This window comes from Ochlerotatus camptorhynchus, unplaced genomic scaffold (assembly GCF_037179485.1).
Source record: "Ochlerotatus camptorhynchus isolate MF236.1 unplaced genomic scaffold, CSIRO-AGI_Acam_v1.1 ptg000064l, whole genome shotgun sequence".
Classification (NCBI taxonomy): Eukaryota; Metazoa; Arthropoda; class Insecta; order Diptera; family Culicidae; genus Ochlerotatus; species Ochlerotatus camptorhynchus.
Window position 1 is genome coordinate 4,041,566 of NW_027040554.1, and position 144,179 is coordinate 4,185,744.

The following is a 144,179-nucleotide window of genomic DNA, read 5'->3' on the forward strand; positions in this document are numbered from 1 at the left end:
TGCTTCTCGATGGTCCAAAATCATCGGAATCATAGAAGACATTTTAAAATAAAGCCGTTCAGTTTCGGCAAGACTACATTTTCAGGCATATAACGGGTACAGCATTGCAATTGGATTTAATAAATCCAATACAACAAAATTTTGACTTACGTCTGTTATGGCTACCGTACATTATGGCTTTCGTCTATTATGGATATCGTCTTTATGGCAATCGTACGTTTAGCAATCACTCGTATGGCTAATGTTCTAAGGGTGACAGGATAACTAATTTAACATGTGACGAGATCCATCTTTGACATAAAGGATGAAAAAGTTCGTTATTGTATGAAAAGTATGTTTGATTGAGCTGAAATTTCGAAAAAAAATACCGAAATTGGCGATAATTGCTATGTTTGTATGTCAGTCTCCTGACTGGATTCGTATTTGTTTGTTCTGGATGTTTCAAATCAATTTGTCTTAAAATTTATCTTATATCATTTATAATCTGATTGTATTGCCAAAATTCAAAAATACCCGTCCTAAAAAGTCTCCCATAGATCAAGTGGCAGAGTTACACAAAATAATGTTTATTGAGTTACGGGACATCGGAAATGAAACGAACCGCTCGCACAAAAAGTGTATAGTATACATCCAGGCGCATGCATTTATTTCAGCCAATCATCGAGCTTTCGCTTCAAGTTTCATTCACCGAGCGAACTGCTGGAATTTTACATGCTTCTTCGGGCTTAAGCACAGTTTTCGTGAAAAATAATCCATTTTCATCGTTGGTTTTTTTTTTGTTCTTCTTTATTACAAAATACATATATTCATGCTGGTAACAATCGGGTTCGTCTTCCCCTACACTAGTTTGATAGCTGTTCGATTTTTTTTTCAGGTGTTTATTTTTAGTTTCCTTCGCGATTAGCTTTGTCTAGTTATCTACCTTTTTCTAAAAAAAAAAACATCATTTAAAGAGTTACCTATGCTGGTTTGCAGCCTACCGGGAAAAGAGGGGTACAGTAGTTTCATATTTACATAAAGAAGTTACGGTTAATAGTCTTAAGCATCTAGTTGCACGTGCGCTCCTCCTTCTTTTGAACGATGGCCTGCACGGCTGGCGCTCTCAGAAAACTGTATAGTAAGTGATAGAATTCGTTTATTTTTATTTTTTTTTTGCTGTATTTTGTTGCATTATTACGTACAGGTTCATACTAATTGAACAGTTTCACAGAAACATGTTATTAGTGTCTTCATTCTTATCATTCAGATTCCTCGCTTGGTGGGTGATTTGTTCTGTTTCACTATGTTTTTACTTTATTGGCTATCACCCAGGATCCCTCGTCAGTACATATATCACAATCAAGTTTATTTTCCTAAGTACATTTTAACTTTACAGAAGCACTAGATCTTGCGTAGCATGGGGTAGAACCGAAGACTGGAGAGGGTTTCAGCATAAATATGTATAGGCCTTTTTCAAACTGGTGTTCAAAATGCGATTGCATTCGTAGCTTCACTTTGACTTTTTTACACCGGAAAACAAATAAATACATAAATAATTCGTTTTTGTTCAAGTTGCTCTGAAATAGTCAAACTCGTGTTTGCGTCATAAATAGAGAATAACACCAGGGAGAGTGAAGAACAAGGATCATCAGCTTATACATCTATGGACTGTCTTCAGGGATGAAATGTAGGTGTGAGCGTGGGTCTGTTAGGTTGGTTGTGAGTGCACTTTTCCGCATTTGTGAAAGTGTAACTCCTGTGGTGCCTTTTTCTTCTTCTTCATCTTCACCATCTTCGATTGACGACTTCAACTACGGTGCCTGCGTTGGCTCGCTGGAGGTCGTCATCCTTATGCTATTGTGGCGATGCTTGCACGATGTGTGAAATCCAGTCCACGGTATTGGCGACGCGATGATAGATACCGGGCTGACCCCGTGTGGCACAGGAGTATCCCGCGGACACGATACCTAAAAGAATGGGGGAAGATTAAATTGTAGAAGGTTGTGGTTTGGTGATCAAAATTCAAATATAAAGCTGACTATGCACAGTCTTTGGAATGAAGGAAGACTGGTACTGATCGGCAATTAATGAGGGGAAATGGATGTAATGTCGGCCTAAATGCCTCTAATTTGGGCTTATACATAAATGCAGCAAAAGACTAAATTTTCAATAGTGATCAAAATATCCATTAGCAGCGTACCAATGACGCGTTCATCTAGATAAAATTGATAAATAACAGATTCTTAGCGATGCGCCAAATTTTAGATCCATAGGCCAACATTAGAGCCATTAATCATTCTTAAAATTGAACTTATAATTTCCAGAAAATTTAAACAATAAATCAATCTTGTGAAAATTGCTAGCGATAGCAATTTTAGTTCTTTAATTTTGGACGGAAGAGCTCTATTGGTTGACCGTTGCGTTATTTAAAAAAAAATCGAAGAAATGAGTCATTTTGAACCGATTGACTTTCACTTTAAGGGGAAGCATAACTAAACAAAACAAATTATGTATTGAATGCTAGAAAATATTGGGAAAGATCTAGAAAATCTAGAAAAAAAAACACAGTTTTAAAAGAAAATTCAAGTGTAATGTTTTTTCGAAGAGACCTGACTCCTACTACCTAAATTGGATCTTTATCATCCTATATCGAAATTCCCTTGCTTCATTTCCTATATTTGAGAATGTGAAAACCTATTCGATCGGTTATCTTCAATTTCCCTTTATGTTTTGCAAAGTTTTGGATTTGGGTTGCTCCTCCTGAACAGTATATACATTTAACATGCATTTTTTCTCAGGAATATAAGATTGGATTTTTTGTATCTTTTCTAATAATTGAATAACAAATCAAAACGTGCTAGAAAACGCATTTTTGTTGAGCATGAGCATGAGCATGATGGACTGCCCGCGGATGCTACTCCGTTATTGCCAGAGCAGCTGTAATTACACAGAGAACCAATAGACGATGCTTGGGACTAGCATTCATCCTCAATATATAAAAACTGATGATCTCAAACTAGGCAACACCAGCACCAGCCGTGCCCGAACGCAGGTCAAGAAAGGAATGGGTAGGAATGTGTTGGCATGATACCCGCTTTGTAGAAAGCCGAGAAATGCTCTGCACTTCCACGAGAAATCACTGGGATGTTGGATAAAATGGTTGGGTGTCAGCAGGATTCGTTTTGGTAAACGATAAGCTGAATTGATATCCTATCGATCCTATACCACGAAGGAGCTTAAACTTGAGCACACGGTCTTCTGCTTTGTAAGCAAAAACGTTTGCCACTAGACAAGCAAGCTCCTCTTATGACAACATACCAATGATCAATTTGTTCCCATGTATTCATATTAACAAATAAAGCAAATAACGAATCTTGAATTAGGAGAGGTTTGGGATTAAACTCATGATGTTCTATTCAGTAAGCTCTAAGGCTACCAAGCTCCTCAAATCACATCCCTTTTGCCTTGATTTGTTTTCCGTCGATCTTGGAAGGTGTGATCAGAGATGTTACTTTAGGAAGGCGTGATCAGAGATATTATGGACGGCGACGTGATGACGATGTGAAGTTTCACAAAACACACAATAATCAAACGATGTTACTATACGTCTCCTTAATACGATAGGACCTGAGATTTATTCAAACTCAAAAACTTGACGGCAGCCTCCACAACCGATGATCTTTTAAGCCTGGAGACAAGAAAGCTACGAAAATGTGCTTATGCCTTCATTAAAATCTACTTTTACGTGATGTTCGTTATTTCCATTTGGTCCTTACGTAAGACGCGAACAGAATCCATAAAACTTTCACATTTTTGGGCTACCGTGACCCTTACTACACAAAATAAACTATGACCGCCGTGTTTGTTTTCCAAATATTCCCAAACATTTCCGGATGTTCATGGATTTCTCAAAACTTTCCCGAAGCTAACTGACCATTTTTTTTATAGATCTTTAAACTTAGCAAGAGATTTCTCGAAGTTCTTGTAGAGGTTTTGAAATTAATGCAATTGTCTTGAAGTTAACTGATTCTCATCAAACTCGTTTTTTTATAAGTTCATGGAACTGCTCAGAACTTTTCAGAACTTACCCTTAAATATTTTTAAATTTTCCAAAGTACTGGACTTCAATATAGTCCTCGGAACTTCCCTGAACTTATCGAAATTTATGTGGATATTTAGGATATTCCCCTAAGCTCTTTGTACATCCTATATCGATATTTTTGCGACCAGATAGTTTTGATTAAACAAAATAAATTCGGCTTGCGAAGCTGGATACTTATGGAGAAACAAAGATTAACCACCATAAAAGACCTGGTGTTACTTTCAGAGTGTATTTTCTAAATACAGGTATACCTCGATATAACGTAACTGTCACTTTTGGCTTCCATCGCTGATGTCTAGCTAACAATCATTTAATCAAAAAAAGTAATAACACCATCGGATATATGAGACAACCCAACACCTATTAGTCATGCCAATTTGTTTGACTGAATTGTTATTTGTGAGATATCGACAATGGAAGTCAAAAGTGATAGTTACGTTGTATCGAGGTATACCTGTAATTAAAAATAGCGTTTTCCCTCATAGAACGTGTAACTGTAGAATCAGCTTTCAGAATGGCAACAAGGTCATTGTGGGTCTTCTGTAGGACCAGTTTATGATTCGCTGCAACCTACGTATCATCTTAAAGTGGCCAACTATCTACTTGTCAATCTTCCTAATGACACTAAATAGAATGTTGTCTCTTTAAAATGTTTAATAATCAGATTGGTGTCTGAGCCTTAATTTACGTATTGTCGTTAATGCCATATCGGGCTTACTATGAAGCCAGTGCACAGTGGGCGAAAATTGACAAAACCACAACTAAATTGAATATCTCGGCTGACAGACGGTTTCAGTCAACATGTTATACATATTCTTAAAACTCTGCTGAATCGATTGGTGGTGGTCTCATTTCACACTGGGCCAGAAATGCAATCTAATGGAGCTAAATTAATAACTCAAAAAAAAAGCATTTTCGTAACTTGGTGTCTTTGGCAAAGTTGCTCATGATAATAAGGACCATCTATTGACATAAACAAATAGTTCAAACTTCCGCAAAGATGGCACCACAATCAACCTTTTTCTGACGTTTTGAAGACTTGGTGCCCTTCAGCAAAGTTGTTGATCTTGACAAAATAAACAACTCAAACGTAAAATTTCCACAGCCTACTGATTCCGAGTTTTATGGAGTTGACGAAAAAAAAAATGGCAATAATCTGTTTATTTTTTTCTTTTTTTTTCGGTTGTTTTGCTTACAACCATATAATGTTATATTTTTCTATTATGCAAATGCATTAAATAAAGAACTTTTGTGAAGAAACATACTGGTTTGAGCTTCAAATTTTAAAGATATTGTTGAAAAAAAAAACGGAAAAAAGCAGTTTCTGAGCTTTAATATTTCCCAAAGCACGAAAAATTACAACCTGACAGTTTCAGCCAAAATTAAGCAATACTCGATTAGAGCTTCCATCGCGGGATGTCCCGGGATGTCCCGGGATAAAAATCCCGGGATTGTTACATTTCTCGGATTTCCCGAATCCCGGGATCGCGTGTACCCCGGGATTTTTTTAAAATTTGAGACTCTTTTACCACCTTAAATCTTTCTTGGAATATCTGTAGCAGAATTTGAATCCAGAACTTCACATCTTATGAAATATATCTCTTCCCTTCGTTTACCATTCATTCTGATTTTTCGAAAGAATTGCACACAGACATCACTTTTTGTATATGATCGTTGTACAAAAAGCACTCGTGAAAAATACGATCTAGCAGTGAAAAAACCGTGAACATTGTGATTCAATCAGGTTAAGTGTCGTGAGATGTCCATCTTTCATAGTTGGTCGAAAACCATTGAAATGCATTGTTAAGATGGTTGAAAGTACGTAGTACGAGTCTCAACTGATGAAAAGACTAAGTATTTGCAGTTTTTAGAGTCCTTCCTTAGATTAGCGAGTGGAATCTTGTAAAATGCTTACCCCTTCTGGACGAACTTCTATATGTCACCGACTTCTATCTTGGCTTCCATAACTCTCCCTGACTGTCATTCGTTACGTTGAAAGGTATGCATTACTAGACTGGCCCACATTTATATGGGGGAAATTTTTTATCATTTTTTTTTTTCAACGGGCCAACCCCTAGATTTGTGCCATTAGGTGAGAAAACTACTCTTTGAAAATTTCAGCTCATTCGAATGTAACACGAGCTGGCGCTTTTGATTTAAAATTTATATGGGGATATTGGTTGAAATGTATGGAGAAAAAACATTTCTTCACTATTTCATGCATAGAACTGGTTCAGCAAATTCGATTAAGCTCAAAATTTCTGCACACGTAGCTTAAACTATAAGCAACAACTTTCCTGAAGAAAGTATCATGATGCAAGTTAGTATTATGGAGATATTCATTCTTGAATTTATATATGCATTTTGTTCGTATATTGCGACAAAATACAGGCAGCTTGTGCAACGTATCAACTAGATTACAACTAAAAAAATAAAAGTTTATATTTTCAACATCCTGACTCGTGTCAGTAGGTGAGATAACCACACTTTGAATGTTTCAGCTCGTTAAGCGGACGGGCGCTTTTGGTTTAGTGTTCATATATATGTTCATACAATAGGATTAAAAACATAGCATAAGTTAAACTAGTCTGTACGACACTGTCGAAGACGAAGAACAAATATAGGAGATTTGGTTGAAATTTTCATATACAAAATGCTCATATACATTCAAAGGCGAATATCTCAATAAAACTAACTGGATTAGTGATGCAATCTTTAGCAAGTTTGTTACTCATTATTTGAACTACAAGTTTTGAAAATCTGAATCAAATTAAGAATAAGCAAACTTTGTTATGATCGATAGAGTGTAGGAGAGTCATTTTTTCATGTATTTTAACCAAATTCCCAATACAAAATTCAAACTAAAAGTGCCAGCTCATCTTAAAACCAAATGTGCTGAAACTTTCAGATAATGGTTTTCTCACCCAAAGGCACAAATATAGATATTGGCCCGCGGAAAATTAGAGCTTGTAATCTATGTAATCCTCAAGCACGGCAAAATATTTTTTACTTATACATTCATGAGAGAAATAATCCACCATCATCATAATCATAACCATGATCTGCACGGAATATTGTGAAATTTGGCTGACAAATATAATATCACGTCCCATTAGGGAACTTCTTAGATGTCAAGAGACATTTATTTGATTTCAGAGAACTTCATAGAAGTTCGTGGAACTTCGTACAAGTTCAGGGACCATCATCCATCTTCAAGATACTTCGTAGAATGTTAAACAACTTCGTGGACGATGATTACGGAACATCGCATGTATTATTTGAAATTCGTACAAGTTCAGCAAGCTGGGCAGAAATTCAGTTGTACCTATCGAAAAATTAAAAAAAAAATAAGCTATGGGAAAATCTTTGAAGTAATGGGAACTTCGAAGAAGTTGACGAAAATTCCCAGGTTTCGTAGAATATTCTACATATTCAGGAAAATTTATATAGGCTTTGAGTTCATGGAACTGAGTTTAAGTTCAAGAAACTTCTTGAAAGTAGACGAATCTTCGTATAACTGATATTCACGGCTTTGTGATGATATCTCAGGATAGTATTCATGACTTTCCAGCTTAATCAAGTAATGTTCTTAAGATATGCAAGTGTCCAAAAATTCAAAAGACGTTTTTTAGACATCATTCCCAGACGGAAGTTTGATTAGAGAGTATTTAAGGGATATACAGTTGGTCGGAGATTCAAAGATCTCTGAATATTTTTCAAGACTTCAGGTCGATCAATTATTATTCTTAAGATATTCAACTGTTCGTAAAATTCAAATAACGTTTCTAGATAGTCTGGTTGGTCAGATATTAGTAAATTCAGGTTGATCAGAAAATCTGAAGATCTTAAACTAGTCAAACATTCAATTGGCTCTCTCAAGATGGCAGATCGGTTAGGCAGTACTTAAAAGTCCTCTGGATACTTTTCAAGGCTTCAGGTTGATCAAGTATTATTGTGAAGATATTCTCCCAAAACTGAACGTTGATCAGGAAGTATTCAAAAGATCTCCAGCTAATCGAATATTTCCGTGAAATCCTGTGAATATTCAATTGGATCCAGTTTTATTCTGAAATATCCGATTTTGGTTACATTATTCATATTCAACATATTCAGGAAGAAGCTTAAAATATGAAATCAAAACTTCATTTATTTAACAAAAATCTTCATATGCCAGCTTACAATTTAAAAAAAAAATCCATCGGAAGTCTGCTTCAGCTTCCGTATGTCTTGAAACAACTTCACATACCATGAAATGTCTTCAAAATGTCTGCATGAAAAAAATACCTTCACAGAATTTTAAATGTCTTCAAAATGAAGATATGTCGTTAAATCTGGTGTCCCTAGTATTGAAGAAATCTCCTTTTTTAATCATTCTTCTAAGGAGATGAACTTACATATCAGAACATCGTTAAAAGAAATTAGCAACATACTAATATTTAAACCACTAACTATCTTTATTGACTTCCCGGGATCCCGGCATTTCCCGGAATATAAAATAATTATTTCCCGAATCCCGGGAAACTCTGTTCGATTAAAATTTTTTTTTTTTTTTTTTTTTTTTTTTGATTTCTTCATATTAGCGGAACAGACTTTTTTCTCAGTGTTCACTTGGCTGTCGTCAAAAGCAGGCCACTCTCGATGTGTGCCATGCGATCGTCTGTTTTCTCGGCAGCAACCATTGTGTGGTCCTCCTCATTGTTCTTCATCAGCAGTTCTTTCGGTCGATGCGTCGTCGACTTTGGAAAGCAACCGTTTCGTGATGAGTGTGTGAGTGCTGACCACGTTTTGCATCCATTGCTGCAATGGACGCGCTCTGAACTTCTTTGCGTAGCTGCCATACAATGAAACTACTGGAAGCGGCTCCAGTTCTGATGGAGGAGGATTTTTGGATAGTGGAAGATAAAGTGTTTATTGTGTTGTACCTTTTGACTATAGTTTTAAGATGTATTGTATAGTGAGCAAGAATCCTCGGCTCTGTAAAGTTAACTCGTTTGAGCCTTATCAAATAAATTATTAAACAAAAAAAAAGACATTTTTCTAAAAGTTTTTTATGCATCGAAATATCATTTTGACTTGACGTCCTAGACAAAGTTGTTAATCTTAGTAAAATAAAAAACTCTCCTAAAGACGTCAAAACTCCACAGCCTACTGTTTTTGATGAAAAATCATGAAGAAAGAACTGTTGCACGGCACATTTTGGTGAAAACATGTAATTGTCCCCTGCTAAAGGTTACCTCAGGGACATCCCAGTGGTGCCGAGAGCAGCCAATCTAGTCATTGATCCAATTCAAGTCTATAAAGACTTTTTATGAAAAACCGTGAAGAAAGAGCTGCCATACGGCATGTTTTGGTGTAAAAATGCAATTGTCCCCTGCTACAGGTTTTCGTGAGGCCTGTCTGTAGTTCAGTGAGCGGAAAAATAGATCAATGATTCAATTAAAGTTTATAGAAAGCCTACTGATGAAAAACCATGAAGAAAGAGCTGTCGCACGGCATGTTTAGGTTTAAAAATGCAACTGTCCCCTACTTAAGGTTTCCTGGGGGCAGTCCGGTTATTCCGATAGTGTGGTGTTGATCCAGTCAATTTTTGTCGTGTTTGGGATCGATTCAATCGATTCAAAAAATCGATTAATCGATCCAAAAGAATCGATTTTAGCTAGCAACAACCACAACTACTGGAACAGTGTTCCGATTAATGGAGGACGTGTTTTCTTAAATTTTATGCAATTTTATTGCAATCTACTATTTTTCTAGCAAAAAAAAAACTACAGTTGAAAGCTACAGATTGACGTATAAACAATTATGGAAATACAATATTTATTTTTGATAAATAAGTTGCCTTAGTACCACCACTACTAACCCCAGATGTGTTTATTTATTTGTTGAGAGTTTCAAAAATATCCGACTTAAAATTAATTTTTGGTGATCATTTTTGTCTGTTGCTTTTCTTTCGAGTACAGTCTTTAGAACCATGATATTTTTTTCTATTGCTCAGAATCACGATATCAAATTGTATTCAACATGGAATTGATATTTTGGGATAACTATACCTTGATTCTAAGGATAATCTGGATTTACCGTTGAAGTGGCCGCACAAGGTTCTAGGTAAGTTTTTATCATATGGACACTTTATCGGTCCTTCTCGATCCTCCGTTGGACCAGTATAGGTTCCCTGAGGGCGTATATGGTGTCGTTACACCATATATACTTAGTTATATCAATTTTTAATCATATGCATAAAGTAAATTGTGAAATTTCCTATTTTACCGAAAACTCGGGTTGATCCCGGCCCTCTATCTCGGCAGGCAAAAGTCTCCGGCCAATAAGATTACCACCAATCGATTCAGCAGAGTTTTAAAAATATGTATATCATGTTTACTGAAACCTTTTGTCAGCCGAGATATTCAATTTAGTCGTGGTTTTGCTCATAATTTTATTCATTAATTTATACTTCATTTGTGATTCAGTATAATTAAACCAGCAGCAGGATTAGCGTATAAATTAAAAATCACATATTACAACTGATTTTAGGCAATTGGAGATTAATTTCGAAAATTTTAAGATAATTTTTAAGTTTGATCAACTCAACTATTCTTGGCGAACGAAAACGTTAAAAAGACAGAGCACACTGTACTATAATATAAGAATGTGACGATTTGTTTTATTGATTAGACAATATTGTCGGTCAATTAAAATATGTATGAAATTAAGTTCCATTAAAAAAAAACAAGAAAATATTTCAACATAATATTTTCTGCTCTAAACGAAACGAAACGGAACCAAAAATAAGTGAAGCAGCTTCAAAATATACCGCGAAATTCCGTAGAATTCCATTTCAAGGAAAAATAAGCGGAATTACTCGATATATCGCATACCCTTATCCGAAGGTCGTGACGGAATCCGTATTTGACATAAACTTTGAGACGTAAACAAACATGACATGTAAATTAAGTGCTCCGAGGCTGAAAAATTCGTTACTTGACGAAACAGTACGTTTGAATGATCTAAATTTCGCGTATGAATTAATTTTATGTCAACAACTCCCAGAACTCACCTATTAGAAACCATCGTCCGGTCTTCTCATGCATCAGTGGCCCACCGGAGTCACCCTGGCAGGAGTCCTTACCGCCGCCCCGATAGCCGGCGCACAGCATCTCCGGGTAGATGACCACGTTGATTCCGTTCGAGCGATGCCACCTTTCGCAAACTCTGCGCAGAAATACGGATGTCACGGAAAGCAGAAAGAGAGACAGAGAGAGAGAGAGAGGTTAAACGGAACCCACACGACCCCAGAAGGCGACGATGACGGCCCTCACTCACCTGTTATCCAACACAGGAACATCAACCGCTTGCAGCGTCTTTGGTCTCAGTCTCGAGCCGGGATTGAGCGCACCCCAGCCGGCCGCCCACCCAAACTTGCCTAGAAAATCTTCGTTCTTCTCCGGTAGACAGATGGGTGCTGCAGGATTGGTGGTTTTGAGGGGGATGGGGTTGTTTTGCGAGTGGTTTTTTTTTTCGTTTGTTTTAGGTTAGATTCAGATAAACGGAGGGATAGTGAGCCCGAAGAGGAGCACAACACACCGGGTTCACCGAGAAGAGGAAGTTTTTTGAGAAATATTCACAACAGTACGGTTTGGGGATTGGAAAATCATAAATTGATGATGGAAAGGTAATGCAACAAAACATAAAACAAAAAAAGAAATCAAAAAAGTAACGGAAGTAGTGCGAATGTGAACGTTTGTGATTGTCGTATAGTGATGCACAATATATGGGTAAAGGCAACTTATGAACAATACGGCGATTGTTAGGCGATCAGTGTGTATGTGTAATTTCATCTGGATGAACGTCTTCCGATTCAAATTGATTGAAAAAAGCAAGCGATCGTGTCCCAGCTTCCCCCTTTCATTTTTTTTTTAGGATTCGGGAGCTATGACAAAGTGTTTTAAAATGGTAGTCAACGAACGCGAACGTTTTGTCACAGATTCCGTCCTCTGATTGCGGGGGAAGCCGGGCATCCGCGGGTGTCTTACCGATGTGTGGCATAAAGTGCACGGTTCGTTCCAGCGTGAGCACCGCCACGTCGAAGCGATCTGCCTGCGGGGTGAACTTGAAGTATGGATGGACGTTGATCGAGCGCACCCCAAATGTATAGGCCGGTAGCGGTTCGACGGCCGAGTTGATCACGTAGTCCCCGAGGGTCACGTGCACCTGACGCGGTGTCGCACGGGCAACACAGTGTCCGGCCGTGACCACGTGGCGCCGTGATATCAGCGAACCCCCGCATCTGGAAAGCATAGATCTGTGTTTTAGAGGACGGAAAAGGTGATTTTGGTTCGTTTTGTACAGTAGCAGGTGTTGTACAGGTAATCCCAAGTCATTGAGGAAGGCGAATTAATAGTGTACATGGTCACAGGGCAACGTGTAGTGGCCGGTTTGCGGGTTGATAGTGTAGAAAACGAAAGGAAAAGGAAATCAAACCACCCAGCAAACATTCAGACCAGATGTCGAACGAATAGTGCAGTCCGAAGATAAATCCCATGCAAATCAAAGCGTGACACGGTAGAAGGTGGTGAGTGAAGGTTTATAATCAAAGAAGGAGGAAGAAAAAGAAAAAGAAAAAAAACGACATGTTAGTGGATTAGTTAACGATTAGTAACGGATTAATTATAGGTGACTGCCAACTTCGGTGGGTCTTAATGTGGCCTCAACAGTCAAAACAACAACTATTTAAACTACGGAAACAGGGAAAAACGAGTTGTTAATTGAAATGATATGATGACGTGATGACGGGGGTGGGGGAGAAACGAATTCGTTTCATCCCATTATGCTAATTCCGCTCTCCCCACGGATGGGTGGCTGTGGGTAACAGATGGCGTAGCTACTGGATACTGACACTACTGCACACTTACTCACTCACTGACTGACCCTTGCTGTTATGGTACGATGCGCGGTTAATGATGGTTGATTAGCGAGTAGGTGATGAGTGATCGATGAGATGGCTGTCATTTGTTTAGTGGCTGGGGCGATTGGGAGCTTAACCTCGAACGATTGTTAAATTGTAAAAGGGTTCTGTATTGACACTTCAACTAAAATAAGTACTGTTAAGGTTGCAGATGTAAAAAAAAAATCAGTTAAATTAAAGAAGATTAATCTGAACATTCTGAATGCTGAAACGCGTGGAGTCCAGTCCTCACTCAGATATCTCGAGTTTGCAACGAAATAAGGATTACGGTCTTCTTTTTTGTTACGAGTTTGTACGAGTACTTATACGAGTTTGTGTCTGCTCCAGGCATGGAAAATCATTTGCATTAATTTCGTGCATTCGTTAACATTCGTTTGCCTCTTACTTTTTTCTTCAACAGCATTCCGCAAAATGATTAATAGAACTTTTGTAGGTTTTGTTAATAGCTACAACTTTTGTTAACATATTAAATCCGTATCTCTTATGCATGACGAAGCAGAGCGAACAGAAGCAACTACTGTTTTTCAGTGAATGTATTTTACATTCACTGAAAAACAGTAACAAGTTCTGCCCGCTCTAGTTCGTGATGCGTAAGAGATACAGATTTGAGTTATGAGCAAAACTTGTAGTTAATAACAAAACCTTCAAAAGTTCTCTACATCATTTTGCTGAATGCTGTTGATGAAAAAGTTAGAGACAAATGAATGTAAATGAATGTATGAAATGAATGCAAATGATTTTCCATGCCTGGTCTGCTCTCAACTTAGTGTTCTTTTAAATAGGTCCACAGTTATTGATAAGGAGCTTTCAATGCACACTGGGATAACATTGCAAAATAATTTCAAAATTCGGATGAGGTTTGAGACAATTTTTGTGAAAAACTCAAAATTTTGTAAAACTCTCAAAAATTTTCATCAAGATAATAAAAATAACCCCTTATTCGATTTTCTATAGAAAAATATCACAAGAATCCAATGAAAATGGGTTAAACTTGCACAGATATTTGCAAAGGGCACTTTTGACTGTTTTGTTCAGTTTCACGTATTCTCAAATAAATAAAATTAAAAGTTTTGCTTTCAATGAGAGAATTCAAATAAAGTTTTTCTTGGGTAAAGATATGAAAAATTCAAACCGTGCTAGATATAGTGATTTAAAAAAATAAAGAGACATATTTTTTTTAAATTAAAAATTTTGGAAGAAATTTGATCTAAACCCAACTTAAACTGTACTGCGCAAGATGAGACAAGTTACATTCGATTTTTAAGATTGTTTTCCTATATTTTACGAAATTCAAAATTGCGGCATCTTATTGATTGGTCATTTGGCGTACAATTGCTCTAATGCAAAAAAATGGTACTGGCTTTGAAAGTTCTCAATTAACAACTGTGGAGGTGCTCAAAAAACACTTTGTTGAGAGCCGACTTTAAGTCCTAGTAGGGACGTTATAAAGCCAAATTAGATGCACATCATCGATCTATTTAGATGTATGTTAGATGTTCTAGGTTCTCCAAATCCAGCTGGAATTCAATTCCTTCACAAATAGATCATCCATAAAGTCAATGCGCATCAATTAAGATCTAGATCTTTTGTATCATCAAGGTTCACCAAATCTCCCTAGACATCGGGTCAAATGATCAACGCACATTGGTTCAATAGCTCTGTTTCCGTACTTCCTTAATTGCTTTTGCTGTAGGTTTCTGTAGCTTTCTGTAAGTTGCTGTAAGGAAATAATCATTGGCGTAGCTAGCAAATTTTACTGGAGAGGGCCTAGGTAGGGCCTGTGGCATTTTTTTGTTTTGTTAAAGTACGGTTAAATAGAAACTCTTGAACTGCTATTCAATCAAAAGGCGTCAAGGCTATTTGTTATTTGATCTTCCTGTTAGATACATTTCCACTTCGTCAAAAAATATGACGTTTTATGGCGAGGCTTGCTATTATTTTAATAGTGAAACATTAAATTAAATTATATTTATTTCAAAACAATCTCATAAGTGTTTCAAGGATCTCAAACTTAAGAAAATTATCATGTTAAAAAATTCTACGAGTTAGATAATTCCGTGAATTTTGTAACTAGATTTTTTGATTTTCATGTATTCTATATTCAATTATCATTTAAATCACAGACATAGATACCAATATTTATTTAAAGGACTTCAAATTTATAATTTAAAAAATTTCTGGCCGTTGTTCAAAATACATGTCAATGATTAATTCTTAAAATTCTGAAAACTTAAATGAAACAGAGTTTTGAAATCTCAAACCCATATGCTTTCACGATTTTGTTATTACAAAATAAATATCCCTGATACAGATTTTAAGTATAAATTCTTCAAATTCAAATTTAAATAAAAGTTCGCAAAATTTGGTCGTAATTATCATAATTATGTATCATAATTTAAACACTAATGTAAAGACTGTACTATTTTAAAAATTCTAGTACCTACATGATTATTTAAAAAAATGAATTGAGAAATTTTCCTATGTTCCACCTAGTCGAACATTGAAGTTTCATAAAAACGCCAGGAATAACAAAAAATCGACCAAATGTTTTTCAATATATACAAATATCAAATAACCAAAAGTTTCAAGTTCCGACCAGCTTTTAATCTTTTGGACTTCAAAATTAAATCGTAAACAAAGACCTGGTAAAACTTACCTAGGTTCATTTCGGGACTCAAACTCTTCGAGATTGGAACTAAAACAACATTAATGTTTTGAAATTTCGAATCTCATTTTCTGACATGATCAGGTTGAAATTTAAATTCGTTCAGACTTTTAAGATAGGTGAAATGGCTCTAATGTTAACCTATGGATCTAAGATTGAGCCCATCGCTAAGAATCTGCAAATTATCAACTTTATCTAAATGAGCGCGGGACGGTACTAATGAATATTTTTTGGACTCTATTGAAAATTAAGTCGACTGTTGAATTTTTGTATGGTCCTAAATTAGAGGCATTTAGGTCAATATTACATCGATTTCCCCTACCTACTGGTTCTCAAATTCCAGATTCTAATGTTTGAAGAAAAAAGAAAATTATAAAGCATTTATCCAGATTTTTTTCGATACATTGTACATTGTACTGATCGTGGAGTTCGATAAAAAATCAAGATTAAAGTCCCAAATCTAACTTTCATTCTAATCTAACTATTGAGCTCCAAACTTGTATGATTGTGCCCTTGTTGGTAGCTAGATACTGTTTGGAATTCATTCTACAAAAAATTATTGGGTTATTTAATTTTTAATTTGAAATGGTGTTAATCGTGGTTGAGCCCATTCGGTACCAATTTCCCAAGTAACAATTTGGGTTTTATGAGGGGTCTGAAGACTATGAATTAGACTTGTAGAATGCTTTAAAACCTCGATAAAACTTGCAATGCTGCTTGGGTTGTTATTCACTTGGTGGTTTCGGTGGTTTTATATTTATAAATACACACATAATAGAACGGAAATTTTATTTAATGTCCTATGCCATCTCAACAATCCTGGAGTGCTAGTTCTTGACAAAATAGTCAAATCACCAGGGTAAATATACAAACTTGTCCATAAAATCTAAATTCATCATTCAAGATTCCATCAGATTCGATTGGCTGGAGTACTTTTGAATACTCCGAAAAGCGTGTAACGGCAAGTTTGTAATGGCGTAGCTTAGTCATTTCTTGATGAATTCTAAAAATTATGGTACCTCTAGAATTCCTAGGGTCTGTTAATTATTTTGTTTTTTAAAAGATTAAAAATAGAGATGTCTTCTTTTTTTTTAAATGCGAAAAGTGTCGTTACAGATGTAACTATGGGTTTTGCATGTGCACAGCAAAATTAATTTTGATACTATATCAAAGTGGAAGCACTTCAATCGTGTCAAAAATATGGTGTAATATTACTTACCAAGAACGACAACATTATCATTAATACAGTGCATGAACAGACAAAACGCTGCTTTTACTGTATTTGTTTATTTTTGCGGCCATAAAAATTACTTACATGAAATTTTCGACATGATTGAAGAGCATCCTCTTGGATGTAATATTAAAATTTAATTTTTGCTGTGTGGCTTAAGATCTATAATTAAGAAGGGCACAAATGTTCATAATTAGCCAGAATACAGTCATTGTTCCTACATACGGATCCTGGAGACAACGAAACGGTCCTCCGGAGGATCCGGATCATCCGTAGTGGTCCATTCATGAAACTGATCCTAGAGCAACGCGTTTTTTAACATTTGGAACTGTGATATAAAAATGAGTTTAGGGTCGTGACATAAACATGGACCCGGATGGCTATGGGACCGTAATCCGGGGGATCCGGAACATCCATAAGAGTGCTAATGCCTTGAATCTTATACTAGAGCTCCATGTTTGTTCATCGACTTCTGAAATGTTTACATTTTTCCCTCTACCAACACACACATGAGGGTTAGATCTCCACACCATCAGGTTGCATGAATACAACTGTACTGCCATCCAGCCATGTGGGCCTTGTTTATGTCACGACCCCAAATTCATTCTTATCAGGATCAGTTTCATGGATTTACCACTTTTGCGGATGTTCAGGATCTTCCAGAGGACGGTCCGATGGCCATCTGGATCAATTTTACGACACGAGCCATAATTCTTTCTGGTATCACAGAGAGATGAACTAGCCTAAGGCTAAAAATCTCTTAAATAAAGTTTAAAAAAAAAATCTTATATCACAGTTCCAAGTATTAAAAAAAACTGCGGAGCTCTAGGATCAGTTTCATAAATTGACCAATTTAAGAACGTTCCGGATCTTTCGGCCCATCCGGTTTCATGTTTATGTTACGACCCTAAATTCTATCTTTTATCACAGTTCCAAGAGTTTTCGAAAAAAAAACCCGGTTTCCTCACAGTTTCATGGATCTACTTTTACGAATGTTCCGGATCTTCTGGAGAACGGGCCAATGGCCATCCAAGTTCATGATTATGTTACGACTCCAAATTCATTCATTTATCTCAGTTCGAAGTGGTTTCTTGAAAAAACCGCTGAGCTATAGAATCAGTATCATGGATGGACCACTTTTACGGATCTTACAACCCCAAATTGTTTCTTATATCACAGTACCACGTGTTTTCGTAAAAAAAAAACCGTGGAACTCTTGAATTAGTTTTATGGATTGAACATTTAACGGATGTTCCAGATCTTACAGATGATGGTCCCATGGTCATGAAAAAAACCGTGGAACTCTATGATCAGTTTCGTGGATGGACTATTTTTAAGGATGTTCCAGATTTTCCGGAGGACGGTCCCATAGCCTGCTAGGTACATGTTTATTTTACAACCCCCATTAATTTATGTATGGAAGTTCCTAGTATTTCCGAAAAACCGCGGAGCTCTAGGATCAGTTTCAAAGATTGACCACTTTTACGGATGTTCCAGATCGTCCGGAAGACGCCATCTGGGTCCATTTTTATGTCACGACCCCAAATTCTATCTTATAACACAGTTTCTAATGTTTTCAAAAAAACCGTGGAGCTCTAGGATCAGTTTCATGAATTGACCACTTTTAACAATGTTCCGGATCTTCCGGAGGACGGTCCCATGGCCATCCAGGTCTATGTTTATGCCACGACTCCAAATTCATTCTTGTATCACAGTTCCTAATGTTTCTAACAGTTGGAGATTTTCAGAATCTGATCAAGGTCTTGAAAAAATATCCAAAGAACTTCACTAATATCTTCGTCTATCTCGAGATGTTTTGGATATTTCCTGTTGTCTAGGAAGGATGTCTGAGAGAATATCCTGTAACCTATGCAACGTTCCCTGAACGTCTACAAAACACCCTTAAGATTTACAAATTTTTTTCAACTTCTACGAAGTTCTCTGAATTTATTCCAAATTCCATATTCTTATCCTACGAACATATCTGAACATCTTCTGGAAAGACAAATATTCTACAAATATTCTTGAATATCTGGAAAGTTCCTTGAAATTTAACGAAGTTCCCGAAACAACGCCAATGGACATAATATGATTAAGCAAGCACGGGAACATGCTTTTGCTTTTTGCTCTGCAGCATCTTACAGAAAAGCAGGTACGAGAACAGGCCCAATGCTCCTTGCAATGAAATACGTCCGAACAGATCCGGTTGTAGGACAAAAGGTCGAAAAGCATAAGGTCAAATGGACAAAAGGTTCAATGGACAAAAGGTCGAATTAACCTTAGAGGGACAACATGTCTAATAAACAAAAGATTGAAAGGACAACCTGCCAAATTGAACTTAGATGCACAAAAGGTCGAAGGGATAAAATGTCGAATGGACAAAATATTGAAGCAGACAAAAGGTCGAAATGGAAAAATTTCCGAAATAGACTAAAGGTCACAAAGACAAAAGGTCTAATTGAACTTAGAGGGGAGAAACGTCGAACGAACAAAAGGTTGAAGGGACAACATTTCGAATTCAAATAAGATGCACAAAAGATCAAATGCACAAAAGGTGGAAAATACGAAAGGTCGATGGGAAAAGAGGTCGAATGGACAAAAGGTTGTGAACAAATCGCCGAAATGGACAAAATGTCGAAATAGATAAAAGATCGAATAGACGAAAGGTCTCATGGACAACAGGTCGAAATGGATAAGCTGGCGAAATTTTTGGACGATAAAATAGGTGACTAACTCTCAAATATTTTCCTTCTCTAAATCATGAGCTATTCTTTGGAAAATTAAGATAACAAATAACTGCCTTGCTGCTGAATGTATTCATTCATTAAATAATGATCAATTCTTTGGGACCATTTGCAAAGTTTTTTAAAAGTTATTTTAAACTCTGAGCGAAAAATTAATAATCAATATTTTTTCAGTTTTATGAACTTATGTCCACTTCAAATTTTTGACCATTTTGACCTTTTGTCCATTCAACCATTTGTACTTCTATGTTGAATTCGACAATTTTATCCATTCGACATTTTGTTCATTCGACCTTTTGTCCATACGTTCTTTTCCATACGATTTAGTGTTCATACATTCTTAGGTCCCTCTAAGTTCAATTCGACATTTTGTCCATAAGTCCATATGTCCCTATAAGTTCAGTTCGACCGTTTTTCGCTCAAATTCAAATCCACCTTTTCTCCATTCGAACTTTTGTTCATTCGACCTGTTTTTCATTCGACCTTTTGTCCGTTCAATTTTTTGTTCATTCGACCTTTTGTGAATTTTAGTTCTATTCAACATGTTGTACTTTCAGCCTTTTGTTCATTCGACAATTCGTCTCTCTTAGTTCAATTCGACCTATTATCCATTTGGCCATTTGACTCTCTATTTTGGTTAATACGGTCATTATATCCGTCGGGATTGATTTGATCTGAACTCCAGGACGAATATTAGAATCTTTTTAATAATTGCTGTTGACACCCGAGCAGAAACCGATAACTAACCGATAACATATGAATATCTTAATGTGGTATGATACCTTATTTTGGTATGCTTGTGGTTTTAAACCTTGTTTTGATTTTATTCAGTCATCGAAATATTTTGTAAAATCTATATATATATATATATATATAAAAATGAATTTCTGTCTGTCTGTCTGTCTGTCTGTCTGACCCTTATAGACTCGGAAACTACTGAACCGATTGGCGTGAAAATTTGTATACAGGGGTTTTTGGGGCCGTGGAAGGTTCTTATGATGGTTCGAGATAATAGGGGGGGGGGAGGGGAGGCTACGTACAATATAGCATGTTTTTTTTTTAATCGGCGCATAAACTCAAGCTAATATTGAATCCCGAGCAAGACCGGGCACACTCAGCTAGTATCAAATAAAAATCAAAATAACAAAATGTGAACTTTCAGTTTTTAAACAAGAACACCTCAAAGAGTTATTGTATTGGTATTAGAAGACCTTTCAAATAGCAAGATATGATATTCTGGAATAAAAAAGCGTATGTTATCCGTCAGTTATTATAATAACTAAATTAATTATTAATTTGTTATTCGTAGATCATTTTTGAGGTATTATTTTTGGTATTTTACCTCTTATGTCAGCGTCGTCAATACCATATTTAGGTTGCCAGTTATGCTATTTTCATACCTGAATTTGGTATCCTTTAGATATTTTCTCCTGCTCGGGCATTGTAGAAGTCGTGATTGATCATTTTATCTGAACTTGAGGGCAATTTTGAGAAGCTAGATCATCTTATAGAGCTCAATTCCTTTCTTACGTAATATGTTTGTTTTCTTGCGTTATTTTTAGCTTGGTTTGCAACCAAATTTAGTGTAACCTGTTCCAAAAGTCAGAGTAAAAAAAAACAAAAATATGCTGGTATTCAAATTTCTTAACTCATCCTAAATGAGAACAAAATTGAATAGATGAAAATCGCGTAAAAGCAGAAAGGATTGTTCATGGAAATGTATCGCAAACGATGTGCATAGACTCATTGAATGTGCTTGGGCATGTTTCGCTATAACCCGAGCAAGAGAAAATAACTAATGAATACCTAATTCTGATCTGATACCAAAATTTGGTATTGACCAGCATGACATAAGAACAATACCAAAAAAATACATGGAAAATATTTTGTAAATACCAAAAAATGTTATATAGATACCAAAATAATACCTGGGTGGTATTGTTTTGGTATTACATTATCACAATTTGGTATTGGAATGGTATTATGGGAGCATTTTTTTTGTATTATTTTTTTGTATTTTACCTCTTATGTCATGCTGGTCAATACCAAATTTTCGTATCAGATCAGAATTAGGTATTCATTAGTTATTTTCTCCTGACATCCATACCAATTTGAGGTATCGAGATATTCGTTCCTGCTCGGTTATGAACATTGCCACAGTCATGGTTGATCTAGTAGATCATTCGATGTGAACATCAGCACGTTATGGAGAACTTAAGTATACATAGTATACATAAAAATTGATTGTTAATTTTGCGCATAAACTTTACGAATCTGCTTGGACAGCTTTTGTAGCTAAAGTCACCAGTCGTAGTTGATATTGTAAATAGATCTTCCGGTCGGAGGTTCACGATGATTTGGAGAACCTATAATATCTAATATAAATTTAAATTAATCGTAAATGATGCGAATGAGATGAATGAATCTGTTAAGACGATTATCGCTGCTGTGCATATCACGCTTGCCCTGGTTTGTTCCAGTAGATCAAATAATCAGAACTAAATGGCAATTTGGAGTTCCTCGAATATGTTGTATTCCAGGAAACTTATCCTGAATTATATATTTATAAATTTATTAATGACCTATCCGTCCCAAAAAGAGATACCCTATTAGCACACTGGTCACAAACCTGTTGAGGTTACCTCTATGTGACTTGTTTGGGTCACAATCAAGTTGCTACAACCTTCTGTGCCGGATGTGTGCTACTTGGGTAGCTAATTCATGCCGGTTACCTGCTGCTGCAAGATTAATTTCAAAATTGAGACCAATAACAGCTTGATGAGGAATAGACACCACACGTTTCAAAATCCATTAGTACTCAATGAACCATATTCATTGAGAGTTTATAAAACAATACTGTATTGTTACACACAAAAAAGTTACATGTTACTGAATTAAAACCACCTACAAAACCGATTTGTTAGTAAGACTCTGATAAATCAACTCGTCGCAGAATGTTATCAAATCCCCCTAGGTAAAAATATGGTACAGAAGTGTACAAAAGTTCTGCAGCATTTCAACGGTGAGATCGAGTTGCTTCGGCTACTCATTCTCATGTTCCGTTCCCACCGGATGATGACATCCACGGACAACTCAAGGTCAACCGAACAGCCTCACACTTTCTCAAAGTCCCAGTGTTTTTTTGTTTTTCTCTCTGTCTCTCTCGATACCGTTAACTGTTTTCGAATTTACCGAATTCACGATTTGTCTGTGTTTTCTGTTTTTTTTTGTTTTGTTTGCCAGTCCCACGTTACCTCGATGAGCCTATTCGAATATAGGCTTGCCAGGGGAACGAACCGAAACCGGCGTCATCACCTCCAACAATCCGCCGCTGAGCCGTTTGCTTCGCTAGCGAGATACCGCAGCCTGCAAGGAGAAGAGGAAATTGGGAACAAATTGGGAAATTTTAGAACGATTTTTGGATTAATGTGCTTAAAATAATTCTATACATCATAAAAGAATAACATGTAAAAAGCAAACAAGCGACAACACAAAAACAAACATTCTGAAATAAAAACACATGGAGTTGGAGATGAAAAGGAGATGAACTACCAAACTTGTGAGTGTACTATCGTGTGTTAGTGAAACCGACGAGTGATGGTGAGTGTGAGTGTGACTGTGATGGTGATGAAGATTCATGCATTGTGTAATTGTTACTGTGTTAAATGTAAATCAATCTTAGCTTTAGTCAATCTGGTCTACTACTTGTTGGATGTTTTCTACAGTCGGTCAAATCGAGAAATACTTTTAGAAATGGTGTGAATATACACATAAGAAGGAAGAATATGAATTGGAGCCTTTAGAATACTTTTTTTAAACTTAATTAACAAAACTACATTACAAAAGAAACTAACTCTTATAGTAGATTTATAAAATAGAAAACCAATGGCTCAGTACATACCGTGGATGCATCATATACCTTAGCTTATTCATCGCTTTGTCCTACAAATAATCGGATTCCGTTGACATAGTATTTAATAAAGAGGATTCACGTATCGGTTTCAAACGACTACCAGGAAAGAGGTTGAACTACAGAGTGAACCAAATTGACTTATAGCACTACTCGGAAAAGGAGGTGAGTTTGAGTTTAGCCCGGGAGGTGCAGGTGGACAACGAACGGTGGTTACGGATCAACAAACAAATCTTCCAAATTAGATATAGGCTGCTAGAACGGAAGGTTGGGTTTAGTCTTTAGTTACCAAACGTTACTTAGTAGTTGGTGGTTGTTACTCAAAATAACAGAAACAAAGTGTTGTGTGGAGGTAAAAAACAGAGCTGTTTGGGTGTTTGTTGGAAGCTTTTTTTGTATGAAGTTGGAACGGAAAGTATTGCTGTTTGTTCTAAAGCGAGTAAGATTCGATGAGTGGATCATTTAATTGAATAATAGCGCTGGGGCATCCATATGAAGATACCGACATCACGAGTTTAAGTCTCATACTCAGATAAGACACGAACGACCATCAAAATGTGAATAAACTCGAGTGGTTCTTCTATAAATGTATCAACAAATTTCAATTTGAAAATATCTTAAAAACCGTCTGCATTATTTGTGGACAGCACCTGAGGTATACCTTTAAATCGAACAGGAGCGCGATCGCAGTTTTACAGAAATTTAGTTTTCTTTTAGACCACTATCTTACCATTTAATCTTAGCATTCAATAGGATTGATGAATCCGATTACACATCGCAGAATAGGCATAATATTTAACTAGTGTACACCAAGCATGGGAAAAACCGTTAAAAAATTAAAGTGACCATTACTCAAACAATCAGAAGTCGTATAACAATGTACACACAGGATCGTAAATTGCTTCAGTTTAAGTCAAAATTGCATAAAAGAATGTAATGCCTCGCATTATGTTTAAGTTAAATCGTATAGAATGCAAATTTATTACCTATATATGCGATGACTTATTTTTCCGTCGTACTGTATCACAAATTAAATCGGATTACATCTTAGGAGTTTTCAAAATGAATTTGTTATTACAGATTATCTCGTATATTATGTTGAATAAACCCGTTTAAAATAAAATAAAATATGCAGGTATATGGCCTCCACTTTTGTACGTATCAGCCATTTATTTGCATTCTATACGAATTTTTTGTTTGTCGATATGATTGTATATCACAAAAAAACAAATTTTTTGTCTGGGTACACGTAAGATGTCAATAAAATCAACAAACTTTGTGTTCAATCATTAAATGGAGTTAACTGAGCAAAGTCAGTACAAGTTTGGAATATATTTGATGTTTTTTGAATTTTTTACCGATTTTTAAACTTTTTCGAAAAGCGTTTGATTAGTGTGTAGGATACATATACCAGTGATAAATAAACCTTCCTATTATGGTGCGTTTCAATCAAAGCTGGTAAATATACAATTCTACTGCAGATGTGTGCCATCACTAAATTCTATCGGAGACACCAATGTCACTACATTTTTCACCATGCAATTTTCATGACATTTACCAACTCTGGTTCCAATTATGGCATATGAGAATTTCATAAGAATCATAACCATAACTGATACATCTACCCTAGAACTGCTTAACGACAGCTCTCATCTGCGAAATGAGCGATGATAGAATACGAAATGATTCGTCATTCTCTTTTATTCATTCAAAAGGATTATTCGATGGAGTTGGCTAAGAGACTGGTGGGACAACACATAGAGATGTCCAATTACTTTATTAATTAAACTTATTTACAATCAATTGTTTTGATGTCGATTATTTGATAATTTATTAATAAACTTTTCAAAGAAAATCACATATTTAATCATGCATATTTTACCAAAACATTTTTTTTCTATACCTTCAAGTGAACACGACCCATCCTGAGCAGGAACCGATAGCTAATAGATAACAAATGAATATCTTAATGTGGTATGATACCAGATTATGGTATGCTTGTGGTATAAAACCTTGTTTTGATATTATTCAGTTATCGATATATTTTGTAAATGTCAAATGAATACCAAAAAAACAAAATATGACCTTTCAGTGTTTAGACAATAACACCTAAAAGAGTTATTGAATTGGTATTAGAAGACCTTCAAAATAACAAACTTTGGTATCCTGGCATCAGAAAAACGTCTGTTATTCGTTTGTTATTGTAATATCTCAATTACTTATCAGTTTGTTATTTGTAGAACATTTTTGAGGTTTGATTTTTGGTATTTTACCTCATATGTCAGCCTTGTCAATACCATATTTAGGTTGCCAGTTATGCTATTTTCATACCTGAATTTGGTATCCATAAGGTATTTTCTCCTGCTCGGGAGGTAAAATACCAAAGAATAATACCCAAAAATTACATGCAAAATACTTTGTAAATAACAGAAATTTATATTTGACTACCAACGAAATACCTGTGTGGTATTGTTAAGGTAATTTGGTATTGGAATGGTATTGTGGGAACATTTTTTGGTATTTTATCACTCATGCCAGACTCATTCATACCAATTTAAGGTTTCGAGATATTTGTTCCTGCTCGGGTGGCAAAGAAATTTGATTATTGTTGGTTGATTCCAGATATCTCTTGGAGCGACTTTCTAAGAATGAGCGTCCTCTGGGTTGACATCAATTGCCTTACGAATAAATGCCAAGAACCTAACAGTATTTTCCAACAGACTCCAAATATCTCAAGGATCAAGGCCATAGGCCTAACGTAGTATTAAGAAAAGTGTTCATACCCAAGCAGGAACGAATATCTCGATACCTTAAATAAGTATGGATGAGCCTGACATAAGAGGTAAAATACCAAAAAATAATACAAAAAAAAATATTCCCACAATACCATTCCAATACCAAATTATGATAATGCAATACCAAAATAATACCACACCGGTATTACTTTGGTATTCATTTATCAATTTAAGTTATTTACAAAGTATTTTGCATGTACATTTTTGGTATTATTCTTTGGTATTTTACCTCTTATGTCATGCTGGTCAATACCAAATTTTGGTATCTGATCAGAATTAGGTATTCATTAGTTATTTTCTCCTGCTCGGGTGCTCGGGTTATTGATTGAGTCCATCGGTATGATTAATTAGAACACTTCAGGTATTTTAGAGGTCAACTTTAGCCATTTGAATATTTTCATACTGAAAACCTGAAGTGATTGCATTTATTCTAATGTTCTTAAAAAAATGTCACAAAATACCCTTTTTTAGAGATCTCAACAGGGGTGAGTGAGTGAGATAGTGATTTATGTCTCTACTTCAGTCGTTTAAGTAGGCTTTGTTGCCCAACTTCAGAAATTTCATGGATCAATTTTAGAAATATTTTGGACCAATACCAAAGACCATATTGACATAATTTTGGGATCGAAATCCACAAAAAGTTTCAAAAACTTAAATAGCTCAAAATTACCCTAGTCAATATTTTTCGGACAATTTTCTTTAAAAATCTGAAATTGTTGCATTCTGTGACAATTTCAAGCAAGACACTACAAATGTCAAATGTTTGTATTATTCGTTTAAAATTTATTTAGTTTTTGGGAAATTTTGAACAGAAAACTTTTTTTAAGTTTTCCTAAAAGCGTGCCAGTGCTATGTTAGAAAAAAAAAGTTGAATTAAAACTTCAAACATTTGTCCAAAAGTTGTCGTACAAGGAATTTTGTCAATATTTCAATATTTAAATAGAAATCTTGGATTTTTCTCAAAGGTAGCCTTTCTCATGCACACATATGACGTGCAAAACTATTTGAAATCAATTATCAAAGCTCCAAAGTTCTCAGGTGCGTGTGACTATTATTGGCAACCTCTTTTGCTTAGACAACCTTTTCATTTGAACTGTGCGTATTAACCAGCTGTTCTATTATCGGCAACTTGAAATAAGCCGCATTTTGTAGTGGGTATATTTTTTATTTAAAGGAAAAATCTGGCATAACAGGATTGCTAAGTCATAAAAATGTATTCAGATTGAAGCTGACAGACTACGGAATCGTTTGAATACATTTAGAGACGTGTTTTAATGGAGAAATGCAGTGAAACTTACGTTTGAAGTTTTGGTTGCTGAAAACTGTCAATGGGTGCCGAATAGTTTTTTACCAATAATTACTCGAATTTTGGCTTTCTTGTCATTTTTCAATGATCAAGTACTCATGAGAATAATTCTTATGCGGTTTTGACATCAACATTTCTAACTGATTTAGATGAATTTAAGCAATCACGCGTTTATAATCGGTAGAGTGAATATATTATTAAGATTTCTTCGGTACAAGTTACTTTAATAGCATTACATAAGTTAGTAATTACGATAATCAAAACACTGTCACGTTCTGTCACGACAAAAAATTCGATGAGATTTTGAAAAAAAATCTCTATCATCGTTTTCTCATCCAATGATAGTGACAGAAGTATCTCTGTAAATATCGCGTGAGATCTTTCATTGAAAATGACATTTGCCAGCCCTGGCTGCAGTAAAAGCTTTTTTCTTCGTGCACTAATACTTGTGAGCAACGAATGGCCCGTGCCTTTTCTGTTTTCCGCTTCTTCTACTGTTATCTGTGATTCGCTGAGTTACCACCTTTTGCAATCAAGCTAGCGTCACTCACCAACTATTCATTACTGCACGAAAATTTATTCGGCGAATTTGACAGCAATTTGATTCACAGCCGAAGAATATTCGCAGCGAATGCTTCTGAATGAAGCGTGAGCAGCTGGAACTGCACAGAAAAAAGGCAGCTACAGCTTGTTCAGGCAGAGGTTCCTGGGGTAAAATGCACCCGTTAAGGAACTCAACTTAGTTGTTTACATTCACTACATACATGAAAACTTTGAAAAAATACCATAAAAAGTGATTTTAAGAAATGATAAAATAATCAGAAAATACCACTAATCGGGGCAAAATGCACCCATGCTGGAGTAAAATGCACTACAACAAAGGGCAAGACGCACCATAATAATGAGACAAAATGCTCCCCAACAATGGGACAAAATGCACTACAATAATGGGGCAATATGGCTCTCCTTATCATGACCAATTGATGCAGAAGAACGTCTTCGTTTTTGACTGCCTCCAGTTCCGATCGTAGTTGTTTTAAAGTCCATGGCCACTTAAAATACTTCGGAACGTTTCGCACAATTTTTGAAGAAAGAATTGAACGTAAACAAGCTTGTTTACTAAAGGATCATTTTTCTCCGAACTTAAGAGTGCATTTTGCTCCGAATGTATAAAGAAAATGTTTTTGATCTTTAAATAGAAATATATATATTAATACTTATTCGTATTTCATCTGAAAGATGTAGCTCTAACGTCAGTCAAATGGGTAATATTTTTCACCGACGCTTAATAATGTTTGAATCGCTTAAAAATCTTAACAATGCAGACAACAAAATTACACTACATCCAATGCAAACTGATTTTTGGTTTATTTAAATTATCTGATAGCATAGAGCTGCCGTACCGTGTTTCAAGGATCAGATTTTGTATGGTCATTTCCACAAGCGCTTTTGACCCAGATCTTGGTCGCCTTAAGGTGCTCTCATTCACAAGCTCCATCCGGTGGACCACATCCGGGTGGTAGCCGATAAAATGCCGCTTGAAGTTAGCGGCATTGAATTTTGTTTGCTCGTAGCAACACCTTCATTCTGCATCGATGTTCGCCAAACACCGATATTTGGTGCCAGACGAATCGCGAATCACTTCCACCACGTCAGAAATTTTTCTTTTCAAAGTTCCAGGCTGACGCTTAACAATTTCTCTCATGGCTTACACGATTAAATAATATTCACGTCGAATATTAAAACTATTCACGGTGAAGAATATTCACTGTCGTAAATTATCGCGTCCGAATACGACGGATTGAAGAAAGACAATAATAGAACCAGACGGAATGAAAGACATCACTCACAGGTCACTCACAGAGGCTCTCATCAATGACAGTATTCGGTTCGTTCGTGAACTCAAGCCTTAAACCCGTTACATTGAAAGCGTTCGGAGATGATAAACGCTTTCGAATAGTACGAGGCGAGTATCAGTAACCCTGCATAGATAAAAATTCTAAATTTTAATAGTAATGTAAACATTCATTCGCGTAAACTTGTATTTCATTTCACGCAACCGAGCAACTTGTAAAGAATGTTGCTTACAAAAATGTTCTTTTGTATACAATATTTGCTACATTGCATGAAATGTCTCAGAACTTTACATGATATATAATGTAAACTTATATGATATGTGACGCTCCATTTATGTGCATCATACTGAACAGGAATTTACACTACTTTTTCGAACTGTGTAGTTACTAAAGAACCCAAAAGGCCTCCGGAAATCATACTAGAACGAGATTTTTTTATTAATATATCCGTGGTTCAGCTAGGTTCATTAAACCCACCGATAGACGCAAAAAAAACTTTAATTTGGATAATTTTTGCATTACGAAAGTTCTGTTCTAAAAACGTCTCTCTGTTGAATAAATTCAATTTGAAATCTCTTTTCTGCAGCAAAATGACGTTCGTAGAACAAAGTTTCTAGAAATAAAATTCGCTTATCCTTATATCTTCTTACATGAGAATGTCAAATAATGACGCGATGAAAATTTACCATATTATTACCGTTATGCACCGATTGCCAGACAGTGCGTTAATCTGGAAATTTTATTTTATTAACTTGTGAACACTTAGAAAAATTTATGGAAATTTAGGTGCTCTGAGACTGGCATATACGAGCGTCAATTTTGACATCAAATGGAGTCATAGTAGACGTGAAATTCAGCTTAATCAAACGTACTTTTCGTCGAGTAACGAACTTTTCTCTCCCAGTTGGCGCCACCGGGATTTTCTGAGGCATCAAATCTCTGATCACGGGAAATAAAGCCGTTGGTACCTGGTAGTTGATGCATCGATAGATAGGGCCCATGTATGAGAGCTGCACACTTAGAAACATAGATGTAAATTTAGGTGCTCTGAGCTCAATCAAACATACTTTCGAACAAACATCTTTGACATAAAGGATGAGACGTAAATAAACATGTCATGTAAAATTAAGTGCTCCGAGACTGAAAAGTTCGAAAGTACACAGCAAAAAATAAAAAAAGACAATTGACACCGTCTTCAACCAGAGGTTGTATAGACTGAATACTTAACACTAGACAATGAACAACACACAACACCCAGTAGACCAGTAGAGAAATTTCCGGGTTGTGAAAAGTTCCACTGGCTGGAGCGGGAATCGAACCCTCACTTCGTGGCACTCACAATACGCCTGAACAACGGGTGACGCCGCTAGCCGCACGACCACGAAGCCCAGATTTTTTATTATTACATCCAAGAGGATGCACTTCAATCATGTCAAAAATCTCATGTTATTTTTATGGCCACAAAAATAAACAAATGCAGTAAAATCAGCATAATGTTAGTTTATGCACTGTATAAATGACAATTTTGTCCTTTTTGGCCAAAAATATACACCATATTTTTGACACGATTGAAATTAATGTTTTGCAATGTTTTACGTTTGATTGAGCTGAATTTCGTGTCTATTATGACTCAATTTTATGTCAAAACTGACGCTCGTATATGTCAGTCTCAGGCACCTAAATTTACATACTTTTTTTTTTAAGTTTGCAGCTCGCTCTATCGATCCATCAACTCATGGACCGGGTACCAACGGCTTTACTTCACTTCTGAATGAAGGCCTGATCAGATATTTGATGCCTCAGAAAATCCCGGTGGCGCCGACTGGGAGTGAACCCAGATCCTTTGAGGTGAGAGGCAATCACACTTCCCAAGTAACAATTTTGATTTTATTAGGGTTCTGGAGACCATGATTTAGACTTGTAGCATGCTTTACAATCTCTATAAAACTTGCAATGTTACTTGGGTTACCACTTCATCACCGGCGTCGCTGATTTTGCAACACAATAACTATATGTGATGATTCTGAAGGATACAAAAGGGTCATGGAGCATACGTCATGTTGCCATCACATCACAATTTATTAAATATAAAAAAAAAACAGTTTAACCTTCCTAATGCATTGGTGTCATTTCTTTTTGCCAGGAAACATTGCAAATTTTTCCTAATCCTTTTTCTAATAATTTTCAATTCGTGAGTAAATGTCCATTTAATGTACACGTTTATTTTTTGTTTCTGGTTCAACTGCATGCTGAGGACTTCTACCTGATTCACGGACAACTCTATGCCATAAGAGGATAACTTTTTTTTATACTATAGACTTGATTAATGTTCGTTGTAATCATGTTGTATTATTGTGATTCATGTTTTTACGCCTTTTCTAGGCTTTTCCCCATCAGGTTTCATTTAGACACGTTAAGTCCGATGAAGAAAAACAAATTAAATTACATAAATGATCCTTATTCCTAATGAAAGGTCGTTATCAAAAAATTCTAGGAAACTTCAGCTTAAAAAAAGCTAAAGACAACAACATGGCTATAAAATTGTCGTAAACTTGTTTTAAATTTGTTAAAATAGCCATAACATGAAATTATTAAATGGTACCAAAAACGGTTAAAATAACCAATTTGCGAATTAGTTTAAAATGGCAATAACAAAGTAGCTAATCATTCAGGGAATAAAACAAAAATTACCGAACCCCTTCCTTTCCACCTTCAACCCAAACGCTTTGCATGAAGAATTCTGTTAATAAGTTTAAAGATTTAAATGTTTTCTAGTTGCTTGAAAAGTTTTTATGGTTTTAAACAAATTTTCAATATTTTCTTTACACACAATAAAAGATCAAATCTCAATTTTGGTTATCTCATAAGCGTTGATAAGCGTAACGTTGATAAGTGTTACTTATTGTTACATACGGGTGGTAGGGGGTTCAAAAACAAGATTTTTTTTGTGCGTTGCGAAATTTGTGAACAGCACCTATTGTTATAAGGTTTGTTAGCGTACTTGATTTTTTGCTTGTGCTGCAAGTTGCTGCAAGAAAATAATACAGGAATCCCCGATTTCCGTGGTGCGTCTTTGCGTCTACCCACCGCTATTTCTCAACAGTCTTTCAACCAATTGAGCTGACTTTTTGTGAAAAGTGTGTTGTTGGCTCTAACAACATACGAAAAATCAGCTCAATTGGTTGAAAGATTGCTTAGAAATGGCGGTGGGTAGAAGGTACCACCAATCGCGTAGACCAGATTTTCTTACAACAACTTACAGCAAAAGTAAAAGAGCAATTACGGGAACAAATTTATTATCAGACTTAAAGGAAAGCTTTATGCCAGAGAAAGTGACTATCACACTATCCATTTTGTGATTTTATATGTCTCTCTGATAATGGAATTAATTAGGAATAAGTTTGATAAAATCCACAAGTAACCATTGTCCTGGAAATGCCTTGTAAAATCAGTCATGAGCGGCGTTATTAAATTTCATAAATTTTAAGAACATGCTTGATAGTATACACAAATATACTATCAAGCATGTTCTTAAAATTTATGAAATTTAATAACCATTATAATACCTTCAACATAAAAACAAAGCAGTAGGGAAGATGGGGGTTAAATGCTCAAGTTAAGAAAGATCTGCGAATAATTTTATTTGTCTTAAAATCATTTGATTTGAGTTTGAGTATATGGAACTCTTCTTAATCCACACTTTTTTAGTTGCAATATAAAACTCCTCTTATCTAATCTCAGTAAGGCGCAAATAAATAAAAACGAAACCAACCATACACAAAATGTTAATTTCCTCAAAAAAATACCCTATGCAGAATATTGGCTCATTCGGAAATGATACAGGCACAGACAAACAGACATAACACATTGAATAATTCTCACTGTAAAACATCGTCGCTAAAACATTACCGCCATCTGTTGAGTACACTGTGGTGGGTAGTACGCTGAACAGATGGCGATAGTGTGTAAACGTCAAACTCAAGGGAAATGACTATGCGCGCCACAGGTGGTGGTACTACCAACTACGATACTTTTAAATTGACAGTTAAAAGCTTGTTCGATGAACATCTTGCGAGTGTTATATCTGTTTGTCTGTGATACAGGGTTGCGCAAAATCGTCAAAGTTTGAACTTTTTTCAATTGAAATTTTTTTCAAAGTGGATAAAATTTCGGAAATCGAACATTTGTTTTGTTTTGTGTCGATTGACTTAAAAATGTATAAAACGCTTAAGTCTTGTTTTAACATGAAACAACCGTATTGTAGAAAATTTATACACTGACACTGAAATTTCGAAAGTCAAATATTTTTTTGATGCCAACTGATTTTCGGGAATCGATTTTTATTTTGGTGCCAAATAGCTTAAAAATGCATGCAACGTCGAGATTTAGTGTTATCTGTAAAAAAAAACTGTTTGCCAAAAATTTACTTAACGTGGATTTACGAAAAAAAAATCCGGAAAGTTGATTTTTGACAAAAAAAAAATCGAGTTAACATGCATTTTTAAGTCATTGGGCATAAAAACAAAATTTCTAAAAAATGTCATCAGGATTTTTGGCATAAAAATGATTTGATTTAACACTGGATCTGGACGTTTCATGCATTTTTAAGTCATCGATATAAAAAATGTGCGAGTGCCGAAATTTCATGTTTCCCTACTTCGTATTTTTTTTCTGATAAAATAACCCAAATCATGTAAGATTGAGCTCAAATTTAGTAAAGGGTCTTTTTTCAATGCAATAAAAATTTTGTACATGTACGGTTATAAAATTCGACTGTCACTTTTTCCCCATAAATTTCATTGGCACCCTAATTCTCAGCAGGGAATGTTTCCTTTCAACCCTAAACCTTTCCTTAGTCGACCATTAATAATGTATAATTAACATTTAGCATGCTTTGTAAACAATGTTTGTGCAACATTTAACAGACTAACGAAAACCATGTGAATATACTCGCTTTGTAACAAATAACAAATGATCCAATATGCCAAATCAACAAGGGACAGCGAACATTTTAAGCATCAAACTCCACAACAAACCCTTCGTTCTAAAAACCAGAATAGCAACAAAAGATAAAAGGTAATACAATATCGATAAGTGAGTGTAAAATAGTAGTGAGGAAATCAATATAGCATTCGGTTGAAAGGAAAAAGAAAACTCTTCATCTCAACTCTCGATCAGCCATGTGTGTGTGTGTGTCGTCGGGTGTGTGTGAGTATGTTTAGGTGTTTGTAAGTGTGTTTGTGATCCTGTTTGGCTTCCCATTAGAACAAACTTCACTTAAATTTGATTTCGTTTGATTGTTGGTTCACTCACTGGGATCGTTCTGTATCGGACCGTATTCGTAATTTGGAAGATTTGTTAGATCGATCGTGTTGCCGCTTTCGACGCCGATGTTGGCCGATTTGGCCGTCCGATGGCAGCACCCCTTCAGCAGTCCGCCGCAAGAGCCCTGAAGCAGCCCGCCGGACATCCAGCAGAGCAGGAAAAACTCGCAGGTCCCGCCCTCGTGCTGGCACTGCAGTTCCGACCGGACACCACCACGGAATCCACCGCCGCCGTTGCCCACGCTGCCGATGCCTCCGCTACCACCAACACCACCAACTGCGTTTTGAGTAGTAGTAGTAGTAGTAGTTGCATAGGAGCTAGCTTTAGATCTAGATGCTCTTTTAGGAGGATAGATGACACGGTAGTTTGGCAGTTTGCTTACTGTTGTGTGTGCTTTCGGTACGGGGTAGGGATTATGGATGGTAGGTGGGATAACATATGGTCTATAGATTGCGAGATCAACTAAAACAAAAGCAGTTTATGAGACATATATATGGAGGAGAGGAAAAATAAATGGAAAATTTGGATTACATTGGTTTGGCAGAGTAAAAGAGAGGGCGGTTCGGCACAATAGTATGTACAGGATTGGAAGCAAAAGAGGGTGGCGACGAAAATCATAAGCTCTCAAAAGCGGAAGCATAATGTACTTTGATGGGATGAAAGTTTTGTCTTTCGAATTGTTTGAGTTCTTCACAAGTTTTTAAAGTAGAGTTTTTCACAGTCGTTTCTTTTGAGATACTTACCTATAAGATTATTAGAGTAAAGTTCAAATGTTTAATAATAAAGGATCTTCTATTCAATTTGAAATTCGAAATTCCAGACTTCAATCTTGAAATAATATGAGTCAAAAGTCTTTTCAAGTAAAAGTTCTGTTCTCACAGTTTAAAAAAGTAGTGTAAATTTCTACTTAATATGATGATCATAAATTGAGTGTTATATATCATAATTTTACAGTATAGATAGATCGTCTAAAGTTATGAGTTATTTCATGGTAACATTTATTGCAAGTTGCTAGTTCGCATTAAACTAAATAGAAGTTTACATGCATGGATGTTTGGACAAATTTACATTCATGGATGGAGGACAAATGTTGGAGAATCAAGGAATAAGATCGAAAACATATAAGATATAAGGGTTGTATTAAAATCGCTTTGCTACTGTTCTCTGCTTACTTTTCATCTGACAACTGAAGATGTTCATCACCATCAAACAATTGTCGAATACAAACTGGGCATTACTGGGGTCCACTTTCACGTCTTCTTTCGTAAAAAAATAGTTGGATTCCTCAAACCAAAAAAAAACAAATCTCAGCTCCAGCTGATGCCGTAATCGCCAAACACTTGTTCCTTTCCCAAACGCTCGACCGTAATCCGCATTAGATCTGCTGGCATCACCGAGAAAGGCGATCGTGACCACTATTAGATCGTCTGGGGAGGTTCAGCTACCTGTGGCAGGCAAGTGCATGCGCGCCTTATACCGGTTGACCGCAGCCCTCAGCAGATTAACGATTTACATCATATCCACTTATCTTCCATCGTGAGGAAGGGAAGTCAGACGGGCGCGGAAACCTTTTACCCGCAGTACAAATGTAGAAACACGACGAACCATCCTCGCGGGTCCGTCCGATGATAGTAGTGAAATGGTGATGCTGATGATGATGATGATGATGATGATGATGATGATGATGATGATCGAGCCAGCCCCCTTCCTCCTGCGCATTTTTAAGGGCTGCGAGTCTTTTTAAGGCATAAACGTTGATCACGCTTAACTAGCCGGCTTGAACCGGTTGCGACTGAAACAGGTAACGTGTTCAATCGCTCTCCATGAACCGGGCTAAAAACTGCATCTGTGGAACGTCACATTATTGGCAGGCAAAAAAAGGAAGAGACAGGGTCCATAAATATCGGCAAAAGGCCAAACGAAAGTGAGAGTGCCCATCATGCAGCCGTCGTCGTCATCGTCGTAAGAGCAACCCACTCCTCGTCGCGAATGGTGAAAGAAAGTTTACGTAATATGTGATAACGGGGGTACCGGATCGTGTGCTCATAGATCGGTCGATCGGACGTAGATAGGGGCGAGGGAGGCGCTGAATTTTTTTTTCCTTCCGTGCCTATCTGCCTTCCTTTCCGTCTCGAGATGTGTGCGAGCGAGGTGGTGATTTATTATCGCTTGAACGACTAGGTAGCCGTTATTTTGTTTTGTTTTTCTTTCTGCTGCTGGTGCTAGATTTGGGGGCCTTCGATTATGACTTTATGGCACAGATCGCCATACGGTCCCAGCGAAAGGAGAAATGATAATGGTGTTAATAAGTGAGTCAATTAAATGCAGCACACGACCGCGATTTTTCCCCCTGTCTTGTCGTAGACATAGCCATTCGCAATGTTGTTGATGGAAGTGATTCAGGGTATTGCATAATTTTTGTTATGAAAACTGGGGCCTGCGGAAATGTTCGATGCGAGGGAAGTACGATTTGTGAGATTGTTACGTACAGCTCACTGGAAAGGTTTTGATCGGTTTAGGAAATGTGAAAAGTAGATCAGGTGGCTTTAGCTGGCTTTCTCGTTGTTTGACACGTAATTCATTGGCTCAATACCTTATTTGACATAGATTATTGAATCGAAAGGAGGCCGCAACTTTTGGAAGCCCCAAAAAAAGATGTGGATTTGTAACTAACTGACTGACTTGTAGGTCTGAACCATTATGTCCATGGTTGATCGGGTACACCCTACCGGGAAATGCAAGATTCTATCACAGATTGCATGAAAAGTATACAGAATTTTCAATGTTTCGCTGCAAGGTTTTTAAAATAATTTGTTAATTTATATATTAGCATATCAGTGTTCACTCGGCTGTCGACAAAAGCAGACCATTCTCGATGTGTGCTACGCGATCGTCTGTTTTCTCGGCAGCAACCATTGTGTGGTCCTCGTCATTGTTCTTCATCAGCAGTTCTTTCAGTCGATGCGTCGTCGACTTTGGAAAGCAACCGTTTCGTGATGAGTGTGTGAGTGCTGACCACGTCTTGCGTCCATTGCTGCAATGGACGCGCTCTGACCCTCGTTGGCGTACAACAATTTGCCATACAATGAAACCACTGGAAGCGGCTCCAGTTCTGATGGAGGAGGCTTTTTGGATAGCGGAAGATAAAGTGTTTATTGTGTTGTACCTTTTGACTATAGTTTTAAGATGTATTGTATAGTGACCAAGAATCCTCGGCTCTGTAAAGTTAATTCGGTTGAGCCTTATCAAATAAATTAATAAACAAAAAATATATATATATATATATATATATATTAGCATATTTTTTGTACAAAATTGTTTTCCCCTTCACATTGCGTCTAGAAATCATTTCGTGAAGGTTTTATACAAAAATATGTATTCTAGAAAATCTTGCTTACACGCTGCAGTCCATTACAAGAACACACATGCAAAGGATGTAATAAATCCAACCTTAAATTTGAATTTAAAAGAATTTGTTATGCCAAGTATCCCTTAAGACGGGTAGATCACCACTTTTTAACCTACCACTGAACCCTAGCCTTTACCAGTTCAGACTTGTTGAACAGGATTCCTTCACTAATAAACGGCACACATCTTAAGTCCTTTTTACGTTCTACGCCTAGTAAATAATAACAAGGCTCGGGTTGCTTTCCACCGAAGATGATCTCGAAACATAGAAAAAACGGGTTAGTATTTACATACTGTAATGGACCGGAATCCGAAAACTTTGTCCATAAATCTGGACACTTTTAAGAGCTGATTTTCAAGGCCAAATATTCTCTAAGTGCCCCTTTAATTTTATGATGAATCTATGGGGACGTCCATGTTCATTAGATTGTTTCAGAATAGGTCAATCCTGGAATTTCAATCGCTACCTCATTTTCCCACATCGCATATAAATGCAGACATAAACCAAGGCCTACTTTGGTCAAATTTACGCAGCAAATAAATTTTACGAATGTTCTGAATCTTTCGGCGGGTCATCTGATGACCACTCAGAGCCAATGACCAGCTAATATATCAAAAATCACCATTTTACTTCTTTTCTAGTTGCAGAGTATAATCAAGGCATACTTTGATCAACAATACAAGGTGTCCCAAAATAAACAGAACTTTTTAAATATCCCAGCTCCTGTCGAAAATCTCATGAAATTTTTAAGGCCACAAAATTAAACAAATGCAGTAAAAGCAGCGTAATGTCAGTTCATGCATTGTATTAATGATAACTTTGTCCTTTTTGGCAAGTAACACCATATTTTTGACATGATCAAAGTGTATCCACTTTGATGGGATATCAAAATTGTTTTTTTACTGTGAAGACTTAAACGATGACGAACATGTTGGCCAGCTGAAATTCAAAAAGTGATTTCATCAAATATTAGCCGAAATCGTCAGTGAGAGTTGTGGATATGGAATTAAGTACCGCCATTTCAACAATTTTTCGACTGAACATTTGGACCTCCGAATGGTATGCGCGCGATTTGTTCCGCACAAGTTGACTGACGACCAACAATTGCTGAGAATTCAACATTCGAAAGCCATCATTAAGGAGGCAAGAAAGGACAAAAACTTCCTGTACAGCATTGTGAAATGGGTGTTTTCAATTTGATCCAGAAACCAAGCCCAATGGAAACCTCCAAGCGAGTCAAGTCCGAAAAAAAAAAGCCGTTTGGAGAAGTCAAAAGTGAAGACAATGTTGATTTGTTTCTACGATTCGAAGGGGATTATTCATAAAGAGTTCTTTCCAATTGGCCGAACGGTTAATGCTGTATTCTACCTTGATGTTTTGAAGCATTTGATGCATCGTATTTGGCGTATTCGGCCCGAATACCGCGAAGAAGGAAATTGGCGCTTGCTGCATGATAATGCTCCTTCTTCTTTCTTCCCTATATTTAACGTCGGTCTCTGTTCCGCAATCTAGTGCCAATCACCGACGGACATCGATTGCCATCCATTGACGGCAATCGAATGTACAGGAAGGCAGCTTCCACACCTGCGTAGGATATCGCACCCATTCAACAACACACATGGGCCGGGACCAACGGCTTTACTTCCCTTCCGAAGGAAGACGTGACCAGAGATTTTTATGCCTCAGAAAAATCCCACCGACCTCGGCTGGGATTGAACCCAGACCCATTGGGGTGTTAGAAAGCAGTCACGCTTACCACAACACCACCGGCGCCGGCTGATAATGCTCCGTCACACTATTTTTTTTTACTGAAAAATCGCGTTTCAACCATCAATCATGCCCCATATTCGCCTAATTACATTTACCGATGAAAGGAAAGCATTATAAGGACGTTGAAGACATCCAAAAGGCTTGTACCACCATCCTGAAGGACATCCTTATCGAGGCCATAATACAATGTTTTGATATGCTGTTAGATCGTGCAAATAGTTGTATTGAGTTCGAAGGGGACTATTTTGAATAAAATAAAGTCGATTCGTCGAAAGAACAAGTATTTGCTCTTTTTTAAGTCCTGTTTACTTTGAGAAACACCTTATACATAATAATCAAGATTAAGGTTTGATCCGGGCTACCGGATGACTTTCCAGTGGACACTTAGTATTTACAACCTGGTTGTGGTTTGGATTTGTAAAAATATTGATCAGCACTACCCATAGATGTCTGTTGCTGTGGATTTCCAGCATCACCTTGTTCTAGCCGACGGGTACCTTTTCTCCCCCTATGGCCTCACGGAAACCCGCAATAAAACCGGAACCACTTGGCCAATCTGTTCCAATTTTCAGTAAGTCATAATTTTGAACATTTTTCTACTCACTGTTAAAATTTCAGTCAATCATGGTGAGACAAAAAGTTATACCCATGCAAACGTTGCTTTTCGTATGCCTGTTTGCAAAAATAAAAACCACACAAAGAGCGTTAGGCACTCCCCCAAAAGTAAGGCAAGTGATGTTCATTTGAAACGCTAATAACTTTTCGCCGGTTACTCGGATTCACATCCGGTTTAGAGTAAAGTTGTTCCCAATATTCAAAAGGTTCTACATTTTGTTCACGAAGAAAATTGACCAACTACAGTGCCACCTAGAGCCGCGAATGCGAAAGTGACTCGTTCCCCCATACATTTTGTCTATATTCCACATACAAACTTCAAGCCATTTGAGCGAGTGATTCTCGCGATCCAAATAATTTCTAATTTTGGTAGGGTGTTTCTGACCCCCCAAATTACTATTCCAGGGAGTAGCGTTTGAAATTCTAGACTTTGACTTTTTTCCATATAACGCTCAAGCACTCTAATGTTCATCTGACATAATTGTTCTGTTGCCAAGTGAATGCAATGTTAAATTGCTTAGTTATGCTTAGTTATTACGATGTAATATTCCTGACGTTTTGGCTATGGGTTGTAGCTATTTTCAAGGGAAAATATTGTCTGTCGTTATTGTCAATAGTTTAGTGGAGATAGAGTAAAATTACAAGGAAAATCAGGAAAAAAATACATTGCACAATGGACCAGGAATAAAATCAAGAAAAACTAATATTAACGCTCTACGATTGCATTCCATTTAGTTAATGTATTGATCAGAGTTTCTTGACATCGTTAGCACTACAAAGCAGCTGAAGAAATAAAAGCTGACATCTTCAAGTAACTGAGATATACGAAAATTTCTATAATTGGTCTGAAATGCTCGGTTTTAGCATTATATTTGGAAAATTCGTTCAAAATAATTCTTTTATTATTGTTCGTTAACCGTTACTGATCAATTCGGTCTTTTTCAAAGCAATTCTATTATTTGCTGGAGTTTTTCTCGACTTCTCAGGGCAAAGACTATCATTGAGCTTGCCACACAATTATTTACAAATTTATGCATTGATATTGGCATCGAAAGCTCTCAATTAATAATTGTAGAGGTGCATGTAGAACACTAAGTTGAGAGCACGCAATAAGAGATAAGCAATAAGCTTGAAATGCGAAGAAGAAGAAGAAGAAGAAGAAGAAGAAGAAGAAGAAATAAAAAATAAAGTAGATAGCAATAAGACGTGGTATTCATTCAATAGGGATACCTTTATGGTGTGTTATGAGAAGCATATGAAAGACCAAGAATGATTGTAGAACATGTTCGTAATATAGCCATCAAACCGCAGTCGAAAATGTAATCAAAGGTTCTACTTTGGACCCGGCAATTTTCATATTTATTGCTACTTAAATGGACAAAATTATTTGACATCCTAACTTCCATCAAAAAAACCAACCTGTACAAAACGCATAGTCAAATCAGTCAAATGGCATATTTGACAGAATTTTCAAAAAATCTGAACATGGCCATCACGTTGCAATAAACAGTTTTCACATGGAATATCCTGCACACACTAATCCAGGCCGCTTCCGTTCGGTAAATTTTGAACTACAGAACTGTTCAGTAAAAGTTTAAGAATCAGTGAAAAATCCAATTATTAGAAAATTTATTCCAACTTGTACAGAATTTGTTCGGTTGACCCCATTTATTGTTGAAAAAAAAAATTATAAATTTTCTTGATTTCTCACTTGTAACGGTCATTTGAAAATTTTACCGACTTGTTCTGCTGTACAAAAAGCCGGTAAATTCCTACCGACTTCGGTGATCTGAATTAAGTGTGCACTATCCGACATTACGAATGTTTATCGACTCCCGAAAGGAGCTTGGGAATGTTTAAACATTTTGCAACAACGAATTTGGGTCACATTTTTGAGAAGGTACACTTTTTATAAAACCTGTTGGTAAACTTTTCCGCATAATTCTGCGAAGCGCTTAATTATATTTGCAGACGATTATAGTTTATTTTAAGTGAAAGTGAATGGTGGATTAGTGAAAGTGAAAGTAATACAATACTAGTAGTATACTCTACTAAAACGCTTATCATTATTCTTCATATTTTCTTCGTTTTCCAAGCTTATTGCTTATCGCATATTAACTTATTGCACTTCTTCCACAGTTATAATTTGAGAGTTTTTGTTATATGTATAAATTTGCATTAGTATAATTGTGTGGCAAGTACAATCATACTCCATTGTCCAAGGAAGTCGAGAAATAATAATATTATTTAAATAGGACGTTAGATAGGGATAAAAACGATAGGCTTCAAGACCAATATGCACAATGAACGGATGCCATATTGGTCATTAGGCATAATGGACGATAGGAATTGCGTATTGCGCACATTATAAGTGTAGAAACGCTAATCAAAGTGCGCTTTTACGTTAATTCGATTTGGTGTCTTCGGCGCACTTATAATCGGTCCATGTCCTTGTTCTTCAATGTTTGTCAATTTTTAAGTGCCCAAGGTTTTCAATTTTGTAAAAGTAATCATTTTTCATTAGCTTTTCTTTCATAAAATTATAAGTATTGAACAAGAACATTTTGAAGTCTATAAGTTTTTATAAAATCTATACTTTTTTAGAATTTTTACTCAAAATTACAAAAAAAAAATCTTTTTTTCATATAAAGAATTTTCTTTTCTCTAAAACTTTGTTTCAGACGTAATTTCGATTAGGAGTGATTTTGTCATAATACAATTTATTTAAAAATATAAAGTAAGGTTAATGTCCCTGATGCCGGAATAAATATTTCTTATATTGGGCCCATGCATACATTTCCAAGGAAATGATTTTTTGACAATTTTTCACTGGTAACCAAAAATGTCCATCTATCGATTTTTTTTTTAAATTATAATTTTCATATCCATACACGCTTAATCATCATTTTTATGTTCGGTGTTCTTTTATAGTGGCTTTTTTCAAGAAAAAATATTATTTGCTGATGACCCGATTCAAGACAAAAAAAAAATAATACTGATATTCAGTTGATCTAAACTGAATGTCGGATGAAGATGAAAATACTGAAAATAGCGATTTTGTTAACTGGTTTCCTTGGCAAATAAAAACTGTTCGGTAATTCAACAAAACTTAGTAAAACAAATTTGAACAAACAGTTTTTGCAGAATTTTCACTGTATCATCATCAAAATTGACAAGCATTACTGAAAACGAACAGTATTTATTATTATTAGCTGTCATTTCATTTTTAGCCGCAATTCACAACGCAGTGCAAGAAAATGAGTTTCAAAAAACGTAAAAATTACATCGAGTCCACTGTAATTCCAGAAAAAAAATTAAGTACTGTTAAGTTTATTCCGTTAGAAAACGAATAAGTCATTATATCGTCAAATCCGGATTCTCTATCGCTAGTTGACAGAAGGATACGAAATGGCTTGCGTAATGGTGCTTTTCAAAATTTACACAGAGTCATTGAATATCCAGGTGGCGAAAGAGTAGCAGGGGACTGAACCTTGTGAGCTGATCTTTTATAAATTATCAAATATTTGTGTAAGTGATGATTTGAAAAAAAAAGTTGAATCGTCGAAAAAACCTTCTTAAAAGGATTTTAGTTGTAAATATAGGGTAAACATTCCTATGATTGCGGTACGTTAGAAGCTTTTGGTTTCTATAGTTGTGTATGGAGTCTCCATACACAATTACAGGAACCTGAAGCTTCTAATGTACCGCAACTATAGGAGCGGTTACCCTACAATTACCCATACAAATCACGTTTACCGAAAATACTTTTAATTTTCGGTTTATAACGGTTTACTGACAAAACAGTATTCGTTTGACAAGTCACGATTACGAATCGTTCGGTAATAGAACCTGTCGCTGAACAGATAACTAAGCGTCCCGCATTTCAAAAATCCAGAATTTTTTTTATATACTTCTGTAATGCAACATAAGAACCATTTCCCCTACGCAATTTTGGAAAAAAAAAATCAAGATTCAAATTGACTGAATTTTAGCACAAGTATGAATGATTGCCTATAACAAACAATTATTCAAAGTTTCATGCAAATCGGAGAAGGTTGAGGTAAATATGTTTTTGTTTACTATTTGGCCTGGAACTACTCAGCACTGTTTTGGAAACATTTCAGAAAATTAGGTAAATTTTCCCCAAAAATCTTATTTCTCTGATTCTGTCAAATCAAGTTCAATTTCCAATTGGGCTTATTTTCAATTATTATTTAACAATCTTATTCTTTGTTTAGAAAAATGGAATTGATTTTATTGCACACTGCTTGATGTACACTTAAAGTACAAAAATCATTGAATTTTTGATCTTCTGGAGAAAAATTTCATTTAAAGATCAGCTACGTTTATATAACAGAAACGGCATTTCTGATTGAAATGGCGTCTGAGCCAACATTTTAGTGCAAAATGATGTCTTAATGGGCAAAATAATACTTTTTAATTTAAGAGAAAAAATCCCAAATATATAAAAATTTCCTATTTTTATGATTTTTTTTCAAAAAAAAAACAATGAAAAAAATGTAGACTTTTGAAATTATTAAAATCATGCACATTTGAAAACTGACATAAATCGTTGAACAAGAACTTTTGGTACAACTTTTGAACTTCGTTTTAACATGAGTTTTGGGAAATTATTCTCATGCAATGATTTAAACTGTCACAAACATTGTTTTCTAAAAAAATAACCAAAAAGTTCATATATTTGACCGAAATTTCTTGTTCCACGATTTGTGTCAATTTTGACGAACCAGTTATGTAAAATCGTTCAAAATTTTTCACTTTTATGAGATTTTTTTAATATTAAAAAGTCAGACAAGGACGTTTGGAGATATTTAGGTTTATAAAATGTTTATGGAAAATTGACTTTAAATTACTTAAATCATGTTTTTTGAATTTTTTTTTTCCCAGAAAACCATTAGTTTCCTCTGCATTTTTGTCTCAGACGTCATTTCGATCAGAAGTGCCTTTTCCGTGCTACATTTTCTTGAAAGATTTAAAAGAAGCCATTTTGAAAATTTGCCGAACTTAAGAGAAAATTTGAATCATTTCCCCTAACAAACAATAACGCAAAGTTTAATACAAAATGCAGATAGTCGAGTTTTTTTTCTAAACTGAAAAGTGATTCCCAACTCATAATAAACATATCAACAGTTTGCTTAGGTAGAAGCAATTAAAAAAAAAAAACAATTGTGTTCCTTCACGAAAGAAAAAGCTGAAAGTAAATCCAGCATTGGGCCACATGTGATTAGGCCGAATGGGTCACTAGGCTAAATAGGTCATTTGGCCGAAATTTATACAGTTCTTCACCTTGCATGTGACATCTGTGATGATCCAAATTTTGGAAATACTCGATGTTCAAATATGGCCGGACTTGTATTTTCCACATTATAAATAAAATAAAATAAAATAAAACAGCTTTCTTTTGAAGATGAACTAAACTTCCACGATTTTAACATTATCCGCCTGAACCGAGATGATTCATATGGTGGCGTACTTTTGGGGATCAAAAAGTGTCACCCCTTCAACTGTCACGATTGTAACTTGACTATGTTGATCACTGGTGAAACAACACGAATAGCAAAACCTCCTGCTCGAGAGAGCCGTCTTAATGCTCTAACTCACTATAATTATAGAGTATGTGGAACATAATCAATGATCTCCATGGTAGTGACCACTTACCAATTATTATTGCAATCAAATGTGGTCGTCAAAAATCAGATCAGTCAATTCAGGTTCATTTTGACCTTACGATTGGAAAAAAATTGCATCGGGGGTAATTCTTGGCATTGACTTTACCGATTCTCTGCCACCATTGAGAGTATCGTTTCTTTACCGAACTGATCTACAAAAGCGCATTATGAGCTCAGAAGCGACGTGTTCCAAGTGCATATTTCAAAAGAAGACCCGCCACCCCTGGATGGGATGACGAATGCACAAAGTTGTATCTTGAGAAATCCGATGCTTTTAAAGATTATCGTAGGCATGAAAGATCGGAGCTTTTTGAAAAGTATCTAAAGCTTGAAAAAAAAAGCTGAAAAACTTACTGAACTTTTATCGAGGGACTTTCTAGAGAAACCTCGATGAAGAATATTCCTCTAAATGATTTGTCCAGACTCTGTCCCAACACAACCAACTCTACGGTATATAGCCCGAAGTAACGGTTAGCGACGCCGGTGATGTAGTGGTAACCGTGATTGTCTCTCACCCCAGCAGGCCTGAGTTCAATCCCAGTTGGCGCCGCCGGGATGTTTCGAGGCATAAAATCTCTGATCACGTCTTCCTTTGGAAGGGAATTAAGGCCGTTGGTCCCCGGTTCATGAGTTGATGGGGCGATAGGAAGGGTCCAGGTGTAGAAGCTGCCTCCCTGGCGTCGGTAGCAGAAAACAAATCAAAGGAAAAAAAAAGTAACGGTTCTCTGGATGAACCATTGACAATGCTGGAATTTTCAATGGCGCTTCTTTCATCGAATAACTCTGCTCTGGGAAGCGATATGATCAAATTCTACCTTCTACCCCGATATTGCTAAAAGTCGATTACTTAACTTGTATAATTACTTTATGGAACTAAATATAGTTCCACCAGCACGGATACAGGTTAAAGTAATAGCTACACACCAAAAAATTCTGAATTTTACTGGCGATGTAAACATCCATGCATGCAAACATTCAAACATGTAAATTTCCTTTTCACGTAAACTAGCAGCTTGCAAGAAATGTTGCAAACAAAAGTGGACAGTTACATACAATATATGGATTATTCCATGATATGTCTCATAAATTTACACGATTTATAATCTAAACTTGTATTATATATGACGCTCCATTTATGTGCATCATAGTAACGGAAATTTACACTACTTTTTTTTAGCTGTGTATTCAAAAGCCTGGGAAACCAGCGTCTGATCACAACTCTTACCGTCCGATCTCTATGTTACCATGCCTGAGGAAATTATTAGAAAAAATGATCCTATCAAGACTTGACCATTGGGTTGAATCAAACAACCTGCTTTCAAATACGTAATTTGGATTCCGAAAGAGTAAAGCAACAAACGATTGTCTAGCGTTTCTTTCTGGCCTTTGCGCAAATAACTTCAGTCTTTTTGGATATTAAGGGCGCATTTGATTCAGTTTCCATAGACATACTGTCAGACAGTCTGCACAGTAGTGGACTACCAGGTATTTTAAATAATGTCTTGTATAATGTGCTGTCAGAAAAACAAATGACCTTCAACCCAGGTCATCTGACAACTTTTAGAATTAGCTACATGGGCTTACCCCAAGGTTCATGTTTAAGTCCCTTACTTTATAATTTCTATGTCAAAGATATTGATAACTGCTTAGATAATCGATGCTCGGTTAGACAGCTTGCAGACGTGGTTTCCCTGAGAGGTCAACGTGCGGAAATCTTGCAAAGACCGCTGCAAAATACCCTAAATAATCTGTAGTTCTCGTCCAGAAATTTTGGGATCGAGTTTTCACCGCAAAAACTGAATTGGTAGTATTTACAAGAAAGTGGTTTACAGCCCAACTGCGTCTAAATCTTTTGGACAGAGACATTACTCAAACTTTGACCTTCAAATACTTTGGAGTCTGGTTTGATTCAAAATGCACATGGGGTACCCACACTATGTATTTGAAACAAAAGTGTCAATAAAGGATCAACTTTCCACGATCAATTTCCGGGACATGGTGGGGTGCTCACCTGGAAGACCTCATTAAACTTCATAAAACGATTATTCTTTCAGTTATTCAGCCACCTAATCAAATTGGAACGTATTCAATATCGTTGTTTACGTATTGCCCTTGGCTGTATGCATTCAACACACAATATGAGTTTAGATGTTCTAGCGGGCGTAAAACCCCTGCAGAACCGTTTCTGGGAGCTCTCATTAACCTTGTGAATGAAAACTTCGAAGCAATGCTAGAATTGAGCACCCAGACTAGATTCGTGCGAATGTACCTTAATTATATGCTATCGGATATCAGCCTTCCGTGCTATAGCCCCCTCGTGTACGCTTTACTAACTACAGTTTCCCATTGACTATGATCTCTCCATGAAACAGGCTATTCAAGGAGTTCCAGAACAACTTCGACCTATCTCAATTCCCCGCATTTTTGTGAAAAGTACCAACAAGTTAATTGCAATAGAAGATTTTCACTGATGGATCACGCATTGATGGATCGACTGGCTTCGGTGTCTTCAATGAACACTCAACCGCCTTCCGGAAACTTCAGCAACAATCAACTTCGCATTGAGGGTGATGTCCGACATGCCCACTAGCGTGATGCAAAATTTGAAATTTTCGCTCCACAAAACTTAAACGGTTTCAAATCGGATCATGACTAACCTCTGAACCCATTTGGTGAGAAACTGAGATCGCACAAACCATTTTAAGTTTGTATGGGAATTACTATGGTAAAACCAAGATTTTTGTTCATGTCTATCTAATAATTCACCATATTGGTCTGCTTCAAAAACTTTCAAATGTACTTGTAGGAAATTTTCCCAGCTACAACTTTGCTGAAAATCACTTTTTGATTAAATGCAAAGATCGAAAGTTATCAATGGTTCAATGCGCTGATGTCTTATGATTATGCTCAATCAACTGCTCAGCAGGCAACATTGGTGTTTCTGGGGCGTTGAATAGGACACAAAAATCATGGCTACTATGTCACACTGCAAACTACAGTGTTGCCTACAGAGCAGCTGCTTGATCATGTCATAAGTTTACCAATCTCTTAAATAATTAATAACTTTTTCCTGTCTCATTTTACATAGAAACGATTTTCAGCAAAGTTGTAGCTGAGAAAATTTTCTATAAGAATGGCTATCGAACTGTTTCGCAGCTCAATATGGAAAAATACTAGAAGGCAATGAACAAAAAGTTGAGATTTCCCATAGTAATTTACATGCAAACTTCAAATGGTTTGTGCGAAGTCTGTTTCTAACCAAATGAGTTGTAACTTTGGGAGGTTAATCAGGACACAATTTGAAACCATTCAAGCACTGTGGAGCGAAAAAGTCAAATTGTGCATCAGTCTAATGCCCACAGACCAGTACTTCATCTTCTCGGATAGTCTCAGTTCGATTGAAGTTCATTAATTTATTTGATAAGGCTCAACCGAATTAACTTTACAGGGCCGAGGATTCTTGGTTACTATACAATACATCTTAAAACTATGCTCAAAAAGTACAACACAATAAACACTTTATCTTCCGCTATCCAAAAAGCCTTCTCCATCAGAACTGGAGCCGTTTCCAGTGGTTTCATTGTATGGCAGTTACGCCATCGTGGGGCAAAGCGCTTCCAACGCAGCAATGGACGCAAAACGTGGTCAACACTCACACACTCATCACGAAACGGTTGCTTTCCAAAGTCGACGACGCATCGACCGAAATAACTGCTGATGAAGAACAATGAGCAGGACCACACAATGGTTCCTGCCGAGAAAACAGACGATCGCGTGGCACGCATCGAGAGTGGCCTGCTTTTGTCGACAGCCGAGTGAACACTGAGTCTCAGTTCGATTGAGGCTATTCGGTCGATGAAACAAGGTAGGCAGTCATCTTATTTCCTTTCAAAGGTAAGGGAGCAGATGATTTTGCTGGTAGAAAGATCATTATATGATTACTTTTGTATGGGTCCCCTCACATTGCTCAATCCCAGGCAATGAGAAGGCAGACTCTGTCGCGCAAAGGTGGGCGCACAACAAGGCGAGATTTATGATAGAAGAATTTCACATGATGAATTTTTCCCATTAGTACGTCAGAGTTCTCTTCTAAGTTGGCAACATGATTGAAAAAGTAATTCTCTTGGGCGGTGGTTACATTCCATTACTCCAAATGTTTCTTCAAGAGCGTGGTTCAAAGATCTGGATGTAAGTCGGGGAGTCATTTGAGTGACGACAAGACTTATGTCCAACCACTACTCGCTAGACGCACATCTCTACAGAATAAACCTCGTTGACAGCAATATATGTAGGTGCAGAACCGGTTATAATGACATCGATCACGCAGTTTGGCATTGCCCGGGTACGGAGCACGGGAGCACGTCTATTGGATACCATAGTGGCCCAAGGTAGACAACCCTTCCGTGAAGTAAGAGATGTATTGGGAACCCATGATCTTCCTTACATGCAGGAGATCTACGAATTCCTTTGTGTATGTCATGTTAGAGTTTGATGTGACCATCCCCTCCTTTCCACACATTTTCCAGCCATTTTGTCCCAGTCTAATTATCCTGCTGTTTCTGTGCTACTTGTCCCTGCCCAGCCAGTATTTGGTCAACTGTTCGAGAGTAGTATCTGAAGGAGGCTTCAGAAAGTTGTTTCCTACCTAGCTCCTTCCAATCGAAATTGTTACTCATTTACCTTGAGCTTGCCACGAGTAATTGGCTCCGCAAAGTGTCACACATGACTGAGCATAGTAAATAAACGAATAAAATAAAATAAAATATTGTTGGAGCTGATATTTGTGCCAATTATTTTCTAATTTAAAATGGGGTTCATCAGAAATAAAGCCTTAACAGACCCTTAACCATAACAAAAGATTCAGCAGCAAATGAAGAAAGCGACATTATGTTGACTCATTGTTCAAACAATATGTCAAAAAGCCTCGAAAGAACCACTCATGTTTCAAAGAAGGAAAAATCTGCTATGCACAATCTAAAGCTAGAAATATCATCAGATGAAAATCTTAAAACTAGGAAGAACTGCTCATGTTCGAAAGAAGCAGCAATCTACTATGAAAAATCAAAGGCAAACAATTTCACACCTGAAAATGTTCCTACTTTCGAGATCTCTCTAATAATTTAAAAGTGTTCATTTTGAAAACATTTACAATCTTGAAATCTAAATTGGAAATTTGAGCAGTTCCACGACAAATGCCCAATTGGAAAACTCGACCATCTTCGATTAGTACGAAACTTTGCATAATATAGTTGGAAATGCTTGACGTAAAATTTCAGACTCAAAGTTGGCATTTTACTATACGAAATTGTCTTTTGCTTGTTTTCTAATTTCTATATACAATTTTCACACTGCCGTACTTTAACGGAACTATCAACTCTATACTGTCATCTCCTCACCCATCGTATAAAATGTTCACTTTAAATCTGATATTGGATGTCTTGCATCTCCAACTTTGTTAATTATTAAATAAGCTTTTGAAGTAATCAAAAACATGGTTAAATAAAATATGTGTTTTGAGCAATTATTTACATTTGGTACTGAAATTCGACCTTTTTGAATCTTGTAAAAATTTTAAAATAGCGTCTTTGAAATTTTGCAAAAAAAAAATGCAGCACTAAAACGGCACTTATGATGGAAATGACGTCTGAGACAAAATTGTAAAGCAAAATACAGGTACGTCAATATAACGTAACTGTTTTTTTTGGCTTTCATTTTCGATATCTCGAAATACAAATCACTATTACCAATAGATGGGGATTGTTTTATCTGTCCGATGTTGATATCCTTTTACTTGAATGAATGATCGATTGCGAGATATCAGCGATGGAAGTCAAAAATGACAGTTACGTTAAAGGCACATGAAAAATTCATTTTTTTTGGATTGTTCAAAATTATGGACTTTTAAAAATTGACAAATATCGTAGAACAATATTATTTTTTGCATATATATATTTTTTAATTTGACTGTGTAGTTTATATGAAAACAATATCTGAGGCATATTAAATCACCCTAGTACCCTAGAAAAGTTTCAAAGTACCAAAAGTCCTTGTTCTACGATTTTTGTCAGTTTTCAAGTGCCCATGGTTTTGAACATTCCAAACCTTTGCATTTTTATAAGCTTTTATGGAATTTTTATTAAAATCGAGCAAGGATATTTTAAGATATTTGAGTGATAAACATTCTATGTTAATTTTCACTTGAAACAAATGCAAAAAAATGTTTATTTTTCATAGAAAGGTATTATTTTCCTTTGAAACTTGGTCTAAGACGTCATTTTAATTTCAAAATCGTTATTTTGAAAATTTTACATGACCCAAAATAGGTTAATTATAGCGAAAATGTGAACTTTTGCCCAAATATAACAGTACGCAAAGTTTCAAAGAAATCGATGCGAAGTTGGCTAAAAATCTCAAAACAAAGCTTTAAAAAAGGCGTAAAATAAAAATCGGGGATGGTCGATTAAAATTTTTGTTTTCGTTTTTGTCTGGAACAATTTATATTAAAGTAAGCTAAATCTTTGAATTTGTTTTCAAGTCCTAGATTTTAAAAAGCATTTTTCAAAAATTCAAGTAGGGGAATTTACGTATTCTCGTCAATCTAAGCAGCGTCCGCACTTCTATTAGCATTTTGTCAGCGTTACGCACATATATCACGTGTCTGTTTGTTAACATTCATCTGCTGCTTGCTTCTCTATCCATTCCAATCGACAGAATTTTTCAAACCGGTTTGAAAGCGATTTTACAACGCTCCAAACTTCTCAGGTGAGTGTGACTATTGTCGGCAGCCTCTTTTTCTTCGGCAACCTTCCCATTAGAACTGCGTGTTAACCAGCTGTTCTATTATCGGCAACTCGAAATCAGCCCCATTTTGTAGTGCGTATACTTCATTTGAAGAAAAATCTGGCATAATAGGATTGCTCGGTCGTACAAATATAATCAGATTGAAGCTGAAAGACTAAAGAATCGTTTGAATACATTCAGGGAAGTGTGTTGATGGGAAAACATAGTGAAATTATCGTTTAAATTTTGGTTGCCGAAAACAGTCAATGGGTGCCGAAGCCAACATTTACCCTATTGTATTTCCCGCCTCAGTCAGCGATCTTCGAACCTTTTCGAAGTTCCAGAGTATTGAAAATTGTTCCAATGAATTCTCTACATTCTCTATTCTACTGTCTTTAACTTTCAATATTTGGCTTAATGACCCATTCGGCCAAATGGATATCGGTCCAATGACCCATGCGGCCTAATGATCCATTTGGCCTAATGAATACCGACCTAATTTCATTCGGCCTAATAGCTTTTGGCCCAATGGCTTTCGTTCTAATGGCTTTCGGCCTAAGAGTTTTCTGTCTAATGGCTTTCATTCGGGCTTACGGCGTGTGGCCTAATGGCCCAACGGTCTAATGGCATTCGGCCCAATGACATTAGATCGAATGGTTCTGCACCTTCTGGTACGCACTGCACAGCACAAAAATAAATTTTATTATTACATCTAAGAGGATGCACTTCAATCGTGTCGAAAATCTCATGTAATTTTTATGGCCACAAAAATCAATAAATGCAGTAAAAATGGCGTAATGTCATTTCATGCACTGTATTAATGATATTTTTGTCCTTTTTTGGCAAGTAATATTACACCATATGTTCGACACGATTGAAGAGCATCAATTTTTATGTTATATTATTTTTTTGCTGATCAGTGCGTGTCAGAAGATGTAGGACCATTAGATCTAATGTCATTGGGCCGAATGCCATTAGACCGTAGGGCCATTAGGCCAAATGCCATAAGCCCTAATGAACCGTTTTGCTGTGTGTATTACTTAATTGCAATGAAGCATACCTAAAAAAAAGGTAGCAAATGCTCATTTAACATAAATACATGTTTTTCTTAATAGTGGAATCAAAAGCTGTTATCACCACATGTTTTTAAGTTACAAGTTACATTCTAAGAATCACAATCAACGATTTTATGATAACGGATTGAGTGAGTGAGTGATTATGAAAATTGATTTAATTGCTGATTGCGACTCTTAGGAAGCAAAATTTCCAGATTTTATGTTTCAAACATATACTTTGCAGCCTCTTCTTGTATCATACAAATATTTAAAAAAATATGATGATGACATCTAATGATTTCATAATTCCGAAAACCATTTTTTACTATCTGAAATGAGTTATTGCAACCCTGTCTCAAACTCACATAGCATACAAATGTGCCTAACATGAAGCCACTCCAGAGCAGACCGATCAAACCAATCAAAGAGAAAGTCATACCATCCAGAGCTGACGACGACGACGACGATGACGATCGTGGACGTTTCGAACAAGCTTGCATCGGTCCATCCGGACCGAATCGACAGCGGGAAATCTGTGGCCGTGCACGGAAAGACCATTTTCAGAGCGTGAAACTGAGACCAAAGTGGATCCACTTTAAATAGCCATAATTAAAGTTCGCTTCCAGTGATCTGCGCAAGTGTAGCTAAAGTAATAGCAAAAGCACATAAAGAAGCATAAATGAGCCTCGTCCACCGAGTCCGAGGGAAACAGTTACATAAGATACGTGTAAAATGTTGATTGCTTCATGAGCTTGCGGAAAAATTACCACCTCAGCCCGATCGATGGGAACTTTGCCGGTGACAAATGCGAGCAGGAAGGCAGAGTGCAAGGAGGAAAAAGTGACGAAAACAAACAATTTCTGCCGGTTCGAGGATTGCGTGAAGCGAGTTGTTGCGTAGTCGATCGCCGCCGTACACAGAGACGAGCGAGCTCATTCCGGAACTGCTACGTGACATGGGGCAGCCGATATTGACATGAATTTCGAATTTCGAGCTCTAGTACACGTACGGTTTATGTGTGTGATGGCACATGATCCAGGGGAGAAAGGTGGCTGATGTATTGACTAATTTCCGCAATGTGGGTTTATGTGTCACCACGCTCCGTGATGAATTAGTTCATGTCAAAGTAATGTGGCTCCGATGTTCAATTATTCTGACGGCGGAGATAGGCGTGAAATTAAAGTATGATTGAGTTTTTCCGCAGTTTCATTGAGATGACGGTCTGAATAAGAAAGCTTCGTTCAGTTTCTGATGGAGGAAATGCCGGATTAGTTCTGCAATGAAGTAGCAATTGCTGAAAAAAGTAGGTTAATTCATTCCATTCTTGCAAAACTCTTTGTGCTATGTCAGATTATCCTAAACAATGTGAAATGATGATTCCTATATTTAACAAAGGAAACCTAACTGGCAGGGCTACAATTTTCTGCTCATAAACTAGTAAACGGTGTTGAAAGCCACAAAACCGAACAATTAGCATTTGTCCCATCGCTGTTTCGTATTTCAAATCCAAATCCGACAGCTGTGACGATTGTGGATCTGCTCGGCTTTTCAGCTGGTTGAACAGCATTTAAAAAAAAACTCTTCAACCGAACCAACTGATCTACCCCAACGATAGCCATTCGGATTCACAACACCACCCAGCCACATCAGTCTCACGCATTCCGCCTCGGGAAGTTTTCCATTTAAGAGGGACTTTAATTATATTCCGGCTGCACTGGCACAGGCAGCACTGCAGTGGATGATCACCCTAAAACAAAAACAAAACCCCAAAAACACAAAGCGCAGATTGAACTCAAAATCTGATTATGGCGTCTCGCATCACACGTTGTTACGCAACATCCGACGAATTTTACGAACGTGTTCCTTCGCTTGGCCTCCCGTATAATTGGCTACACACGAGTGTTGAAGATGTGCACCCTCGGTCGGCCCCCTGGTTTTGTTTCGTTAATGACCATGCGCCCCAGAGACCCACAGAAACGCAGCAGAGGCAGCAGTGCGAGAAAGAGAAAGGGGGAATTGTGGGGTTGTTTTGGGCTCGTCGTCGTCGTCGTTGTCGTCGGTGGTGGTTTGGAAGATTGACGTGTGTGATAATTTGGTTAATGGATGCGAGGAGGTCTGGCTGATTTGTATGCATTAGCGATAAATTTTGTGTTTGTTTTGGGGGAAAAATGTATCACTGACAAGTTTGGAAGAGTCGGCTGTTTCATATGAGCATTGTGTTTAGGTTTATAAATTGTATCGCAACCCTTATTTCGTCAGTTTAACAAGTCAAATAACGTGTATTTGGTGCTGGGTGTTGAATTATTGCTTCCTCACCCCAGTGGGTCTGGATTCAATCCCAGTAGAGGTAGTTGGGATTTTCTGATGCGAAAAATCTACGGTCACGACTGGTGTTCAGAAGAAAAGTAAACCCGTTAGTCCTGCTCATTAGACTGATGCAAAATTTGAAATTTTTGCTCCACAGTGTTCAAACAGTTTCAAATCGGGTCCTGATTAGCCTTTGAAAATTTAAACTCATTTGATAAGAAACTGACTTGGCACAAACCATTTGAAGTTTATATGGAAATTACTATGTAAAAACCAATTTTTTGTTCATTGTCTTCAAGCTTTTTTCCATATTGTTCTGTTAACAAGTTCTGTTGCTATTCTTATTGGAATTTCTATCAGCTACAACTTTGTAGAAAATCGTGTTTCAGCCGATCGTCAAATGAAATAGTTATTTATTGTTTAAGAGATAGATAATCTTATGATTAAGCAACAGTATTATGGGCAACACTGTATTCTGAAGTGTGACATAGTAGCCATGGTTGTCCTCTATTCTACGCGCCATAAACACTAATGTTGCCTGCTTAACATTTGATTGAGCATAATCATAAGACATCAGTGATTTGAATCATTAATAATGTTTGTTCCTTACATTTGATCTAAAAGTGGCCTTGAACAAAGTTGTAGCTGACAAAAGGAGCTATAATTTTTAAAGTAGAGTGAACAGGTGAATTTTGAGATAGATGTGAAGCGAAATTATGGTTTCTCCATAGTAATGCCTATATAAACTTCAAATGGTTTGCGCTTAGTCAGTTTCTTACTAAATGAGTTCAAATTTTGGAAGACTAATCAAGGCCCAATTTGGAACCGTTTGAGCACTGTGGAGCGAAAATTTCAAATTTTGCATCAGTCTACTGTTCATGTTTTGAAGGGGTCAATATATACGGTACATCTGTATATTTGTCTCCCTGGAGTAAGTTATTGGCACTCGCTTGTGGAACAAAGCCCGATGAAAACAAAATCAAGGATGAATGTAGGATAGTTTATGTCTTCGTAAATTTACGATACGTATAACCATTGAGCCTCAGATGTCTCAGTAAGTAAAAGCAAAGTATTAGCAAGCCAGAGGTGGCGGGTTTGATTACCGGCCGGTCGAGGAAATCGTTCCGGTTGTAAATTTTCTCGACTTCCCTGGGCATAGAGAATCACTGTACTTTTCGTACATCGGTTGACAAAGAATGCTCTCTACACCCAACCGAGAAATGTAAGGTTCTATTACAGATTTGCATGAAAAGTATGTATAATTTGAAAAGTTTCGCGTCATGACCAGATTCTGTAATGGGGTCACCGGAATGTTTTAAAATCATTTTGTAATTTTCATGTTCGCTTACTTTTCGAACAAACTTTGATTCGCCATATGCATTGCGTTTAGAAAATCTTCTCTCGAAGGTTTTATACAAAACTATACTTTCTGGAAACACATGCTTGTAAGCAACTACACAACTTGCAAGAACTGCCATTTGTTGTGTGAAACATATGCAGAGGATGAAATAAATCCAAAACTGATGCTCGATCACAAGAAAAAAAATAGTGTTAATGCTATAATTAACTTAAAACTCTAACAAACTGACTCAAGGGAGATAAAGAACAGTCTAAAATTCTTGAGATCCACGAGGACTATGAAATTGTGGATAAGGGTGACGACAATACTGATGAATGCAATAAAGAAGCTAGCAAAATTAAAATTCGGGAGACCAGACAGACTGGCGAAGCTTCTAAAGATGTTGAGATGGATTGCTATCACTCAGATAAGTCCACTTCAGAAACAAGCGAAGGAAATGGAAAAAGACTAGCCCCCCAAAGTACGCAAAATGCATCGGAAAATATTGGACAAGTCCACACAAAACAATACAAACTGACGGGTAATCACAATACCATGTAAATTGAGCACAAAATGCCAAACAAAAGGAAACACTAATTAAACTGATGATGAAACTAAGCATAAAATTCATACAAGAAAACCTTCATCACGCAAAGGGAGCTTCAGCTATATTCAGCAAAACATTTGTTCAAAGCAAACTGGATGTTGCCTGGGCAATGTTGTCAATCCGACAATAACAGAGTGAGGAGGTGCGACGCGAACACTGACGCGGTAGCCATAGCACGGTGATAGAGGAAATGTTTCGCCAACCCGAGCGTCTGTTCACCATGGAGGTGCGGCTCAAACAGCGTCTGACTGGCATCCAGCGGCTGAATAAGAAATACTCTTCCCCGGAAGCTACACCTAAGATGGCAGCCCCATCACGGCGGATAGGAGACCTTAGGCCAACCACCTACTGTCTCTGAATCCTTTACAATTCTTACAGAAACCAACAGAGAAAGACAACGAACTGATTTAACGGCAACGACTTTTAGCGCAAAACAACGGACACGAATTGGATCATGGAATGTATTGACGTTAGCCCAGCAAGGTAAACTGGCACAACTAGCCAACGAGGCGCGACGCATGAAGCTAGAAATCCTAGGACTGAGTGAAGTTCGTTGGCCAAACTATTCGAGGTAAAAACGCTCCCCGCCATCGTGGAGTTGGTCTCCTACTTAGCGTCCAGGCAAGTGCTGCGCTCATCAAGTGGGAGCCTATTAATGAGAGGATAATCGTTGCCAGATTTAGAACACGGGTTCGTAACCTTACCATAATCCAATGTTATGCACCAATCGATGCTGCCGAGCTACAGGACAAGGAGAATTTTTACAGTCAACTGAATACCGTCGTGGATAAGGTTCCAAAGGGTGACATCAAGATCTACACTGGCGACTTCAATGCGAAGATCGGCTCCGACAACACGGACTATGAGCGTGTCATGGGACGCCATGGTCTCGGCGAAATGAGCGAGAACGGTGAGCTGTTTGCAGAATTTTGTGGCAATAACGACATGGTGATCGGGGGCTCGCTCTTCCCCCATCGGCCAGTGCACAAAGTCACGTGGGTTTCCCGTGATGGACAAACCGAAAATCAGATCGACCACATCCGCATCAGCCGAAAATGGAGACGGAGCGGTAAAAAAGGTCTTTTGTTGAAGAACTTGAGACTCGAGCTGCGGACGTTCCAGAAGGTGGCAGCGAACAGAAGAACAATGGACGGCCGTCAAGAATGCCTTTATAGAAACAAGCGAGAACAACTTGGGTGAACTGCGCACCCAGAGGAAAGAGTGGATCACAGATGAAACCTGGCGGAAGATTGAGGAGCGTAGAGAAGCAACTTTGACTGACTATAACAAAGAAATTAGAAGATCCAAACGTAAAGATTGGATACATATGTGTGAAAACATTGAATGTACTCCTGTTACCGCAAGACTTCAAAAAGTCCTTTCTAAGGATCATCCAAACGGCTAAGGAGCCCTTAAAAAATAGAACGGTTCTTTTACCTTCTCAATCTCATTTCCCAGGGTCTTTGCCTACACTTTATCTGTTGTAAATTTCGCTAGAGGTCATGACTCAGTAAATGGATCAAGACAGTCCAATGAAGAGACAAAAACTCTAGCTAGTGTAATTTTTACTAATTCTAAAGTTGCATAGACTCTTTTGAACCATTCAAATCTCCAGGTTTGGATGGAATTTACCAATTTTAATTCAAAAGTGTAAAACTGTATTAATTCCGGCCTTAGTAAGTTTACTTAACGCAAGCTTTTTGCTTAGACATATTCCTACAACGTGGTGACAAGTTTGAGTAGTATTTATACCAAAGGCTAATAAAGAAGACAAGTCTTCTCCCACATCATTCAGACCTATCAGTTTGTTGTCAATTTTCCTTAAATTAATGGAAAAGATAATAGATGAACATATCAAATCTGAAATTCTTCCGAAAATACCAATGAGTAAAGCACCATTTGCTTATCAACCAGGCAAATAGATAATTACAGCATTACACACTCTTGCCTCAAAAATCGAAAAATCCTTCGAAGCAAAGGATGAATTAATGGCTGCCTTTCTTGACATTGAAGGAACATTTGATAATGCATCTTTTAAATCAATGGAAAGTGCTATGAAAAAACGTGGGTTTAATGAAAGCGTAATATATTGGATAGTAGAAATGTTATCGAATCGTGAAATATCATCAAATCTTGGAGAGTCAACCATAAAGGTATCAGCAGCTAAAGGCTGTCCTCAAGGAGGCGTTCTCTCTCCTCTTCTATGGTCGCTAGTAGTAGATGAGCTTCTTATTAGTCTTGAATCGCTAGGGTTTGAAATTATTGGGTTTGCGGATGATATAGTGATAATAGTCCGCGGAAAATTTGATGAAATCATTTCAAGCAGAATCTTCTTCTTCTTCTTCGCATTTCAAGCTTATTGCATATCGCAGATTAGCTTATTGCGTGCTCTCAACTTAGTGTTCTAGATGCACTTCCACAGTTATTAATTGAGAGCTTTCGATGCCTGTACCATTTTTACATTGGTATAATTGTGTGGCAAGTCCAATCATACTTCTATGCCCAGGGAAGTCGAGAAATTTTCCAACCCGAAAAATTTCTAGACCGGACCGGGAATTGAACCCAGCCACCTCCATCATGGTTTGGTTTGTAGCTGCGCCTTAACCGACTGAGCTAAGGGAGGCCCCTTTCAAGCAGAATGCAGACGGCATTAAATGTAACTACTCTGTGGTGCAAAAATGAAGGATTGAAAATAAATCCTTCAAAAACAACAATTGTAACCTTTACAAAAAGACGAAAAGTCATACATTCAAAACTTTCTTTGGAAGGAACAGAATTGAAGTCTTCTTCGGAAGTTCAGTACTTAGGAGTAACTTTAGATAGCAAGCTCAATTGGAATGTACATTTAGAACAAGTAATAAAAAAAAGAAACCAATGCTCTTTGGATTAGTAAAAGGACGTTTGGTAAGAAATGGGGACTCAAACCTAAAATGTTACATTGGATTTATTCAGCTATAGTAAAACCAAGAATAATCTATGCATCAGTAGTTTGGTGGCCAAAAACAGTGCAAAAAACAGCTCAACAAAGACTTGAAAAACCGCAGAGGTTGACCACTACCTCCATAATTGGAGCAATGCGCAGTACTCCATCTAAAGCCTTAGAAGCTTTACTTCATCTTCTTCTTTTACATCAATTCATTCAACTGGATGCAATGAGGAATGCTCTCAAACTCAGACGAACAAAAGAGCTCTTTGAAGGAGATCTTTAAAATCATATGAACATTTTGAAAGAGATTTTCAATTAAGTCCACTTATATTAAACAATGAAGATTTTACCATCTATTTAATGTATTTAATACAACACGCAACGACTGGGAGACTGGAGGGCCCTTGATTTGTCTTGGGTCTATAACATTCTCCACGGATGGCTCAAAACAGGATAACAGGGTAGGGCCAGGAGTAACAGGTTCCGAAATTAACTGTTCTGTAGCAATGGGTAAATGGCTAACAGTATTCCAAGCAGAGATATTTGCGATTCTAGAAGGTGTACAAATATGTTTAAAAATAAGTTATAGGAATGCAAACATATGCATTTTTTCGGACAGTCAAGCAGCATTGAATGTCCTTAAATCAATTATTAACACTTCAAAGTTAGTGTGGGAATGCTATAACAACTTCAGAAATTGTCCTGTCGTTACAAGGTAAATCTATATTGGGTTCCTCGTCATTGCGGCATTGAAGGAAATGAAAAAGTTGATCAATTAGCAAATCTTGGCTCATCCCAGCAATTTATTGGTCCCGAACCGTTTATTGGTCCATCGCCTTCTAATCTGAAAATGGAATTAAAGAACTGGGAAAAAAGCAAGGTACAATGCAATTGGAATAATACCTCAACAGCCCGGATATCTAAACGATTCATTAAGCCCAACGTTTTGAGTACGCAAAGGTTATTCAATCTTTCCAAAAAAAAAAAAAATTAAGCACCTACATTGAATTAATAACAGGACATTGTCCTAGTAAATATCATTTATAAAAAATTGGAAAGATTAGCGTCGAAAGCTCTGAAAATTTATTGTGTGATTGCACTGCACTATTTAATAAACGATGCAGATTTCTTGATAAAGGACTCACCGTACCTATAGAAATTTGGACCAGTATACCCAATCAATTTGTTAACTTCATTCGAAGTGCAATTCCATATTGGGACAATGGGGATAATCAATGATGAAGACCACTCTACATAGTGGTTGATCATCAAAACACACGACAAACAGTAAAAAGAGGATACGCCATAATAGATCAAAACACTGGTCGCAGTGGTAAATGTCCACGACATGGAAAAAAAACAATTTGACTATATGATCCTCAATACTTGTTCAAAAAATAATCTTTGACACACATTATTTAGAAAAAAAAAATCAAGAAACTATCAAACTTACCCCGTTTTACGGTATTTGTAATCATTTTTAGCTGGTCTCCGAAGCTCTCTGAATATTCTACAAGTTTCTTAACAGGTCTGAAAATTTCAGATCCTATCATAAACACTTTTAAGACCTTCGAGTTCTTCAAGCTTTGTTAAATTTGGAGAATCATAAGGCACTTCATAGTAATTTAAAATTCTTCTCTCAGAGTTCATGTAACACTACCTCAAAGATATTTCAGTGAATTTCAAATGAGTAACGTGAACTTCAGAGAAATTGAGCGAACTTTAGGGAGGCTCAGAAAAATTCAATGCTGTTTATGGAATATTAGAAAAATTTGGAGAGCACATCGGTGTAGTTTGGGAGAATTTCAGAGCAGTTTATAAATCGAAAGCTCATCGTAGACGAAGCTTAGAGACGGAAGCTTAGGTTAATTATAGAGAAGTTCTAATCTACCATAGAGTACTTAAAAGATCTTCAACGAAGTTCGGAGAACCTAAAAAAATGTTTAGGCAACATTTACAAATAAGAGTAAACAAAATTAACTTCAATCTCTGACTAATGAAGCTTATGTAAAATTGTGCGCTGAAAGTGTGTTTACTTAAATACAAATATCTCCGGTTTAATGGGGCTGTATTAATTATTTTATTGCATAATTAAAGGCAAGACAATTTTCTCTTTCGATCAACTGAACATCAACTGTCAGAGAGATTAGTGGTATTGTTGTTAATTAATAGTTTATTTATTATATTTTTCATATTTTGCATTTTTCCAAGAATAATTAAATTTCTGATAAGTTTTTAAGCAGTGTAAATAAAAATGTTTGTAGTAGTTCTACCACTTATCTAACTGAAAAATTGTGTACAACGATCGAAAGCAAATTTTATTAAATTTAATTTGTCGTCAAAATAATTAATATAATTTTATTACAACCGGAGCTATTTGTGTTTTGGTAAATACATTTTTTTTTGAGTTAAATTTAATGTTTTAGCTATATCTCGAAAACTATCCCACTGAGATTTTTTGGACTACATTTTTGAATTCAGCGCACGAGTTTAAAAGAGAAATGATCATCAGCGTACAAAGTTCAAATATGCTGTAAACTAGTGAAATCTTTAAAATGCTTTCGAAATCTTCATTAAGATAGTTGAAGATGCTAATTTCAAATAACAGACTAAAGTGGTAGTTTTTATACGATATATGAGGAGATGAAAGTATAGAATTGATTGTTCCGTTTAGAGTACGGCAATGTGAAAATTGCATATAGAGAGTAGACAGCGAGCTAGGACACCTTTAGGAAGGTACAAATCGGTTTTATCATCTCTCTTTACCAAACTCCCCCTACTCCGTTGTACCTTCCTAAAGTTGTCCTAGCTCGCTGTCTACTCTCTATATGCAATTTTCACACTGCCGTACTCTAAACGGAACTATCAATTCTATACTTGCATCTCCTCATCTATCGTATTAAAATTATCACTTTAGTCTGTTTTTTGAAATTAGCATCTTCAATTATGTAAAATCGTTGACTTCACGCAGAAGTAATACTAAACATATAGTCAAAGTTTATTAAGATACAAGAAAATTACAGGAAAATTTTTGAACAATCAGTACTTTAAAGATGTTCAAAGAATCTAAAAAATCTAGGAACCTTAAAAATGCTTTGGAATCTAAAAAAAAAAGATCAGGAAATCTCGTGCAAATTTGGAGAATCTTCATGATAGATCCGATAATTCAGAAAAAAGTTCAAGAATTATCACGGTTCACTGAAGACATTTTATAAGCATCAGTACTGAAATTTTACAAATCTATCTGGCATCCCTGTTTCTGCAGAACAGTTACAGTAAAAGTGAAATTTTTCTGCACAGTCGTAAACAATTTGTCTGTTAACCACGATCACAAATAATTGGAATCAATTGGAGATTTATGCCAAAAAAATTTCAAGTAGCGTCAATCGATTTGAGCTACAAACATCTGGTGGAACATTTTCGCCACATACGACTTGATTTCAATTCGTTTCATGCGGAAACGAAACAAAAAACAGGCCATAACGCGGGGGTGGGATTTGCAGGAGCCATCAAAACAGCCCGTAGCTTTGTGGTCGTACTATTAGGCTCAATTACTGCATGATGTGCTAGATAGAAGTGTTCACCCTGGACATCATCAGTAGCGTCGGCCAACTCGATGTGGTCTAAACGGATGTATTCATCCATGAATGCAGAATATTCTTGTTTCAAGTCGAGATCCCTTTCAAGTTTACTTGCCATAGCAAAAAAAAAACACCGAATTGCGATAGAACGGGAATCGCCAGGATGTCCAACAAGCTCTGAATGTTTTGGGAGCGTTACGACATATCGACCAGTGGAGTATATATATGTGTAGTGCAGACGAAAATTTCCTCGCATAACCGCTCTTCAACTGACTAGATACTGTCAGACCTACAGGATTCCAATTCCCAAAATGTTGCAACTAATTGTTCGAGACTCTCCGTTGTGATGACGTAGCTAACCATTTGATTTGTGATGCTTGTGCCCTGGTACGCACCCAAAACTATCCCCCCAAATACCGAATTCTGGAGAAGTGGCTTGTTCTCATCAATCCGCATCTGAGCTCGCCACAGAAGTTCAAAAAATCTCTCGCAGCCAATAACCATGTCAACTGGATTAGATGTTGCAAATATTGGATCAGCCAGCTTGATGTGATCTGGAACGCTCCAATTTGCAGTGTCCACCGATGATGTTGGTAGATCGGTTGTCACTCTGGGAAGAACGAGAAACTCCAACGCTGCCCGGAAACTGTTGAACCGTGAGTATACTGTAGCCACCGTGGATTAAGCGACCGAGTTCCTTTCAGCAAACTACGGAATCGCTCGGTCATGAGATTTGGTTGCGGAGCGTTATCCAGCAGTACCCTAGTGACAGTAATGTTCCCTTTCGGACCGATGATTTTTACTAGTGCCGTGGACAAGAAGACTCGAACTTGTTGGGAGCGGTTAGATCGAGACGTAATCAGTGATTGCAATCTTTGAGGCGAGGCTGACGTGTTCGAAGACGCAGAGATGGATACAATACCAGAGGTACTAGAGTGAGTTTTTTGAGAGGATTGGGATTTTTATTCGATTACTGTTGAGTTGAGCTATGTGCTGAATTTTTGGGTGTGTGCAAAAGACTGTTGTGCCTTTTATTACAAACCCGGAAATTACGTTGCTTACATTGATTAGGAGAATGTTTTTCAACCATGCACTTCATGCCAAATCCATTATTATCAAATTCGTACGCTCAGGAACAGACAACCGCTTAAACTTGTCGCAGTAGTACGCGGGATGCTATCAGTTGCAAGCTGAGCAAGGAGGGTTAGATTAACAAGTCGTTGCATGAGCAGCCTTTGGCATAAAAGGCTTATAAGTGTCCGCTAATTAGTATCGACTCCAACGGTTTGTAATTGCAAAATATAGTTCTGCAAAAACTCGATTAACACCTCGTACGTAGGCATCTCCTTCGGGTCTGTCGTCCTTTCCCATTCTTGTTAAGTGTTTTGGTCGAGACGAGACGTGAGCATGTGTATTAGCAGAGAGCTCCAACCATCAGTAAGCTCTCCTAATTTGCGAATTCACCCACATTTTTCTGAAAATCATCAACTAATGTCGTTAGACCATGTGTCGACTTCGAGTGCATCTTCGGAATGGAAAAAGTGCATTGAGGTGACTTTTGGTGAGCTTTTTCGGATGTTCGAAGTGATCAGTGACAATTTTTAAGGCAACGACGTAGATATTTGAAGAAAGTGTGACATCACCCAAGCAACACACATGTTATATAACAGTTTATATAACCTTTATATAACTGAATTTGGTTGTAAAGAAGTTAACTCAACATAAATGCACGAAACTGTGCTACTTGGGCATACCTTTCAACGAAGACTTCAAATAATGACATTTTTGAATGCTTGATAGCTCTATGTTTTCATGCACCAGATACCAAAAGGTATCGCAAAACAAGTACCATTTATTGATTTCACCATGGAACTCAGTGTCGTGAACTCAGATCGAGGTTGCAAGCCTCGATCTTTTGTCACTGGAACGACGCCAGCCAAACCATCCCGCGTTGATCAGCTACGTCCATTCGCTTTAAAATTAGACACAAGAAAGCGAGACGAGCAACTAGCCAGCCTGAATCAGCTCGATGAACCAGTCATCCATCCTTTTGCACTCTTCTATCCCAGAGCATCATAACAATCATTTATTCTATCTCCCTCGTATGATGTCTGATGTCGTCTCGAAGCCGATCTTCGTTTTCTATGACCCGAAACACATTTGTGTATTTGGAGCTTTCCGAAGCTCATACTCAACTGCTCTCGGCGCGTATGAATTGTCAAAGTTATGTCATGTGTGTCGACTCCCAGTGTTGCCAAATGCACTTTGTCGACTTCACACGAAATTAAAGTAAATTAATTTTTATTTTATATCAACCATATCACATACACTACATTCTTCCCCTTCTCTACTCTATAATTTATAATGTTCATTAATTTGACAATGTTGATCTGATATTTTCCATTTTTCGCTTTTATGAATATCATACAATGTGACACAGTAAACAATTATTTCGACAACGCCATAAATTAGAACGTCTTACTTTAAAATGAATTTAATGCCGCGACCATCAGAATCTCCCAAATATGAGAAGTAAATTTACACCTTTTTGCTCATTTATATCTTATTTCAATACATTTGCATCCCGAATGCCATGTTACTAGGTTGGTTCATGACTATTCAAATTACACTTTATTTTTGATCGTGTGATGTAATGGTATTTTTATTTTCTTTGTATACAAGCTATCATGCCACGCAATTTTTCAGTTCTTTATTTTCTTGATGATTTCGTTGGCAATCGTGAATATTATTGTTGGTCTGTTGATTGTATTTATTTTACTATTACCCTTTGACGGTCATTATTTATTTATTTTTTTATTTATTTCGTCAACCAACGTAGCTTTCCATCAATATTTATGTGTTTTTTTAAGCTGTCAATAATCATTTTTATTTGAATTCAGTCATTGCCTCCGTGATTATTAATGATTCAACCATAGAGATTAAATGATTACTTTCTTATTTTCCTAAAGTAATCATACATATCTTCATAAGCTACAATTTTCCTAAATTAGTTATCATAATTTCCCGGTAACGATGAATAACTTCTGCAATCAATCATAAACTGTCTGAATCAGAATTTTCGCTTAAGAACAAACTCTGCATTTATGAAAACTTTTCACTGTTTTTTTTATTATATCAATTTTTTTCTAAGTCACAATCAGTAATATATTATTTATCATATATATTGATGCAACCAATCAATCTTTATATCCAAACATTTCCTCTGAAAAACCAATCATTGTAATCTGTTCTACCTCGTCTGATGTCGATGTGCGGTATAAGAGGTGAGGATAAAGGAAACTAGTGGACTCTTTCATTCTGACTGTATTCTTATGCAACAGCAGACGTGACGTCACGTCTGTTGCTGCATAAGAAGACGCGAGAACGAAAGAGTCCACTAGTTTCCTTTCTCCTCACCTCTTTTACCGCACATCGGTCTGATGTCTGATGTCGTCTCGAAGCCGATCTTTGTTTTCCATGACACGAATCACATTTGTGTATTCGGAGCTTTCCGAAGCTCATACTCAACTGCTCTCAGCGAGTATGAATCGTCTAGTTATGTAATGTGTGTCCACTCCCAGTGTTGCCAAATGCACTTTTTCGACTTCACACGAAATTAAAGTAAATTAATTTTTATTTTATATCAACCATATCACATACACTACACTCAGAGAGTGAAATACTGGGTAGCCTGATTGTTCCACAAGCTGCACCAACGTTTGGATCAGGCGCACGCTCCGTTTTCACCGTGCAATGTGAAACGGCATCTCTTGTTTCAACGTAAAAAAAAAAAAACAATTCCTCAAACTCCTGAAGATCTTCTTGTACGTCTATTTCGACGACATCCTTTTCCTGCTCGCTAATTAGAATTTTCAACGCTGAGGAGTGTTCCTGGTATGCCAGGTAAATTTCGTCCATAGCCGAATTTGCACTTCTACTAGTTTGGAATTGTTGAAAGTTTCCAAAAATTTCTGCATACGAACAAGAAAGTCCATTGCACGTTGGCATGCAATAACGTGTGGTTTAATAGCAGCTGGTATGCCTGCCTTAGGATCAGGTTCACCCGGCATGCTTGGGTTACAATAGTAATCGGAAGGGTGTTCGTGGCGAGATTAATGGTCAATCGAACAATAGGTCTTTTTAAAAAGAAAAGATGGCGGCTTACGTGAGATTCCGTCGACTTACAGGCGTCCAAAATGGCGTTCCTTGTGATTGGACGTCCTTCCCGCATAAACGCGAACCATAACTTGACCTTACCGAAAATGGTTAAAAATTGTTTATAATCCCTGCTAAACTTTAACTAAAATAGTTATGGAACTTTACAGGAACGGTTGTGTGATAAAGTTTTAACCTTATGTATTAAGGTTTTTTGAAAGTGAACCTTACAAATAATGGGTTGTTAAGAACCATTACCATTCAAAATAGTTGTTTTCTCCATACATTTTTGGAAAAAGGACTATATTGGAACCTTTCTACTTATAATTTGAGAACTTTAATGGTAATGGTTATGGTAGCCAGTAAAGTCCATTAATGGTTTTGTATTTTAGGTCAACTTTACGTTGGCCATCGAATTGGTCATCAGTAATTTACAGTCAACTAATTCGCGATATATTCCGCATAAAGTTGATGGATGTTACAAAACCATCTATGAACTGACTACCATAACCATAACCATTAAAGTTCTCAAATCATAAATAAAATGGTTCCAATATAATTCCTTTCCCAAAAATGAATGGAGAAAACAAGAATTTGGAATGGTAATGGTACTTAACAACCCATTATTTGTAAGGTTCAATTAAAAAAAAAAACGGTAATCCATAAGGTTAAAACTTTATCATACAAACGTTCATGTAAAGTTCCATAACCATTTCAGTTACAGTTTAGCAGGGATTATAAACAATTTTCAACCATTTTCGGTAAGGTCAAGTTATGATTCGCGTTTATGCGGGTTGTCCAATGCCAAGACTTTCTTGGATTTTGAGCTGGTGACTGATGTCCAACGAGGAATCTTTAAACCATGGTCAACGGTCAATCTAGACGAGCTTCTTCATACGCATGTCATTTGAAGGGACGAGCAACCTCTCGATCGTAAATTGAGAACGTGGCGTTAGAAATATCGGACTCACTGACGCATTCGTTCTCAACGCTTCGCTCGAACATATCTAAATGCTTATTTCAGTTGTCTACTATCATTTTCATGTAACACTTCTTTTGGTTTTATCATAGTCTTGTAGATCATGATATGGACTATCCATGGATTGTTCTCCACGGGTTGTTGATGTTCTCGATTTTTCACTTATCTGCATATCGAGGTTCTTACATTAATCGGGAGCAACACTAACTGTTGAGGTGCGTTAAATGTAGAAAAGCGTCGATTAATTGAGCTTCAGTAACGGTCGACAAACGTACTTGAATTTTGCATCCGATAAATGCACGTAATTCACCAGGTCGATTTTGCCACTAGAGTGTCTCCTGGTATGCTTGCGGATATTTTGGCATTCAAAATGCGTGCTTCTGATGACCATCAGTCTGTGCTAAGCACAACGGCTTTTAATTCTTATAACAATCATACACAGAACGTCGTGTAGCAAGTGCAATGATTACTCTTCTGGATTGAGCCTTCAGCATTTTCTAGTATCATAGCTCTGCCTTTCCTAAATAAACGAAATCAAGCTCTGAGCTTTATTAGAAGCCAGTGCAGCCCAAATGAAATGCCACGTTGAGCAATCTTGATGACCTGTGCTCGAATCGTAATTCCAACAAGATACGAGCAATCCATTTAACGACCCCAACGATGTCGAAATGCTAACAAAACACCGACTGCACCCAACGAATGACGCAACTATGCATCATCATCTTCGAGCCAAATTATTCCATTTCACCGTTCCTCAGCAGCTCCAACCTATGACAACATACAGCCCAAAAACATAAATGCATCATCTTGCAGTGAAACAACAACAATAAAAAAGCAACAATAGGCCACTGGATTATTACGCCATCGCCAGGCCTCACGTGGAAGAAATGGAGAAAATTGCTTTCTTCACCCAACCCAGTCGCAGGCAAGATATGCTTCGGCCTCGCTCGCACCATGAGCGAATGCCAAAAATGTTGACCAACCGACTCGCACTCACCCGCGGGGCACTTTAAACAATGATGCATTCGACTGGACTAGGTGACCGCTCATGTATATGTGCGTACATGTGTGGGTTTGTGCCAGTCAGTCCAGTGCCGGGTTTCGCGTATGTTACAACGATTGCACGATTTTGTCCGCGCGGATGACATAATAATCAACGGGGGCCTCTCTACATTCCGTTCCCTTCGTCTGCTGACCGCATAGGAAGACGGGTCCGGGTCTGACAACGTTAGCCGGTTGTTCCAGTCGGCGTGGGGTTGCGCTAGGGTTCCCCACTGAAAATTGTGTATTGTTTTAGGACAAATCGATCAATTTGTGGAATACTGCAGGAAATTAATAATAATTAACTTATTTATTTGTATCTAAAATAAGATTTTGGATAAAAGATCAAAAATTCTTTGAAATGTTTGGAGGACACCCTTATGCAAGCAAATACGCACATGGAAGTAGATATTATGATGTACAACTTTCTCTTCATTTTCATCTGAGCCAAGATCTTGGGGGTGGGGTGGGCATGAAAATAGGAAAGGCCCCTGCTAAGGAGTTCACGAGGAAGGGAAAAAATCGAGTTTATCACGCTGGCTGTTACGTTACGCGTGAGCAACAGAGGATACGTACGTGATGTTTCGTGCCGGTCAGACTACATATGTGAATTGAATGGTGTGTACCAACTTGGTCGTAGTTGGCACGGTTGCAAACCTTTTGAGGAAGCTGAGTGTCGCTTTAATTGAGCTTATAATTATATTAGCTTGGTTGTGCGAATGGGTTTCTAGTTCCTAGTTGCGCTATATGCGTGTTTATTTATTAGAAAATAAACACAAAATGGCAAAGATTTGGTAAGATGAAGTAGTGGGTTATCATCTGGGAGTAATAAGAAGTAGCCCCTGCTGTCCAAGTCTACCTTTTACAATGATAAAATCAAAGAGATGAATTCTCTCAACTAAACATTTTGATAAATTCATGCATTGGATAGTATAGACACCTTTAAATTAATAGTAGAGTAGTCAATAGCTAGTGTAAGAACATCAAGGAAGGATAATATCTTAAGTGGTATTGTTGAGAAACTATAACTAATTATATTGTAGTAAGCTTTACATGGTTTCCCGATTAACATTATCCATGTGATCTTAAATTTCACATATGAACTTTATTCATGAATTAAACTCGTACCCAGTGATGGATCGCTCTTTTGGGACTTTTTTTTTACTTCTTATTATAGAATGCTAACATAACTAAGAGATGAACTAGCCTATTGCTAAAAATCTATTTAATAAAAAAAAAAAAAGCTAACAAAACATCCAGTTGCATATTTAGTTAACCCAACGTAAAATAGATCGTTTAATGTTATTAATATCCCTAGCAAAATTTAAAATTTCCACACCGTAGAGCCACACTTTCTGTTTTCACTGAAAATGTTTTTTTTTTATTATTATTACAGTCACTTTAACATAACACTCTTGGGTCATTCGTGACTTGTCCGGTATAGGGACCAGCACAAAGCACAGACGAGTAAACACTTATACATGTGCGTTTTCACGTCAAAAATAAAGAGACGTACAATGAACTTAAACTAGCACAAGAATGAAAAATGTGCGCACATGCAGAATGTGCTTATTTAAAAAACATAACAAATTTTAAAAATTTGAGTAAAGTATAATATTTTTCCATGCTTTGGAACTAACATCCAAAATGTTGCCTATGATAACATTGATTTTTGAACTGTTTATATTGGAATGAGTTTATGTTGTGCTAATTTGGAGCTCTCTTTGTGTTTTTTTGTGTGCACTCTTATCCACCCCTTGCACGTCACTCAAATTGTTGCATGCTCTCTCTGGTCTTTTGCTCTCGAAAAAATTGAGCGCAGAAAACTAATAGCGCTAACCAAATTTTTTTTAAGCTGTGCGCGTGCTTGCTGACGATCCCTGATCGAGAGCGCCCATAATTATGCCTTCAGTGAAAACACAGAGTGTGGCTCTACGGTGAGGAAATTTCACATTTTTATAGGGAGATTAATAGGTTAATGTAGCTATCTACTTTACGATAGGTTAACTGAAAATTCAGTTGGATTTAACGTAACTAAAGCATTCTATACCAAAAATTAATGAAAAAGTTCCAGAATATCGATCAATCCCTGCTTGTATCAATGTTATACGGGGTGACTTGTAATTCGTGGTACTCCGGAAACAGGGTGATGGAAGACCTCAATTGAAGCAAAAAAATAATCAACACAATACCTCAATTTTTACATTTAACGGAGATTTTCAGGTTTTAATGTTTGTGACCACCATGCCTTTAAACCACCTAAGTGGTAATTCCAAACCACTTAGCGATCTTATACAAAATGTCAAAATATGCTATCAACTGAGCAGCTAACTCGTGCAATCTAAATTGGTCATACATGTTTTTTTTTTAAATCGATGGTGCCCAAAAAGCCCAAATTTTTTGACATTTTTAAGCATAATTGTGGCATCAGATAGAAAAACATTATTACTTTTTCATTTTTATGGAGCTCTTCATGGGAATAAAAAAAAACTGATTATATTCATGCGCTTATAACTTCGCGGTGTGGCAGATACCAAACAATTTAAATTTAACATTTTTTGTAGCTTAATACCTGAACTAAATGACTATGAAGAAATTTTTAAGTTTTTCAATCTGATGCCAAAGTTATGCTTAAAACTGTTGGTTTTCAGGGCACCATCGATTAAAAAAAAGTTTGACCGCTTCACGGGATAGGTTTTACATCGTCAAGTGGTTTGGTATTGCCGCTAGGTTGGTTCAAAGGTAGGGTGGCTACATAGACCTGGAGCTAAAACCTGAATATCTCCATTATAAGCAAGAATTGAGGTGCAGTGTATATCACTAGAGCATCCACTTGCCAGTGGTTTTAACCTTTAAAAACTTATTATCCTGACGCGCAATTAAAATGTGGTATATTTCAAAGTTGTAGCTGAGAAAATTTACTGTAAGTACAGAAAGAAAATACATCCATAAACCATTATAATAACATCATAATGAAAGCAAAAAGTCTGTTGGGCTTCTTTACCACTTAAATGCATAGTTTTGCCGTTTGGCAACATACCTATGTTTGTCTTTAAACATGGTGAAACAACATTTTAATAATAAGCGCAATATATGTCACAAGATCAAGGGTTTTTAAGGGTATTTAAGGGTTAAGAGCTTAAGCTATAATTTTGAAGCCCCCTACACTATTGAATTACTATACATTACATACCTAGGACCTATTCTAGAATACTGGCATGGCATTCTGGAATACCAGGCATGGACAATTATTTACATTGATTTCGAGCATTCTCATTCAATTTATAGACATTAATTTGCCCTTAACTTTTTTTATCATCAGAATTCAGCAAAATGATGTATATCGCTTTTGTTGATTTTGAAATTAGTTACAACTTTTGCGAATAACTCAAATCTGTATCTCTTATGCATGACGAACTAAGCCCCGTAAAGTGGGTGGATCACATTTTCGTGGTACGTTACGGGATGTAAGATCAACCACCGATTCTTAGTCCTGACTACTTCAAACTAGAGTAACATGATTTTTCAGTAATCTAAGGAACACATTTTAGTACTTGTTACTTGTTATGCCTTGTTGATAGTGACAATACTCTGCTTTGTTCACCGAGGATGATCTTGAAACAAAGAGAAAATAAGTTAGTTAGTCTTCATCTATGCGATTCCTCATCTTCTGTTCGTTGTTCCCTTGTTTGAAGCTGTTAATACTAGTGTCATTGCTTAATTTTGTTGCTAAGGAATCTAATTTTGACTGACAAAGGGGTGCGCCTTTGGAGGGTGTAAATAGCGGGACCATTCAATTAGATCCGATTTTTTGCGATGAAGGCAAGAATGACAACTGCATCAAAACCGAATACTTCATCATCTCTCAAATAGTGATGGAGTAATACGACATGCACTAAACTAAGGACACGATATATACTACAATAGATCAAATTATTGTTGGCAGTGGTGTTAGGTCCCGAACAGAGGAAAAGAAGGTCTCGTCCCAATCAGACAAAGGCGAGAAATCCTGTTTGCGGTAGGGCTTAAGAAGCATTTCTTTAATTGAGTATGCTTAAAAGGAGGAACTTCTGATGTGAATCTAAAGACATATATAAGGGTATCAACGATTTTTTGCAGTGCCAGGTACCCTATTTTGTAGTTTGTAAATGGCAAATCACAAATCGTGAGTCATCAAAGCACATGATTTGTTGAGAGATTGAGCTTGTGAAAGCAAGCTTGCTAATGCTCATTATATCCAAAATGTAATTTTGTATTTGCAAGATGCAAGAAAAGGAGGCAACGTTTCCGTATGATGTAACGATGAGCAAACGCGATGAGCGATCAATCAGCGATCATGAAGTGTGTTCTTCTGAAAGCAAAATTGACGAATTGTATGTGTCATGCACAAACTTCACCACCTCTTCTTACTTCTTACAAATTTAAATTATCATCATGGTATCTCATAGTTTAGCTGTAATGAGAATTCACAAGCTTGTGTGTGAGAGAGAAATAACCATTTAGCCAAGCTTCTGCCTTAATTTTCTATCAGACGTCACTACTGCTCATTATGGCGACATCTATCGGAAAATGCTGATAACTGTACTCCGTGAGTTGTTAACAGAGGAAAGTGCAGTCAACAAACCCTTGAAATCCCTTCCACAACCTTCAAAATAGAGTACCTGACGCTGCAAAACATGTCTGGTATCTCTACTTATGGATTTTGATTCACATTTGAATTCTCATCATTATAGCATTCTCGAAAATGCTTGCTAAGCCCCGCCCATCCTGCTAGGGCTGGGGCTTAGCAAAAAAAAATTGTGTTGAGTATTCGGATGTAAATCTAAATGTATGAATAAGGGGACCGACAATTTTTGCAGTGCCAGGTATTCTATTCTGAAGCCTGTGATAGGGAAATCACACATTGTGTGTTTTAAAAATACATGGAATGTAAAGATATTGAGCTCATGAGAGAAAATTTTCCCTCTCAAATTTGAATGTTTTGGATTTCTGGGGCCTGGTAGTAAAGCAGATAACAAATGTTTAATTGAATAATCAATCTGAACATCCCAAATCGATATAATAAGAAGCTCCAAAATTATTTCAGATTGTAATTTGACTTCCATTGGCACACCGACAGTGTTTGCAGACAATTGTTTTTTGGCAGTTAATTAAACCATAAATAATTGAACAGCTGTAATTTTTAGAGACATCCCGAGCAAAGTCTGTGATCAAATTGCAATCTAAATTTGATGTTGTGATTTCTCTGATAATGATTGCTCAAGTTGCTGTCGTGTTGGTCGTTTTAACGGTTAAAATATCAAAATTGAGAGCGAAAACATCTTCCTGTGACATCACATTGAAAACTATTTCTGCTATCAGTGAAACCAAACTGAAAACTCAATTTGATATCAATTTTTCCTCTTGATAACAAAATAAGTATTCAATTTGATGTTATGCCAAGGCAATGAAAACAAACCCGCAAAAACATATTTTTGAAGAGCAAATGGACAGCAAAATGAAAATAAAATTTATCAATTGCAAAAACTGAAATCACATTAGGATTTCAGTTTGATGTTGAACTTGATTTCAATTTGCTGTCATTTTGATGTTGGACTTTGCTCGGAATTGTAGCACCGTTCTTTCTTGGTCAAAGTTGTTGGGCACTATCTGGACTATATTTAAACATGGTTAGTAGCATGGTTCAAGCAAAATTGTGGACTCTAGGGACAACAATTCCTAAAAGTAGGTTTTTCCATACTAGTTTCCATACAAATTTCAAACGCCAAGCAAATCGTCCAAGTTTTGCAAGATTTTTTCTGGACACCAAACGGAACCAAAAAAGGATTGTTCTCGCTTGATAAGGTAAGATTGCGTTTTTTCCACTTAATGGTGACCCACCTTAATCTCTATGTACTTGATCACGTGAATTCTTGATAACTGCTTGTAATTATTGGAAATAAATGATTTTCTCTCTTTTCCCATACTGAATTTCAATCATGAGTACCAAGGAAGCATCTCGGATAAAATTCAGTATGGATACCAGTTAATTGGTTTTTAATCTGACGGCAATAGTGTATCAGTGAGGCGACTTCCACACCTATCGAGCCCATCAACACATCAACGGCTTCACTTCCCTTCAGAAGAAAGATGTGACCAGAGATTTCTTCGCATCAGGATAATCCCGACAAACTAGGCAAGGATTGAACAAAGACGCCTGTGATTTAGATAGTGTCGTAGTGTTATGACTGGCACCTGGTTTCTAAATAGATAACGGTTTTTGTAACAATAAAACGGTTAAATGCTCCATGAGCGCCGGAAGATTGCTCTTTCACTGTACTAACTACTTATTTTTACAATCCAGTCCGTGTTGTTTTTAGTCAGAGGAGCGGAGAGACGGGCAAGCGCCGAAAATTAGGTTTTTTTTTTTTTTTTTCCTTTGGTTTGTTTTTTCCGTCGATCTTGTTTTCCGTGCTGAGCACCTGGACCCTACCTATCGACCCATCAACTCATGTACCGGGGACCAACGGCTTTACTTCCCATCCGAAGGAAGGCGTGATCAGAGATGTTATGCCTCAGAACATCCCGGCGGCGCCGACTGGGATTGAACCCAGGCCTGCTGGGGTGAGAGGTAATCACGCTTACCACTACACCACTGGCGTAAAATTAGGTTCTAAAGGCATATTCTAAAGAAAGCTTTGGAAATAAGCATTTAAAGTAGATTTTAAAAGAAGCTTCTAAAAAAGATTATGAAAAAAGCTTCTAAAAGAAGATTCTAAAAAGCAGCTTCTGAAGAAGATTCTAAAAAAACTTCAAAAAATATTCTAAAAGTATTAAAAGCTGCTTGCTAAAACAAGATTCGAAAGAAAAAAAAATAAAGAAGTATATAGAGTAAATTATAAAAGCAACTTCTAAAGTAGATTCTTAAAGAAGGTGTCGGTAGCACAAAGATGAGCAACAGAACGGCGATGATGAGGTATGATGCAGGTAAGTATCAACTTTCCCTATCTTTCCAGGTTGCGGTTTTCGTTCAGGTAAGTTCAATAATTTCACTAACACTTTCTTCTCCCTTTCACGTATCCACTACTATTTATTACTAACTTTTCCTAATAATACATCCAGTTCACTTTTTATTCATACAAAATTCTCTAGCAATCAATTCTTCACCTTGTTTACGTTTCACAACGATGACGATTCAGCAAGCAAGAGACCACACCAACGACGAATCGAGGGGTGATCGGAAGTAATTTTTCCACCATGTTGCCATTTCCGAAGGGCCGTTAACGTCATCCTTCAATGGTTGTCGGAGTCGGTCGACCTATCAATGTTCGAGGGGATCGGTGGTGTCCACGTTGCAGGTTGACATGTAGGTGGTTCTGCGATGATCTTTCGTGATGAATAATGATGATGCACGAACATTCTGGCCCCTTCAGAAATTGTATTTCTGATTATTCCTCGATGAAATGCTTCCTTCCATTGGGTAGTTTTGGTTTACCGTGTTCTACCCTGTCCGTTCGTTGAGTAGTTCCGATTTTTCGTGATCGATGTTTTGGTGATAGACGTCATCTTGTTGTCGGTCTACTGAACGACGATTGTTATTTGTTGCTGTTGCTTGTCCCTTTGAAAAAAGGGCCTTGTATAATTTATTGCAGGTCCTCTTCATTGGAGATTGATTTGGATGATCATATCCAATTAGTGCTGGTTGGTTGGAGATTCTTCGGTGAGCAGTGGATTAGACGACGAATGGTTTTCATTCAGCGGTGATGGTGCAATCGGCAGCAAACAGATTTTGGCTACCGGTCGAGTAAATTTCCCGTGAGGTGTTTGTAGAGTGACAACACGAACGATTCCATCGGTTCCAGGGTGGATCTCGGTGATTCGGGCTGTTCTCCAGCGCATGGGAGGAGCATTTTCGTCTTTAATGATGACCAGTCGTCCAATTTCAATGGTGGTTGAAGGATTTATCCACTTAGTTCGTGGCTGGAGAGTTGCCAGATATTCGATGTGCCATCTCTGCCATAAATCTTGAAAGATTTTTTGCGTTTGCTGCCAGTGACGAAGACGATTGCACGGAGTTGCTGAATAATCGTAGTCAGGAACAGATTTCAAGGCGGAACCGGTTAGAAAGTGGCCAGAAGTGAGCGCCTCAAAATCATTAGGATCGTCGCTGATTGGAACGATTGGCCTGGAATTCAAGCAGCATTCTATTTGAGCGAGGAGGGTTTCAGTGTCGTCGAAGGCCAAAGTGTGAGGTCCCAGTACTCGGAAAAAGTGTTTTTGTGCCGATGCAATTGCTGCTTCCCACAGTCCACCAAAGTGAGATGCTTTCGGCGGATTGAAGTGCCATTTTATCCCGTTTTTCGTGCATTCTTCGGCGACTGCAGCTTTATGTTCTTGACTGCGAAGTAGGTGACGTAATTCGTTGGCAGCTCCTACAAAATTTCGTCCATTGTCGCTGTAGATTTCGGAACAGAGACCTCGCCGGGAGACGAATCGTCGCAAGGCTTGGATGAACTTCGCTGTGCTCAAATCAACCACCAATTCCAGATGCACGGCTTTTGTACAGAAGCACACGAAAACAGCCACATATGCCTTTCTCGGTGCTGCTCGTCGATGATGTGGTTTGATTTGGATGGGCCCCCAATAGTCGATGCCGGTTACGGTGAACGGCCGAGTTGCAGTGACACGAGCAGCAGGTAACTCCGCCATAAATTGTTCTATCATTTTAGGACGGTTCCGGAAGCAAATGACGCAGCTGTGGACCATTCGCTTGACAAGATCCCTGGCCCCTATGATCCAATACCGGAGACGGAGTAGCGTGAGAAGAAGCTGTGGTGCTGCGTGAAGATGTCGTAGATGAAAGGATCTAACCAGCAGAGATGAGAATGCGTGTGACGATGGTAGGATGACGGGATGCTTGTTGTCGAACGAAAGTTGAGAGTTGCTAAGTCGTCCGCCGATCCGAAGAACTTGATTGTCGTCGAGAAAAGGATGAAACCATCGAAGACGAGACTTCGATGGTACAGGTTGCCGTTGTAGTAGTTGTTGTCGTTCGCTGCCAAAACATTGTTGCTGCACTAGCTTGATTAGTGTCGATTCGGATTTGATGATTTCCTCCGTGGTGAGAAAGGTGCTTGTTGGACGCTGAGTGATTTTAAGCCGACAGTTTTGTAGAAATCGAAGACAGTACGCTGTGATCCGTAACATGCGTGCGTAGTTGGAGAACTTTCCGACATGCTCATCAATGAATGACAGTTCTTCGGCAGCTGGAACTGCCGTGACGAGTAGCTTCTTGGTTTCTTGAAGGGCTTCTTCGGGTTGATTAGAGTTGGATTGAGCTATTGGCCATTCGGAAGGTTCACGCTGTAGCCATTCGGGACCGTTCCACCAAAGATTGCTTTCGGTGAGATTATCCGCTGTTGTTCCTCTAGAGATGAGATCAGCTGGATTCTGTATTCCGGCGACGTGATTCCACGAGCAGTTTTTGGTAGCAAGCTGGATCTTGGATACTCGGTTCGCCACGAATGTTGTCCATGTAGAGGGAGAGGATTTCAGCCAGCAGAGTACTACAGTGGAATCGACCCAGAAAAATGTATCGACCGTTATTTGAAGCGAAGCCATAACCTTCTCGTAGAGTTGAGCGCCAGCAAGGGCACCGCACAGCTCAAGTCGCGGAATGCTTTGTTTCTTGAGGGGTGCGACTTTAGATTTGGAGGTCAGGAGCGCTACCTTGACGCAGCCATTGGAGTTTGTTGATCTAAGGTAGACACACGCACCGTATGCGTGATTGGAGGCGTCGGTGAAGACGTGGATTTGCAATGATGTTGATGACGGAAACAGAACGCAACGTGGTATCCGAAGCTCGTTGAGGGAGGGAAGTTGAGACTGGTACGATTCCCAACGGGTCTTGAATGTGGGTGGAAGTTCTTTATCCCAGCTCCATGTCTTTTCCTCGTCGTCCACGAGTGTCCAAATTGCTTGCATAAAGATTTTTGCTGTTGTTACGACGGGTCCAACAAGTCCAAGTGGGTCGAACAATCGTGCTATGTACGAAAGTGCGATCCGTTTTGTCAAAGCTTCGTTAGATGAGGTTGAAGAAAGTTGAGTTTTGTAGCGAAGAACGTCGGTGGCTGGCTCCCAGTGGAGCCCAAGGGTTTTTATGCACTGATCCCTGTCGAGGTCGACCGATGACTTGAGAGCCCTGTTCTCGGTCGGGACGTCTTCTACTACCGCTGGTTCATTTGAAGCCCATTTCCGTAGTTCAAATCCTCCTCTTTTGAGAAGAGATTCTAGTTGCTTTCGTAGAGTGATTGCTTCTTCTATCGTGTTCGCTCCGGAAAACAAGTCGTCAACGTAAAAGTCCTTACGAAGAACGTTGGCAGCTTCGGGGAAATCGTTCTGCTCGTCATCAGCCAGTTGCTGCAGCACTCGTGTAGCAAGAAACGGGGCGCTAGCGGTACCGTAAGTAACGGTTTTCAGCTCGTATGTTTGTAGAGGGGCTTCTGGTGACGGACTCCACACGATATGCTGCAGGTTGTTGCTACGTTGGTCCGTCAGAATCTGCCGATACATTTGCTTGACATCGGCGTTGAGCAAGACCGGGTGGATTCTGGATCGCATTGTAATTGATCGCAGGTCTTCCTGCACGATAGGTCCGACCATGAGTGCGTCGTTCAGGGATGGTCCATTCGGTGTACGGCAAGACGCGTCGAAGACCACGCGTACTTTCGTAGTGGTGCTGTCCTCTCGTATGACGGCATGATGGGGAAGATGGTAAGAAGGATGTTGTGGTTGCTGGTAATCCTGCACAAGTTCCATGTGACCTAGCTGTTCGTACTCGTCCATGAAATCTCGGTACTGTTGGCAGAGTTCATCGTTTCGCGTGAGCTGACCTTGCAGGAGACGAAAGCGACGAATAGCAGTACGACGATTGTCGCCGAGGTTAGCGAGAATGTCTTCCTTCAGAGGCAAAGAAACGATGTAACGACCTTCGGGAGTTCGAGAGACCGTTCGACGAAAGTACTCTTCACATGCAGTTTCCTCCACCGAGTAACAAGTTCGTGAGCTGTCCTCTTCAAGCGACCAGAATTTCTCCATGAGATTGTTCAAATCGGCAACAGTAGCGATGTTGGCAACGATCGGAGTGATTGATGGACACTGGGTGGTTTTCCCGGAGACGACCCAGCCGAAGACGGAATTGATGAGCGTTGGCAGACCAGGACCAAGTTGGATTCTACCCGAGACTTTGAACAATTCAAAGAAGACTTCCGCACCTAGAATAAGATCAATTGGGCTGGTTCGGCAAAAAGCAGGATCTGCTAGTTGAATGCCAGGTGGAATCTCCCAAGACGATGTGTCGACAGCAGCTGAGGGCAAATCGATTGCGACTTTCGGCAGCACGAGAAATTCAACAGTGGTGTTATAGTCGCAAACACGAGAGCGGATTTTCGAGAGGAACTTGAAGCGTGATTCCGTGGAAGATTGTCCTATTCCGGCGATAGGAAGGTGGATTCGCTTACGCTGGACCTTGACAAGTTGCGAAAACGTTTCTGTGGCGAAGCAACATTCACTGCCTGAGTCTAGCAGCGCTCTAGCAGCATGTTCCGTCCCATTATCGTCGACTACGATGACTACAGCTGTGGCGAGCAGAACTCTTTTGTGTCCGTGTCCAGCGGAAGCGTAACTGACCTGCTCGTTGAGGGTTGCTGATACCGAAGCGGATGGTTGTTCGATTGATTGTTGGGTTGAATTCTCCTTCGGGTGAGGCATGTCAGCAACTTTCAAGCTAGTTGCAGCGGAACCTTGGCAAAGCTGAGTGTGATGGTGACCTCTACATTTGCGACAAGTGCTCGAAGATGGACATTCCTTGGCCATATGTCCCTTACGCAGACAGTTACGGCACAATTGGTGACGACGAACTTCTCTATCCTTCTCCTCAGCGCTCAATTTTGAAAAAACCATACATTGGTACAGAGGGTGATGATCCGAGCAAGCAACACACTTTCGTTGGTTGGTTGGACTTGCTCCGTGACTGGCAACCACTCGTTGAACCGGTTTCTTGGAGAAGTTGATCGGTGATGGAGTCTCGGTGGTCTTTCCGATAGTTTGAAGAACCGAAACTCGGCGTTGAATGAACGTCGTTAGATTCTGGAACGATACGGCGTTGAGTGTCGATGCGTGTTCTTCCCAATCCCTCCGGGTTGTGGGATCTAAACGGATGCTCAGCATGCGGATCAGCAGAATGTCCCAGTATTCCGTTTTCTCCCCGAGCTGATGAAGGACTTTCACGTTGGCTTCGAACTTTTCGACCAGTGAGTGAAGCTCCGAAGCGGACTCTTTTTTGACGGAAGGAAATTCGAACAGTGAGTCGACGTATGACTGCTTTAGTCGTACGGGGTTCTGGTAGTGGTCCAATAGCAGATTCCAGGCGACCTGGTAATTGTTGGCACTAATAGCGATGGTTTGCACGAGCTTCAAAGCATCCCCAGAGAGCGACGAGCGAAGATAATAAAATTTCTGGATGTTCGACAGTTCATGCGACGAGTGGACCAACGAAACGAAGAGGTCGTGGAAGTTCAACCATTGGTCGAGATTTCCGGCGAAAATTGGCAGTTTTATGTCGGGCAACCTTACATGCGACGACAGAGGGCTTTGCGTGGCTAAAGAAGAAGACGAAGAAGTGCGTGGCGACGTTGGTTCGTTTTTATTGACGGCGAGCAGGAATCCCTTCACACTGAAGTAGGACGTCTCGAATTCGATGCGTTCCTTTAAGTGAGCCTCGATGGCCGCTTCATCCAGCGTTTCGAGCTCGGCTTGCATGGCGTTGAAATCGTTCCAGATGGCCACAAGGTGTTCCAACCGGACGGGAACCTCGTGAGCACCAGTTTCCTCCTGGTAGCCATCGACGAACGACTTGATAAGCCCGAACGAGGTTAGGAGGCTCTTCTGCCTCGTCTTCAGCGATTTAATTCGCCGCTCGTTCGACATCGTGTAGGAAGGTGTTGAAGGGTTGAGTCGGATCTGAAAGCCACAGACCGCGCAGCTCAAAAGGGCAATGAATAGCAAGATTGGAAACCTAATTACCTGATATCAGGCAAGCAATGCCTTGTATTTTTATCCAATCGTTGCTAGGAGAACCTAGATGTGGAGCGGGTAACCTCAACCTGGTGTGACACGTGGTGTGTATTTCCAGTAGGGCTGGCGGATGACCGGAGTTCGACGGTATCCGGCTCGAAGGACCACTTTGTCGGTAGCACAAAGATGAGCAACAGAACGGCGATGATGAGGTATGATGCAGGTAAGTATCAACTTTCCCTATCTTTCCAGGTTGCGGTTTTCGTTCAGGTAAGTTCAATAATTTCACTAACACTTTCTTCTCCCTTTCACGTATCCACTACTATTTATTACTAACTTTTCCTAATAATACATCCAGTTCACTTTTTATTCATACAAAATTCTCTAGCAATCAATTCTTCACCTTATTTACGTTTCACAACGATGACGATTCAGCAAGCAAGAGACCACACCAACGACGAATCGAGGGGTGATCGGAAGTAATTTTTCCACCATGTTGCCATTTCCGAAGGGCCGTTAACGTCATCCTTCAATGGTTGTCGGAGTCGGTCGACCTATCAATGTTCGAGGGGATCGGTGGTGTCCACGTTGCAGGTTGACATGTAGGTGGTTCTGCGATGATCTTTCGTGATGAATAATGATGATGCACGAACAGAAGGTTTTAAAGAAGATTCATAAAAAAACTATTAAAACATATTTTAGAAGCAGCTTCAAAAGAAGTTTCTAAGAGAAGCTTCTCAACAAGATTGTAAAAGAAGCTAATAAAGCATACTCTAAAAGCAGCTTCTTATGAAGATTCTGAAGAAGTTTCTAAAGAATATTATTAAAGAAGCTTCTTAAGCAGATTCTTAATGATGTTTCTCAAGAAATTTCTAAAAGAATTTTTAAAAGAAGATTTTAAAAGAAGCTACTAAAATATATTCTGAGAGCAGCTTATAAAGAAGTTTCTAAGAGAAGCTTCTCAAGAAGATTGTAAAAGAAGCTAATAAAACATATTCTAAAACAAGCTTCTAAAGAAGATTCTGAACAAGCTTCTAAAGAATATTCTAAAAGAAGCTTCTAAAGAAGATTCTAAAATAAGCTACTTAAATAAATTTTTAAAGAAGCTTTTGAAGAAGATTCTAAATTAAGTTTCTAGAGAAGATTCTTAAAGAAGCTTTTAAGAAGGTCATAAAAGAAGCTTCTAAATCAGATTCTAAAAGAAGCTTCAAAAGAAGATTCAGAAAGAAGCTACTAAAACATATTCTTAAAGCAGGTTCTAAAGAAGATCCTAAAAGAAGCTACTATAACAAATTTTAAAAGCAACTTCTATGGATGTTTCATTAAGAAGCTTCTCAAGCAGAAGCAAATAAAACATACTCTTAAAGCAGCTTCTAAAGAAGATTCTAAAAAAAGCTTTAATATATTCTTAAAGAAGCTTCTAAAGGAGATCCTACAATATGCTTCTTAAACATATTTTGAAAGCAGTTTATAAAATAGATCCTAAAAGAAGCTTCTTAAGCAGATTCTAAAAGATTTTTATAAAGAAAATTCCAAAAGAAGCTTCAAAAGAAGATTCAGAAAGAAGCTACTAAAACATATTCTAAAAGCAGCTTCTGAAGAAGTTTCTAAAAGAAGCTTCTCAAGAAGATTCTAAAAGAAGTAAATAAAATATATTCTAAAAGCAGCTTCTTAAGGAAATTCTAAAGTAAGCTACTAAAATATATTCTAAAAAAAAGCTTCTGAAGGAGCTCCTAAAAGAAGCTACTACAGCATATAATAAAAGCAGCTTCTAAAGAAGATCCTAAAAGAAACTTCTTAAGCAGATTCTAAATGATGTTTCTAAATAAATTTATTAAAGATGCTTCAAAAGAAGATTAAAAAAAAGCTATTAAAACATATTCTAAAAGCAGCTTCTAAAGAAGATACAAGAAGTTTAGTAGAAAAGAAGTTGCTAAGAGAGACTGTAAAATTAGCAAATAAAACATATTCTAAAAGCAGCTTCTTAAGAAGATTCTGAAGAAGCTTCTAAAGAATATTCTAAAAGAAGCTTCTAAAGAAGATTCCAAAAGAAGCTACTTAAATAAATTCTTAAAGGAGCTTCTGAAGAAGATTCTAAATTAAACTTCTAGAGAAGATTCTTAAAGAAGCTTTTAAAGAAGGTCATAAAAGAAGCTTCTAAATCAGATTTTAAAAGAAGCTTCAAAAGAAGATTCAGAAAGAAGCTACTGAAACATATTCTAAAAGCAGATTCTAAAGAAGATCCTAAAAGAAGCTACTAAAACATATTTTAAAAGCAACTTCTATGGATGTTTCATAAAGAAGCTTCTCAAGCAGAAGCAAATAAAACATACTCTTAAAGCAGCTTCTAAAGGAAATTCTAAAAGAAGCTTTAATATATTCTAAAAGAAGCTTCTAACGGAGATCCTAAAAGATGCTTCTTAAACATATTTTGAAAGCAGCTTCTAAAAAAGATCATAAAAGAAGCTTCTTAAGCAGATTCTAAAAGATGTTTCTAAAGAAAATTCTAAAAGAAGCTTCAAAAGAAGATTCAGAAAGAAGCTACTAAAACATATTCTAAAAGCAGCTTCTGAAGAAGTTTCTGAAAGAAGCTTCTCAAGAAGATTCTAAAAGAAGCAAATAAAACATATTCCAAAAGCAGCTTCTTAATGAGATTCTAAAATAAGCTACTAAAATATATTCTTAATAAAGCTTCTGAAGGAGCTTCTAAAATAAGCTACTAAAGCATATAATAAATGCAGCTTCTAAAGAAGATCCTTAAAGAAACTTCTTAAGCAGATTCTAAATGATGTTTCCAAATTAATTTCTTAAAGATGCTTCAAAATAAGATTCAGAAAAAAAAGCTATTAAAATATATTCTAAAAGCAGCTTCTAAAGAAGATCCTAAAAGAAGCTACTAAAACATATTCTAAAAGCAACTTTAAAATAAGTTGCTAACAGTAGCTTTTTAAGAAAACTGTAAAAGAAGCAAATAAAACATATTCAAAAAGCAGCTCCTTAAGAAGATTCTGAAGAAGCTTCTAAAGAGTATTCCAAAAGAAGCTTCTAAAGAAGATTCTAAAAGATGCTTCTAAAGAATTAGAATTAAATATATGATTAAATAAGCTTCTAAAGGAGTTTCTAAATTAAGCTTCTAGAGAAGATCCTTAAATAAGCTTTTGAAGAAGATCACAAAAGAAGCTTCTAAAGCAGATTCTAAAAGGAGCTTAAAAAAAGATTCTAAAAGAAGCTTATAAAGAAGATTCTAAAACATATTCTAAAAGCAACTTCTGAAGAAAATCCTAAAATAAGCTTCTTAAGCAGATTCTAAAAGATGTTTCTAAAGAAAATTCTAAGAGAAGCTTCTAAAGAAGATTCATAAAGAAGCCACTAAAACATATTCTAAAAGCAGCTTATAAAGAAGTTTCTAAAATAAGCTTCTCAAGAAGATTCTAAATGAAGCAAATAAAACATATTCTAATAGAAGATTCTAAAAGCAGCTACTAAAATGTATTCTGAAAGCAGCTTATTAAGAAGTTTCTAGGAGAAGCTTCTCAAGAAGATTCTAAAAGAAGCTCCTGAAATATAATCTAAAAGAAGCTTCGTAAGGAGATCCTAACAGAAGCTACTAAACATATTATAAAGCAGCTTCAAAAGAAGGTCCTAAAAGAAGCTTCAAAAGAAGATTCAGACAAAAGCTATTAAAACATTTTTTTAAAGCAGCTTCTAAAGAAGATCCTAAAAGAAGCTACTTAAACATATTCTAAAAGCAGCTTCAAAAGAAGTTTTTAAGAGAAGCTTCTCAAGAAGATTGTAAATGATTGTAATAAAACATATTCTAAAAGCAGCTTCTTAAGAAGATTCTGAAGAAGCTTCTAAAGAAAATTATAAAAGAAGCTTCTGAAGAAGTTTCTAAAAGAAGTTTCTCAAAAAGATTCTAAAAGAAGCAAATAAAACGTATTCTAAAAGCAGCTTCTTAAGGAGATTCTAAAATAAGCTACTAAAATATATTCTAAAAGAAGCTTCCAAAGGAGCTCCTCAAAGAAGCTACTAAAACATATAATAAAGGCAGTTTCTCAAGAAGATCCTAAAAGAAGCTTCTTAAGAAGATTCTTAATGATGTTTCTTAAGAAATTTCTAAAAGAAGCTTCAAAAGAAGATTTAGATAAAAGCTATTAAAACATATTTTAAAAGCAGCTTCTTAAGAAGATCCTAAAAGAAGCTACAAAAACATATTCATAAAGTAGCTTCAAAAGAAGTTTCTAAGAATAGCTTCTCAAGAAGATAGTAAAAGAAGCTAATAAAAGAAGCTAACAAGCAGCTTCTTAAGATGATTCTGAAGAAGCTTCTAAAGAACATTCTAAAAGAAGCTTCCGAAGAAAATTCTAAAATACGCTTCTAGAGAAAGAAGCCTTTAAAAAGGTAATTAAAGAATCTTCTAAAGCAGAGTCTAAAAGATGCTTCAAAAGAAGATTTTAAAAGAAGCTGATAAAAAAGATTAAAGAAGAAACTACTAAAACATATTCGAAAATCAGTTTCTAAAGAAGTTTCTAAAAGAAGCGTCTTAAGAAGATTCTAAAAATCGCTTTTAAAGAAGATTCTTAAATAATTTTCTTCAGGGGAAGCTCACCGGTCCAAAAATTTAACTGCGTTTCGATTTTTCTAAAATTACTGGAAACAGATATAATAAATCTAAAAAAAAAATTTTTAAATTAAAAAAAAATCGCGTTTAAAAACATTTTTGTAAGTCATCGTGGCCTAAGCTAAATGCATCTCTCCAGCTTAGCTGTTCATCTCCAGATCCGAATCATCGGCTCGAATGATTCACTGAGATGACAGCTCTCGGACCCGTCCAGTTCTTAGGAACTTTTTTTCTTCTTCACGAGTCAGCTCCGGATCCGGATCTGAGCTGGTGATCTGGAGCTGAAGCCGAGAATAGAGAGAGCTCCGCTCCGCTAATGCACGCTAAGATCTGAAGACACCATTAGACTTATGATGTCAGTGAGCTGATGAGATGCGGCTCCTAAAAATGATCCAGTGGTCATCAGATGACTTTAATGAATCGGGTCTAAAGAACAGCTTGGGACCCGATCTCTAGATGATGATCCGGAGCTGAAGCCGAGAATAGTAAGAGCAAGTCTGCTGAAGAATTAACATCACAAATAAAATCTGTATGTAGACTGGATTCCATAGCTTGAGAAAAGGCGTAACATCGTGTAACACGATGTCGATCATATCATCACGTGTGACATTTGTGTCAAAATTTCTATAATTTAAAGGTGAGCTGAAGAGCTGTTCAAAAGAATCGAATCCCTTTAATCAGCTGGACGGGTCTGACCTGCTCAGCCAGATGAGCTATTTTGCCCACCTCTAGTTCACATAGCTACCAGTATCTTAACCCGTTTCTCATGCCACCGTTACCAATTCCAGAGCTAAGTTTTGACCAACCCTTTTGGCACTGAAAAAATCAAACACCTTTATTATAGGTTATAGATTCAAATTGAAAGTCATTCCTACTTGGTGAATTATGCTTATTGGCATCTGAAATCTGTGATAGGGAAATCTCTTTAAACCCACCGCAGAAACGCTCCAGTTAACAAACTCGGTTCACATTACTGAATTGCTATTCTGCAAAGTGAATCTTTATTTGGTAAAAATTAAAGGTATAAAGTGCATAAATTTCAACTATACGTACACATCTGGAGGCCACTTAAGTGCATGTGAAAAAAATACCCCGACATTGTATGATTTCATATGATTCAATATGATACTTTAGACAACTCCATGTTTAACATTATCTTGCATCTAATATGGTTATGTATATGCCAATATATAATTTAAAATGTTATTTGTACGACTTTCAAATTACATCCCTAAAATTATGGCAATCCATATAGTCAGACAAAAAAGCAAAAATCAAGAAAATATATCTTTTAAATGAACTTTCTATTTTCTAAAGTTGGTAGTGCCTGGTGATATTGGTTGGAATATAAGTCGGAAATTGAAATATTATGAGTTATCTTTTGAAATGATGAACACATTTAAAGTTTAAAGTCAATATTATCTGCAATACCTAGTTCCGAACCAAAGATCCTTAGCTCCGGAGTCCTGCTGCGATCCTCGGTGGCATATGAGCAGGTACATTCGGAGCAATAACATTTAATATTATGATGCCTCGCGTGTACACGTGATTAAATCTAATTCGATCTAATGTATTAAGGGAAATCCCAGGTAACATTCGAAGTTTAATCGAGGTTTTAAAGCATGCTACAAGTCTAAATTGTGGTCTACAGAACCCTCATAAAACCACAATTGCTACTTGGGATGGCCCTAATGGTGGCCTATAGATCTAAGATTGGGCCCATACACAAATTCAATAGCGACCAAAAATATCCATAAGTACCGTCCCAATGACGCGTTCATCTAGATACAATTGATAAATAGCAGATTTTTAGCGAGGGGCCCAATCTTAGATCCATTGGCGAACATTACAGCTACGTTTTTTTTTGCTCAATCTGTAGATAAAATACGTACAGAAAATTGATTGGATTCCCGCTAAAATGTTCTGTTCGCGAGATTTTTGCGATCAATTGCAAAATTTAGTCAAAACTAGGTGCTGAATTGTGTACTCCATTTTTGTGTTTGCTTGTTTCTAGCATTGTGAAGAAAGCTCTTTCTGTATTTCAAATGAAATTCATAAATAAAAAATACAAAAAAAAAAAAATAGATGCAAATATGCTGAAAATTGCGAATATGTTTACTCTCTTGAAGACCAACTGACCATGTTGGTTTAAATAATGTTAATCCACTGATAGGACTTGAAAGGATTTAGAAATCTCACTCCCTTTAAACAATTCAAAGGCGTTAAATGATTAACTTTTAAATCACCACTAATCACCAGCTCGAATCAAGCAACCGACAGAGCAAACAGTCTTGCAGTCGTAACGAATTATGCAACATTCGGTAGGAAAGTCAGTGAATTGTAATAGACTCGAACTGCACCGAGCGCAGCCCAGTAGGTACGAAATCTCCCAGCAATCTTAATAAAAACATCATTATTTAAGTATGCACATTTGTCTTGCAAAACGCCCGACCAAGATCCATCTGTCCGTTGAAAAGACCATAAGAGCATCACTAAAACGCTTGAGCTCCTTAATCCGGTTGCCTCCATCAGCAGTAAGATCTCAAACTTGAGCAACACGCGGAATGGGTCTGCAGAAGGCACTGTGGAATCGCGTCATAAATGAGTGCACGAGCTAATTTAGGCTTCACCGAAATGAAGCAAGCAGGTACCCGAGGAGGTCTTGAACGAAAAAGTGCTGCGATTGATGGATTAATGTGGTTGGCACTGCCACATAATGGAACCAAGTTACACACCTTTTTCTTTAAGCCGCGCTGATTAAGTTAGATCCAACTATGCAAAATTGAAAAGCTGTTCCAAGCGCAGAGACAGTAGCGTAGCGAATTACCCTATATTGAAAGTCGGAGATTTCAATTGATGCTTCAACCGCACAAGGCGGCATAACCGCAGTAACAGCAACTACAACTACCGCAGCACGAGTTAATTGATTTAAAAAAAACTTTGTTTTTCCTGTTTTTAGAAACCGATCAAATCGGCTAATTCGATTACTTCGAGTATAAAAGCGTAATAAAAAATGAAACTTCATGACTGCTGAGGGATAACAAAAGAAAAACAAGAAACAAAAGTGGGATGAAAAATAATAATAAGAAACACAAAACACGGTTACACGGTTTCAACTGTAAATGGTTTGAATTTAGCGAGAAAAAATAACATGTAAAAACAAAAGTACGAATCGAACCGAAAGTGAAAGATATGGAGTGGAGTAGCGAAATGCCAAACAACGACACGGCAACCATAATGGGGATATGGTATGGTTCACAAAAAAAAAACAAAACAAAATAAAACAAAAAATCCAAAAGGCATGATTGTGTGTGTGTATGTGTGTGTGTGTGAGAGAGTGGGAAAGCAGCAAACCACCTACTTACCTCGATCTTTGCTGGTCGATGACGGTTCGTCGTTGATGTCATCCTGGTTGAACTCGTTCCGCACATCCTGGATCGCTGCCAGTTCGTTCAAGCCAAAGTTTTGATCCCTGAAAGGAGGAGATTGGACGAGACGAGATGAAAAACAATCGAGGATTAACGGAGAGAAAGGCAATAAGATTGAGTAGCGTCATTTATAGTATATGGGTAGTTTGCATTAATGAGGATTGGCTGCCGGGATTATGAGGTTGCACATTTGTGGCCGCATCAGGCAGATGAGTGGTTGGCGCGTTTTCGCCGTTGCGAATTTTTAACGAATGACCTCATTCCATAAGTAAACAGGGTGAAATGTGGAACGAAGGGGCAATCGGATTATTGTGATGAAGATAGCTTTAGCCTATTGCATAAACATTTCATCGCGTCAAATTTGAATTTCATCAATTTGATTGCTACCCAGTGGATGCTTAAAGAAATGGCATCTGTTGAAAAGTGGTAATTTCTTCTTTGACGAACGCTCAATAAAACAAAATGGTATTTCAGTGAATGTGTCTTGGTAAATGTGTTGTTAGATCACAGCACTACACTACAAATCTTCAGAGGAAAACTGGGTTAGGTGATTAAATTGGGAATCGATTGTAATTTCTACTGATGTGGATTTTCGGCTTTTTAGTCCAACAATGGATCAAAACCACATTCATAAAATGCATTTTAGTCAATCGCTAGACTGAAAAGCCGATATCCCCATACTAAAGTTTGTTTTCAAAATCAGTATTCAGTTTATTTAACTTCAAAATCATGGTGGAAATTTGCTCGTACGCTTAGAGAGAAAGGGAGCTCTTCTCTTCGAAGGGCGCAGACTGTCTTAGCATCTGTTGTCCATGTAAGGGCGGCTCAAAAACGCGTCTGTTCTGGAGCTACCGTAAAACGGGGTAACATTGATACTTATTTTAAAAAGTATATTCTTAATATTTTTTACATCAATTAATGTTTTTCAATTTTTTTTAACCAGTACTGAGGATCCTAGAGTTAATTTGTAAGTAATATGGTGAACGGAAATTAAAGCATTTCTAGACAGAGCTGGAATTAGGGCGTAACAGCTTTTGGAATCAATGATTTTGCTTGATAATTTCTAGATAGTCAAGGCTCGTCTACGCAAATCAACATCCCCATCGGGTAGGGGAAGACTTTCCCTACCCGATGGTTATGTCGGTTTGCGTAGGCGAGCCTTGAATTCCTAGAAAACATCGAGAGAAGTCATTGCTTACAAAAGCTGTTACGCCCTAATTCCAGCTCTATCTAGATTTGCACTATTTTTTTAGTCTTGTGTCCGAACATCAGAGTTTTGATTTGGGGTTACTGTGATAATGTTCGATGCATGTAGAACTCCCTTATAAAGTGTACCCCGTATTCCCCTAATATCTCATGAACTGTTGTTTAAAGACATAGTATTCTAAAACCATGCATAAAGTGCTTATGTTTTACGAAAAATAGAGCTGTGAAAAAACATGTCCTCCAAAAATTAGGTGAAAATGGGGTAAAATGGTCCAAAACACATACCTACAAGGCTCTCCGGTCTATGGGACCACGTGCAATCGATTCCCCGGACGATTTCCCTTCGGAAAAGTTGTTTTTCATGGCCGAAATTTAGCGTGCTGTTGAGATATTGAATTTTGTGTAATTTTGGACCCATTTTTGCCCATAGTGCATTGATGGATCCACTGGCTTCGGCGTCTTCAATGAATACTCAACCGCCTTTCGAAAACTTCAGGAGCGTTGTTCTGTTTATGTCGTTGAGCTAGCAGCAATCAACTTCGCATTGGGGATGATTTCCGACATGCCCACAGACCATTACTTCATCTTCTCGGAAAGTCTCAGGTCGATTGAGGCTATTCGGTCGATGAAACAAGGTAGGCACCCATCTTATTTCCTTTCAAAGGTAAGGAAGCAGATGAGTTTGCTGGTCGAAAAATCATAAAGGATTACTTTTATATGGATCCTCTCACATTGCTCAATCCCAGGCAATGAGAAGGCAAACTCTTTCGCAATGGTGGACGCACAACAAGGCAAGATTTATGAAGAAGAATTTCACATGACGAATTTATCCCATTAGTACGTCAGAGTTCTCTTTTAAGTTGGCAAAACGATTGGACAAGTAATTCTCTTAAGCGGTGGTTACATTCCATTCCATAGTAGCACGCTTGTCACAAATCAATTGTAGAAACTTAAATACGACTTATTTCAGCCATAAACAAGTTGCTGTAACTTATTGTGATGAAAGTGTGCTACTCGGGTTACTCCAAATATTTCTTCGAGAGCGTGGTTCAAAGGTCTGGAGGTAAGTCGGAGCTTCATTCACGTGATGTCAAGACTTATGTCCAACCACTACTCGCTAGACGCACATCTCTACAGTATAATCCACGTTGACAGCAATATATGTCGGTGTAGAACCGGTTATGATGACATCGATCACGCAGTTTGGCATTGCCCGGGTAATGACGCCTCCAGAGCACGACTGCTGGATACCCTAGTGGCTCGAGGTAGACAACCCTTCCGTGAAGTAAGAGATGTATTGGGAACCCATGATCTTCTTTACATGTAGGCGATCTACGAATTCCTTTGTTTGTCAGGTGTTAGAGTTTGATGTGACCATCCCCTTCTTTCCACACATTTTCCAGCCATTGTGTCCCAGTCTTATTATCCACCTGTTTCTGTTCTATTTGCCCCTGCCCAGCCAGCATTGGTCAACCGTCGGAGAGCAGTATCTGAAGGAGGCTTCAGAAACTAGTTTCCTACCTAGCTCCTTCCAATCGAAATTGTTACCCATTAACCTCGAGCCCGCCACGAGCAATTGGTACCCAATACTAATCTAGAACTACTGCTGTTTAAAATGTAAACTCAAACTTTACTGACTTTTGGCTCCGCAAAATGTCACACAGGACTGAGCCTAGTAAATAAACGAAATATTTAAAAAAAATGCGTGACATTCAAAGCATTAAGTTCTTGACATTTGAAACTTTGAAAGAGTTTATAATCGGAAAACATCATAAGCAATAAGAATTCAACATTGAATTTGTGATAGCTATTTATATAGGAAAAACATTTCATAAGTGATGGTTTGTGTGCTTTTTCAAGCAGATGAAAACCAAGAAAATTGTTTTCTAATATGTTTGTAAAATATGTACACAAACTATATAAAAACTATAAACAATTTCAACGAAAATACCCTAAGCTACAATATGGAATCAATGTTTCAATTCGGAAAAAGCGCGAGGAGTAAATTCAATCAATACATTCTATTATCAAAGATACCCCGTTTTATGGAAATCTAAGGCTATTGCAATTTTTCTGAAACCCTTGCTTGGTACTGTCTTGAATTTCATTAAACTGTACTTTAAAAATTTCTAAGCTTCCATTAAGATCTCTGAGCTTCTGTGGAGTCCCCATAAATTTAGTGATATTTTTTAAAGTCACTGTGGTTCTGAAAAATTCTTGATAATCTGGGATCTTCTCAACATTTCCCGTTGTTTTTCGGAAACTAATAAATTTTCATAAATCATTCCATGATGCTTACGGAATTTCTTATTTTGACGTAGGACTACGTCTGTGATTTCTATATGGGGGTACACATTGTGAAAACCGAAAATGGAACATGTAACAAAATTATGAAAGATTTTGAACAATAATAACTCAGCTGCCCCTGGACCAATTTCATTAATTTTATCACCAATCGTTCTGAAATTTTTCAACGCGTTTTAGCAATGCTTACGACTGATGATTCTCAACAAGAAACTATTGAAAAAGTGGTAATGTCAAGCGCTGTCCAATGTACAAAAAAAAAGTGATAATTTTATCACTGTTTTCATGAAATAAAGGCTCATCCCAAACCCAGTCGTCATAATCGTCACTTGGTTGCACATCATTCTGCTTTAGCCTGAAAATATAGAATCATTATCGCTTCGGTGAGCAGGCAGTAGAAGCATCAATAGCAGCAGTAGGAAGGTGGTGGCAGGTTAGGTAGTCCATTCTTCTACCCAACAAGCAAAAATGACTAGTCGTAGCAAAGGAGGAAAAGATCTTGGTAAAGGAGGCGCCAAGCGTCATCGCAAGGTTCTTCATTATAACCACCATCTGTCGTCTGGTTCGCCGTGGCGGTGTCAAACGTATCTCCGGTGTGATCTACGAGGTGTGCTGAAGGTGTTCCTGGAAAATCTGATTCGTGATGCTGTCACCTACTCTGAACACGCAAAGCGTTAGCGGCCATGGATGTCATCTGCGCTTTGAAGCGACAAAGACGCACTCTGTACGGTTTCGGAGGCTTAACCATCATCAACTTTGGCAACAAAACTGTCCTATTCATAACAAGCTCATTACAGTAAAGAGTTGGAATATAATTTATCTGTGCCTGTTTATCCAAATTCAGAAATACATGCCCCCAACGACCACACAAAATGCTTTCCAGAAATGTAATCTTGCAACCAAACTTGGAAGCGATTCTCTTCATCAACCTTCTCTTTGGAAAAGAATACTACAAATTTGGTACGCCTACAATTCAAAAACGGAAAAAGTTAAGCTAATAGATGATTTATCAATTAAATGAATTAAATACTCTTCACATTTGTTTTGTCCACTAGCAGTCCTACGTCAAGCTTCCGTTCGTGCCCCTAGACACAGACCCTTCTTCTTTTCTTTCTTTTTTAATTTTTATTGATGTTTATGAAAATTGCCTGAACTTTTCAGGATGTATATAAAGGTTTCTGACCTTTCCTGTCATTTGAAGTTCTATTTAACTCTCACAGTTTTCCTGAAATGTAGCTTCCCTTGCGTTCTTTGGAATTATTTGAAATTTACAGAACTTCTAAGGTACCCGTAATTGATTTGAAACAAAAACGAAAAAATAGATGGGGTTCTATGATTTTTACCTAAGCTTGCACAATTTTTCTGACCTTCATGAAACCACCATAAAGTCCCTGATTATCCCAGAACTTCTTCAAAGTTCTTGCAATTTCTTTGAAATTTAGTGAACTGCTCTTATAATCTCTGATCTATCATAATGATCCAGAAGCTTCCCTGAAGTACTCTCAATTCTTCTGAAGTTTTTGGTATTGGCCTGAAATACATGGAACTGGCCAAAACCAGCCCCAAGAGACAATTTCTAGTTCCTCAGTCCCTATTATTTGCCGCTGAGAAGGTGTTCCGAAGCCAAATAGAACGTCCACGAGGCGTCCCATAATTAGTTCCATCATTTGTTGCGTCGCAGCGTTGAACCTGACTATTGGCCACGAAAAGGCTTGCACATCAAAAATCGACTACATACATCCGAACATTTTTTTTATCTCAAATCGACGGAAGACATTCCGCGCAACTACCATAAACCGGACTAGTTCATGTTGATCTTCGTCAAACTTCGTCTACAATTTGGACTTCTATATCAACACATATCAAGCAGCCTTTAGGTTCAATTGGCTAAACTTGGTGAGTTCGTTCCATTTTGTAAATTTTTATCTTTTCATACCAGTAACGTTGGGAGATCACCTTTTTGTGGTGCGTTACTAGCGAATCAGGATTTTCCAGTTATCAAATGATCACATTTTAGTCCTTGTTACTATTTATGACTTGATAATAGTGACAAGACTCGGGTAGTGCACAGATAAAAAAATTTAATTTTAATTGTGATGTAAACATTCATTCACGTAAACTTAAATTTAATTTCACGCAACCGAGCAACTTGTAAACAATGTTGTTTACAAAGATGGGCTTTTGTATACAATATTTCCTACATTGCATGAAATTTGCCAGATCTTTACATGATATATAATGTAAACTTATATGATATATGACGCTCCATTTGTGTGCATCATATTGAACAGAAATTTACACTATTTTTCGAACTGTGTGATCACCGCCGTTATGCATTTCTATATTGTATATTTCAAATAAAAAATATTGTTTATGTTCATAAATTTCACATAATCCTTTTCCCTTTCTCCTTCTCCTTTTCCTTTCCTTCCCAAGTAGCATTGTAGTTTTATCACGGTTTTAAAGTATGCTACAAGTCTACTTCATAGTCTACAGAACCCTCATAAAACCCTAATTGTTACTTGGGCTCTTCTCTTTACAGAAAGCGAGTAATGGCACTATTGCCATAAGTCATAAAAGGCTAGGACAAGAGTTAGTGCTCATGCCCCAACCGTCAGAAGAAAATGAAGCAGCTAGCTTTGATGCTTCCAACGACCAACCAATCATATAATTACCAAAATTGGAACGTACGGTACGAGATGTCCACGTTTCATCCATTTATTGGATTCTGAAGCATCGATTCAAACAGGCCCGATGTTTTCTGAATCATCTTGCCCCTTAAATGCTGCACACACAGTTCGAAAAATAGTGTAAATTTCTGTTCAATATGATGCACACAAATGGAGCGTCATATATCATATAAGTTTACATTATATATCATGTAAAGATCTGGCAAATTTCATGCAATGTAGGAAATATTGTATACAAAAGCCCATCTTTGTAAACAACATTGTTTACAAGTTGCTCGGTTGCGTGAAATTAAATTTAAGTTTACGTGAATGAATGTTTACATCACAATTAAAATTAAATTTTTTTATCTGTTAAGTAAGACTGGCCGTTTTGGTATGAGTGACGCATCTTCGATGGGAAACATATATCAAATAGGCAACAAAAATGATGTAGGTATATATATCATTTTCCCGGATGCTTTCAAGAACTGGCTGTGTTGGTGTTAGATTAGATGAGATAAGATAAGATTTGATTAGAAATAAATGGAACATTCCTATAAATCCTTTAAATTTTCCTGAAGTTCTCTACACTCCTTGGAACTTTTTTTAGGATTCTATAATTTTTACTGGAGCTCATGAAACTGTTCTGAATTAATCAGAAATTACGCGTACCGATCTTGAAACTCACACAATAGTCTGAACTTTGCTGCAGCTCTCGGAATTTCCATAAAGCTATTGGAACTACCCTTAATATTTCTCAAACTGCCCAAAAATCTTTAGACCCAGCTTCTCTGAGGTACATGGCATTTCCTTCTGGCTGTCTAAAACTAATTAATTTTTTATTTTCAGAGATCATTCCTGAAGTTCCTTTATATATCAAACCAGCCCTGAAACTTACGTTATATCTGATATATTTTTTAAATTTTTTGAAGTTTATGAAATTTGCCTGAACTTATCAGAATTCCTTTGAAGTTTCTTGACGTTTCCTGATGTTTCTTATTCTATCAAATTGCCGCAGATTTCCTTAAATTTGACGACCTTGCGTTCTTTTTAAATTCTTTAAATTTCCGAAACGTCTTAGAGGATGGGAAGGAAGGTTGGTAATTATTCACGGCCCAAACAAATTTTAAAAATTGTGTATGAACAATTGTCTACGCAAGGGGACAGGGGAGGTAAGAATCCCAAAAAACTGCCTATGTGGTTAATGAACAGCCCGTTAAGGTACCCGGTAGTTTACAAAAACGAACAAATAGATGGGGTTCTTAGATTTTTAAATAAGCTAATACAATTTTCCCCATGTTTATGTGACCACAATTAATTCCCTGAGTATCCCGTTGCTTTGTCAAAGTTCCTGTTTTTTTTTTTAATTTAGTGAACAGCACTTATAATCTCTGATCTGTCCTGATGATCTTGATGAGCTTCTCTGAAGTACTCACAATTCTCTTGAAACTGTTTTGTGGCCTACTTTGGTGTCTTGAAATAAATGGAACGTTCCTAAATGTGCTTTAAATTTTCCTGAAGTTCTCTAAAATTCTCTCAAATTCTGGGAACAGTACAGAAGTAATTGGAACTACCTTTAAGATCTCTGAAATTCCCCCAAGCTTATCTGAGGTACTTGGATCTTCTTCTAAGTTTCCACAAGTTTCTTTATGTTCACTCTACATCACTGAAGTTCTTTTGACTTTCCTGAAGTTCTCTGAATATTCCTGAGGTTTTTCATGCTCCCTAAAATTTTGGACCTTCCTTAATGTTCCCGCAGTTTGTTAATGGATATTCTCTGAAATAGTCGGTATTCTTTTAGATTTCTCATAAGTTTTTTTTCTCTTGTAAGTTTCAACCATGCTTGTGAAAAAAAAGGGTACTGCTCTAAGGATCTTTTATCTTTTCTGAAGTTCACACAGCTTCCGTGAAGTTCTCACTAATCAACTGATGGTGTTCCTGGGATTGCAATGACAAAAATGGAATAGTACCGAAAATCTCCAAACCCCAGGGGACGACCCCAGCGTATGGGTTATCATCTTTATCTCGCACGCCAAAAGCACGAGTTCAAATCTCATCCGCGGTCAAGACACAAATGACCCTAGAGTGTTGAAGTGTTGAAGATGAAGCGACTGAAGACTAGCAACCAATGAATTAGAGTTCTAAGAGCGTGTTTAATTGGTTTCAATAAAATTTTCATTCTGTTCTTGACCGTCGATGAAACAAGTTCATTTCATTCTTCGGTCCGACCTACGGCATATTCCATAGGTTATGGGACTTTGTGAAGAAAATTCAAGAAGCTGTTCAAGTGAAAGTTTTTTTTTCCATCGTATAATCAAGATTTTTTTCACGTTTCCGGTATGGACGGAAGCAAGTTCCGTCTGGAAAAGCTGACGAATGGCGGATAAGAATTTTGGCAATTCAAGGTGGAAATGCTGTTGGTAAAAGAAAATCTCTGGAAGCACGTTACGGAGGCCGCCCTGAACCTCTAACGAACGTGTGGAAAGAAGGAGATGCCAAAAGCACGGGCCACCAGCGTTCTTCTCGTAGACGACAGTCAGCACCTGCTGATCCGGAACTGCAAGACCGCTATGGAGACCAGGAACGAGTTGTAGAAGCATCACCGGAAGACGAAGATGTCCACTCGTGTCTCGTGCCTTAAAAAGCTGTGCAAGCTGAGTACAACGACGACGGGAACATGGAAGGCCATCTTTTCCGGATGGAACAACTGTTCGCAAGCCTCGCGAACGCGGGACAGGATCTCGAATCCAGCCTGAAAGTGGCAATGATATTGAAGAGTATGCCTGACTCTTTCGATACCCTCACTACTGCGGTGGAAAGCCGTTCCGACGAGGAGCTCACCATGGAACTCGTGAAACGTAAATTGCTGGATAAAGCAATGTCATCGTCCATTCTGCGTGCTGGTGGCGACAAGAAGGTTGTGTGCAACAGCTGTCATAAACCCGGACACATGAAGCGAGAATGCCCAGTGGCAAGACCTGGTGACGGAAGAGCAAGCAGCAATTCGAAGCCGAAGAAAAGTCAAGGTTCAAAAGCGAAGGTTGGCAAGGCGAACCCGTTTGCGTTTATGGCGTGTGGATCTTATATTCTGGAGCAACGTCTCACATGTGCTGCAACCGTTCGTTTTTCGATGAGCTGAAGCTAAGCTCGGGGATTTCCATCACGCTGGCCGATGGAAACGAGACGTTGGTGAAAGGCATTGGATCTGGCCGCTTGTTTTCCCATATAAAGTGACTACAATAAACAAAAACATTCTTTACCTCCCTGAAGTTCTCTAGACTTCCATGAGCTTCTTCAGACTTCTGTGAAGTATTCGACTTTTATCGTAAGTTCATTAAATTTTCCCTGACTATGAAGTGCTTTGAGTGCGTTGATTTATTTCCTTTTAATTCCGTTAAAATTGCTTATCTTTTGACAAATATGCGTATTTCGTCTACTAATTGTAGACTTCATCAGTGCCAAGTACTCAACACCACTTCCCAGAGTTTTTTTTAAATAATCTATAATTTGCGGAATTTCTGGCAAGTTCCCGCTATTTCCCTGAAAATAATTAAACTACACTTACTCGAAATGTACTTGAATTTCTATCAACTTTCTTTAAAGATCTTTAAACTTGGCAACTTCTGTAAAGTTAAAGCATTTTTTTTTTATTTAGTGGAACTGTAACTATCAATGTTTTTTTTTTAATTAATGATTTACATAGTTGGTGATGTTTAATGTCAAATATCAGACTCAAAGTGGACATGTTATAGGATCGATAAGAAGATTATTATAACTAGTTTGTGACGCTTTTTGGAGCCAAAAATCCGTAATTTTTTAATTAACTTTAAAACAGCACTTGTTCTAGGTTAGTATGGGTACCAACTACTCGTGGTGGGCTCGAGGTTAATGGGTAACAATTTCGATTGGAAAGAGCTAGGTAGGAAACTGGTTTCTGAAGCCTCCTTCAGATACTACTCTCGGACGGTTGACCAAATCCTGGCTGGGCAGGGGCAAGTAGCACAGAAAAAGGAGAATAATAAGACTGGAACACAATGGCTGGAAAATGTGGGGAAAGGAGGGGATGGTCACATCAAACTCTAACATCAGACAAATAAAGGAATTCGTAGATCGCCTGCAGGGTTCCCAATACATCTCTTACTTCACGGAAGGGTAGAAAAGAATTACTTGTCCAATCGTTTTACCAACTTAAAAGAGAACTCTGAAAATCATGTGAAATTTCTTATATCATAAATCTCGCCTTGCTGTCCGTTTACCTTTGCGAGAGAGTCTGCCTTCTCATTGCCTGGGATTGAGCAATGTGAGAGGACCCATACAAAGGTAATCCTATATGATCTTTCGTCCAACACACTCATCTGCTTCCTTACCTTTGAAAGGAAACAAGATGAGTGCCTACCTTGTTTCATCGACCGAATAGCCTCAATCGAACTGAGCCTATCCGAGAAGATGAATTAATGGTCAGTGGGCATGTCGGAAATCATCTCGAATGCGAAGTTGATTGTTGCTAGCACAGCAACATAAACGGAACAAGGTTCCTGAAGTTTCCGTCAATTTTCTATTGCAATTGACTTGTTGCTACTTTTTAGCAAAAATACGGGGAATTGAGATAGGTCGAAGTTGATCTGGAACTCCTTGAATAGTCTGTTTCATGAAGAGATCTTTGAAAGTCAATGGGAGAACTGTAGTTAGAAATGCGTACACGGAATGCTAATATCCGATGACATATAATTACGGTAGATTCTCACGAATCTACACTGGGTGCTCAATTCGAGCATTGCTTCGAAGTTTTCAATCACAAGGTTGTTACTGACACTACGTTTGATCAATACCCTTAATGAGAGCTCCCAGAAACGGTTCTGCAGGGGTTTTACGCCTGGTGGCTTTTTCCTGCCGAGAAGAAGAAAAAAGAGCCATTCTTAAGAACTGAAAGAATAGTCGTTTTATATAGTTTAATGAGGTCTTCCGTCCCCACCATGTCCTGGAAATTGATCGTAGAAAGTCGATCCTTTGTTGACACTTTTATTTCGAATACGTAATGTGGGTACCCCAAGTGCATTTTGAATCAAACCAGACTCCAAGGTATTTGAAGGTCAAAGATTGGGTAATGTGTACAGGGATGCCTGATTTGATGACATGTCTTTACATACTTGGAGATGCTTATAGTAAGGCAGTGTTGTACGGTAGTGTGAAAATTGTATATAGAAATTAGAAAGCGAACAAAGGACAAGGACAGTGTGCACTTATCGATCTCAACCTAGCCGTGTCTCCTTGAAATCAGTAAGTTGACGATGACAGGAGCACATAATGTGGTAGAAACAACAATCAGGGCTCTACATTTCCCAAGCCCTAAAATGAACTCGAGTTTTGACTGTTTCAAATAACGTATTCAACGCATCATTTCTATAACAGCTACACACTACGAAAAAGTCGTGTTAATTTCGGTTTCCTGAGACCGAAACATGTAAGCGGCCTTTTTGACATAAGAATCAGTTGAAAGAAACGAGAAATTCAATTCAATCAAACGTTCTCTTCGTCGAGTTGCTTATGTTTCAGTTTGAGAACACCTAATTTTACATGAAATGTTTGTTTCCGTTCCATGATTTACATCCATTATGGATTACGTCTAGTGTAAAAGTAGATATTTATAAGTGTGTAGCTAGGACTATCAGCACGAAGCTAAAGTGAAAAAGAAGTTGACTGAGAATGAATGGCTGGCTGTGCATTTTCTCGTCGTTGCTTTTCTCATCACTTGCAATGAAAGTTACGTCGATTATCGAGTTGAAACGAAACCTCCTTATGGCTTACAATCACTTTCACCGACACTCTATCACCGCTCTGTCAATTTGTTTGATATGCATTATGTAACATTTTCATTACTGTTTTTTAGATATATATGTGGACGGCAGATTAATTAAACATATTACGAGTAATCTACAAGTGTTTTCACGAAATGCTTTAAATATATATTTTAATTTTCCGTCATATACGTCATGCAACCTCGGATTTTTTAAAGACAAACCTATCATAGTGGAGCGCTCTTTCACCCGTCCGCTTTTCCGAAGCTTGAAAGAAATACGAATGAAGCGACGGGAGAAAGAAAGGCAAGCGATTGATTGCAGACGCCGACTGAGAATCTAGAATATTGCGAAGTTGTTCGACTTCAACAGAAAAAGAAAGCTAGCAGTCAATTCATCGCATCGATTTTGTCGATTGAAGCTGATGTTGTGACGCCCTGCAATTTCCAAACCCATAGACGTGCTTACGTCAGTATCGACGTGAGTGTGCAAAAATCGCAGCTACAAAGCAAGATCATGCTGGAGGTGACTATGTTCGATTCCCGATCCAGTCTTGATTTTTTTCTTGCTGGAAAATATCTCGCATACAGTATGATTGTACAGGCATCGGAAGCTCTCAATTAATAACTGTGGAAGTGCATATATAGAACATTAAGTTAAGAGCACGCAATAAGCTCATATGCGACTAGCAATAAGCTTCGCAAGTGAAACAGAAAACATCTGAATTATTTTATTTTGTTATTTAAGTTGCCCAGAAATCCCTTAAATTGTACAAGAAATACATCTTTATACAACACAGTTTCAAGTGATTTACTTTAGTTCTCAATAATGAAACTCAACTGTTTCAATGTACAGCAATCTAACTTGTGTTGTGTTTATTAAAAGAGCGTTCCATAAAACATTATGTTTCTTGAAACTTTGGTGCAACAGAGTATGTTTTTGTACCTATTGAGCAACTGTTTCGAGATGTTAGTGAAAAGTTGACGAACCAAGAAGTGTTGAAGAACCTATTTGTAATATTGTTCTAACTAAGCGTATATGAATCTATAAGTTTTCAAACATCGTAACGTTGTCACTGTAAAGGTTTGTTGTGACCATCTACCATGGCTCAAATATGTCATGTCACTTTGATGTTGCAAAATACTTTTGGACAACATTGGCAAAATCGGAGAAATCGTAATGCATGTGCCAACTTCAACGATAGAACTACGGATGGCGGGGGACGATGGTGACTAAAGACGATGCCAACAGCGGCTGGCGTGGCCGTAATCTGATGTTCTAAAGGGCTAAATAGAACGGTGCGAAGCCTGATTGGTGCTGGAGCTGGGGGCAGCAAATATGTTGTCAGTTTATGATGCCGATGTCGAGCTGATACCGCCAAACGGAGATGCAACCGTTGAGGATCCTTTAGAGACGAACCTCGTATTTGCCGGAACTGCTGGCGAACTGGATAGCGGGTGGATTTCCAGAACTAGTGGCTCATAATGCCGAAACTTGCTGACGGAGGAGCTGCACCGATGTCGCTACCACTCGATGTCGCAGTACAACTGATAAAGAACGTTTAAATCACGAACATACTCATTATTGCATTTCGAATGAAATATACTACTTGACTGGGACCTGCATTGCAAATATCAAAGGGTTTTGCCAGCCCCTTATCCAGAAAAATACGCCTTTTATTGAACACTGCTGTACGAGGCAATAGCAGATGTTCAGAGTCTTCATTTTCAATGCCACAGAATCGACACATATCATCTTGAAGTTTTCCTATTAACTTCATGACAATGTCCTGTTATCAAACAAGTAGACACTGAGATCTTTCTTTGATAATTCAAGAATTTGGCTAGTAATTGAAATGTTCGGAATTATGAACCGTTTCGATTGCCTATCAATGGAAGTGTTGTTCCAATTGATCTTCACTTTAATTTTTTCTATTTCTTGATCTCCATTAAGAGAGAACTTTAGTTCCACATTCCCTTTAGTTCATTCACTTTAGTTCCACAGTGGCCAGCAACCCAATATAGGTTTAGTTGGTTTTGATAGAGCAATTACTGAAGTTACATTGCACATTCCCATACGAGTTTTGAATTGCATGATGCTGATTTAAAGCATTTAATGCTGCTGGACTGTCAGACTTAATGCAGATATTCGAATGTTTATAGTTTCTGCGCAAGCACATTGCAGAGCATTCAAGAATTGCTTGAATTTCTGCTTGGAACACGGCTGACCAGTAATCCACAGAGATTGGACCAGTTACCCCTGCTTCCACACGATTTTGGGACTGATGTTAGGTCCCCCACTTTCCCAAACGATCAAATTCTGCTGCATTGTATAAAAGATCGATATTATATTTTTTCTGCAGAAAATCAATATAAATCTTTTTTAGAATACTAAGGTGTCCTGTAAGATCCACTTCAAGGAAGCACTTTGTTCCTTGAACCCTTAAGGCGTTCCTTTCAGCTTCTAATTGAATAAATTGATGCAATGGAAGCAGATAAAGTAGAGTATCTAGTGCCATACTCGGTGTGCTGTTCATTGCACTAGTTATTGAGAGAGTAGCAAGTCTTTGCACTCTCCTCAGCTTCCTCTGAGCCGATTTTTCTTTTGTTTTCCACCACCAAACCAATTATGCGTAGGATATTCTGGGTCTTACTATGCAATCGTCAAATAAATCCTGTGGATATTTTTTTGGTTTAAGGCCCCATTACCTACCAAAAGTATTTTTTACTCATCCAAAGAGCATTTATTGCCTTACTAACAACCTGCTCTAAAAGTGAATTCCAGTTAAGTTTACTGTCAATAATGACTCCCAGATACTTGACTGTTCGTGAAAGTTCTTAAGAAGTTTTTCACAATTCTAAGTTACATATAGAAAATTTCCTTTTCCGTGTGAACTGTACAATAGTGGACTTTTTTCCTCTGTTCTAGTTATTTGGTCTATTGTCGTATATCCCGTGTCCTTAGTTTAGTGCATGGTTTATTACTCCATCACTATTGATAAATGATGAAGTATTCGATTTTTTACAGGTGTCATTCTTGCATTAATCGGAAGGATCCGACTCTAATTGAAAGGTCCCGCTCTTTATACCCTTCGGAGTGTTGAAAAACCCTCCAAAGGCGCACCCCTTTGTCAGTCAAAATTGAATTCCTTAGCAATAAAATTAAGGTATGACATTGATAATGACCATGCATCAGAACCCTAGTCTTAACCACTTCAAACTAGGGAACAACGAATAGAAGATTAGGAATCACATAGATTAAGACTAACTAACTCATTTTTTCCTTGTTTCAAGATCATCCTCGGTGGACAAAGCCGAGTCTTGTCACTATCAACAAGGCATAAAAAGTAACAAGGACTAAGATATGTTCCTTTGATTACTGAAAAATCCTGTTCCACTAGTTTGAAGTAGTCAGGACTAGGAATCCGTGGTAGATCTTACATCCCGTTACGTATCACGAAAAGGTGATCTACCCACGTTACGGGGCAGAAGGATTTATATTCAGCCTTTCTTTGGCGCACCACGACAAAACATAATTTAAAGCAGTTTGCATTCTATTTGAAATGACATTATCAAATTTTCCTCGTACTATTATCATAGAGGTAACTCTAAGACCAGAAGGTCCCGAAGAAACGTGCTCAACTTTTTGGCTCAGCTCTGGTACTATCTTCGGTCCCAAGCTAATCGATTCACCCCTCGAAACATATGAAAATCCAATAACCCCTCATATAATCTGTAAAACTTTCATAGCAAATCAAAACAAACATAGTGTAGTACTAGAATTTCGACTAGAATGGGGTGCGTTAATCGATTTACCAAGTAGTGAGCCAATTTAAAATCAATAGTTTCGTATTGATTGTTGCTATTATGACTATGTCATCAGCAAAGCCAATCTCGAAGCCCTTTGCTTCTAAGTTTTTGAGAAGTTCGTCAACTATTAAAGACCATAAAAGAGGTGAAAGCACACTTCCATGAGGGCACCCTTTTACAGCACTAACTGTTATGGATGAGTTTCCAAGATTGTCTGATATTTCTCTTTTAGAAAGCATCACATTGATCCACTTAACGGTGCTTTTATCGAATACACGCTTCAACATAGTGTTTTCATGGATTTATAAGATGCATTATCAAATGCTCCGTCAATATCAAAGAACGCTGCTAGTGACATTTCTTTTGATTTAAAAGACCTTCTATTAGTCACACTAAGGTTGTTGTTACTCACTGAAAAACAAATGGTATTGCTAGGGTGGCAACTTCCGGTTTAAAAAATATTGTTACATATCCTGTAATAGGGGTATTTCAATATCGTAAACGATGTGTATCCAAAATGGTGACTTCCAGTTTTCTAAAATCCGTTTTTAAAAAAGTGTTAAATACCCTACAATATGGGTACTTTGGGAATGAAAATGACGTTTACGCCTGCAGAGATGAACCAGCCGATGGCTGAAAGTCTCTTTAATAAAGAAAGAAAGAAAGAAAGAAAGAAAGAAAGAAAGAAAGAAAGAAAGAAAGAAAGAAAGAAAGAAAGAAAGAAAGAAAGAAAGAAAGAAAGAAAGAAAGAAAAAATGTTTTACGCCATTTTGGAATCCAAGATGCTTGCTCCTGGTTTTCTAAGATCTAATATGGTGTCTTAAGCGAGGGGAGTGACACATCCAAATCTCAATTCTAGATGCTCAACAAATCTCACACCAGCGAATCAATCTTAGAAAAATCTACTTTCATTTCTCACATCTACTTGCATCGCGCATCATCTTTTTGCAGAAAATCCACAGCAAAACACAATTTTTCCTGCATCATCGGTCTTAAGGCTAAAGTAAACTTTAAAATACTCAACAATGATGTTTTCGAAATGGAGATAGCTGTGAACAGATTTAGAAGCCAATTAATCAATGTTTCATAACTGCCTCTAACTCATGAAAAAGTCCCAGAATGTCGATTTTTGACAAACCAATTCTTTACGAGATTGATCTCGTTAATAGAAAAATAAAAAAAATGAGAGGAAACACCAGTTTTCGACGATTCATGCATGTACAAGTCAATTGGCGTGAAACAAAAATTCGCCCCCCTTGGGTGATTTTTCAATTAAAAAAAAACTTAATCTCTGATGATTTTGTGCCACCCCTAAAACATGTCCAATCTAGCTAAAATTTTAAGCAGGCTGTTTTTTCAAGTAATTAACACTTTGCACCTGATCAGGTTTTGAAATTCAAGAGGATCATTTTCATTGGCACCCCAATCCTTTTTATGTTGAGCCCCCAGATTTCCAGACAAAGTGTTATTTTGGGCCACCCTTATGTTAAGTCCGAAGAACAATGAGATTTCGGCGTAACTGCTTTTGTAAACTAACACGTCAATCGCCGATTTCTCGCAAATAAATGCTAAATCTCGTGAAAAATACGTACCATATGATTGAGGGATTATTCCTTAACCTTTTTACGTAGGTTTGTAGATGGAGCTTCAATTAGCGAGAAATCGGCAATTGACATGTTTGTTTACAAAAGCAATTACGCTGTAATTTCGAAGTTCTTCGGATAAGTTGTTTTTATTTATTTAGGTTTTTTTTTTATTATTATTTTAACATGGCTATTTTCCATATACGACTTTAGGGAGTTGGTGCCTGGGAAAACTGCAAAGCCACAGCAACGAGTTATAATCCAAAAAGTCCGAACGCCCTAATTGATTTTGACTTAAAACGTAATTTTGTTGAAACTCCTAGCTAGCCCACACAAACTAACAGCACTATCCGATTGTGATGATATTTTGTTTGGGTGAGTTAGTAGTTTCGACAAATGAACGTTGGAAGTCATTTTCTACAAAAACCAATACGATATTTTGTCTATCTTCCAAGATATGTGTGTACCTTCCAAAACGGTGTACCTTTCAAAATGGTGTAATGGAAATCAAATATATCCACAACATTTATTATTATATCTAACTACAAAATACAATGGAACTACAAATGCTAATCTTAACTCACCTGAAAACCACATTATCCACACCAAACCCGGACGGACCGGACACGTCACCCTGCGGGAACACAACCCGTGGCGAGCGCGACGACTTCCACGGCGGTTGATAGATCTTCGGCTCGGTGTACAGCTTCGATGGGAAGTAGTGCTGCTGGTTCGACGGCTGGTACGGACTGTTGACGAAATAGTTCGGATCGTACGCCCGGTAGCGCTTCCCGTCGCCGTAATCGACGTACGGACGCTGCACTGCCGTTATCGGGCCATTCACATCGCCAAACTTGGTCACGTCGTCCCGAAATGGTTGCTTCACGTTGACTGCTCCGGGAAACTCGATCAAACGACTTGACCGAATCACCGATTCGGCTGGTCTGAGATCCAGTGGAGTGGGCGATGGCCGTGGAAACTCGCGAAAATGGCGAGTGGCGTAAATGTTCCGGGATATATCCCCATGGTCTGATTCTACTGATGATGGCGCGACTGTGGGCGCGCGTTGCTGCCAGGTGTCGTACGGATCTGACTCGTCATAGTCCTCGGCTGTGTTGACTGGGCGATGGTACACGCCTAGGTTGTCAGCGTAAGCGAAGTTGTCTTCGCTGTAGCCTTGCGGAGTGAAGGTGCTGGCAACTTTGTACGGACCAGGAGGGAATTGAATTCCGGAACGACGGGCGCCCATGGCATTCAGCTCCGATTGGGAACTGTTGGATTGCAGATTGGGGACGGGCTGGTGCTGCGGACCGTCAGTTGGAAAGGCCACATCGTGAGGTTCATCATTTTGGGTGGTTTTTGGAGGTTGTGTGTTTTGAACAGGGGTTAGAACAGGGGTGAAGTTAGGTTCCTGGGAGAAGTATCCGATGGGGATGAGTTTGTACCGCATTGAACGGGCTTTTGTGACATTTTGTAGCCCAATGATGTATGGATCGGCATCCTGATAGAGGACTGATGCCTCGGGAAGGGGTTCAGGGCTCTGCTGAGGCAGCAGATTGGGTTGAACTAACCGCACACCCGGCTGTTGGGATCCATCGTCTGAACGACGGTTTTGGAAAGATTTAGCCCTCCGTTGCTGGGAGGTTTGAGGTTGCTCCAAAGGCACCTGATATGGCTGAGGTTGGGATGGACCAGCAAACCTAAATGCTCCAAAAGTATTTCGCAACAAGCGGCTGTTCGCAGATCGACTGTCGATGTACCGGACGTTGTCTATATTGGAGAAGGTCTCATGTGGGACGAGAAGATTTCGTGATGTGATCGTCCGACTGCCCCAGGGATCGATCTGTTCTATCCGTAGACCAAGATCCGGGTTTGTGAAGGTTCGAACTTGGCCCTTGAGCTTGTTGCTCCTGCTGTTCGGCGATTCAATGGCGTGTGCGAGTAATATTCCGGCGACTATCGTTAGGAGTCTCCATTTGGTGGGACCTAACATCTTACTTCATATGGGATGGTGGTTAATTAGTGGACTGCTGGTCCCCAAGAGTGCGAAGGTGCGGGTCAATGTCGCAGATGGATTTGCTGATGCTACTAGGAACCAACGTATCAGAAATGCTGCCCAGCCACTTCATCAATGACCTTCAAGAGCTGATGGAGAGAGATGGAGAGGGAGAAAGATGGAAGCGAAACGAAATCTTTAGGACTTCTGAACCCTTGCCGAGAGATGTTGAGGGGGAAAGGACTAAGATCTAATAACGGGGGAAAACTGGGAAAGGAAACTGTCTCAACACAAAACTTAACTAGATACGTGCAGCTGCCTTGAGAGTAAAAGTGACACACGAAAGCGTGCAAACTACAAACACTTTGGATCATTCACCCACGGCGCTTTTTCCTCTTCTTTTTTCACCCAGGGATTAATCGTTACCTTGGTTCGCTCTCTTACTTGCACTGGTCTCACTCTTTATCATTATCATACGCTAGAAGCTTGAGATAAGCATGTTTTCGCAGTTGATATGTATTTCCACACTTTTATTAAATTATTTAAACTTTATTTCCCTTGCACTCTTGGGTTTTCTTCTTCTCTGTCGTATTCTTCGGTTTCTTCTTCTTTCACACCAGTCGCGTTTGGATTTCTTCGGTTTACCCTTTCTGGCGGCTTCTCTTCTCGGGCGGGGGAATTAAAATTCAATTCACTTTCTTTTTCATATTTTTATTTATAATTTCACTCGTTTTTACTTCGACCGCGCGCGTACATTCGTTGGTTGGCCGTTTTATGTTATGATTACCATCACTTGCTATAATTTTTTCTCGGCGGCGCTCTTCTGATTATGTGTTCACTGTGTGTTTTTTTTTCAATCTTCTGTTTTGCCTACGGTTTTGCAGTCGATACTTCCCAACCTTGCAGTCGTTGTAGGAGTTGGGGGTCGGTTGGCAGCCGAACGGCGTGACAGAAAAACGTTTCTTGGTTGGTCTCTCTGGTTGGTAGGAACTACACGGTTGAGGAACTGTCCGCTGTCCGCTCACGCCTAACCGAGTTCGTCGTCAGGTTGGGGACTGTTTGTATCTGGCGCCGAATGGAGTTCTTCCACACCACACACGCTCTCTCTCTCTCTCTCCTTCTTTTTTGCTGTGTCTCGTTCAATCTTTTACGCGGAGTTTTTCCAGCTGGAAAAAGTGCATTCCGCGCACGGTGCACACTTCGGATGAGGAAACGTTTCTTTCCGGACAAAACTGGCTTACATGCCCTCGCCTACCGTGGGGTGCTGCTGGCAGAAGGCGTTGTGCGAGGTTCGATCTTGTAATGTCGGATTTTTTTGCTTTTCCTACTTCCTTCTCCAACTTGCAGTGACTCGGAACCGAGAGATACACAGGTGCACTTTTCAAACCGAAGGTGGAAACTGCAAGCGCGCGAGAGATGGCGGGATTGGAGAGTGTTGTTCCTGTTCAGGAGAAGAAGGAGCAGAAGGAGGATTGTGCATGAGTACATTTGATGGTTTGCAGTCTTGTTTAGTGAACAGCTGAATATTTAAGGATGTATAAAAATGAGATGGAATAAATCAAAAGACAATTTAAGGATTAAATTTTAGTTATGCTGAACAATTACTGAATATCATCTACATTTCTTCAAGTTCATACTTACCGTGTACATATTTCTATTAAGTTATAACATAAAACTATTTAAAAATCGTTTTAGGCCATCTTTACTAAATCAGGAAACGTGAGAATATCATACATAATTAATAAATATTTAGCAAATATGTGGTGAAGCATATTCTAGGGTGATTTAGAGGAACTGCCGCTAAAAAACAGGTCATACGATTGAACGCTAACATGAATTTTTGATATCAGTATATTTCAGATATACTTTTCTTTTTAATTATAGTCCCGTTAACGCTCGTGGGACATTCGTGACTTGTCCGGGGTAAGATTTGAACTCGTGACTTTGGCGTGAGAGGTATGGATGCTAACCACGACGCCGGGGTTGCCCCCTTTCAGATATACTACCTTAACAACCTTAGTCTACAAAGGTTTGAGCCTCGCGCGCGTGTTATGGATATAGAGGACTGAATTTAAAATGCAATTTTGAAGCTTATTTGGAAGATACCTAGAGTTAGTAGTAAGTTTTCTGGCAAATGTTGGGGGTTCGTGAGCATTCCTGTTATTGTTGAAAATTATGATAGCATCAGATTCCGGGGTTGGTAGTGTAATATGAGGCTTTGTTGATTGTTCATTAACTCTTGATCGCTTGTTATACTTAGGCTGAATATTTTAGGTGGACAAAAAGGTGAACTAAGAGGTGGACGTCTGAGTTTTTTTTTACATTTATATCGCTGTGAAGCAACTGTAAATTCTAGAGGGAATTTACATCTGTAACTGTAACCAGTTTGATTTTGTTCACTAACCTGTTTAAAATGTCATATTTAATTATCTTAAAGATTAATCGTCTAGCTCAAACCTTTGTAGGGGTAAGCGGTGGGACCATCATCATCATCATCAACTACGTACACAGTTTTTCAGGATTCTTGCCCCCTCCTCACTCTCTATGTAGATAATTACACAAAATTTGTATGGGCCGTGTATAATTGCCAACCCCTCCTCCTAAACTGTCTACGTAGTTAATGAACAGCCCCTGAGTCTTAAAGTATTTTGAGTCCAAAAAATTCAAGCTCCTCGCGAGCATTCAGAACATGTCAACCTTTAAGAGTTTCCCGTACTTCAGGAAAAACCAAACAATACCATTTCCAAAAGTTTTGAGACTTTACGGACAGCAGATGTAGCACATCCTGTTGATATAACAATTGCGCTAATTTTCATACCAATTGGAGAAGGTAGATCAAAAATTATTTTGTTTCTCTATATTTTGCCAGAAACTGCCAGTGGTGTCGCATAGCCTCACAATTTTTGTTTACCAGCGGTACCAGTGGTATAGTGATATGCATGTTTACCTCTCACCCCAGCAGGCCTGGGTTCAATACCAGTCGGCGCCGTCGGGATGTTCTGAGGCATAATTTCTCTGATCATGGGGGAAAGTAAAGCCGTCGGTCCCCTGTTCATGAGTTGATGGGTTGATAGGTAGGATCCAGGTGTGGGAGCTACCTCCCTGGCGTCGGTAGCATTGGTTCTCAGCACGTAAAACAAGATTGAAGGAAAACAAACTTTTGTTTACCAACTTTTAAAATCAGATTTATTGTCATATTCATGCTCGAATCGATTCGAAAATGCACACTATCTTCCAGTTTAATGGATATCAATAAGTGCAGCAATATTTTGAGATTTTTTTTTATTTTCTGGGGTTATTTTTTTAAAAATGTATAAGATAAAAATCTTTGAAAAATATACATGAGCCAGAGCCTGAAAAAAAAAATACATTTCAAGCGTCATAACGTCATAATTTTAGGAATTGTGATTTAGAATTAATTGTGTGGCAAGTACAATCATACTCTTTTGTCCAGGGAAGTCGAGTCATTTTCCAACCCGAAAAAAATCCTAGACCAACTGGGAATCGAACCCAGCCACCTCCAGCATTACGTTACCTTACCAATCAGGCTAAGGCCTTGTTGTCTTCTGCTGTCCGAAGAAGTCGTCTCCACTCTACTCGATCCATGGCCACACTTCGCCAGCCTCGTAGTCTGCGAAGGGTCCGCAGGTCGCCTTCTACTTTTTCGATCCACCTTGCCCGCTGCGCGCCTCTTCTTCTTGTTCCTGTTGGGTCGCTTTCTAGAACAATTTTCACTGGGTCGTCGTGCGGTATTTTTACAACGTGCCCAGCCCACCGTAGTCGCCCAATTTTTGCAATCTGGACGATGGATGGTTCTCCCAGCAGCTGGTGCGATTCGTGGTTCATTCGCCTCCTCCACGTTCCGTCATCCATCTGCACTGCACCGTTCGAAAACACCAAGAGCGTGTTGATCCTCAACGACCATAGTACAGGTATTGTGGCCGTAGAGGACCACCGGTCTAATCAGCGTCTTGTAGACAATCAACATTGTGCGGCGGCGAATTTTATTCGACTGGAGCGTCCTCCGGAGTCCAAAGTAGGCACGATTCCCTGCCGTAATGCGTCTTTGAATTTCTCTGCTGGTATCATTTTTAGCGGTCACTAGTGAGCCCAAATACACGAACTCTTCGACCACCTCGATTTCATCACCGTCAATCTGAACTCGGGGTGGGAGGCTAACATTGTCTTCCCTAGAACCTCTTCCTTTCATGTATTTTGTCTTTGATGCGTTGATGGCAAGTCCAATCCGCCTAGCTTTAGTCTTCAGTCTGATGTTCGTTTCCGCCATCATTTCAAAGTTCCGTGCCATGATGTCGATGTCATCGGTGAAGCCAAGAAGTTGGATGGACTTCCTGAATATCGTGCCACTTGATCACACCTTCTAACGCGATGTTGAATAGCAGACACGAAAGTCCATCACCTTAGCCATTCGAGATTCAAAGGGACTCGAGAGTGTCCCCGATACTCGAACAACGCACATCACTCGATCCATCGTTGCCTTGACCAATCGCGTCAGTTTTTCCGGAAATCCGTACTCGTGCATAATCTGCCATAGCTGATCTCGATCGATTGTGTCGAATGCGGATTTGAAATCGATGAACAAATGATGTGTGGGCACGTTGTATTCGCGGCATTTCTGCAGAACCTGCCAAATCGCGCAAATTTGATACGTGGTAGCGCGGGCACCCATGAATCCCGCCTGGTATTGCCCCACAAACTCTCTTGCAAATGGTGACAGGCGGCGGCATAGAGTTTGGGAAAGTACCTTGTAGGCGGCACTCAGCAGTGTGATCGCGCGGTAGTTGCAGCAATCCAACTTGTCGCCCTTTTTGTAGATTGGTCATACGACACCTTCCATCCACTCCTCCGGTAATATCTCCTCCTCCCAAATCTTGGCAATTACCGAGTGCAGCGCTCTAGCCAGTGCTTCACCACCGTATTTTAATAGCTCACTTTGTAGTTGATCTACACCAGTTGCTTTGTTGTTCTTCAGCCGACCGATCTCCTCCTCAACTTCTTGAAGATCAGGGGCCGGTAGCCTGTCGTCTTCTGCGCGTGCTCCAAGGTCTGTTGCCGTGCCACCTTCGTTTTCTGCTGCTTCACCGTTGAGGTGCACGTCATAGTACTGCTTCCACCTCTCAATCACCTCACACTCGGTCGTGAGAAGGTTACCGTCCAAGTCCTTGCCATTTGCCAGATTTGCCATTGCCTCGTGATCTCGGTCTTCCTGCGGAAAACCGGGTTTTGTCTGTTCCGCACTTGTCTGTATCGCTCCACATTCAATCTCGTGCGGTGTTGCAGCATTCTCGCCCGTGCTGCATTCTTCTCCTCTACTAACAGTTTGCATTCGCCGTCAAACCAGTCATTTCTACAGTCCGGGACCGCAGTACCTAGTGCCGCTGCAGCAGTACTACCTATGGCGTAACGGATGTTCTCCAGCCATCTTCAAGAGAAGCTGCGCCAAGCTGCTCTTCCGTGGGTAGTGCAACTTCCAGCTGCTGCGCGTAGTCCTGGGCAACTCCAGCGTCCCGTAGTTGCTCAATGTTGGGTCGCAGCTTTCAACTTCGACGGGTGTTATGCACCGTCGAGAGTTTTGAGCGCATGCATACTGCAACTAAAGGGTGATACGGTCAAAATTCGGTCAAGGGAAAATGCGTGTAAATCGGTGAAATCGTTTATTTAAAAAATCAAATTAAATTTCTTTTTCAAGTTCAATTAGTATAAAATTCAGGAAAAATATTCAGTTAGGCTTCCGCTTTTCCAAATCCGAATTGCCGGGCCTTACGCTTGACCCCTGCCATCAGATTTTGTACAGCCACCTTGTCCACCTTCTACGCCACAGAAAGCCAGTTTGCCTTGAACTGCTGCTCGCCCTTAGCAGTTTTTTTGGTCTTCTTTAGGTTCCGCTTGACAATAGCCCAGTATTTCTCAATTGGGCGGAGCTCTGGCGTGTTGGGAGGGTTCTTGTCCTTGGGAACCACCTGCACGTTGTTGGTGGCGTACCACTCCATGGCCTTTTTACCGTAATGGCAAGATGCCAAATCCGGCCAAAACAGTACGGAACAACCGTGTTTCTTCAGGAAAGGCAGCAGACGTTTATTCAAACACTCTTTCACGTAAATTTCTTGGTTGACAGTCCCGGAAGCTATGAAAATGCTGCTTTTCAAGCCACAGGTACAGATGGCTTGCCAAACCAGATATTTCAAACATCTGCTACCTTTCCCCTTCCTTTTGCCGTATAAAACTCCTGTCCCGGAAGCTGCTTGTAGTCGGCTTTGACGTAGGTTTCGTCGTCCATTACCACGCAGTCAAACTTCGTCAGCATCGTCGTGTACAGCCTCCGGGATCGCGCTTTGGCCGTCGTATTTTGTTTATCATCGCGATTTGGAGTCACTACCTTCTTGTAAGTCGATAGTTCGGCTCGTTTTTTGGCTCGATGCACGGTTGTAGACGACACACACAGCTTATTTGCGGCATCTCGGAGAGAGAGAGGTTAGGGTTTCGCTTGAAACTACCGGCAACTCTCTTTGTCGTCTCAGCGGCTTCCGGTTTTCGATTTCCCCCCGATCCAGACTTCCTGGCTGTCGACAAACGTTCCCCAAACACTTTAATTACATTTGTAACGGTTGATTTGGCAACTTTTAGCGATTTTGCCAACTTTGCGTGCGAGTAGCTCGGATTTTCGCGATGCGCGAGCAAAATTTTGATACGCTGCTCTTCTTGCTTGGACGGCATTTTGACAACTGAAGAGTGAATTCCAAAATCAAAATAGGAGCAACATTCTACACACACACACCTTTAAATGAGGGGTGTTCAGGTTTTTTAAATGCAAAATTGAAAGAAATACGTCAAGTTGATATTGACCAAATTTTGACCGTATCACCCTTTAGGTAGTGGTCCGAATCTATGTTCGCACTGCGGTACGTGCGGACGTTGATAATGTCGGAGAAGAATTTCCCGTCGATTAGAACGTGATCGATTTGGTTTTCTGTGTGTTGGTCAGGTGATCTCCAGGTGGCTTTGTGGATATCCTTGCGGGGGAAAAAGGTACTTCGAACTACCGTCCTACCTGAGCGTTCATGTCGCCGATGACGATTTTGACGTCCCGTTGCGAAGAGCCGTCGTACATCTGCTCCAGCTGAGCATAGAACGCTTCTTTCTCGTCGTCCAATTGAGCTAAGAGAGGCCCCACGTACTTCAATACCTTCATTTCTAAAAAATAATTGGCAAGCAAAATTGAAAAAATCCTGATCAATAATTAAATGATTTTAGAATTCCAGGTTTCGCCAGGAAAAATAAAATTGCTTGAAGATTCCTGGTTTTCCATATTTTCCTGGTAGAAGACACTCTGCCGGATATAATTTTTGACCCATTGATTAATTTAATCGTTATTCATTGGCATTATAAGTTTATCAATTATTATTTTATCCTTCTACTGTACGGAGGAAGGAAGCACTCCAGACCTCATAAAAAAAATCAGACAATTTGCATGAAACCATGCATCATTGTTTATTACGGTCAATCATTCACTTTTGAGGTAAAATTTGTCGATTTTGAATCGCGCAAAACTTGAATGGCGTTTTCGACATTTTTCAACAAATCAAAACTCGGAAACATAACTTCCAATCGAAATGACGTCTGATACAAAGCTGTAAGAAAAATACGCTGTAAAAAATTTCAGGTAATTTTGGGTAAAAATTCAAAACAGACTTGAATATCAAAAATTGACCATCTTGGATTTTTTTAATTTTCATAAAAAAATTATTAAAACCGTTCTCATTCATATTTCAGACACTTTATAATTATATATTGAAATATTTATAAACATATATTTAGCATAACCAATAAATCACGCTTATTCCTTTAGTCAGCCCGCAGACATTCTTAAAAAATAGAATGTCGGAAATATTAATCAGTTTTTTTTTCACTGTGTAAACATGTGATTCATATTTTGGACAAGACAGTTGTATTCATTTATTCAATAAATTTTCAAGATTAAACGACATTAAACATAAATTGAAATATAACGTAGGGATAGTATACGAATACAATGAGATTATACAGTGATTATTATACTAGATAGCCAAAAAATTATATACAAAATGAAGCGTCTGAAATTTGATTCTCCTCAGAGACTTTGAAGTTTGAATCTTGAAAGTCTAGTTCATGAACACTTTTTTAACGAAAATCTTTGACATTTAATTTAAAATATCCTCTTAGATAGCTCAGTTGAAGGATAATTAAGCAATGCATCGATGAAAAAAGTCCAATAGACAAACAGAGCACGAAAACTTAATTTTTATCGGCAATTGGTGTGTATCCATTATCTTAAACTCCTTACTGCCACAAATTGTTGTAACACTAATAGGAGGTCGGGTCGTATGTGTGTTCTGCATCTCCCTTAAGTAATTGTGTTTTTTTGCCTTTGGACGCAGTATTCACAGATTAAACTAATCATATATGTAAAAAGATCAAATGTTTAATTTTCAGTTGCATGACATGACGATCCGGTCGGTAAATGCTGGGTTAATGCGCAATACAGATCCCATTGAGATCATATACGTGAGTGACTACCGACTGAGTCGGACGTGTGTGCTGTTTGCTGCTGCGTTCAGGCTGTTGCTGGTTCGAGGAAAGTGTTCGACGGAAGGCTGGTCCGGTAATGCGGATTAGGAGGCGGATTGGTGGAGTGATACGAAGATAAGGTGGCGGTTAACATCCGCAGGTGATGCGCTATAACTTGCGTGACGGTTTCAATCGGTGGCGGTGATAGAAGAAGAAAGAAAAAGCGTGATTGAGACTGCTTTTGGCAGGATTGCTGCTGAAGGGGCGAAGGGTCTATGCGGGGAGGCCCAGTGTGCATATGTGTGCGAGGGGAGCGCAAGGGTAGCTGCGTTTAAGAGTGGAAATTGTGGATTCCACGCCGAACGGTAGCGATAATTTCGAGTGCGAGAAGGCAGGAAAGGGGAAAAAAAGAAGAAGCTGATAGTGCGGGGAAAATAAAAAGCCAAAAATATAGCGGCAAACAGTAGTGTGTGAGTGAGCACCCTAAAGGAATACAGAGTAAAGCGGTGGTGAAATTCTGTGATACGAAGAGAGTAGAAAGAGAAGCAAAAAGAAAACGGTGAAAGAAAGCGGCAGCGGTTTTAATGCAGCGACAACCGATAGTAGGAGAGTGAGTGCCACATAGGTGTTTCATCTTCTCGTAGTAGGGGTTAAAAGAGAAAAAGAAGGAGAAGAACAGTGAAGTCCGACCGCAACGGCCCGCAAGAAAATAGTTTCCTTAGAAGCCCTTCAATTTAGTGAAGAGGAAGAAAGTGCTGAGTGGATGCGATGATGCGCGTTGGTGTCGGCCAAATGTTGTAAAGGATCGTGATCGGATTTACCGGGAAATACCGATTGGAGCTTACGGCCATTAAGGACAGGTAAGTAGTTGGTCCATCAAGGTAAGATAAATTAATAAACATATAAAGTATCCGTTCGATTTTGGCAACACGTTCTCAGTATATTTAAACTGCTTGTGCTCTGCAGTTATATTATTAAATTCTGTTTAATAATTTTCTTAGATTTTCAGTAAAATTGTGGAGCTTTAAACGTCACCTGCAGGCCTGTTCTGCGAGTAGTATGGCTCTCTGTCGCTAGTAGGGTGACGGTGGTCGCCTCGTGTGAGGTGACTCTTCATTTGATTGCACGGAGAGTCACCCCACTAGTGCGTGACTTTTGTTGACTCATTGGTGGTGGAGATTCGCACGACTCGCGGAATAGGTCAGATGATAAGATTTGCATTTATTAAAGATTTTGAAAAGCTAAGAAGGCAAAATTGTGTTGACAAAATCTAACGGGTAATGCCGATATTAATATATATATATATATATACACACATTAAATGGAAAGGGGAGGGATGGGACCACCAGGGCACCGGATTGAAGCGATTTGGATGGGGAGAGTGGAATTGCCAACTCCCTGTCATTAACATTTCGTGAATTGACGGCGGGCTCTTCTCCCCACTCATTGGGACGTTCCCTCGTATGATGGCTTGTTCTACATCGGGTTGTAGGATTTTATCATTGGAAGGCGATTCTCCTGATCCCGCGGATTGCGCGTAAGTGTATCTGCTTACGGGTCCGCCCCTCCGTTTTTGGCCCTTCTTACAATGGTAAATTGAATACAACCAGGTATCGTACTTGATCAAGTCATACTTGGAGGATGATCCACTGTCTAATGGCTGTGCCTTGCAACAATGAGTGGTATCCTTTACATACATACAATACAGATCCCATTGAGATCACTAGCCTCTTCCCAGCAACTCCTATTCCTACCTCCCCATGGTACCGGCCGGGAACTGTGAGCAACCTTAGGGAAGATCGGGTAACCAACCCCGGTGGGAGATTTGGTCATAGGCTGACAGGGAAGGGGGGTTTGCTTCGGCAAGCCTGAGCGTCTGTTCTCCAGGAGGAGCGGCTCACAACAGCGTCTGTTCCCCATGTTAGGGGCGGCTGATCTACGTCCGAGTGCCAGTGAAGGACTCTAAGCACAACTGTGCACCCTGGTTAGTTAGGGGGTTGGTGTCAGGCCCTGCGAGCCAGCTGTAAAAAAAGGACCTATCGTGGCGCTACCATCGAATCTGACCACTACCTGGTGATGGTCAAACTGCGCCCTAAACTTTCCGTCATCAACAATGTACGGTACCGACGCCCGCCACGGATGTCGCCTTAGCATACGCGCAGAATTTCGAGGCAGCGTTGCCAGAGGAGGGCGAGCTCGATGTGCCCCCTCTAGAGGACTGCTGGAGTACAGTAAAAGCAGCCATCACTGACGCAGCCGAGAGCACCATAGGGTACGTGGAAAGAAGTCGACGGAATGAATGGTTCAACGAGGAGTGCAGAGCGATTTTGGAGGAGAAGAACGCAGCGCGGGCGGTAATGCTGCAGCATGGAACCCAACAGAACGTAGAACGTTATAAACAGAAACGGAAACGCCGCCTGGATTAAGCAGAGTGCGAGGAAATGGAACAGCAGTGCCGGTCCTAAAAAACACGGAAGTTCTATCAGAAGCTCAACGCATCCCGCAACGGCTTCGTGCCGCGAGCCGAAATGTGCAAGGATAATAACGGACGGACGTGAGGTGATTGAAAGGTGGAAGCAGCACTTCGATGCGCACCTGAATGGCGAGACCAGCGCAATGGAGGAAACGACTACGTCAGTGCAGCAGAGGACGAAACTGACCCAACTCCCACGCTGAGGGAAGTTAAGGATGCGATTCAGCAGCTCAAAAACAACAAATCAGCTGGTAAGAATGGTATCGCAGCCGAACTCATCAAGATGGGCCCAGAAAAGTTGGTTACCTGCCTGCACCGGATGATAGTCAGGATCTGGGAAACAGAACAGCTACCGGAGGAGTGGAAGGAGGGGGTAATCTACCCCATTCACAAGATAGGTGACCATTTGGAATGTGAGAACTTCAGAGCGATCACCATTTTGAATGCCGCCTACAAAGTGCCATCCCAGATCATCTTCCGTCGTCTATCACCTAAAATGATCGAGTTCGTGGGAAATTATCAAGCCGGCTTCATCGACGGCCGATCGACAACGGACCAGATCTTCACCGTACGGCAAATCCTCCAGAAATGCCGTGAAGAGCAGGTCCCAACGCATCATTTGTTCATCGACTTTAAGGCGGCATACGACAGTATCGAACGCACAGAGCTATGGAAAATCATGGACGAGAACGGCTTTCCTGACAAGCTGATCAGACTGATCAAAGCAACGATTGACGGTGTGCAAAACTGCGTAAAGGTTTCGGGTGAACTATCCAGTTCATTCGAATCTCGCCGGGGACTGCGACAAGGTGACGGACTCTGATGCCTAATCTTCAACATCGCTCTAGAAGGTGTAATGCGACGAGCCGGGCTCAACAGCCGGGGTACGATTTTCACGAAATCCGGTCAAATTGTGTGCTTTGCGAACGACATGGGCATTATCGCAAGAACATTTGGAACGGTGGCAGAACTATACACCCGCCTGAAACACGAAGCAGCAAAGGTCGGACTGGTGGTGAGTGCGTCAAAAACAAAGTACATGCTAGTAGGCGGAACCGAACAGGACAGGATTCATCTAGGAAGTAATGTCACGATAGACGGGGATACTTTCGAGGTAGTAGAGGAATTCGTTTACCTTGGATCCTTAATGACGACTGACAACAATGTGAGTCGTGAAATACGAAGGCGCATCATCAGTGGAAGTCGTGCCTACTACGGGCTCCAGAAGAAACTACGTTCAAAAAAGATTCACCCCCACACCAAATGTACCATGTATAGAACGCTAATAAGACCGGTGGTCCTCTATGGACACGGGACATGGACTATGCTCGAGGAGGACCTGCAAGCACTCGGAGTTTTCGAGCGACGTGTGCTAAGGACGATCTTCGGTGGTTTACAGGAGAACGGTGAGTGGCGGCGAAGAATGAACCACGAGCTCGCTGCACTCTACGGTGAACCCAGCATCCAGAAGGTGGCCAAAGCCGGAAGGATGCGGTGGGCAGGGCATGTTGCAAGAATGCCGGACAACAACCCTGCAAAGTTGGTGTTCGCTACTGATCCGGTTGGCACAAGAAGGTGTGGAGCGCAGAGAGCACGATGAGCGGACCATGTAGAGCGTGATCTAGCGAGCATTGGGCATGACCGAGGATGGAGAGCGGCAGCCGCAAACCGAGTATTGTGGCGTACTATTGTTGATTATGTCTTATCTTAAATGTGATGTTGTACAAATAAATGTATGTATGATATGACGACCCAATATCATATTCTCAATAAAAATAAGACATAACTCCTTTCTTGTACTGTTCATTGCTCATACTACATTCATATTTCATTATGCACCAAATAACAAACAATGCTGGAATTGGGAGGGACCATCGAGGCACCCGATTGAAGAAATTGAGACGGAGAGAGTGGGAATTCCAACTCCCTATTGATAACATTTCAGGGATAAAGGGCGGGCTCTTTTCCCAACTCATTCGGCATTTCCATGTTCGGGGGCTTGTCTGTTTGAGGTTCTTAGGCGAATTTGGAACTTTTGCGTCTTAAACTTGCCATGGTGACAACGATCAGCTATTGAAATAATGATTAAAATTGATTGTAATTAGTAAAAATCATAATGGGGTGGATATGAAGTCAGAAAGAGCCATAAAATCATTGCTAGAAAAGTAAAAAATAACACCTGTTACCACCAGCCTTGTTAAGTAGATTGTCAATTGCCTGGCTGACATAAACCTGATTTATAGTTCTGTCAATCAAAAATATGACAGATCCTTCTAATAATATCGGTAAAATATAAACTTTGAGTGAAGTATAAATAATCAACATTGAAATAAAAAAAAACAGTGACAATAATAAAAATCCAGCATCTTGAGAAATGTCTGCACATTGACAAACATTTGTGCTAATCTGGCATCTCTGCTAGTCACTAGTAGAAAATCAGAGCGAGTGGTTGTAAACCCGCCGAGAAACTGCTCAGTGGGTAATGCGTTCTTCGAGGGAAAGCTGTAAAATAAAATTTGAAAAAATTTCGCCTTCCAATCATTTCCGCTAATAAGGAAACATTGTATCGCTTTTAATAAAAATAAAATAAAAACTGTTCATTATTCCTTCACCGGATACCCCGAAGAACCGTACGTCGCACCGATTTGCATACCTACATCCATAGTTAGTGATAGTACAGTATGTGGTAGAGATTTTATTGGCCTGAAATGCTGAAATGGAAAGTTATAGTGCTGCTGGCGTCATGCTGCGAAATGTGATCGAACATAATGAGTACTACTGGGCACTGGTTTCTTTCGTTTACAAGTAGGTTGAGCTGTGGAAGTTGATTACCGTTCGACATGTGTACCTCATTTGGTGGTGCATTTCACGGAAGCAGTTACATTGATGACATTTATGATAAGCCGATTAATTTGGGTTCCGTTTGAGCCGTTTTCTCTTCTGATGGTCAGATACCTACACGGGAAGTGGAGGAACCGGGTGGAAGTTCAGCTGGTATAATTGCTTTTTATCATATCACGATAAGACAGAAAAACTTTCAATCCTTAAGAGGTGGAGAATCGCTGATTGATTCATCTTGTTCATTCTGAAGATGATATTACATAATTACAACGCCCATCAATTAATCTTCCGGCGACATACAATTCCAGTCAAGTTCAATGATCTTTTAATAACACGTTTCCCTTTTCTTAAACTTTCCCCAGTCAGCTGTGCTATGATTCTCTCGGAACCCACAAGGGCAATGTACCTACCTAAGTTACATAGGTAATGTTTCATCATTTTATGAGCGGTTACGAAATTCGGCCACTGAAACCGGCCGCGCAATTGGCGTCAGCTGGTTTCATGCCGAACTAGATTTTGAACCTATAGCAACTCGGCATTCCAGCCTGACCTGCTCTGCGGCTAAGGTGGTAGAAAACGGGAAGCAGATAATTACGTATTTGAATGCTTTTCATTTCCACTTCTTCTGCTCACTTCTCTGGATAGGTATTTAACATATTAGGTGTTTGCAGAATGCTACCCGAGCAAAGTAAAATAACAACCTGATATCATCCTGAAAACAAGTTTTGTTATTCAAGATATCATTTTGATTTCAGTTGTTATCACGTAACTAATTTAGTTATCAACCTTGACTAATTTTGTTATCAGTTCTTATCATGAAAGAAAAGGAAATGATGCAAGGTTAGTTGAAAACTTCCTATATTATCTGCATGGTAAGAAATAAAAACACTGCCAATCATATTTCATTTATCAGCGTAAGGCTGTTATACCAAATCGATAAAATAATTTGAAATTATTTGAAAAAATTTGCATGGATCATAGGATTTGTTATCAAGATGTTTTCAATGATAACTAAATCAGTTATTTTTGTGATATCCAATTCTTTTGTTATAATATTTGTTATGTTGGCTGTTTATTCAACCACAATGATAACATGTTCGGTTATCAAATTTTGATAACCGGGTATCAGAACTTGTTATCAATCTGGTATAATCCTTTACTCGGGTACCTAGTTAGCATGATGTTTGAAAACATTGAACTTTGCCGAAAAATAAGTGTAGAACCATCTATTTGAAGCTAGTTTGGTGAAGAAACAAAGTGTCTATCTCAAAAGGGCCACCCACATTGGATCCGTTTGCGTTGCATTCTCGTAAATTTGACAGTTAGACAATAAATTTAGATCTATGTAGAAATTGAAAACGGCGTCTGACATCGATTTTCGGTCCCTACACCTCTCCCCGATTCCAAAAATACCCGTATTGTGGGGTATTTGACAATATTTTAAAAAACCTCTTTTTACGAAGTAAATTCCAAATAACGAGGTTTTTTGTTTTAATAACGAGTTTTCTTTTAACAAAATAAGTCCCAAAAAACGAAGTTTTGTTTTACGTAGTAATACGATTTACCCGGTTTGGTTCGTAAATTGAAATTCCAGTGTACCAGGTGGCTCATAAATTATTCCACCTTCAGGATCCCAAAGATCTTATGAAAACCCTCAGAATTTTTCCCCAAGACTTCCAACTGATCAGGCATTATTCTATAGATCTAGAAAGTTAATAACGTCTCTCAGATATTCTTTCATTCTAGCAGTTTGCTAACAAATTTCCTGAGACCTATCAGGTTACAAAGATCTTAATAAGATTCTCTGGATGTTTTAACGAGACTTCAGGATGACCAGACATTATTCTGAAGATCTAGAACTGTCCAACAATTCAAATCACGTTTCTCAGATACTCTTTCATGATGCCAGGTTGCTCAAAAATTATTTCGTAGACTTTCAGGATTTCAAAGATCTTAATAAGAACCTCTGAATATTTTTCCAATACTTCAGTATGTTTAGGTATAATTCTGAAAATGTTTTAGACTGTTCAATTCAAATCTAGCTGCATTTGATCATCATCTACTGATACTGAGTAGTAAGAGCGGTACAGGCACACATGATTCAAAGGATACAATTGAATGTTTCAGAACAAATTGCCGTAAAATTCAACGGATTTGAAGCTACGTAACATTGACCAAATATTTCGTCGTGACAGAAGGTACACCGTAGTATAATTAACAATGCATCTGTTACGGGATTTGTGGGTTTTAATCCCACCGCCTACCGTAAATTTCTTCGTAAATTACCTCATACACACACGTGTCCTTTCGATCATGTGTGCGTTGCTTTTCAGTATCTTTCTAAATATTGCCATTATCAAATAGGGTAGATGTACCAGTTTTGGCTAAGCTTTCCTATTACGGTCTATGTAAGTTCCATATTCCATATAACGTATAGCCATTACTGGTACATATACACTACATGACTCATCGTCGAAACCTACAAATCAATTATTTATTATATTCATTCATGCAGCCAGGTTGCTGTGAAATTATTATAAAAAACCTTAAGGGGGCATTCCCAATCTTTTGCCTTTTTTCGGCCTGTTTTTCAATTATTTTTTTTCAAGGAAAATGAATAGTAATGCGCCTAACTCTTTGGGATTCTTGTTTATTGAACATTAAAGTTTACAAACAAATTTTTTTCGACATAAAAAAAGACATTATTGACGTCACACGTTTTCTCTGGAACGGCTTCATCTGAAACAGATTTCGTGATGAAATTAATAATCTGCATAAGATTCTCTGGAGCTTCTCCCGTTGGCAGCAAAAAATCTTGCAAATTAACAAAATGGCGGCCATATGAAAAAACAGGCGATTTTTAGCTTTTTTGCAGCTTTAAGGTGCTTCAAACAATGTTAAATGTTAATATTTTTGGCTGAAAACGGGAGAAGCTCCAAAGAATTTAATAAGGAACAAAATGCGCAAAGATTCAAGTCAATATCTCTTATAGTTTCTGAGAAAAATCTTCGCCCGATAAAAAAATGTGGTTTCGAGAAAAACGCGTTTAAAGTTTTGACTTTAGTTAAAACCATTTGGGGGTTCTTACCATTAGTCAGCTATGCCTGGACACTGAATTCGCTGATCGGAAAACGGCTTGGGGGGATGAAAGTATATAGTCTAAAGTACAAAAAAACGTGAAAAAAAAAATTTGATTTTTTGAAAAAAAAAGATCGGGAATACCCCCTTAAGGATTACAAAAATCTTAAAAAGGACTTCTGGATATTTTTTCAAGACTTCAGGATAGTGAGGTACTGAGTTTCTCGGAAGTTCTGTCCTGCTCAGAAAAGTTCAGGAAACATCCGAGAAGTGTTTCGGAACAAATTTCACAGAATTTCGTGATCGTTGATCGTTTCAAATTTGACGGATCCTCATGGAATTCTAGACAACCTTTAGATGTTTATGCATATCTATAGAATTTTCTGGAGCTAAAATTTTAAATTATTGGTGCATAGATTTCAAGGAAAACTTTTAATTTTTTGTTAAATTTATAAAAGTTACCGAACTTTCATAGAAGTTCACTGCGCTTTCGAAAAATTTACGGAACTTCGACGAAGTCCATGGTACTTTAGAGTTGTGCATGGAACATCAATGAAGCTTACAAAATGTACTTCGAAGAAGTGCACGGAACACGGAACATCACGATTCTTCATTGAATTCTTGACAACCTTATAAAATCTGTGCACTATTTACTTCCGAAAATATTACACAGAAGCTCACAAAACCTCCACAAAACAAACACATGAGGACGATCCGCTGCGCTAAAGCGTACCGCAAGCCATTTAATTGACCCATGAATGTGATGTCCTTATCCCAAGAGGATAAATTGCACACAAGCGATAAGTATCTTTTGTCCTTTACATAACGGCGGTCTCTGTTCCGCAATCTAGTGCCAATCACCGACGGACATCGATTGCCATCCATTATCGGCAATAGAAGGTGTAGGAAGTCAGCTTTCACACCTCCGTAAGATATTGCACCCATTCAAACAAACACACATGGGCCGGGACCAACGGCTTTACTTCCCTTCTGAAGGAAGACGTGACCAGAGATTTTTATGCCTCAGAAAAATCCCACCGACCTCAACTGGGATTGAACCCAGACCCATTGGGGTGAGAGAGCAGTCACGCTTACCACCAACGTGGGCACAAGCGGTAAGCAGTAAACAGCAATTTTATCCCCTGGGTGGATCGGAGAAACCATTCTCCATGAAAGTTTAGAATTCGTCAGCTTCTAACTTTAACTTCCCTTTCACCTACGTTACGTTCGGATAGAAAATTGTTTACGGTGCATGGAACATTGCAAATGTCCATTCACAGATTTTTAAAACAATTTAGGAAACCTTATCGAAATTTCGACTAATTAAAAGAAGCTTATGGAATTTTCAAGAAGGACACGGAACATCCCGAAGGTAATACATTTTCAAAGATTCATAGAGAACCTTCTGGACTTTTTGGAACTTCCGAGAAGTTTTCCGAACCTTGAACCTAACTTGCACGAAGAATATCAAGCATCACAAATTTTTAAAGAAGAAGTTTTTTTTAGAGCTGGCTCAAAAAATTGAATGTTTAAAAAGATAAAAGCCTCTCACAATAGTTTCAGCGCAGGCATGCAGTAATCATTTTGACTATTTAAAAAAAAAATCGGTATAAATCGGTATTAAAACTTAAAAATCGGTGTTCTGAGAAACCTTATTTGTACATCGGTATCAAGTTTAAAAATCGGTATAGATACCGATAAATCAGTATATCTGGCAACGCTGACCATAAGTGCTTCTGAACGTGTTTCGCAGTTGGGTGTGTCGAAATTCGTGCATTCCCGTTTGATTTTGGAAATCCGTATCACAAAATTGCCCACCGATTCTTTTTTTTTGCCGTTCGACGACGACGGGTGTGCTTTCGCAAGAGTGACGTTTATTGGATCCGTTTCTTTGCACGGGTGTGTTTTTTGTTTTGTTTTTGTAAGTGTGCCTGCGATTTGCATCGAGTGACGGAGATTGTGAGCAAGCTGAAGGATGTCTCGCTGGATACGCCCAAGACTGGACGGGCGGTAGCTGATGACCGTGAACGGTTCCTGGGGAAAGCACTAGATGCGAACCTCCTCCCAGATCACCATTGCAATAAAGGAAGTATTACAACAAAGGTAATTGCTATTAGATATTTTGCAAACAGTGACAGATAGCGGACATGAAGAACCAGTGGAGATGCCGGGCAAAGGTGTTTATTCTAGAAAAATGGTAAGTTACAAATTCTCTGTTGTTGTTGTCGTAGGTACCGTCGTAGTCGCTGTCGTAATCGCCGTCGTAGTCGTGGGCAGTACCGTTAGTATATTTAAAATTAAACACCAGCCGCTGAAAATATGAATTATCGCGTATTTCTGTTGTTCATTACATTTCAAGTGAAACTCGAGGACGTAATTTCATTTGAATAGCTTGTTTAATCAGGTCTTAAACAATCGTCACGTCGGTCAAAACTTGTTATGATTGTCTGAACCATGCGTAAAGAGAAAATCGAAACATTGAACGTTGCGTGAAAGTGGATCTTAATGAAGGCCTAAGTACTCTTTCGTAACTTTTAGGTTTAGGATTTCAAAGATCGTCGGTTGCAGTGACTTGCTTACTGAGGAGAAAAAAGCGGTCTCAGATGCTTTCATATTAAAAATGCATGGTAAGTTCGCTTGTTTATCGTGTATTTTGCAAAACCTTTCGTTGTCGTCGGTGCTGGGTTTGAATAGTTATAAAAACTTGAGTAACTCTATAGTGTGATATGAGAGGCTCGGTGGCCTTAGAACAACCGTTTTTGCTTACTGAGCAGAACATCATAAGTCTAATCTCAAGCCCTTCCACATTCTAGATTCGTCAATGATTAAAAAGGAGCTCGTCTGCCTAGTGGCAAACGTTTTTGCTTACTGAGTAGAAGACCGTGGGTTCAATCCCAAGCTCCTTCGCGTTATACGATCGTTAGGACACCAATTCAGCTTATCGTTTACCAAAACGAACCCTGCTGCAAACCCAACCCTCTTACCCAACATCCCTGTGATTCCTCGTGGAAGTGCAGAGAACTCCTCGGCTTCCATCAAAGCAAGTGTCACGTCAACACATTCCTACCCATTCCTTTCTTGACCTGCGTGCAGGCGCGGCTGGCGCTGGTATTGCCTAATTCGAGATCACCAGTTTTTACACATTGAGGATGATTGCTAGTCCCAAGCATCGTCTATTGGTTCTCTGTGTAATTACAGCTGGTCTGGCAATAACAGAGTAGCAACCGTGGGCGGTCAATCATGCTCATGCTCATGCTCATGAACCTAACTTGCAGTAATTTCTGAGACGTTTACGGAATTTCCGACAAGATCCAATAGCTCCAGGTCAAATTCTGACGATCATTGATGAGCTTTGATGAGTAGCTCGTCCCGCAGCAACATGGCAAAGTCTTTTATTTGTTTGGGCACTGAAATCTAGCACTTCATTCTGCTTGGATGCCACCGTCTTCTCCCCTTGGTCCCGGGGATCTTCCTCAGCTTGGTTTGTGGAACGCCAGCTAGCAGAGCAAATAATTCCGGACGGAAACCATCCCGATGTTTGTCGAAAAGGTCAAAGCAATTTTTTTGCTGGAGGTGGAGTAAAACGAACAATATAAAAAAACTTTTCCCTTCAAGATGGTGCTGTTGGTTAACGTGGGCAGCCTTTTTTTTGTAAGGAAATGACTTTAGACCGGTTTGTTTGGTATGCTTATGCACAGGAAAAAGTTCTGACATTTGACTGTCGCGTAAAATTTCCTTTTAATTTTGAGCTATAGTTGGCATAAACATTGAAATTGCTTATAAGCTTGTTTACAATATTGCAGATTTATGCGATATTGTGCTTAAGTTTACATGAAATAACGTCTTAAATTGGGCCAAATCTAGCGTTAATAACGTCTGCGCTATGTGTCGCAGAAATTTACATAAATTTTTCATACGGTGTGGGCCCTTTTCTATTATTGCTCCCGAAATAATCTGAAAAAATAACCGAGGAGGGCGTCACATCTAAATCTCAATTTGAGAAGCTCGAAAAATCTCACAATAGCAAATTAATCTACGAAAAATCTTCTTCCATTTCTCGCATATCTTCTTGCATCGTGCATATACTCAGCGTGCGCACAGCTAACCACACTCAAACAAAATCTTTCCTGCATCGTAGATAGTATTTTTTATCTTGATTTGTTTTCCGTCGATCTTGTTTTCCGTCCCGAGCACCAATGCTACCGACGCCAGGGAGGCAGCTCCCACACCTGGACCCTACCTAGCGGACCCATCAACTCATGAACCGGGGACCAACGAATTACTTCCCTTCCGAAGGAAGGCCTGATCAACCCAGGCCTGCTGGGGTGAGAGGTAATCACGCTTACCACTACACCACCGGCACCGCTAAGTCGTCGTCTCCCACGAAAATAACAACTGTAATTTTCCGAGACTGAATACACTCACACATAGATGCTCTCTACAATACGAGAGAGAAGGGGTGCGTGCTTTAATAGTTGAATTTTCTCTTAGTGCTTACCGAATCGAGGACTAAGATTTAATCCAGATTTTCCAAAATCTGGATAAATCACGTATTATCTTCGATTGAGCTTACTGCTATAAGAGATTAAAAAAAGTTTTACCCTTCTTACTAAAAAGGGTACACATATTGTTTGGAAATAGCGGCGCCGGTGGTGTAGTGGTAAGCGTGATAACCTCTCACCCCAGCAGGCCTGGGTTCAATCCCAGTCGACGCCACCGGGATGTTCTGAGACATAACATCTCTGATCACGCCTTCCTTCGGAAGGGAAGTAAAGCCGGTTGGTCCCCGACTCATGACTCGAGGAGTCGATAGGTAGGGTCCACGTGTGGGAGCTGCCTCCCTGGTGTCGGTAACATTGGTGCTCAGCACGGAAAACAACCCGAACAAAGTAGAATAACAACCCGATATCATCTAGATAACAAGTCTAGTTATCCCAGATAACATTTTGTTTTCAGTTGTTATCGCATAACTTATTTAGTTACCAGCCTTAACCAATTTTGTTATCAGTTGTTATCATGAAAAATTCACTATATATTTATTAACGAAGCAAGGTTAATTCAAAACTTTAAATATTATTCGCATTGAAACAATAAGAAAAAGTGCTTTTAATCCCTAATCATATTTCAGTTATCAGCGTAAGGCTTTGATATCAAAATGATAACATGATTTGAAATTTATGGAATAAATTTGTATGGCTTACATAATTTGTTATCAAGATATTATCAATGATAACAAAATAAGTTATTTTTGTGATATCCAACGAGCAATTTTTTGTTATCGTTTTTGTTATGTTGGCTGTTAATTCAACCATAATGATAACATATTCAGTTATCAAAAAAAAGTAGTGTAAATTTCCGTTACTATGATGCACATAAATGGAGCGTCATATATCATACAAGTTTAGATTATAGATCGTGTAAATTTATGAGACATGTAATGCAATATTCCATATATTGTATGCAACTGTCCACTTTTGTTTGCAACATTTCTTGCAAGCTGCTAGTTTACGTGAAAAGGAAGTTTACATGTATGAATGTTTGCATGCATGGATATTTACATCGCCAGTAAAATTCAGAATTTTTTGGTGTGCGGGTAATAGAACTTATTATATTGGACGGAACAAGATCCAAAAACAAACATGTATGAAAGAAACTAAGGCATGTTTATCATCAACCACTGAACCGAATTCGACGCAAAGTTAAAAGGTCTCATAAAACTTTTCCAAATATTTTTGGAATCGATCAACTGGTTCAGTAGATAGGACAGACATCATCCGCAAAAACAAGCATTTTAAAAACTTAGTTGTTTTTCTCGGCAACGACTGAGGTACATTTAATGCAACAACCACCAAATAAAAGTTGTTATGGAATAATTTTTAAATCTTTGTGATCGTTCATCTGATTCCGGAGATATGCACGGATCAATATCCGAAAACACGTGACACCAATTTCTGAAACTAAGACATGTTTCTCGACATCCACAGAATCGAATAAGACGCAACAACCACGAAATGAAAGGTACCAAGATCCTATAGAACATTTTTTAATATATTTTGAACAGATCAACTGGTTCCCCAAGCAACATGCATGTTCTATATCAGTTTATATGACCTTTATATGACTGGTTTTAGTTTTAAAGCAGTTTACTCAACATAATGCAAAGAATTAGTGTTACTGGGGTCTGGAGATATGACCGGAACATGGTCCGGTTTGTATAAGCCATGAGACTAAATCCGTCCTAAAATGAATAACACCCATCATGTGACACCTCATATGAAATGCAAAAACAAGTTCAATGGTAGTCTTCAACAGACATGTAGGAAATAACTTTTTTGAAATTTGCAGTCTCTTTACAAATTTCTTCCCAGAAGTATGCACTACATGCTCCGAAGAGGACCGCGACCAAACTACTTTGCATTTATCCCTGGATTTACAAATGAAATATCTGTCAACCAACTATCTCAACAAGAAAACCTCAAAGCACCGAAAAACTTGAACTCATCTAAAGGACCAGGACCTGGTGGGATAGCACTTGTATTCCTGCCCTAGTAGCACGCTTGTCACAAATCGGTTGTGGCAATTTCTATACAACTAATATCAGTCATAAACAAGTTGCTGCAACTTATTGTGACAGAAATGTGCTACTCGGGTGAAGAATCTTTCAGAAGAACTCTGCCTTCCTTTAGAACGCCTTTTTAACATGTCTTCGAAAAATTCAACATTACCTGAAATTTGGACAGCCTCTTTTTTGGTGCCTTTTTTTCAAATCTAGCACAAAATCTGACATCCGGAAATAACCATGGAATTGCCATTATTTCTTGTATTCAAAAACTTTTTCAATTTATCATAAACGACGAAATGTATCAACAAGTAAAAAACCAAATAACAGGTTAATACCATGGCATCTACAAGGGCCACTCCACTGCTTCTAATATTCTCTTTTACACTGAATGCCATGGATAATGGAAACCACGTAGAAGCTCTTTACACTGACCTCAGTAAAGAATTTGACAGAATAGTGATATCATTGTTGCTCTTCAAGCTGCAGAAAGTAGGAATGGAAGCCGGACTTTCGAACTGGCTCCAGTCCTACTTAAAAAACCGTAAACAAATTGTAAGCTTTCAGAATAATTATTCAAAACCAACTAAAGTCACCTCTGGGGTCCTCCAGGGATCTCATTTGGGCTCACTTTTTTTTTTGAAGATGAACGGCATTTCAATTTTCTTTTATACTTAAGAACATTAAAGTACTAATGTATGCAGACGACATGAAACTTTTCATAGCAATAAGAAATGCCTCCAAAGCCTAGTGTGGCAAAAGTCTACTCCAACTCAACGTAAAAAAAATGTAACGCAATAACATTTAGTAGAAAAATTCGAACCCCTTGCATAAACATACATTTATGAAACTAAGTAGTAAACAAATGCAAAATTGTTAGGGACCTAGGCGTAATAGAGGACACGAAACTTACATTTGTAGAGCATTATAACTCTATCATAAGCAAATCAAATAGCATGCTGGGCTTCATTAAGAGGATCAGTTACAATTTCCAGGATCCATACACATACACTGTACTATACATATGTTAGACCTATTCTGAAATACTACCCCATAGTATGGAACCCATACACTGCCATACACGAAGAACGCATTGAATCTGTCCAAAAGCAGTTTCTTTTGTATGCTCTTTGAAGACTAAATTGGACTGCATTTCCTCTACCATCATTTAAAGCACGCTGCATGCTCATCAATCTACAAACACTAAATGTACGGCGTGAATTTGCAATGCTTTTCTTTATTAATGCCATTATTTCTCATCGCATAGAATCTGCAGAAAAACTTTATCAACTAAATTTGTATGCGCCCTGCAGACCTCTTAGAACTCAAAAATTATTCTCTGAAAGCACATGCACAACAAATAGCGCATAAAATGGTTCCATCAATCAAAACATATTCCATACCATAAATCACGTCAGAATTCGTCTTTTAAATCACATCATAATGATAATTTTTGGTGGAATTTTTGTCAGCAACAAGGGTCAAATTTCAGCATAGGTGGATTGATCCAGATTTTTCTGCAAAGCTGCTTTAAAATAAACCAGCTTCAACTTTGCTGAAAATCATATCAATTTCCAAAAACAAGAAAACTAGTTTGTGAACATCATTCAATTTAAGGGCCACCCTAATGTTTGCAACCTTAAAAATAAGAGGCTGCCAAAGACACCAAACGTCTTAATATTAAAACAAAAGTTCTTGGACTGCTTTCCAGCTAAATTCTCATCCTGGACCACTGTCCCCTTTAACCTTATGTTTTAGGTTTGTGGTGTCTTCGGGAAAGTTTTTATATATTTCATGGACATTAACACTCCGAATACGGTGGGTAAAAAACTTTACGCCGACTACGAAGCCTCCGAAAAAAAAGGTGTAACGGCAAATTTGTAATGTCATAACTTAGCCATTTCTTAATGAATTTCAAAAATTGTGGTATCTTTAGAATTCCTAGGGTTTGTAGATGATTTTGATAGCAAAAAATCTCTACTTTTTTAAAAAGCAAAAAGAGTTGTTACACGTTTTTTTGAAAGGTTTGTTTGTAGTTTTTTGCAAGTGGCGCAAGGTCTGTAATTTAGATTTATGGGCACAAATGTTCACAATTATGTCACGATCCCAAATTCATTCTAATATCACAGTTCCTAACGTTTTCAAGAAAACCACGGAGCCCTAGGATCAGTTTTGTGAATTTTAAACTTTCACGGATGTTCCGGATCTTCCGGAGGACGCTCCCATCCCAAGTAACATTGCAGGTTTTATCGCGGTTTTAAAGCATTCTATAAGTCTAAATCATGATCTACAGAACCCTCATGGTTTTGTTACTTGGGCATGGACATCCAGGTTCATGTTTATGTCACAACCTCAAATTCTTTCTATCATCACAGTTCCTAATGTTAAAAAAAAAAACGCGGAATTCTAGGATCAGTATCGTGGATTTTCCTCTTTTACGATGTTCCAGATCTTCCGCTGGACGATCCGATGGCCATCTGGTTCCATGACCCAAATTCATTCTATCATTCCAGAGAGTTTTTCAAAAACTGTGGAACTCTAGGATCAGTTTCATGGATTGACCATTTTTACGGATGTTCCGGATCTTCCGGAAAACGATGCTATGGACAAATTGCTTCTATCATCACAGTTCCTAATGTTTATAAAAAAAAAAACGCGGAGTTTAAGGATCAGGATCGTGGATTTACTACTTTTACGGATGTTCTGGATTTTCCGCTGGGATGGCCATCTGGGTCCATGTCCCAAATTCATTTTTATATCACAGATCCTAATGTTAAAAAAAAACGCGGAGTTCTAGGATCAGTTTCATGGATTGTCCACTTTTACGGATGTTCCGGATCAGTTGGAGGCGAACCAGCCCAAGGCTGAAAGCCTCCCTAATAAAGATAAATAATAATAATAATGTTCCGGATCTTCCGGAGGGCGGTCTCATGGCCATCCAGGTACATGTTTATGGATTTTTGAGGACCGTCTCGTTGTCTCCAGGATCCATATATAGGAACTATGACTGTTTTCTGGCTAATTGTGAACATTTGTGCACATTAATCTAAATTACAGATCTTGCGCCACTTGCAAAACCCTACAAACGCACTTTTCAAAAAAAACGTGTAACAACTCTTTTCGCTTTTTATAAAAGTAGACGACTCTATTTTCAATATGTTTGCATTCAAAATCATTTACAAATCCTATGAATTCTAAAGGTACCACAATTTTTTTTAAATTAATTAAGAAATGGCTAAGTTATGTCATTGCAAACTTGCCGTTACACGTTTTTCGGAGGCATCGTATTCGGACTGTTAAGGTGGTCCCTAATGGTTAGGTAGTTCGAAATATAATCTTATTAGTAATTTGAGATAGAACAGCTCATTTTTCCACAAAATTTTAGAACAATTGATTTGAAGCAACTTTGCTAAATTTTCGATCTCTAGTGGTTCTAGTACCTTAAGGTGACCTCTTAAAAATCAGTTTATTTACATCAAATGTTTCCACATTTATTAGCCTTCAAAGACACATGTTTTTGCTTGAGTAGCTTATTTTCTGTCTGTTTCTTTTGGAAATTTATAAACTATTTTTGGTTACAAAATTTTTAAAGATTGTCATCTCAAAAAGGAGCAAGTGGATTTTTATTTTATTGGTTGCATTTGAAATGCCTTGGATTCTATCATGACAAAATTGCCCGGAACCGTCACTGTAGAGCCAAAGTTTTGTCAGCTCAGTGGCCTACCCAATTAACCAACAAGCCCGCTAATTCGCCTTTTTGAAATATAAGGCTAATATGCAGCTAACATAAAGCAAAGCATGCCCTTTGTTAGCCGTGTATCAGCCTTATATTGCAAAAAGTAGATTTAGCGGGCTTGTTTGGTTACTTGGTTAGTAGTCCTTTCCGACTGAAATGGGGATTGAGTAAAAGTAATATACACGGTGAAAAAAAAATCTCGATGCAGGTTTGAAAACATGGTCAACGTTGACCTCTGCCGGGGAAAAGGTTCATGTCGGAACAGTTGCCTGCACGTCGCCAGCTTATTATAATGTAAGGATGGTAGCCTAGGATCAGCGAAAGTGTGAAAACCATGCTGGAATCGATCAATTGTCCAATTGTAAATTGTCCTGTCTTCCCTGGGAATGCAGTAGATTTGTCAACCAATATGCGAAAGCAGAAATTGTATACAATGTTAAGATTAAGATCGTTACACATTTGTTACCCATCCTTTGGTTGTGATCCCATAGAAAATAGCAACACCATTTTTCGAGAAATTAAACCATCTGCGAGCACAAACGTTTTCTAGCTCATTACAAATCAGCTTCCCGCCATCTGAGCGTAAGCCGTGACATGCAATAAAAAAAAAATATTTCACACAATGAAACCACCTCCAAGAAAGGGTTTAACCGCACTTAAAAACCATAACTACTCCATCTTAACAGCTTCCATCAGCTTACTCAATAGCACTGCATACAGACCATCTAAGCTGCACACTTCCCTCGAAATGAAAAAAAAAAAAAAAACCCGGACAAAACGAACAACCAATTAACGCAATTTTTGTCTTACTGTCACGGCCATTCCAAACAAAATGACACGTTAATTTTCACAAATTTAGTAAAATGGCCTCCGTGTCACCCGCCGCCCGTCAAGGCCCGAGATGGTCTCTGAAACGACGCATTGTATTTGGCCATCAGCTCTCCGCCATCATCCGGCTCATTCGTTGGCTTTGCACGCCAAGTTTTCTACAAAAATAGAAATTATCTGTCTGCTACAGTTTTTTTTTCCCATCGAATTACACAGGGCTGCCTGAGCGATACAATGGTTCGGAGTGTTTCTGTGGTTCGTATGGAAAAAAGCAACATTTTTGCATATTTAATACGCGCCATGTAGCTTCGCTACCGTCGGTTGGTTGCCCGAGCGTCTTCGAGCGAAATTGAAGGCATTTTGGTGGTGTAAACGTCCAAGTTGCGAGATTAATGGGTTTGTAAAAATGCTCCCGACCTGACCGGGGTGATTCAAGTTCATTCCTAGCGGAGGAATGCGCTTCTCATTGTAACGAGCGATTGTCCGGGGTGATAAATTCGGTCGCTTTCAAGGTTTCGGTGGACGTCCAGTGCAGTTATAGATGAAAATGAAGTGGTGCAAAAGTTTGACAGACAGCTAATGATGACTTCCAGTGGCAGAATGTTGAGCAATTGCAAACTGAAGGCAGAACGGCTCACTTTATTATGTTGTCGCATGTCACGGGCGGGGATCATTTTTGGGTAATTAATGACTTGACTCAACTCTCAAATGTCCAAAACGGAGCAATGAAGGGCGTTTCAGTTGAATGAAGATTGACGGAAAAGTGCGGTTACTAGAAGCAATTATGTTTTGCAAAATGTGCTCAACTGAGAATGGCAATCATTTACCTAATCTACCTAAATGAAGCGTTCTTTATCCTTAATGAGACCGAGGTAACCGCTTTTAAAAATGAAGAAAAATAATCACCGTGGACATTATGTTCATGGATTTAGATTGATGTTTTTTTTTTCGATGAGTTTCTATTAAACGGTTTTGATTAACAGATTAACGCTTCTTGTATATTAATTTATTTGATAAGGCTCAATGGAATAAAATTTACAGATCCGAGGATTCTTATTCACTGTACAAAACATCGTAAAACTTTAGTCAAAAGGCACAACATAATAAACAATTTATCTTCCGCTGTCTAATAAGGTTTCTCCATCGAAACGGGATCCGCTTCTAATGGTTTCGTTGTATGGCAGTATCGCCAACGAGGGGCAGAGCGCTTCCATTGCAACAATGGACAGAAAACGTGGTCATCACTCACACACTCATCACAAAATGGTTGCTTTCCAAAGTCGACGTCGCATCGACCGAAAGAACTGCTGACGAAGAAAAATGAGGAAGACCACACAATAGTTGCTGCCGAGTAGGCAGACGACCACGTGACACGCATCGAGAGTGGCCTGCATCTGTCAACTTTGGGTGAACTTTGTTTACGTTTCGGCTTACTTATTTTTTAGTCATCCTCTGACAAATATTTCCTCGTGAAAACTATTTCTAACTTCTCCTAAGAACTTAGAAGAACCCGCCAATGCGCAGTGGTCCAGAATGCAGATTAAGGTGGAATGATATGTTTTGAGCCTGGAATTGAAACTTTAGACTAAAAGTCTCTTCTACAAAGTTGTTTTTTACAGTTAGGGCCTCATTTTTATGACAATGAATTCAAGGGTGGTAATTTTTATCATTAAAATCAAAAATCTCTTATTTTTAAATAAACTAAGGTATACATTCTTCGGTTAACCAGATTTGTAAAAAAAAACTTGTTTTTACCTCTTAAATTGACCGATTTAGAGCTATTTTCTTGAACTTAGTTATGGTCAGTCAAACAATTGTTTTGCTCTAGTTTTCTTATTACAGATTTCTCAGCAAAGGTGCATTTAAATAACTTTTAATCTTTAGAAGGCGCAAATTTTTGCTGCGCAAAAATTCAAGATTCAAGATTCAAAAAATAGCCCTAAATTGGTTAGTTTTAGAGATACAAAAAAGTTTTTTTTTAAACCAAGTTGATTGAAAATAGCTCAGCTATAACTTTGTCAAAAAATATATACCTTAATTTATTCAAACAAAAAAGTTAGATTTTTGATTTTACCCATGAACTCATGGTCAAAAAAATGAGGGCCAAACTATAAGGAACAACTTTGCAGAAGCGACTTTTAGTCAAAAGCTTCAATTTCACGCTCAAAACATATTCTTCCACCCAAATTTGCATTATGGACCACTGATTACTTATTTTTCAGCTATTCTCAGAAAATTATTTTGTCATTGAAATGGAAGCACGTGGCAAAATAATTTTTAAGAATGGCTGAAAAATAAGTAAATAAAAAGTTAAGGTTTAAAACAAAATCGTCAAATCGAAACACACCTAAACTCAATGTAAAGCCGATATCAAATTTGCTTTTGTAAACCCCAGGTAGCCACTAAGCATTTAAATTTGCAGTATTTATACTTTGATGCTTATTGATGCATATAAGCAATTTGAATGCACATATTATTTATTAATCTATTAATACAGAACACCAACAGACAACATAGGTCCTAATGACGTTTAAACTAACTTACTTAAGGAAGAGTCGATTTTAGGAAAATCCACAAAAAATAGACATACACAAATACAATTACATGATGATCAATCGTCTAAGCTAGAGAAATTGCGGAAAACTTTCGGCGGATCGTTTGTCGGGATAGATGGGAATCGAAAACTGAAACTACCCTGTTGAACACTCGTTGTAAACCGATCAGAGCACCGATCAGTTCATAATTTGTTCGTCGGAAAGGTAGCCTCAGCACCGCATTGTTTCGCAGCTCCCTTGGGCAAACGTTCAAGTCAACCTACTCAAGAATAGCAGGGTAGTCGATACTTCCCTTCAACGTGTTCGCTACAATGATAGCCCTAGCGATGTTCTAACGCGGCTGAAGAGTTTCCGAATGAAATTAACTGACATCGACTTCTGTAGATCGGTAACCGGAACGGATCTCACCAAGGAAGCCGACGGACAGCAAAACGTATGAAGCGACGTATATCTCCGAACCGTTCTGATGGTGCGAATACTTACTTACTTAAGGGTCCTGTGCACCACCAGCGGTGCAAAGGGCCACAGGGAAAGACTTCCATCCTGGGCGGCTGCTTGCTTTTGCCTTGACCTGGGCCCAGGTCAGATTCCTATCGACTTGCTTAATTTCCTTATTGAGGCTCCGCCGCCATGAGCCCCTGGGTCTGCCTCTACTGCGATGTCCTGCCGGATTCCAATCCAGCGTTTCCTTGCAGATTTCGTTTCCGCCCCGTTGAAGTGTGTGGCTGACCCACTTCCACTTTCGCTCTCGAATTTCAGTTGCTATCGGCTTGTGAAGACATCGACGATGGAACTCGGCATTCGAGATCCAGTTATGAGGCCACCAGGCACGACTTATATACCGCAGGCATCGGTTGGTGAAGACCTGCAGCTTTTGAGTGTTCTCCGCTGATACACACCACGTCTCGCTGGCGTATAACAACACAGATTTCACGTTCGGGTTGAAAATTCGGATTTTGGTGCGTTGACTTATCTGGTTGGATCTCCATACGTTTCGTAAATTCACAAAAGCAGCCCTAGCCTTCTTGATCTGTGCACCTATGTCACTCTTGGTCCAGCCGTCCGACGCTATTTGGCTGCCAAGATATTGGAAACTTTCAACCTTCTCCACTGCTTGCCCCGCTACCGTAAAGTTGGAAGGTTTTCCCGTGTTGACATTCAACGATTTGGTCTTGTTGACGTTGATGGTGAGACCCGCCGCTGAGGAGCGTTCGGCTAGGTCATTGAGCTTACTTTGCATATCAGAGCACCGTTGTGCTAGTAGAGCAACATCATCAGCCAAATCGAATTCGTTGAGATGCTCCATGGTGATAGGCTGCCAAAGCAGCCCACGGTTCGGTACACGGTCAATTGCACCTACCATGATCTCGTCGATTACGATGAGAAACAGTACCGGTGATAGTATACATCCTTGTCTCACACCAGCGACTACCCGGATAGGATCGGACAAGGCTCCGTTATGCAGAACTCTGCATGTGAAAGCTTCATACTGCGCTTCGATAAGGTTGACGATTTTATCCGGGACTCCCTTGCGTCTCAGAGCGCCCCACAGATTCTCGTGATTGAGACGGTCGAAAGCTTTTTCGTAGTCAATGAATACCAAATAAAGGCACTCTTGGAATTCATTGACCTACTCCAGGATGATGCGGAGCGTGACAATATGATCCACACAAGATCTTCCGGCACGGAATCCTGCCTGCTGCCGTCGGCGAGTCGCGTCAATCTTCTCCTGTATCCGATTCAGGATAACTTTGCACAGAACTTTGAGAACAATACACAGTATAGCCTCGTCAATTGTCGCACACAGTCAGATCCCCCTTCTTTGGGACCTTCACTAAGATGGTGCGGATGCCAAACAGCAAACCAAAGAGCAGTACATTGACTTTTAACTGTCCTGGATGCCTTCTCAACTACGTAAAAATGATGCTTGAAGGTTTGGTGAGTATCCAGA

General features: G+C 38.5%; 1 protein-coding gene across 3 annotated transcripts; it reads right to left on the minus strand.

Annotated features, from left to right (window-relative positions):
- Positions 1-1,767: 1,767 nt before the first annotated feature.
- Positions 1,768-112,522, minus strand: LOC135697026 (uncharacterized). Of its 3 annotated transcripts, none has more exons than XM_065216594.1 (9): positions 112,020-112,522; positions 110,182-111,742; positions 92,169-92,275; positions 34,864-35,337; positions 22,938-23,049; positions 12,112-12,365; positions 11,402-11,540; positions 11,136-11,290; positions 1,768-1,946 (listed from the first exon to the last, which is right to left on the minus strand). In XM_065216594.1, the coding sequence occupies exons 2-9, from the start codon at positions 111,588-111,590 to the stop codon at positions 1,834-1,836; spliced, it is 2,763 nt and encodes a 920-aa protein (XP_065072666.1). In that variant the 5' UTR covers positions 111,591-111,742; positions 112,020-112,522; the 3' UTR covers positions 1,768-1,833. The 3 variants fall into 3 exon arrangements, with proteins under 3 accessions (XP_065072666.1, XP_065072665.1, XP_065072667.1); XM_065216593.1 differs by having other exon boundaries at positions 111,896-112,522; XM_065216595.1 differs by lacking the exon at positions 34,864-35,337 and having other exon boundaries at positions 110,182-112,519.
- Positions 112,523-144,179: the final 31,657 nt, after the last annotated feature.

What these genes read in the sequence shown, in the direction of transcription:
- LOC135697026 (XM_065216594.1), bottom strand. Translation starts at nt 111,590, where the DNA reads ATGTTAGGTCCCACCAAATGGAGACTCCTAACGATAGTCGCCGGAATA. An exon ending in GCACTTTATGCCACACATCG is followed by an intron (nt 11,541 to 12,111) that starts GTAAGACACCCG and finishes CCAATCCTGCAG; the next exon opens with CACCCATCTGTCTACCGGAG. An exon ending in GTTCCTGTGTTGGATAACAG is followed by an intron (nt 11,291 to 11,401) that starts GTGAGTGAGGGC and finishes ATTTCTGCGCAG; the next exon opens with AGTTTGCGAAAGGTGGCATC.